Source organism: Elephas maximus, chromosome 25 (assembly GCF_024166365.1).
Source record: "Elephas maximus indicus isolate mEleMax1 chromosome 25, mEleMax1 primary haplotype, whole genome shotgun sequence".
NCBI lineage: Eukaryota > Metazoa > Chordata > Mammalia > Proboscidea > Elephantidae > Elephas > Elephas maximus.
In genome coordinates, this window is record NC_064843.1 from 23,992,801 (window position 1) to 24,136,979 (window position 144,179).

Below are 144,179 nucleotides of genomic sequence, written 5' to 3' on the forward strand. Positions count from 1 at the left end.
GAAAACTGGAAACAACGTAAACATCCAACAATAGGAAACTGGGTAAGTAAACCATGATGTGTATTTTTACTATATGCTCTATCATGTGGACATAAAAGCGATGTTTATGAAGAGTTTGTAATAGCATTGGAAAGGGCTTATAAATAAGCACTTTGTTCTATGGTATGAATTTGTCCTAAAATATCTAGATGTGAGAAATGTTTCATTTGATTTTTTTTTCCTACATTAAATTAAACCTGGTTCTCATCCCTCGTCCCACCTACTGGTGGGATATATAAATCATTTATATCATTGAGCCTTCCTCCCGTTCGCACTGGATTTTTCTACAAGACTCTCAAGGCTTATTAAAAAAACCAAACCAGTGCCACTGAGTCGATTCCTACTCATAGCAACCCTATAGGGTAGAGCAGAACTGCCCCAGAGGGTTTCCAAGGCAGTAATCTTTATGGAAGCAGACTGCTACATCTTTCTGCCGAGGAGTGGCTGGTGGGTTTGAATTGCCCACCTTTGGGTGTGCAGCCGAGCATTTAACCACCACACACCAGGGCTCCTTCAGGGCTTATTAAAACCAAAAAACAAACTCACTACTATCAAGTCGATTCCTACTCATAGCGACCCTATAGAATAGAGTAGAACTGCCCCATAGGGTTTCCACGGAGCAGCTGGTGGATTTGAACTGCCAACCTTTTGGTTTGCAGCCAAACTCTTAATGACAACACCAGCAAGGCTATTGGGGCCCCTCAAAAGAGAGAAGGAGTCTGGTCCTTCACCCATAATGGTCACCAGTGCTTTTTTTTTTTTCGCACACACAGCAGCTGTTAAGTGTAGCCCTTCATTATCTGCTTTAGGAAGACTACAATGGTGCCCCTCCCCTTGGCCCTCTTCTTTGACCACTGATGTGGCCACAGAAACCTTCACTGCTCCCTCACGTCCAAGATATCTCTTGGATTCAGTATGGGAACATACCTGTAAGCCTTTGTTTTCTCATCTATATAATGGGACCATAAAAGTACCATTAGTAACTCATAAGAATACTGCAAGGATTAAATGAGAGACAGCATGTGGAGTTGAACCCAGAACTTATCCTTTTTTTATAATTGGAACAAAGACAGCCAGTCGGATGGACTCAGTAGCTGTTATTTTTCAAGTTGCAGTGGAGCCTTGAAAATGATTTATGAATGAAAAACTTCTGATCTTCAGAAGAAATTCCTTTTTTTTTTTTTTTAAAATTGTGCATTAGGTGAACGTTTACAGAGCAAATTAGCTTCCCTTTCTATAGTTTGTACATGACCTTGGTTTTGTTCCCCACAATGTGTCAGCACTCTCCCCATTTCTGCCCTAGGTTCCCCATTTTTTTCCCTCCTGATTTTCTACTCCTTCCTGCCTTCTCATTTTTGCTTTTGGGCAGATAATGGCCTTTTGATCTCGTATAATTGATTGTTCTAAACAGTACGCTCCTCTCAGGTGTTACTGTTTATCTTATGTGCTTTGCTACTGTTTGGCTGAGAGGTGGTTTCCAGGAGCGGCTTCAGTTCCAGGTCAGAAGGGTGTCTTAGGGCCATGGTCTTGGGGGTTCCTCCAGTCTCTGTCAGACCAGTAAGTCTGTTTTTTTTTGTGTGTGTGTGAATTTGATTTTTTGTTTTACAATTTTCTCCTGCTCTGCCCAGGACCCTCTGATGTGATCCCAATCAGAGCAGTTGGTAGTGGTAGCCAGGCACCATCTAGTTCTTCTGGTCTCCAGATTGTGTAAGCTGTTGTTCATATGGTTCATTAGTCCTTTGGACTAATTGTTCCCTGAATCTTTGGTGTTCTTTACTCTCCTTTGCTCCAAATTGAAAGAGACCAATAGTTGTATCTTAGATGGCTGCTTGCATGCTTTTAAGAACCCAGATGCTACTCACCAAAGTAGGATGTAGAACACTGCCCTTACGTACTATGCTGTGCCAATTGACATAGATGTCCCCCAAGTCCCCCTTTGTCTTCTAGCCTAGGAACTTCATCCTGGGAGGTGTTTGGTTATGTCTAAGAAGTTTCCCTGACTACATCCCTTGTGTGCTGTATATGAGCCACACCTACCGTCATTTATGTAGAAATATCCACCACCAAACCTATAATTGCTGGTGGGTGTGTTTCCTTACATCCTCCCACACCTCTTGGCATATCTACCTATTTGTTCATTCGTACATTATTGTTCGTTAATACTATTGCTGCAGGATTGTCTAAGCTATAGTAGTTAAGGTAGTTCCACTTTTATTCTTGTGTTCCTCTTAGTGTCCTCTCTTGCCTTGATCATGTTGTGTTGACTTCCCCCATATTATGTATTGCCTTTCCTTTCACCAATATTAACTTGTGTCTTCTATCTAATTGATCATTTTCCCTCCCTCCCCCTCCCATCCCTGGTGACTTAGTTAACTAGTGCTGCAATAACAGAAGTACCACAAGTGGATAGCTTTAACAAACATTTCTCTCCCAGTCTAGTAGCTAGAAGTCCAAATTCAGGGTGTCAGCTCCAGGGGAAGGCTTTTTCTCTCTGTTTGCTCTGGAGGGAGGTCCTTATCATCAGTCTTCCCCTGGCCTAGGAGCTTCTCAGTGCAGGGAGCGCAGGTCCAAAGGATACGTGCTCCGGGCTCTTCTTTTTTTTGTGGTAATGAGGTCCCCCATCTCTCAACTCGCTTCTCTCTTTTATATTTCAAAAGAGATTGACTCAAGAGACAGCCTAATCTTGTAGATTAAGTCTTGACTCATTAACATAACTGCCTCTAATCTTGCCTTGTTAACATCATAGAGGTAAGATTTACAACACACAGGAAAATTATATCAGATGAAAAAACGGTGGACAAGCATATAATACTGGGAATCGTGACCTAGCCAAATTTATACAGATTTTGGGGAACACAATTCAATCCATAACACCTAGTAACCATCAAATAATGTTTTTTCCTGTGTAAACCTTTGTTGTTACTGTATAGTAGTGGTCTCATACAATATTTGTCCTTTTGTGATTGACTTACTTCACTTAGCATAATGTCCTCCAAATTCATCCGCGTTGCGATAGGTTTCTACAGATTCATCATTATTCTTTATCATTGTATCATATTCCATTGTGTGTATGTACCACAGTTTATTAATCCATTCATCTCTTGGTGGGCTCTTAGGTTGTTTCCATCTTTTTGCTATTGTGAATAATGCTGCAACGAACATGGTGTGTATATGTCTATTTTTGCCACTGCTCTTATTTCTTTAGGGTATATACTTAGGAGTGGGATTATTGGATCACATGGTATCCTGGCCCAAGCCATGCTGTTTTCAATTGCCTCATATGCACCTGAAAGCTGGACAATGAATAAGGAAGCCTGAAGGAGAATCGATGCCTTTGAGTTGTGGTGTTGGTGAAGAATATTGAATGTACCACGGACAGCCAGAAGAATGAAAAAATTTGTCTTGGAAGAAGTACAGCCAGAATGCTCCTTAGACGCGAGGACTGCATCTCACAGACTTTGGACATGTTACTAGGAGGGACCAGTCCCTGGAGTAGAACATCATGTTTGGTAAAGTGGAGGGTGAGATAGATGGACACAGTGGCTACAACAATGGGCTCAAGCATAACAATGATTGTGAGGATGGTGCAGAGCCGGACAGTGTTTTGTTCCGTTGTACAGAGGGTCACTAAGAGTCAGAAGTGACTTGATGGCACCTAACAACAACCACATGGTATTTCTATTTCTAGCTTTTTGAGGAAGCACCGTACTGTTTTCCAAAGTGGTTGTACCATTTTACATTCCCACCAAAAGTCTGTAAGAATTCCAATCTCCCTGAAACCTCACCAACATTTGTTATTTTCTGTTTATTTATTTATTTTTAATTGTTTTTTTAGGTGAAAGTTTACAGAGCAAATTAGTTTCTCATTAAACAATTAATACACAGATTGTTTTGTAACACTGGTTGTCAACCTCACGGCGTGTCAACACTCTCCCCTTCCTGACCCTAGGTTCCTCATTTTCATTTGTCCAGCTTTCCTATACACTCCTGCTTTCTTGTCTTTGCTCCTGGTCTGGCGTGTCTATTTAGTCTTGTATATGTGGTTGAACTACATGTGTTATTGTTTGTTTTTATAGGCCTGTCTAATCTTTGACTGATGAGTAAACCTCAGGAGAGTCTCAGTACTGAATTAAAAGAGTATCCAGAGATCATCCTCTTGAGGTTTCTCCAGTCTCTGCCAGACCAGTAAGTCTGGTCCTTTTTTTGTGAGTTTAAATTTTGTTCTACATTTTTCTCCAGCTCTGTCTGGGATCCTGTGTTGTGATTCCTGTCAGAGCAGTTGGTGGTGGTAGCTGGGTACCATCTAATTGTACTGGACTCAGTTTGGTGGAGGCTGTGATAGTTGTGGTCCATTAGTCCTTTGGACTAATCTTTTCCTTGTGTCTACGGTTTTCTTTATTTTTTTTTGCTCCAGTCGGGGTGGGACGAGTAGAGTATCTTAGATGGCTGCTCACAAGCTTTTAAGACCCCAACTGCTACTCACCAAAGTAGGATGTAGAACATTTTTTAATAAACTATGTTACTCCAGTTGAGCTAGATGTCCCCCGAGACCACGGTCCCCAGCTATTTTCTGTAGTGTCGGGATGAGATGCTATCTTATTGGAGTTTTGATTTGCATCTCTCTAATTGCTAATGGTCATGAGCATTTCTTCATATTTTATTAGCCGTTTGAAGTGTCTGTTCATACCCTCTGCCAATTTTTTAATTGGATTGTTTGCCTTTTTATTGTTGAGATGTTGACATTTTCTATAAATTTTAGAGATTAGTACCTTGTTGGATATGTTGTAGCCAAAATTTTTTCCCCAGTCTGTAGGTTCTCTTTTGGAGAAGTTTTTGTTGAGTCTAAGTGTTTGATTTTTTAGGAGGTCGCATTTACCGAATTTATCTTGTGCTGTGTGTGTATTCTTAGTTATGTTTAGTATTCTATTCATGCCATATATATATATTTTTTATATTAGGGCCCCTAGCATTTTCCCTATTTTTTCCTCCATGATCGTTACAGTTTTAGGTTTTATATTTGTGTCTTTGACCAATTTCAGATAGTTTTTGTGTATGGGTCTTGTTTCATTTTTTTTTTCTTTTTTTACAGATGGACATCCAGTTTTGCCAGCTACATTTGTTGAAGAGACTGTCTCTTTCCCATTTAATGATCAAAAGAAATTATTGATAAAATGAAAAGTCAGATCCTGGGACTGGAAGAAGATAATCACAATATATGTACCAGAAAAGAATATTATATATCTGGGAAAGGATACATATATAAAGAGCACCTACAACTCAATAATACAAAGAAAAAAACCTAATAAAAATGGGCAAAAGACTTGTGCAGACATTTCCCAAAAGAAGATATGTGAATTGTCAATAAGCACATGAATACTCAACATCATTAATGACCAAGGAAATGCAAATTAAAACCACAATGAAATATCACTTCATACTCTTGTAAAGATTAAAAAAAAAAAAAAAAAAAAGGATTACACCCTAGAAAACCCTATGGGGCAGCTCTACTCTGTCGCATGGGGTTGCTATGAGTCAAAGTCTACGGCACCTAAAAACAACAGCCCGCTAAAGTGACTAAGATAAAAAAGACCGATTATATCAGGTGTTGGTGAGGATGTGGAGCAACTGGGATTCTTACACACTTCAGGTGGGAAAGCAAAATGGTACAACCACTTTGGAAAACTGGCAGTTTCAAATAAAGTTAAATATACACCTATCCTATGACCAGCAATTGCACTCGAGAAAAATGAGAACATATGCCCACAAAAAGACTTGAAAAATAATCGTCATAGCAGTTCTATTCATAACAGCCCCAAACTGGAAGCAATCCAAATGCTATTTAACAGGAAAATGGATAAAGAGATGGTGCTATAGCCACATAATAGAATACAACTTAGCAATAAAAAAGATGAATTACTGATACAGGAAACAACATAGATGAATCTCAAAAACATTGTTGAACCAAAGAAGCCTAATACAAAAGATTACATCCTATATGATTCAATTTCCAGAAAATTCTATAACAGGCAAAAATAACCCATACTGTAAGAAAGTAGGTCAGAGACTGTGTAGGCCTGGGATTGTAGGGGCTAGGAAAGTTGGTTATAAAGGAACTTTCTGGGTTGATAGAAATGTTCTCTATCTTGTTTGGGCAGTAGTTACATGTGTGTATACATTTATCAAAACTCATCAAATAGTACACCTGAAATCTGCACATTTTATTGAATGTAAATTATACCTAAAGATTAAACAGATTGAAAACAATTCCCGCTTTCTTTGATAGTTGAGAGACTCCCTCCCTGGCTCCAGGGCCCTCTAGGGGATAGTGTTCAGCTCTGGTTGATAGATGCTTCAACTCCAAAAATCTTTTCTCAAGGTCTTGTCGGTACCCCACATCATTTCTTCATGACAAGTTGCAGCTTCCTTAATTAACAATTTGGTAAATGGGATGTCTTCCTCTGAGCTCTTGAGGGACGGCCAGCCACGCTCTAGTATATCTCTGACAGCTTCACAAATCATTTCTGGGTGGGTTGTTGGTGGGAAGGCATTCACCCTCTCCCATCTGCCAGAGAGGTAGACCTTTGTCCCCAGATCTCAGGTCTTCCCTAAAACCTTAAACCCTCTCTGTAGAGATTTCATCCCTGGGGGAGAGAGGAAGCACCCTCTTACCAGCCTCCACAGAATTTACCCTGGGAAATCTAATCGTTATTTAAAAAAAAATTTTTTTTTTCAAAGTGCAAGTCAGAAATGGCTGAGGTGAGGAAACCCAAGGTAGGAGTGGCTGATTGTCTTCTGCGCAGGAGACCTTGCAGTCATGTCTGCCACCCATTCATTATCGGGCAGGATTTGAATGACCTGATCTTTCACTTTCTCGTCCAGCTCAACAGGAATTTCTTCACTGTGGCCACCACAACCATGCAAGCATCTGGCCATTCCCTCAGTCTCAGACTGGAGGGATCTTCCAATCCCGTTAGCCTAGTATATTGATTGTTAACATTTTCCAAGGACCTTTTCTAATAATGAACCAGAAAACCCTAGGCCAGGTCTAGTGGCCCAGGAACAGGCACAGATAGAGAGTGGATCTGTCCTTCCTGAGTGCATTCATTTGCTCATTCATTCATTTCGCAAATTATTCTCTGCACCTACTATGTGTCAGGCCCCGTGCCTTGCACCTAAGATAAAGACATGAATCAAACATGAAGGGAACCTACATCTATAATTATTGAGTGGGTACCTGGTATTGGCAAAGAATATTGAATATACCATGGACTGCCAGAAGGCCAAACACATCTGTCTTGCAAGAAGTACAGCTAGAATGATCCTTAGATGCAAGGATGGCAAGACTTTGTCTCACATATTTTGGGCATGTTATCAGAAGCGACCAGTCCCTAGAGAAAGACATCATGCCTGGTAAAGTAGAGGGTCAGTGAAAAAAAGGAAGACCCTCAAGGAGATGGATTGACACAGTAGCTGGAACAACGAGCTCAAGGGTAACAATGATTGTGAGGATGGTGCAGGACTAGGCACTGTTTCATTGTGTTGTACAAAGAGTCGCTAGAAGTTGGAACTGACTCGACGGTACCTAACAACAACTACAGCACCACCAAGACTTAATAGAGTCCCTATTCTCAAGGGGCTCTCAGTTCAGTGCAGGGAAATATAAGCTTACAGGTAATTACAGAACAAAAAAGAAGGGAAAAGTTTGGGAACAGCAGAGGAGCACCCAACACAGACAAGGAGCAAGGTGATCAGCCTTCACCCCCCGCCCTCCTGATGGATGGTAGAGCAGGGGCTAAGAGAGAGCCAATTAGACTGAGGCATAAGCTAGACTCCCAAAAATGGGTCATAACCGTTTTGGGGTCCAAACCATTTTGAGACTCCAATATAGGGGTGTGTATTTACTCCCCTAAAAATGCACATGATATTTTGCATATAATTCCCTGGAATTTATGAATCCCATTAGGGATCTATGGCCCCATCGAAAGAAACCCTGGCAGAGGGATTGAGCCTCAGGGCCAACTGGAATCAGAGGGCAGGTAGAATGGCTCCATTTAAGAAGGAGCCCTCCTCCCACATCACCCCTAAGAAGCCTACCTGGATGTGGCTAAGCTAGGTCCATGAGCATGAGGGCTCATCTCCACTGGGTGATTGGCAATCCTGAGTCTAGGCCCTAGGAGGAAGCAGGGAGCTTGGCATTTCTTGGAAACCTGGGAAGTGCTGGGTAAGTCCCTCTTGTTTACCTAACTCAATGTGTTCTTTGCACAGATGGGAAATTGAGGCTCAGAGACAGGCAGTACCTTGGCTTAGATTACTCAGTGGGCCAGTGACAAAGCCCCAAGAACCCTAGTATCTGGGCTGCCAGTTCAGAGAGCCTGGGGTGCCTGAGGAAGGAAATAGGGGGACTCCAGTCAAGGCTAAAGATGGTTTCAGCTAGGCCAGTGGATGGAGAATTGCAGACATAGAGAACAGGGTCAGACTGGGCTGGTGGTCAGCCAGGAAAGTCCAGAACTGGCCCGAAGCAACCCTAAAACTCTAGTGCAGCAACCGGGAGCCCAGTGAGGGGATGACCTATAGCCTCGCTCTCTCCTGTCGTGATGCCAGTATGTGAAGCTCAGGCCCCAACAATTGTGAGGATGGCTAGCGATAAGGCAAGTGCTGCCAGGGTGTGTCTGGGAAGGTGTATTCCTAAGACAGGGAGCAAAGGCCCTGAGATCAGAAGGTGCAAGTTTGAGAAGTAGTGAAGATACTGGTGTGGTTAGAGGAGAAGCAAGTAAAAGAAATAGACTATACTACCGGGGAGGTAATAGGGGGCTGAGAGTGGAACCTAGAGCCTTAGTAAGACAGGGAACAGAGAGGCCCCCAAATCTGCACACAAAGTAACAAGAAACGGGCCAGGGCGCAGAAACAAAGCCATTCCACAAAACAGTGGGGCAGGGTATCTAAAAATAGCCTGCAAACTTCTTTAAAGTTGCCTTTCAGAAGCAGCTGGAGAAAACCAGGCCCAGGGACACGGGCAGAACATCCACTTGTGACCACTGTGTGACCTTTCACCAGGGGCAGCGAGAGGCTAGAGCCCCAGCTGGGGAATCAAATCCAGGGAGCGAGAGACTGCACAGGCGTGACACCCCATAATAAGTCCTGCTACAAATCCCAGAGGCCTCCAGGACAGGGGCCATCTTGGAAAGCTGCTACACACACACCTTAGTTAACATATCCCCGCCTGTGCCTATGAATAAACATGAATCTTTTCCCGCCCAAGAACTTTTAAAAACTCAGGCATTGCTCTAGGCCCTTCTCGTCTCCACTTCCAAGCCTCTTCAATAAAGCTTTGCTTGTGTGGAAAACTACGTGCCTTACCTGCTCATTCTTGACCAGTGAGAGGCAAGAACCTTGTTCTGGTAACATTCCCACTGTGAAAGATCCGGAGGAGGCTCACCGCACTCAACCCACTCATGACCACAGCCCTCTGGAACCCCAGGCATGGATAGGAGGCTGTCTGCCTGCTTGTTCCTCAAGGAGAGCATCTGCCTGGCATTTCTATACTTCAACACCACTTCCCACCACCTCAACCATTTTTAGGCAAGGAGCCCACAGAATCTCCTTGAAACGTGATTAAAAAAGAACATTTTATTGTGCTTTAGGTGGAAGTTTATAGGGCAAACTACTTTCTCATTCAAAAATTTATACACAAATTGTTTTGTGACATTGGCTGCAGTCCCCAGGACCTGTCAGCACTCTTTCCCCCTTCCACCCTGGGTTCCCTGTGTCCATTCGTCCAGTTTTCCTGTCCCTTTCTGCCTTCTTGTCTTTGCTTTTGGGCAGATGTTGCCCATTTGGTCTCATACACTTGATTGAACTTAAAAAGATGTCCCTCATGTGTGTTTTATAGACCTGTCTAATTTTGGGCTGAAAGGTGGACCTCAGGAGTGGCTTCAATTCTGAGTTAGCAGGGTTTCCGGGGGCTGTAATCTCGGGGTTCCTCTGGTCTCTGTCAGACCAATAAGTCTGGTCTTTTTCTGTGAATTTGCATTTTGTTCTACATTTTTCTCCTGCTCTGTTCAGGATCCTCTATTATGATCCCTGTCAGAACCGTCCCTGGTGGTAGCCCAGCACCACCTAGTTCTTCTGGGTGCAGGCTGGTGGAAGCTGTGGTTTTTGTGGTCCCTTAGTCATTTGGACTGATATTGTCCTTGTGTCTTTGGTTTTTTTCATTCTTCTTTGCTCCAGACTGGATATATCTTAGATGGCCACTCGCAAGCTTTTAAGACCCCAGACATTACTCAGCAAAGTAGCCTGTAGGACATTTTCGGTATGAACTGTGTTACGCTGATTGGAGAAGTGCTTTTATCCCAGGCCCCTCACCGGTGATCCTGGGAGCCAGGGCTGCTTGAGAGTGGGGGAGCAAGAGGTCATATCCTCAAGAGTCTTGGGTTTGAATGTCTACTTCGCCATCAGCTGGCTGTTTGACCTCAGGCAAGTCCTCGTATCTCTCTTATCCTCTGTATTGGTTAGGGTTCAGTTGCAAAACCAGGAACCACTCTAGCTGGTTTAAGTAGGACGTGATTTATTGCCAGGATTAGATGGTCTACAAAATCACTGGAAGGGATGGAGGATTAGACTCTAAGCTGAGCCACCAGGAACAAATGTCCTCCCCATGTCACACTGCCTTGGCCACAAGCCACAATTCAGGAAGCTGCTGACTGCAGGACCATGCTGACTCTGCCACAGTCTGTACCCACAAAATAGGTAGCTTACACCTTGCTGCCCTCCTTGACTTAGTTCCTGTGAGACCTGTGAGAGTGCATCTGATTGGTGAGACCCAGATCCCAACCAAAGCCTTAGCTTCAGGGAGTCTGGGAAATGTAGTTTTTAGCTTTCAGCCCTGAAAATAGGGAGACTCATGAAAGAGTTGACCCCTGAGATAGTCTTTAAACCTTAAACCATAAATAACCCCTGAAGTTTTCTTAAAAAGCAAACAGTAGTTTAGCTTAATTAGTAAAGAATGTCTGCCTTGAACATTGTGTTTGTTTAAGAACTATCTACAGTATATAGGATCAAACTGACGATAGCAAATCCAAAGACAGGAAACTTAGCGGGCAGTGAGGTTATGTTAATGGGGGAGGAACAAGACAGAAAAGGAGAGTGAAAATGGTTGTACAACTTGGAGAGTATAATCGATGGCACCGAATTTACATGTAGAAATTGTTGAATTGGTGCATGTTGTGCTGTGTATATATTCAACAACCACAACGGCAGCCAAAATGAATTAAAAAAAAAAAGTTGGAATGGACGTTGAATGAGCCAATCCTTATTCTGTACAGCCTTTGTTTCTTTATTTCTCAAATACCCAAACAAAACAAAAACTCATAGCCGTCGAGTTGATTCCAACTCATAGCGACCCTGTAGGCCTAGTTATATCTCTGGGTGTGTTGGGAGTGGATGGGGGATTGGTGTCTAGAGTCAAATCCAAACTTGCGTCACAGTCAGAGGGCCTCCAGAGATTATCTAAAATCAAATCAAATCAAAACAAAGCCTATTGCCATAGAGCCGATTGAGACTCAAGGCAAGCCCTTGTGTTACCGAGTAGAACTGCTCCCTAGAATTTCCTGGGCTGTAACCTTTACAGAGGAAGGCCTGGCAAACTGCATCTGTAAAGACTGAAGCCAAGAAGACCCTATGAAGCAGTTCTACTCTAACACATGGGGTTGCCATGAGTTGGGGCTGGTTCGAGGACAGCTAACAACAACAACAATCTTTATGGAAGCAGTTCACCAGGCCTTTCTTCCACGGAGCTGCTGGGTGAGTTCAAACTGCCAACCTTTAGGTTAGCAGCCGGTTGCAAACCACTTGTGCCTCCTAGGGTCTGAAGAGATTATCCAGACCAGTGATTTTCAACGCTATTAGACCCAATGACTTTCTTTTCTTTTTTTTTTTAATAACAAATCTTTTGTCACATCCCCTTTTCATGACATTCATAGAAAGAAAGCAAAACAGAGTTTGTTAAAAAAAAAAAACAAACCTGTTGCCTCGAGTTGATTCCAACTCATAGAGACCCTATAGGACAGGGTAGAACTGCCCCAGAGAGTTCCCAAGGCTGTAAATCTTTACAGAAGCAGATTGCCACATCTGTCTCCCAATGAGTGGCTGTTGGGTTTGAACCTCTAACTTTTCAGTTAGCAGCCGAGCGCTTAACCACTGCGCCACCAGAGCACCTCCAAAAGAACTCCAAAAAAAACAAAAAAGGGCTAGGAGCCGGTAATATGGGAAGTTGTTTTCTCAGGCTATGGAGCCTGGGAACTGGATCCTAGATGTATTCTAGAGGCCCCTGCACTCTAGAGGTGATCCCATTCTAGGGTCTGATAGTTCCTGTTTTTCTCTCTTGGCCTCTCCCATAGGCTCTAATATTGCTGACAATCGTTTACTCTCTGAAACTCATTTTTTCCCCCAACAATTAAGAGTTGTAAAATAAAAAAGACATTTGTACCAGTACATAAAACAAAAGTATAATTTTTTTTAACATAATATTTTGTTGTGTTTTCAGTGAAGGTTTACACAGCATTTTAGGTTCTTATTCAATAATTTCTACACAAATTGTTCAGTGACTTTGGTTATATTCTTCACAATGTGTGCATGTTCTCATTATTTCTATTGCGTTTTTTCTGTTTCCACTAATCTCATTTCCTTGCCCCCTTACATTCTTATCTTTGTTTTTAAGTAATTGTTGACTATTTGGTCATATACGTGACTTTTTAAAGGAGTAGGGTACTTACGGGTGACATTCATTATTTCTTGAGCCCATCTGTTATTTAGCTACAAGGTGCCTACAGGGGTTTTAGCTACAGGCTTTGGTTCAAGATTTGAAGAGTATCTCAGGGCAATAGTCTTGGGGAGTCCCAGCCTTAACCAGTTTATTAAGTCTAGTTTTTTTTTTTTTTTTTAGGAATTTGAGGGTCTGTTCTACATTTTTCTCCCATTCTATCAGGGTCCATCTGTTGTTGCCCTGATTAGAACAGCAGGTAGTGGTAGCCAGGCACCATCTAGTTCTTCTGGTCTCAGGGTAGACGAAGTCGTGGTTTGTGTAGACTGTTTGTCCTGTAGACTAGTTTTTTCTTTAAGTCTTTGGCCTCCTTCTTTTTCTTTTGCTCCAGATGAGTAGTAACCAATAGCTGTATCTTAGATGGCAGTTCACAAGCTTTTAAGATCCCAGACACTACTCACCAAACTAGGATGTAGAACATAACTTTATGGACTGTATTATGCCAATTGACTGAGATGTCTCATGAGAGTGTGGTCCTAATCCTTCAAACGCAGAAAACCAATCCTTCAAGGTGTTTGGTTACGTCTAAGAAGTATCTGTGACTGTGCCCCTATGTGCTTTATTATATGTATGAATATATGTGCATACACTCAGATGCATATATTATATTTTTACTGAAATAATTCACATCTTTTATGTTTGTTTGCCAACCACTCCAGCCCTGCAAGATATTTTCGTAAGCATGCTATGCTAATTTTTTTTGCATAGCGTGCTCATGAAAATACCTGACCATGGAAGAGAGTAGTTGGCAAACAAATGTAGTAGAAGGTGGGTGTTATTTGTGTAAAAATATGGTACGTATACATATGCATACAACTATATGTACACACATAAATACTCACATATACATATTTTTACTTTGTCAAGGATTTCATTTTACTTGGATCCACAATCAACGCCCATGGGAGTAGCAGTCAGGATATCAAACGATGTATTGCATTGGGCAAATCTGCTGCAAAAGAGCTCTTTAAAGTTTTAAAAAGCAAAGATGTCACTTTGAGGACTAAGTGGCCCCAACTCAGGCCATGATATTTTCAATCGCCTCGTATACATGCAAAAGCTGGACAATGAATAAGGAATACTGAAGAAGAATTGATGCCTTTGAATTACGGTGTTGGCGAAGAATATTGGATATACCGTGGACTGCCAGAAGAATGAACAAGTCTGTCTTGGAAGAAATACAGCTAGAGTGCTCCTTGGAAGCGAGAGTGGCAAGACTTTGCCTCAAGTACTTTGGACATGTTATCAGGGGGACCAGTCCCTGGAGAAGGACACCATGCTTGGTAAAGTAGAGGGTCAGCGAAAAAGAGGAAGACCCTTAGTGAGATGGATTGACACTGTGGCTGCGACAATGGGCTAAAACATAGCAACGATTGTGAGAATGGTGCAGGACCAGGCAGTGGTTTGTTCTGTTGTACATAGAGTCACTCTGAGTTGGAACCGACTCCACGGCACCTAACAAAAACAACACGTATATGCCTCCGTACCCATATACCTGCACATTTTTGGGGGGGTTTGTTTTTGCTGTTGTTTCAAAATTATATATGCCATAGCAATTACCAGAAACCCTGGTGGTATAGTGGTTAAGAGCTACGTCAGCTAACCAAAAGGTTGGCAGTTCGAATCCACCAAGCGCTCCTTAGAAACTCTATGGGGCAGTTCTACTGTGTCCTGTAGGGTCGCTATGAGTCAGAATTGACTTGACGGCAGAGGGTTTTTTTATAGCAATTACCAATAGGTCCTTTTCTCTTGTGTACATTTTAGGGCATTGTTTACCTTTGTCAAGATGTGTACACTTCACCCTCATTCCCATCACCAAAAATAACAAGTGTCTACTGCTTAGACAGTGAATCCCTGTCTCCACCCCGCATCCCTGGTAACCACTAATGAACGTTGATTTCTGTATATTTACCTGTTCATGCCATTTCATAAAAGTGAGAACATACAGTATTTCTTTTTTTTGTGATTAACTTGTTTCGCTCCGTGTTCCCAAGAGTCTAATTTAATTAATAATTACAGAGCAAACACCCGTGCAACCACCACACAGGACATGTTTGTTTTTCAATGTGTCCTGTTAAGTCCCCAAACTACTTTCTTATTGGTAGGTAGCAACTTCATTTCTGTTGGTCATAGAGTAAACAGACGTTTTCTCTTTGGGAGATGTTCAGCTCTTGAGGAAGATATGTGAGACACATCCTGGTCTCACATACCTCCATATATCATTTCCCAGGTGAGGAGGTCTTGTACGCTCTCATCGTCAAATTTTTAATTCAAATTCAAATACTTCAGACATTTGTTGCCATTCTCTCAGATCCTAGTTCTACCCATCCCTGGGTTCTTTAACCTTCCCTCTTTACTGACTTCTTCCATGAAGGGAACCACCTTTCTCATTCTTCCCATAATTACAGAGAATTATCTGGGAAAGAATCCAACCTGGACAAACATCAAAACTTCAAGCCCGAGGAAGCTTAAGAGGGAAGTGGTTGCCCACCCAGCTCTCTCTCTTTCTCTCTGTGTGCCTCTCCTCTCAGACCAACAGGGATGACTGGATGTGCCGACCCGCTTGTGTTTTCATCCCCTTCTCAGTCTCTCTGCAAGTCTTTTTGTATTTACTTTTTAACCTCCTTCTGCCATTCCCTGTCTTCCTTGGTTTATTCAGTGTCCTGAGCCAGTAGACCCTGCTTTTCCTATTCCTGTGTGAATTAGATTTTCTCTCAAGTGAAGCTGGAGTGAGTCCTGACACAGTCCCCTACCATGCTCAGAACTCAGACATGTAAGCTGGCACCTGCTCATTCTAGTGACAGCGGCCACTCTTGTGTTTTCTTTCTCCCACAGCTGTTCTGTGAGGCCTTAAGAGTTCTCCCTGAAACAGGTAAGCTGTTCTGGTCTGGCCGATCTTCTGAACTATGTAACAGCAGCTAAGAAAGGCCTGGACAATTCTGGAAGGGAAAGGGCCTGTGCCTGGTAATGAAGGTATAAGTCAAAAGGCCTGGAATGTACCACCATAGCCACCATGTCTGCCCCCATCATAAAATCCAGCACTTTGTCCCCTTTGTGGTGATTCTCACCCTTGAAACCTGGCATCTGGGGCTAGAAAAGTTGATGGCGATTGTTGCAAGATCATGGAAGAGGCTCTGACTAGATTAAACCAGAAAAACCAGTTGCTGTTGAGTTGATTCCAACTCACGGCGAGCCCATGTGTTTCACGGTAGAACTGTGCTCCGTAGGGTTTTCAATGGCTGTGATCATCTGGAAGTACATTGCCAGGCCTTTCTTCCAAGCCTCCTTTGGGTGGATTAGAATCACCAACCTTTCAGTTAGTAGCTGAGCGCTTAGCCATTTGCATCACCTGAGGCTCCTTGACTAGAGTATAAGTAGCCCTTTCCCCATGGCTCCAGAGTCCTGCAGGCTGAGCTGACCACCTGCTTCAACTGGTAGAGTTTCTGAGCACCCAGAAGTTTTGTTTTGCTTACCTGCTCTGTGGGTCTTCCTATCTGCTTAAGTCTACCTGATGTTTTTTCCTTTCTCCCTCTATTTCTTCACCTTGTCTCTGATTCTATATCTGCCCCATTCTTAGTCTTGATCACTTGCTGGTTAGTAGGGCAGAGCAAGATGGGTCCAGACCCAGGCTGAGGCTGTAGGAAGAGCCTGGCAGCTCCCTGTGCTGTGGTAAGACAGTCTACTACACTGAGTGGACCAGACAGTGTGCCGAGTGCTGGGCAAATACTCCTCACAACAATTGTATGAGATAGGAGAAGTCATCATCCCATTTTAAGTTTCAAGTTCAGGCTCTGAACCACCATGTGGTATTGAGCCCAAGTGTCTTCTTCATTGCAGCCCTCAGGGCTGAGCACAATACCTAGCATGTGGTAAGAACTCATGAAATAGTTTTCCTATGAATGAATTGAATGGATGAACCAACAGAATGTAGTAGAAGGCAATAGAGAGTGTGTGGAGTAGGCTTAGTGAATAAATCCTGGGTTAAGATCATGTCAGGTGGGGTAGTGTCTACCACCAAACGGGTTCTGGGGATCAGCATGGGAGTAAGCAGCTTTAGAAAGCTCAATCTTATGTTTTGTAATTAACTCATTATATAACTTTGGGCTTGTCCCTTCTCCTAGGGCCCCTGTTTCTTCTGCTGTAACCTGGGGGTTTGATCTTGATTAACCAAAAAAACCAAACCCGTTGCTGTCAAGTCGGTTCTGACTCATAATGACTCTACAGGACAGAGTAGAACTGCCCCATAAAGTTTCCAAGGACCACCTGGTGGATTGGAACTGCTGAGCTTTTGGTTAGCAGCCGTAGTTCTTAACTACTACGCCACCAGGGTTTCCTGGTCTAGATTAGGGGTCAGCAGATATTTTCTGTAGGGAGCCCTGGTAGCTCAGTGGTTAACAGCTCACCTGTTAACCAAAATATCGGCAGTTAGAATCCACCAGCCGCTCCTTGGAAACCCTACGGGGTGGTTCCACTCTATCCTGTAGGGTCGTTATGAGCTGGAATCGACTTGAAGGCAATGGGTACAGGTTTAAACATTTTCTGTAAGGGGTCATACAATAAATATTCTAGGCTTTGCAGTAAATATTTTAGGTCTCTAGCACAACCACTTAACTATGTTGTAGTGAAAAAGCAGCCATAGATATACATGAATGAGTGTGACTGCGATCCGATAAAACTTTATTTACAAAAACAAGCAAGTAGCTGGATTCAGCCCATAGGCTGTAGTTTGCTGACCCCTGGTCTGGATAACCTCTGAGGTCTCTTTTAATTCTAACAGTCTATGATTTTAAGAGTTAGAGCCAATTGCTTCAAGGACAGAAATGACCATGCAATGTCACTATGGTGCCCAGGGCAGACTTGACTAATTGATTACAGGGCTTTTAGCTGATGAGTTGGTCTTTATCAATAAATCACAGAAATTTCTAGCCGTAGCATTCTCCCTTTCACTCTTTACATTCCAAACATGTAGAAAACTCCAGATGACCCCTGAGTGTGGCATTGAGGGAGATAGGTAGGAACAGAGAGTGGGGAGTGTGGTAATTTCCCCCTATCTTCATCCCTATGTGAGAACCTATGTGGGAAAAATCAACTTGCTCTTTACCAGGCACTCCAGGGTGAGGACAAAATCCTGAACCCAAGCCAACCAGTTGCCCTGAGAGTGATGTTACCCATTGATGGAAGTCAGACCCTCCAACTCTCCCTTACCTGCCTTCCTGGATTCCCGAGTCACGAAGGAAAGCCCTTGATTCATGGTAGTTACCTAGTACATACCAATTCTCTTCCTTTTATTTTTCTACCAAAATTTTAACCATTGAGTAACTTCTGCATGAAGCAATCTGCTGCTAGTTGGCTGTCTAGTTGGCGAATACTTTATAAATCAGTCCACGTAGAGTCATCGCTGATGGATCATACGTGCCTCTTTGAGGGCTATTTGAATTTCCACACACCTCCACTTTGAAGAATGAATGGGGGAAGTCCCAAGCTTTAAGAGGCCACGTGACGTTGAGGCAAGAACTTGGGCTTTGCAGTCAGACAGGTTTGGGTTGAACGACCACTCTCTGGATAATCACAAGCAATCTCTGCAGACTGTGTAGCACATGTTGTTGTGTCGTTAGAGGCCATGGAGTGGATTCTGACTCATGGCGACTCCATGTGTTACAGAGTAGAACTGTTCCATAGGGTTTTCTTGGCTGTCATCTCAACAGAAGGAGATCACCAGGGCTTTTCTTCTGCTGTAGTGCAGGGTGGGTTTGAATTGCCAACCTTTAGGTTAGCAGCTGAGCAAAAACTGTGCATCTAGGGACCTGTGTAGCACATAGAATGGGTTTAAGAAATGGCTGCCATAGTTTTTGTTATCACATGAGGATTTGGGGGCAAGGAGCAGCCCTCTAATATTTCAAATCACACAAGATAGCTAGATGTTGATTGCAGTGACCGCTCAGCTGCTTTGCCCTTTTATCTCAGATTCATTTCAATTCACTTCAGTGGTAATGGATAAAAAAATATGATCCATTTATTCTTTCCAGAGTCCTTTCATACCCTTGAGAAGAGCTGACTTGCTGGTATCACTCCACTTCACAGCTGAGAAAACTGAGGCCCAGAGAGATTTGCTGAGGACAGAACTCTTCTGTGTCTTTCATTAAACAGGTGTTTAGTGAGTGCTTTCTTTGGATCAGGCACAGAATAAGCACTGGAATATAACGGTGTAAATATTTCGGGGAAATTATCTGTTGGCTGAGTGATATGATATCTGATCTTTTGAGAAGGAACTTGCCTTGAGCAATCCAGCAAAGAGTTTCACAATCCCCGAGAGTTCAGGAGTGTGAGGTAGTGGTGTGTTGCACAAGGGCCTCAGCTGAAAGTCCACGTCTTTGGTTTCAGCTCCAGGTGTAACTAACACCTTTGCAATTGACCTGTTCTCCTTTCCTCCTATAAGGCTAATGGGCCCGGGCCCTCACAATGTTCAGGGCTCAGATGGACACTTGGGAGGGCCTCCTTATCAGCCTAGTGACATATTCCTGGCCAACTCCTCTTTCTTCCTGGTCTAGCTCTGTTGGCCTCATGGTCTTGCTTGGGACAGGGAAGAGCCATCATCTCCCTGGTGTCAGGATTGTTGGTCTCTGGCTAAGCTTCCTGCCTGTGCAATAACAGCTGGGAGGAGCCCAGGAAATTCTGGCCACACCCACTATGGAAGGTATAAAGAATGAGGTTTAGCCTTGGCCATCAAAGCCACCCCTGATTTCACCATGAAGTCCAATGGCATCTTCCCTCTTGTGGTGCTTCTTGCCCTGGGAACTCTGGCACCTTGGATTGTGGAAGGTGTTGAAAAGTGTGAGTTGGGGCGACCCTGGGCCAATCTTGGCTACAGGGTCAGACGTGGGATATCCTGGTGATGTGGGGGTGGCTCCTTCTCTAGGCTCTAATCTTGCAGCTTAGTTCCAGATCTCCTTGAGGGTGGGATTCATGCCCACCTGGGCACCAAAGTCTTTGTGCGGGATTCTGAGTATCTGGGATGGCTTCTTTTACCCAGCCATCTCATTGGCCCAGGTCTCCCTACCCCTCTATATTTATCCTTCATTCCTACCTCCCTCCCTCCCTCCCTCCCTTCCTCTCTCTCTCTCCCGTGTCCATCCCTCTCTTACTGTGTCTGTGACTCTCCAATCACCAGCTTGTGACTCCTTCTGGTTCTCCTTTGTTTCTGTCTGTTTGAATCCTTTAGTCTCTGTCTTTAAAAATATTTTCTGCCTCTCAGTCTCTAACTTGTGGATTCTATTTATCTTTGTGTACTTCTGTATCCATCACTCCTAGCCTTCCTCTACCTTTGTGTATCTTTGCCTTTCTCTGGGACAGGAGACCTTGGCTGGGAGCCCTGTGCCTGTTTTCCTGGCTCTGTGACTTCTCTGAGACATGTACCTGTCACTCTTCATGGAGGCCAGACAGGCATTTCCCTTTGGACTTTGTGGACGGCCACCTGGGTTAGACAGAATAGGACCAGTCTCCTCCTGACTGCTCGACCTTCTTTGCAGTGCCTTTGAAAGCTGGACTCTGCCCTCCTAGAAAACCTGCCAATTGCTTTAGATATGAGCCACCTGAGTGCAAGAGTGACTGGCAGTGTCCAGGGAAGAAGAGATGTTGCCCTGATATTTGTGGCATCAAATGCCTGGATCCTGTTGCGATCCTGAAACCAGGTGAGGAGGTGGGAGAGCTGGGTGGAAAGGAAGGATGCTGAGGACATAGCATCTAGGAGGAGGGGATCGAGCAATGGGGTCCTGCCATGATTCCTCCTTTCCAAGAGCTTTTTGAGCCAAGTGTGTCAGGCAGCCAGGGAGTCACGCTGCCCAGGCAGGTTTACCACCTAGCCAGTGAGCCAGGCAGCCTGTGGAAGGTCAGTCTATCAGGCAGTCATCTGGCCATTCGGATGGGCAGGCCATTGGCAGGCACGCATTCAGTCAGCACTAGACAGCTTGTCCCCTGTGCTCATGGGGAAGTGAGGGCTGGATGTCAGAGGAGAGTCAGATTCTCCCTTCAGGGGATGTGCAGACCTTAGGAAGGAGGTGGTGGTGACGGAGGTGGGGGGTGATTTGTCCTGCTCAGGGTGGGGCAGGAGAGGTGGCTGATGTCTGGGGTACAAGGTGTCTGACTTGCAGCCCTACTCTCTCCAGTTAACAAGAAGCCTGGGAAGTGCCCGGTGGTCCATGGTCAATGTAAGATGTTCAATATCCCCAATTACTGTGAAAAGGATGGCCAATGTGAGGGTGACTTCAAGTGCTGCAAAGGCATTTGTGGGAAAGTCTGTGTGGCCCCTGTGAAAGGTAAGGTAGGGGCTGGGGCAGACTGATCACATTGCCCCGGGCCTTCTCAGCCTCAACCCTCTGGAGGTCCAGGCAAATGGGCAGGGGGTTGGGAGGGGGTGGGGAGGCCTGAACCATACCCCCAGCACAGCCTCTGCCTGACCTCCTGTCCTTCAGTAGCACTGGTCCCCAGGCCTCAGGTCAAGGATTTCCTTAGCATCACCCATGGCTTTGATTCTATTCCAGCCTCTCTGAATGAGGGCCTTGGGCAAGTGACTCTGGGTCTCAGTTTGCATACCTGTAAAACGGACATAGTGAATGTGCTTTGTAAAGCACTGTGACCATGAACTACTTATTATTAAAGTTATTTCCAGCATGTTATCTCAGGTCAAAGCCCACAGAACCAGTGGAGTTTGAGGATAATCTAGCTCAATGCTCTGATTTAACAGCTGGGACACTCTGAGGCAATAGTCGGGGAAACCAAGACTTGACTGTACAACATGAAGAGCGCCCCCTAATGTGAACTATGCACTTGAGTTAATAATAGTGTCTAAATTTTGGTTCATCAGTTGTAACAAATGTACCACGTGAACGCAAGATGTTAATAATAAGAGAAAATGTGTGCAAGGGAGAAGGGGAATACGTGCACTCTGTACTTTCTGCAAGGTCCCCGGATGGTGCAAATGGCCTGTGCTTAACTACTAACCGAAAGGCTGGCTGTTCAAATCCAGCCGGCAGTGCTGTGGAAGAAAGTCCTGGCAACCTGCTTCTGTAAAGATTACAACCAAGCAACCCCTATGGAGCAGTTCTACTCTGTAACGCAGAACAGAGCCAGGCTCCCCTCGCCCTCCTCTTGCCTTTCTGAGTCTCGGAATGGGCTTGACAGCAGTGGGTTTAAGTTTTAGTTTTGGCATTTTCTGCATGATTTTTCTGTAAACCTAAAACAGGTCTTAAAAAAGTCTTTTAAAAAGTAAAACAAAAGAAAACCAACCCCTGCCTCCCCCAGAAATGAGATTTGAATATGAAATTTGAACCCAGTCTCCTGATACCAAGACTCTTTCGACTATACCACACATGGCTATTTTGTGTATCTCAGCGTTCCTCTGGGGGGAGGAATGTGGCAAGGAACTGCCTGGCTTCTACACTGAAACTCTGATCTGCTTTTCTCTCACAGCGTGAGTCCTGCCCTGTGATCTGGGAGCTCCCTCTCTGTCCCCTGCTTGGATCACTGGCGCTCTCCATGGTGAAGACTTGGTTCTGCCGCCAACACCTTCTTTGGGGAACTGCCAGGAAATGCTCTCTGACTGGTGAATGAATAAATGAGTATATTTCTCTCTGCACATCCTGCTTCTGTGTTTCATTGGCAGACACGAGTTGGGTAGGAGGGGATGAGGTGATGTCTGGATGTGAGGCTTCCCTCCAGATACGGGGTGTAAGGAAGAGGCTGAGGGGCTGGACAGGTATAAGTTTGCATCATGGGCCTGAAGGTACTGGCTCTGTGATTTTGGACAAGTGACTTTATCTCTCTGAATCTCAATAATTTCCATTTTTGCAAATAAAAATGACTTTCTCAGAGTGTTCTGAGCATTGGCGTATTCAGCATGTGCAAAATGAAGAGCAATGTTATCGGGCCCTAGCAGGCTTTCCAAAACTGGTAGATATTTGTTGGCTTCTGAGGTGATTTTGAGTTTCTTTTCAAGACACTAATTTCTTTCACCTTTAAATAAGAATACTGCCATGGTGGTCATCCAAGGCATAAAAATCGGTGTGTATTTGCCTGGAGCAACAAAGAAAGGAGAGTCAGGAATAGGAGGAGGGTATGGAAAGTGTGGCTAATTACCTCCATGAACAACTGCCTCCTTTGCTAGGAGACCCAAAGAACTGGATGGTGCCTGGCTACCATTACTGTACATTTTGATCAAAGATTCTATAAAATAATTCTGATCAAAAGGGGGAATGCAGAAGAGAATTAAAAATTCTCAAGGAATCCAGCATTTCTGGAGCCATGGAGGCTGGATCAACCCCCAAAACTATTGCCCTGAGATAATCCATAAACCTTGAACCGAAAATATCCCCTGAAGTCTTCTTAAAACTAAACAATAGTTTAGCTTAACTAGTAAAGAACGTCTGCCTTGGGCACTGTGCTCTTTTAAGATCTACTTATATGCGATCAAACTGACAACAGCAACTTGAAAGATTAGATAGAAAACTTATGGGGCAGCGAGTTCACGTCAATGGGGGAGGACCAACTCAGAAAAGGAGGGTGAGAATGGTTGCACATCTTGAAGAATGTTGTTGATGTCACTAAATTTTATGCGTAGAAACTGTTGAATTGGTGTATGTTCTGCTATGGATATTCTCAACAATTAAAACAATAAATTAAAATAAATTATTTAAAGAAAAAAAGGATGCTGCCATGGTGGGTTATGTATATGACATACTGTTGGCCAATACCACCCCAGAGAGTGGTGTCATTCTTGATTCCTGGGACCTGGGGGAGTAACAAGAACTTGGCTGCTGGAGCCAGGGGGCAGGCAGGGAACCTCTCTCCACATCTCTTTGTGACCTTTGGGCTCTAGAGGAAATGGAGAACTTGATTAGATAATGCTGATGATAATAATAATAATAAAGACAAAACAAAACTCTAATCCTTTCATGGAAGTCACTGGCCTAAGAAAATATTCCTTACCCCACTTAACCGATCTTTCCAGACCATCGGCAGGATGGGTTTAACGAACCATTTCAGAGAAAATGAAAAAGAGAGAGAGGCTTTTTATTCATTGTATAAGTGCAGTAGCTACCCCCCAAGCTGGCCCCCAATGATCCTCACACTTCTTGGTATTCACAACCTTGTGTAGTCTCCCCTGCAGCCCACATCTTTTCAGGATTGGTCCATGTGACCAATGAAATACTGCAGAAGTGATAGTTAGTTAGGTCCTTCTGAGATGAGGTGATAAAGAGACTGCAGCTTCCATCTGGGGAGCACGTGCACTCTCTCTCACTTCACTTACTCTGAGGGAAGCCAGCTGCCATGTCATGAAGACCCTCGCATGGAGAGGAACCGAAGCCTCCAACCTACAGCCTGGGAGGTGCTGAGCCCTACCAACAAACACGTGAGTGATCTTGGAATTGGACTTTTCAGCCCCAGTCAAGTGATGAAATGACTGCAGTCCCATCAGACAGCTTAACTGTAACCTCCTGAGAGACTACACCTAGCTAAGCTGTTCCTGGATTCCTTACCCTTCAACTGTGAGATAATACTTATGGTTTTAAGCTGCTACGTTTCGTGATAATTCGTTATGCAGCAATAGATAATATAATGAGGTTGGCCAAAAAATTTGACACTATAACCATATTAGGGCAGTAGAAGAAAAGAGAATTCTAGGCCAGTGTCGTCTTCTCTGAACATACTTGTGAAGATCCTAAATAAAATGGTAAAAGTTAGAATTCACTGGGGTTTTAAAAGCTTTCGTATAGTTTAACATTAATTCTTTATAAAAATTAAGAATAGAAATAAAAGGATAGAAATTAGTCCAAAAAAGGCACCTACCTGAAACTCTGTAGCAAAACCTACAAAAACTGAATTTGACACACGTAGACCTAGAAAGTAGAAGAAAAGATAATGATGGGGTAATGTCTTCTCTGAAAATAGCTGTCAAGATCCTTATCTATGGCATCAAAAACTAATTCAACGTTAGAATATCTAGCAAGGTAATTTAGAAATATACAATCATTTCAATTGTTTAAAAGCTTTCATAAAGTTCAACATTCTTTATAAAACTTAAGAACAGAAACCAAAGGATAAAAATTAAGCAAAAAAAAAAAAAAAAAAAAGGAGGTGGGGAAAGACCTACCTGAAATCTGTAGCAGACTTTACATAAAGTTGCATTTTCAAAAATATTGTTACTAAAGTAAAAGATAGCATAAGGATTTCCCCCACTACCACTATTAATCAACAGTGTATGAGCTATTCAAGACTATGTAATAGGGTGAGATACAGGAATAAGGTATATAAAATTGGAAAAAAGATACAAAATTGTCATTATTTGCAGACAATATAATTTCTTAAACAATTTAAGAGACTAAATAAAATCGATAAAATCGGATTCATTAAAGTTGCTGGGTATAAGGTTGATATACAAAACTCTATAGGTTAATATACATTATTTATAACCAATCAGAAATAATAGAAGTAGGCAAAAACAATCAAAGACACAAACCCTGCAAAGTACTTAGGAATAAAGAAAAAATACGCCAGGCCTTAGCGGATTAAAAAAAAACCCAACACACTGAAAATATAAAGTAAGGACTGAATAAACACAAAAACCAGCTTCGGTTTGGAAATCCTCAGTAAAATAAAGATGGCAGTTCTTTTAAAAATCATGGATAAATTTAGAGTAATGGCAAAACAAACAAACAAAAAACACACCTTGATATGATTTTTAAAAAGAACTTGACAAAATGATTCTTCAGTTAATGTATTAGCATAAAAGACACAGAAGTGTCAAGACTATTTTCTAAAAGTACAAGTGTGGGACCCACCCAGACAAGAGTCAAAAGATATTAACTCTGTAGTAATTAATGTAGTAAAATGTTAATGCAGGAATAAACGAATAGTCAAATGGAATAGAACAAAATGACTGTGATCATTAAGGTTTTGTGTCAGCTTTGGCTGGGCCATAATTCTCAGTGGTTTGGCAGTTACAACGTAGTTTGGCAGTGGGATAATGACGTAATCACTGCCGTGATGAAATCTGATGTAATGTGATCACCTTCATGATGAGATCTGCTGTGAGTAGCCAATCAGTTGAAAGGGATTTTCCTCAGGGGTGTGGCCTGCATCTAATATAGGTGGACTTTCGGGCAAGGCTCATGGGTTTTTGCTTGCTCTGGATCCTGTAGCTGGCTCCTGTTCATCTGACTTCCAGTTCTTGGGACCTGAACTAGCAGTTTGGCTGTCTTGCCTGCCAATCTTGGGATTCGTCGGTCTCCGCAACTTATGGGCCGGAGGCCTGCTGTCTGACCTGCTGATCTTAGGTTCACTAGGCCCTGCAGCTACGTGAGTCAGGAGAAGCCTCCAGTCTGATCCACAGACTTGGGACTTTCCAGCCTCTACAGCTGCGTGGGCCATTTCCTTGATGTAAATATATGTATTTATATGCTTTACTGGTTTTGCCTCTCTGAAGAAACCAGCCTAAGACAATGACTAAAAAGAAACCTGTGTGTTTATGGAAACTTGTTATATGAAAAGGAAGAATTTTTACAACTGGGTAGGGCAAAGCTCAAACTAGTAATGAAAGCCATTGGCTTTTTTCTTTTTTAAAGTCCACGTTGGCTTTTGTTGTTTTAACAGCAATCTCTAATAGAGTGAATGAATTTTGTTTGTTCTATTAAGCCATTAAGTTTTTTAAAGTAAATTTTTCAAAATTTAGAGTAATTTTAGATTTACAGAGAAGTTACAAAGATAGTCTAGAGAGTTCCCATATACCCCTCATCTCTTTTCTCCTATTGTTAACATCTTACATAACCATGGTACATTTGTCAAAGCGAAGAAATTAACATTGATCTATTACTATTAACTAAGCTCTAGGCTTTATTTGGACTTTACCAGTTTTTCCACTAATGTCCTTTTTCTGTTCCAGGATACAATCTAGGATACATGTTGCACTGATGCACTTGACTTTTAAGCACGTACACACAAACACATCCCTCTACCTCACACGACATATACCTAAACTTTTTCAAAATGAATTAAATATTTCTTTTTAAAAAATAAAATTTGAAGCAATATCTTTATAACTGGGGAAGGGAAGATGTCCTTAAGCAAGGCCCAAAATATTGACTAATGAGGAAAATATTGATAAATTTATGTACATCCCCAATTAATTTTGTCTGTATGAAGAAACACAAAACAGTTGAACCGTAAGTGTGAGTCTGAGAAAAAACATTTAAAATGGTGACCTCGAGCAATGAATTAGTTTTCAAAATATATAATGCATCTTCACAAATCAATAAGAAAAAGGCAAGTCAGGGCCAGGGGAGCTATGCATAATGACAAGTAATTCAAACAAAAAGAAATCCATGTCGCAAAAATGTGAAAATATTTATCTCACTATTCATTTATCATGGCATTGCACATGAAAACAAGGATGAGATACAATTTTTTGGCTGCCAGATTGGTGAGGATAAGAAAACAAAGGGATTGTTTCAAAGTTTGCATAGGAAAGAGTTTCAGGCCCTTCTCTGTAACAGGAAGGAACCATTAGGAAATGTGCTGGGTGCTAGGATCTCTGTGCTCTAGATGAGGCAATTTTGGTGGCACCACATCCATTGGGGAAGCTCGAAGTTGTGTAACTTGAGATGGACCACAAAGTCTCGTCTGCCTTTCCCAGGAGATCCAGTGTCCTCTTCCCCATTCTAGTGCTCCTTGCACTTAGAACCCAGGTGTCCTGGACTGTGGAACACTGGTTTAGAGTCACCCTCATCTTGCCTGGACCCAACAAGCTTTGATTTGGACTTCTCTCCAAGCTTTGATTTCAGAGCCATACTTCTGTAGACTTCTCGGGGGTGGTAACACTGGGCTCCTGAATCTAAGCATTGACTCAGCTGAAACAATTGCTAGCCATTTATCGCTGAACCAGCTCTCACTCATGGTGACCCCGTATGTGTCAGAGTAGAACTGTGCTCCATAGGGCTTTCAAGGAGTGATTTTTTGGAAGCAGATTGCCAGGCCATTCTTTTGAGGAACTCTGGGCGGTGGGGCACTCTGAGCCACTAACCTTTTGGTTAGCAGGCAAGCACGTTAACTGTTAGCACTATCCAGGGACTCCGGAAGCAATTAGTAAGCATCCAGAAACCTGACCAAGCAGGGGCGGATTAAGTCATGTAAGAGTCCTAAACCCTGATAATGTGTGGTGCTCCTTCTTCCCCCATTTTAATGGGATACGTGAGTCATATATACATATATATATACATGAATATGTATCTCTGTATACGTGTGTGTGTCTTAGCTAGCCATGACCTAACTTCTTTTTAAATGTGACTATAACATTAGTGATTGAACATAAGTGATGTAAGGTATTTTAGCAGAATTAGGTGAACCGGATTATAAAATTTTCAGTAGATGCTGGGTACTAAGATTTTTACTATATACTACATTTTCTACAAAAAAGAAAATTCCTCATAGTCTACAACAATGGAAATGAATCAGTGAACTCAGCTGTTTCAACAATCAGTGTAAAATCCTATGGATTTCCTACAACAAAATTGACTCTCACCAGATTTGCTTTAAATGGCCCATCCTTCAATTTTGTTGCTTGTTTTATAACAAATCCCATAATTTTAAATGGACAAATGCCATAAAAGGAAATTTAATGATCAGAAAACAAATATAACAACAAATTACTATATTTTATTTTTAGATAGATCTTTCATCTCTAAGATGTTATAATTTAAAACATTTCTTTCTATTCTGTGCTCTTACAAATTCTTCAATGATTCTGTCACAATTAAGCTGCTGAATAATATCTATGTCCATACATAAGAAGGGTAACGAATCGAGTATTTCTTGAATCACTGTTGTATGCTGAAGGTTTTTGAGTCTGCTTAGGGATAAAAAAAAAAAAAAAAAAAAAATTTTTTTTGTTTTTTTTTTGGGGATGAAAATTAGGGTTCTGCTGTGCAATTTGTGGTCATTAAAGTTAGGAATATGCATAAAGCAATGTCAACATTGGGAAATATGCACTGTATTTTATCTTCTATTATGGAATCATACATGCATACGTGAGTTAAAAAATTTTTTTTAAATTGTGCTTTAGGTGAAAGTTTCCAGCTCAGGTTAATTTCTCATACAAAAATTTATGCACATATTGTTATGTGACACTAGTCGCAATCCCTATAATGTGATAGCACACTCCGTCTTTCCACCCTAGGTTTCCCGTGTCCATCCAACCAGCTCCTGTATCCTTCTGCCTTCTCATCCTGCCTCCAGATAGGAGCCGCCCATTTAGTCTTGTGTATCCACTTGAACTAAGAAGCACATTCTTTACAAGTGTTACTTTACATTTTATAGTCCAGTCTAACCTTTGTCTTAAGAGTGGGCTTCGAGAACGGCTTTAGTTCTGGGTTAACAGTGTGTCTGGGGGCCATGGCTTCGAGGGTTTCTCCAGTCTCAGTCGACCTTTAAATTTGGTCTTTTTACATGAATTTGACTTCTGCACCATGTTTTTCTCCTGCTCCTTCAAGGACTCCACTCTGTGTTGTGCTCCCTGTCAGGGCAGTCATTGGTGTAGCCGGGTAGCATCTAGTTCTGGTCCCAGGCTGATGCAGTCTCTCATTTATGCTGCCCTTTCGTCTCTTGGGAAACCCTGGTGGCGTAGTGGTTAAGTGCTATGGCTGCTAACCAAGAGGTCAGCAGTCCAAATCCGCCAGGCTCTCCTTGGAAACTCTGTGGGGCAGTTCTACTCTGTCCTATAGGGTTGCCTTGAGTCCGAATCAACTCAATGGCAGGGTGTTTGGTTTTTTCTTTGGTTTTTGTCTCTTGGGCTAATATTTTCCTTGTGTCTTTGGTGTTCTTCATTCTCCTTTGCTCCAGGTGGTTTGGGACAAATTGGTGCATCTTAGATGGCCACTCAAAAGCTATTAGGACCCCAGATATCACTCACCAAAGTGGGATGTTGGACATTTTCTTAATAAACTTTGTTACGTCAATTAACCTAGATGTCCCCGAAACCATGGTTCCCAGACCCCAGTCTCAGCTATTTTGTCCCTTAAAGTGTTTGGATGGATTCAGGGAACTTCTTAGCTTTTGGTTTAGTCTAGTTGTGCTGACTTCCCCTGTATTATGTGTTGTCCTTCCCTTCACCTAAGATAATTCTTGTCCACGTGTTTGTCAGTTTGTCATACCGTGGGGGCTCATGTGTTGCTGTGATGTTGGAAGCTATGCCACCGGTATTCAGATACCAGCAGGGTCTCCCATGGAGGACAGGTTTCAGCTGAGCTTCCAGACTAAGACAGACTAGGAAGAAGGACCCGGCAGCCTACTTCTGAAAAGAATCAGCCAGTGAAAACCTTATGAATAGCAGCAGAACATTGTCTGATACAGTGCCAGAAGATGAGCCCCCCCGGGTTGGAAGGCACGCAGAAGATGACTGGGCAAGAGCTACCTCCTCAAAGTAAAGTTGACTTTAATGACATGATGGAGTCAAGCTTTTGGAACCTTTATATGCTGATGTGGAGTGACTCAAAATGAGAAGAAATAGCTGCAAACATCCCAAAAATACTACCTTGAATATACCCCACCTGAATTTAGAGACCATCTTAAGAATACATTTGGCATGTTGGACACTGATGACCGAAGACCAGACGAGTTGTGGAATGACATCAAGGACATCATCCATGAAGAAAGCAAGAGGTTGTTAAAAAGACAAGAAAGAAAGGAAAGACCAAAATGAATGTCAGAAGAGACTCTGAAACTTGCTCTTGAACATCAAGTAGCTAAAGCAAAAGGAAGAAATGATGAAGTAAAAGAATTGAACAGAAGATTTCACAGGGCATCTCAAGAAAAGTAAAGTATTATAATGACATGTGCAAAGACCTGGAGATAGAAAACCAAAAGGGAAGAACATACTCGGCATTTCTCACACTGAAAGAACTGAAGAAAAAATTCAAGCTTTGAGTTGCAATGGTGAAGGATTCCATGGGGGAAAATATTAAACGACCCAGGAAGCATCAAAAGAAGATGGAAGGAATACACGGAGTCATTATACCAAAAAAGAATCAGTCAACGTTCAACCCTTTCAAGAGGTAGCATAGGATAAGGAACCTGTGGTGATGAAGGAAGAAGTCCAAGCTACACCAAAGGCACTGGCGAAAAACAAGGCTCCAGGAGTCGACAAAATATCAATTGAGATGTTTCAAGAAATGGATGCAGTGCTGGAAGCGGTCACTAGTCCATGCCAAGAAATGTGGAAGACAGCTACCTGGCCAACTGACTGGAAGAGATCCATATTTATGCCTATTCCCAAGAAAGGTGATCCAACCAAATGTGGAAATTATAGAACAATGTCATTAATATCATACACAAGCAAAATTTTGCTGAAGATCATTCAAAAACAGCTGCAGTAGTATATTGACAGGGAACTTCCAGAAATTCAGGCTGGTTTCAGAAGAGGACGTGGAACCAGGGATATCATTGCTGATATCAGATGGATCCTGACAGAAAGCAGAGAATACCAGAAGGATGTTTACCTGTGTTTTATTAACTAATCAAAGGCATTCGACTGTGTGGATCATAACAAATTATGGATAACATTGAGAAGAATGGGAATCCAGAACACATAATTGTGCTCATGAGGAACCTGTACATAGATCAAGAGGCAGTCGTTCAAACAGAACAAGGGGATACTGCATGGTTTAAAGTCAGAAAAGGTGTGCATCAGGGTTGTATCCTTTCACCATACCTATTCAATCTGTACGCTGAGCAAATAATTTGAGAAGCTGGACTGTATGAAGAAGAAGGGGGCATCAGGATTGGAGGAAGACTCGTTAACAAACCTGCGTTATGCAGATGACACAACCTTGCTTACTGAAAGTGAAGAGGACTTGAGCACTTATTGATGAAGATCAAAGACCACAGCCTTCAGTATGGATTACACTTCAACATAAGTAAAACAAAAAATCCTCAAAACTGGACTAATAAGAAACACCATGATAAATGGAGAAAAGATTGAGGTTATCAAGGATTTCATTTTACTTGGATCCACAATCAATACCCACAGAAGCAGTTGTCAAGAAATCAAAAGACGCATTGCATTGGGTAAATCTGCTGTAAAGGACCTCTTTAAAGGGTTGAAAAGCAAAGATGTCATCTTGAAGACTAAGGTGTGCCTGACCCAAGCCATGGTACTTTCAATTGCATCATACGCATGTGATAGCTGAACAATGACTAAGGAAGACGGAAGAAGAACTGACGCCTTTGAATTGTGGTGTTGGCAAAGAATACTGAATATACCATGGACTGCTAAAAGAATGAACAAATCTGTCTTGGAAGAAGTACGACCAGAATGCTCCTTAGAAGCAAGGATGGCAAGACTACATCTTACATACTTTGGACATGTTATCAGGAGGGATCAGTACCTGGAGAAGGACATCATGCTTGGTAAAGTACAGGGTCAACAAAAAAGAGGAAGACCCTCAATGAGATGGATTGACACAGTGGCTGCAACAGTGGGCTCAAGCATAACAATGACTGAGCATGGTGCAAGACAGGGCAGTGTTTCCTTTTGTAGTACACAGGGTCACTGTAGGTCCGAATCGACTCGACGGTATCTAACAACAACACTGTCTGGTTAGTGAGTTCCCCTCTCCCTCCTTCCCACTCTTGTTACCTTCAGAGAATATTTTCTTCTGTGTTTAAACCTTTTCTTGAGTTCCTATAATTGTTGTCTCATACATTTGTCCTTTTGCAACTGACTAATTTCACTCAGCGTAATGCCTTCTAGATTCATCCATGTCGTGAGATGTTTTGCGGATTCATCATTGTCCTTTATTGTTGCCTAGTATTCCATTTTGTGTATGCACCATAATTTGTTTATCCATTTGTCCGTTCCTGAGCACCTAGGTTGTTTCCATCTTTTTGCTATTGGGAACAGTGCTGCACTGAACATGGGTGTGCATATATCCATTCATGTCATGGCTCTTATTTCTCTAGGATGTATTCCAAGGAGTGAGATTGCTGGATCCCATGGTACTTCTATTTCTAGCTTTTTAAGGAAGTGCCAAATCGATTTTCAAAGTGGTTGTACCATTTTACATTCCCACCAGCAGTGTATAAGTGTTCCAGTCATTCCACAACCTCTTCAGCATTTATTATTTTGTGTTTTTTGGATTAGTGCTAGCCTTGTTGGAGTGAGATGGTATCTTATTGTAGTTTTAATTTACGTTTCTCTAATGGCTTTTTTTTTTTTTTTTTAATGATCACGAGTATTTCCTCTATGTCTGTTAGCCACCTGAATGTGTCCTTTGGTAAAGTGCCTGTTCATATCCTTTGCCCATTTTTTAATTGGGTTATTTGTCTTTTTGTTGCTGAGGTTTTGCAGTATCTTGTAGATTTTAGATATTAGACCCTGATCAGATATGCTGTAGCCAAAAATTTTTTTCCCAGTCTGTAGGTTGTCTTTTTACTCTTTTGGTGAAGTCCTTTGACGAGCATAAGTGTTTGATTTTTAGGAGCTCCCGGTTATCTAGTTTCTGTTCTGGTGTTTGTCCATTGTTAGTTATGGTTTGTGTTCTGTTTAGCCACGTATCAGGGCTCCTAGCGTTGTCCCTATTTTTTTTTTCCATGATCTTTATCGTTTTAGATTTTATGTTTAGGTCTTTGATCCATTTTGAGTTAGTTTTTGTACGTGGTGTGAGGTATGGGTTTTGTTTCAATTTTTTGCAGATGGATATCCAGTTATGACAGCACCATTTGTTAAAGAGACTATCTTTTCCCCATTTAGCAGACTTTGGGGTTTTGTCAAATATCAACTGCTCATATGTGGATGGACTTATGTCTGCATTCTCAATTCTGTCCATTGGCCTATGTGTCTGTTATTGTACCGGCACCAGGCTGTTTTGACTACTGTGGTGGTAAAATACGTTCTAAGATCAGATAGAGTGAACCCTCTCACTTTATTCTTCTTTTTCAGTAATGCTTTACTTATCCTGGGTCTCTTCCCTTTCCATATGAAGTTGGTGATTTGTTTTTCCATCCTGTTGAAAAATGTCATTGGAGTTTGGATAGGGATTCCGTTGTATCTGTAGATTGCTTAGGGTAGAACTGACATTTTCACAATGTTGAGTCTTCCTATCCACGAGGAAGGTATGTTTTTCTACTTACGTAGGTCACTTTTGGTTTCTTGCAGTACTGTCATGTAGTTTTCTTTGTATAGATCTTTTACATATCTGGTTAGATTTATTCCTAAGTATTTTATCTTCTTGGGGGCTATTGTAAATGGTTTTGATTTGATTTCCTCTTTGAAGTTCTCTTTGTTGGTGTAGAAGAATTCAACTGATTTGTGTATGTTTAGCTTGTATCTTGATAACTTTGCTGAAATCTTCTCTTAGTTCCAGTAGTTTTCTTGTGGATTCTTTGGGGTTTTCTGTGAATAAGATCATATCATCTGCAAATAGGGATACTTTGACTTCTTCCTCACCAATTTGGATGCCCTTTATTTCTTTTTCTTGCCTTATTACTCTGGCTGGGACCTCCAGCACATGTTGAATAAGAGTGGTCATAAAGGGCATCTTTGTCTGGTTCCTGTTCTCAAGGGGAACGCTTTCAAACTCTTTCCATTTAGGATGATGTTGGCTGTTGGCTTTGTGTATATGCCCTTTATTATGGTGAGGGATTCCCCTTCTCTTCTTATTTTGCTGAGAGTTTTATTTTTTTTAATCATGAATGAGTGTCAGAATTTGCTAAAAGCCTTTTCTGCATCAATTGATAAGATCGTGTGGTTCTTGTCTTTTGTTTTATTTATGTCATGGATTACATTGATTGCTTTTCTAATGTTGAACCATCCCTGCATACCTGGTATGAATCCCACTTGGCCATGGTGAATCTTTTTTTTTTTTTTTTGATATGTTGTTGAATTCTATTGGCTAGAATTTTGTTGAGGATTTTTGCATCTATGTCATGAGGGATATTGGTCTGTAATTTTCTTTTTTGTGGCATCTACCTTGATTTGTGTTAGTTTAGGCTGATAGTGTGTTTCCAGAAATCTTTCCATTTCCTCTAGGTTTTCAAATTTGTTGGAGTACAATTTTTCATAGTATTCTGTTATGATCCTTTTAATTTCATTTGGGTCTGTTGTGCTATTGCCCATCTCGTTTCTTATTTGGGTTATGTGCTTCCTCTCCTGTTTTCCTTTTGTCAGTTTGGCCGATGGTTTATCGATTTTGTTGATCTTTTCAAAGAACCAGCTTTTGGTCTTGTTAACTCTTTCCATTGTTTTTCTATTCTCTATTTCATTTATTTCTGCTTTAATTTTTATTATTTCCTTTCTTCTGGTGCCCGTGTGCTTCTTTTGCTACTCTCTTTTCTATTTGTTCGAGTTGTAGGGTTAATGTTTTGGTTTTGGTCCTTTCTTCTTTTTGGATGTGTGCATTCGTTGCTATATATTGACCTCTGAGCACTGCTTTTGTTGTGTTGCAAAGGTTCTGGTAGGATGTGTTTTCATTCTCATTTGATTCTATAAATTTCTTTATTCTGTTCTTGATTTCTTCTGTAACTCAGTAGCTTTTGAGCAAGGTGTCGTCCAGTTTCCATGTAAAAATTGATTTTTTTCCCTTTGCTTTTCTGTTATTGATTTCTACTTCTATGGGTTTATGGTCAGAAAAAAATGCGTTGTAATCTTTTGATGTTTAGGATTCTGTTGAGGCTTGCTTTGTGGCCTAATATGTGGTCTATTCCGCAGAATGTTCCACATGCATTGGAAAAGAAAGCATACTTGGTTGCGGTTGGGTGGAGTGTTCTATATATGTCTATGCTATCTAGTTGGTTGATTGTGGCGTTTATATCTTCTTTGTCTTTACGGAGCTTCTTTCTAGATGTTCTATCCTTCACCGAAAGTGGTGTGTTGAAGTCTCCTACTATTATTGTGGAGCTGTCTATTTCTCTTTTCAATGCCATTAGAGTTTGTTTTATGTATTTTGGAGCCCTGTCATTGAGTGCGTAAATATTTGTTATGGTTATGTCCTCCTGGTGTATTGACACTTAATCCTTATATAGCATCCTTTCTTATCCTTCGTGGTGAATTTTGCTTTAAAAATCTGTTTTTAAAATCTTTTTTAGAGTGTTGTTTGTTTGATACATTTTTTTCTATCCTTTGAGTTTTAGTCTGTTTGTGTCTTTAAGTCTGAGGTGTGTCTCTCGTAGGCAGCATATAGACGGATCTTGTTTTTTTATCCACTCTGCCACTCTCTGTCTCTTTGTTGGTGCATTTAGCCCATTTACATTCAGTGTAATTACTGATAGATTTTATGAGTTTAGTGCTGACACTTTGAGGCATTTTTTTGTGTTGTTGAGAGTTTCTTTGTTCCACTTAATTTTCTGTGCTGAGTCATTTTTCTTTATGTATTTTTTCACCTTTATCATTGCTGTTGATTTTGTATTTGCTGAGTCTTTGTTTTTCTTCTTTTTTATTTTAATGTGTAGGATTGTTAGCTTCTTTGTGATCACCTTAAAATTTACCTCTCTTTTTCTAATTTTAAACCAATCTTTTAGTTCTTTATATTGCCTTAACTTCCTCTCCATATGAAAGTTCTATGACTATTTAGTCCATCTTTTTTGTTTTAATGTTGTCATCTTTTACATATTGACGTCTCTATTTCCCTATTTTCAGTGTTTTATCTTTGACTTATTTTTGTGACTTCCCCGTCTGAGTTGATATCTGGTTGTTCTGTCCTGTGTTCTAGTCTTGGTTCATTATCTAATATTATTGATTGTCTAACCGGAGGACTTCCTTTAGTATTTCTTGTAATTTTGGTTTGTTTTTTACAAAATTCCTTAACTTCTGTTTCTCTGGAAATGCCCTAATTTCACCATCATATTTGAGAGAGAATTTTGCTGGATATGTAATTCTTGGTTGGTAATTTTTTTCCTTTAAGGCTTTGTGTATGTCATCCCATTGCCTCCTTGCCTGCATGGTTTCTACTGAGTAGTCAGAGCTTAGTCTTATTGACTCTCCTTTGTAGATGACTTTTCATTTAACTCTAGCTGTGCTTAAAATTCTTTTATCTTTGGTTTTGGCAAGTTTGATTAGATATGTCTTGGTGACTTTCTTTTGGGATCTACCTTGTGTGGGGTTCAATGAGCTTCTTGAATAGATATCTTCTCATTTTTCATGGTATCAGGGAAGTTTTCTGCCATCAAATCTTCAACATGCTCTCTGTATTTTCTGATAGCCCCCTGTTCTGGTACTCCAGGCACTTGTAGATTATTCCTCTTGATAGAGTTCCACATAACTCTTAGAGTTTCTTTGTTTTTAAAAATTCTTTTATTGGATTTTTCCTCAGATAAATTGGTGTCAAGTGCTTTACCTTCCATCTCACTAATTCTGACTTCCATTGCCTCAATTCTGCTCCTCTGACTTTCTATTGAGTTGTTTAATTCTGAAATTTTATTGGTTATCTTTTGGATCTCTATTTGCTCTCTCTGTGGATTCTTCCAGCCTGTTAAATTTGTCATTATGCTCTTGTATAACCTTCTTAAGTTCCTCTATTGCTTTGTCTGTGTGCTCCTTGGCTTGTTCTGTATTTTGCCTGATCTCCTCCTGATCTCTTGAAGAGCTCTGTCTATTGATCTTTTGAATTCTACCTCTGGTAATTCCAAGACCTTATCTTCCTCTGGGAAGTTTCCTGGTTCTTTGTTTTGGATGCTTGCTGAACCCATCATGGTCTGCCTCTTTATGTGATTTGATTTTGAAATATAAGTCATTAAATTTATTTATTTTATGTTTGCTTACTGTGCCCTAGCTTCTTCTTTTGTTTTATTTTGATATGCCCAGATAAGCTGGTCATGTGAGCTACTTTGATTATCAGTGTCTCTGAAGCTCCCGTGTTCTGTCACCAGGTAGTTAGAGCTGCTACTAGGTATATGACTCCAGGAGTCTATTTACTTTTCTTGTGTGGATTCTGCTCAGGTGTCCAGGTCATTGGTCATCAAGTATGTGGCTGCAGGCTTTCACCTACAGTCCCAGATGGGCAGGGTTACACAGGGATGGTTGGAGCAGGCACAGATATCTGGCTGAAGTAGAGGGTTATGAGCTGAGCAAGGTAGGGGGTTGATAGCTGCCCCTGAATGCTGGGGTGGAAGGTGCCTCCCTGTTCCTCAGAGTACATAGGTCGGTGGGGCTTGCAGCTGGACTTTGGGCATGCAGTGCTGTTGGCCGTAAGCACTGGGAGGCACCACTTATTCTCGAACCCCTGTCTTGGGCTGCTAGGTGGAGTGGGTGGAGCCACCAGTTCTCAGGCCCCTGATGTGGACAAGTGATGACCCTGCTTAATGGGCAGAGCAGTGTCAAATGTAATGAATCTACCATTCCCCCTTAGTTGTTGCAGTTGAAACTAGAGTTCAGGTATATACTCTGTTGTACTATATTAATGAGGGCCTGCACTACTGAAATGGGCCCACACAGGTCTTGGCAGGGGTGAAAGGCATTCAAAGTCTGTGGATCCCTCATGCCTGTGCCTAGGCAAAGGGTCTGTGCCTGCCCTGAGGTCCCAGTTTAAGGGAGCTGGCATATTATATTTTCCTGTTTGTTATTTGCATGTTAATTTTTTCCCTCTCCAAAGCCAGGAGAATGGCTTAAGGGACACAACAGGTCCCAATTCTGGCCCAGGGGGTGCAGCGACCACTGAAATCAAATTGGGACCACAGCAGAGCAGGGAGGGGGTGGGTGAATGGGAGGGAGGTACTTCCCAGAGGGGTAAGGGTTTTCTTTGACCATGTCGGGTAGGCTAGACGCTTGCACTTAACTTTTGCAGATCTAGCTTCTATTCCCTCTTGTTCCGGAGGCTTGCGCAGACTCTCCATCACTAGGTTTCTTGGTGTGGAAAATGCATCCTAAGAGCTACTGCTTGCCTCAGCCTGTGCACGCTGCCTGATCCAGCCTGCAGGGTGCTGACCAGGTCAGGTCTGGCAAATTCTCGCTGCTTCTGAACTGTCTCTCCCTCCCCCTGCTGTTCAGTCTGACTCCTCAACTCTGTCTTTGATGTTCAGGGCTCCTAGACTGTCACATATAATCGATTCACTTGGTTTTTTCAGTCTTTGTTGTAAGAGGGACCACAGGAAGCAGCTGACTATTCCTCCATCTTTGCCCCCTAATGGTTTTATATCATCTACAGAGACCCTTGATCAATAAAACATTACACTGGAGGTAACAAAGTGGTGTTTTGTCTTTCTAATTTTACCTTTTTTCTACATTTACCAGCTGGCATTTTTCTGTAAAGAAGGGCTTTCCTTTTTCCCTCCTTTCATCTCTGTTTTTGTTTTTTTTTCTTTTTTGTGACAGTGTATATTGCCACAGGATCAGATAATTCTATTTATTCAGTATGTTGCAATCTGTTAAAATCATTACTCTTTTCGATCCTCAATTTGTTCTGTATTTGGCCATTGGAGTCTCATTCAAGCTGACTCCTTTAGCCTTTTGAAATGAGCCGTGTTATTCTTTGAGCATTTCCTTGATTTCGGGCACAAATATGATGTCCCAGGCTTTTTACTTTCCTTGCTCCAGAGCTGGAATTGGCCATTTCTCTAAGGAAATTTGATCTCTTCCAGTGGGGAAAGATATTTAGAAAGATGATATGGGTGGTCAGTGTGTTCAGTGCTACTGGGATGTCTTTGTTTCTAGTTCCTTTCATTGCACAGAGCTAGAAAACGTATTTAAAAACCATAATTTCACATTGGCATTTCCATTTAAAATCTAACATGATAGGTTTACAGGCTTATTTTGTATTTTTCTTCCTGCTTTCCCCTAAATAGACATAAAAGAGTTTCAAAATCATGGCACCAATGTTACCGCTAATGACATACCTAGTAAAGTTTTAGAATCTATTTGTATTTAGGGTGCATCCCCCACCAGGTATGTATATTAAGAACACTGTGAACAAACAAACAAACAAAAATCCAAACCAGTTGCCACTGAGTCGATTCTGACTCACGGGACCCCATGTGTTAGAGTAGAACTGCTCCACAGGGTTTCTTTACCGAATCAGTAATTTTAACAGAAACAGTTCAACCAAGACTTTCTTTTGTGGATCTGCTGGGTGGGTTCGAACTGTCAGCCTTTATGTTAGCAGCCAATCATAAACCACTTGGACCACCCATGCTCCTTTTCTCTGGTGGTTTTAATATCAGTTAGGTTCATTAGTTCCTACGTGTTTTAGTTTTAGGGTTTACTTTATATTATGGATTGAATTGTGTCCCCCCAAAATGTGTGTCAACTTGGCTAGACCATGATTCCCAGTATTGTATTACTGTCTACAATTTTGTCATCTGATGTGATTTTTCTATGTGTTGTAAATCCTACCTCGCTGATGGTAACGAGGCAGGATTAGAGACAGGTATGTTAATGAAGCTGGACTCAATCTACAAGATTAGGTTGTATCTTGAGTCAATCTCTTTTGAGATATGAAAGAGAGAAGTGAGCAGAGGGACAGGGGGCTTCATACCACCAAGAATGAAGAACCAGGAGGGGAGTGTGTCCTTTGGACCTGGGCTCCCTGTGCTGAGAAGCTCCTAGACCAGTGGAGTACCTATGACAAGGACCTTCCCCCAGAGCCTACAGAGGGAAAGCCTTCCCCTGGAGCTGACACCCTGAATTAGGACTTCTAGCCTCCCAAACTGTGAGACAATAAACTTCTGTTTGTTAAAGCTGTCCATTGGCAGTATTTCTGTTATAGCAGCACTAGAGAACTAAGACACTTTCTTTTCTTTTTTACTTAATTTTTCGAACAATTAAAACCTTTATGTGGTTCAAAACTCAAAATAACATCAAAAAGTATATTCATATTCACAGGAGTTTTGTCCTATTCCTACCTCTCCACTCCATTTCCACCTACCTCTGATAGGTAACAATTTTATTACTTCCTGGATTATCCTTCTTATATTTTCATTTGAAAGAAATATATATTCTAATTTGCATTTTTTTTTTTTTTACATGGATGTTAGCTTACTATACACATTGCTTTCAGTTAATATAACTGGTAATTACTCTATTTCAGGTCATAGAGAGCTTCCTCATTCTTTTTTTTTAATAGTATCATAATATTCCATTGTGTGGATGTATCATAGTTTATTCATCCTATCCCTGGCCCAGCCTAGAAAAACAATCTTTTGCTATTACAAATGAAGTCACAAATTATGTTAACATAATTGTAGAAATTTATCTTCAGGGAAGTTCCCAGGAGTGAGATTGCTGAATCAAAGGGTAAATGCATATTTATTAAATATTGCTGAAATCCCATCCCTAGGGAGTGCCTCATTTTGGATTCCTAGTCATCATGTGTAAGAAAGACTGCTTCTTCATATTCTCGCTAGGAAGTACGTTGTCAAGCTTTTGGATTTTTCAAGTAGAAAATATTATCTCAGTGTGGTTTCAGCATGCATTTCTCTTGCTAGAAAAGGTTGATCTTTATTTTTTCCCTTATTTTAAAGACCATTTGTACTTTTTCATGTGAATTTTCTGTTCCTGTGGTTTTGCCCACATTTCTCCTGGGTTTTTGGTATTTTCCTTTAGTTTTAAACAGCTCTTTATGTATCAGGGAGATTCATTTTTTTCCCTCTAACATTAGCTGTGAATACTTTCCCCAGTTTTCCTTGTCCTTTGACTATGGTTTTTTTTTTTTTTTGCCATGCATAAAAAGTTATTATGATTTTCCCAATACTATTTATTACAAAGTATAGATTTCCCCTGTGATTTAAGATGCTGCATTTATCACACATGTTTCCTTTACATGTCTGCCAGTTTGTCGTACTGTGGGGGCTTGAGTGTTGCTGTGATGCTGGAAGCTAAGCCACCAGTATTCGGATACCAGCAGGGTCTCCCATGGAGGACAGGTTTCAGCTGAGCTTCCAGACTAAGACAGACTAGGAAGAAGGACCCGGCAGTCTAGTTCTGAAAAGCATTAGCCAGTGAAAACCTTATGAATAGCAGTGGAACATTGTCTGATGTAGTGCTGGAAGATGAGTTCCTCAGGTTGGAAGGCACTCAAAAGATGACTGGGCAAGAGCTGCCTCCTCAAAGTAGAGTCGACCTTAATAACGTGGATGGAGTAAAGCTTTCGGGACCTTCATTCCCTGGTGTGGCATGACTCAAAATGAGAAGAAACAGCTGCAAACATACATTAATAATTGGAACCTGGAATGTACAAAGTATGAATCTAGGAAAATTGGAAATCATCAAAAATGAAATGGAACACATAAACATCGATATCCTAGGCATTAGTGAGCTGAAAAAGACTAGTATTGGCCACTTTGAATTGGACAATCACGTAGTCTGCTATGCTGGGAATGACAACTTGAAGAGGAATGGTGTTGCATTCATCGTCCAAAAGAACATTTCAAGATCTATCCTGAAGTACAATGCTGTCAGTGATAAGATAACATCCATACGCCTACAAGGAAGACGAGTTAATACAAGTATTATTCAAATTTACACACCAACCACTAGGGCCAAAGATGAAGAAATAGAAGATTTTTATCAGTCTGAAATTAATTGAACGTGCAATCAAGATGCATTGATAATTACTGGTGGTTGTAATGCGGAAGTTGGAAACAAAGAAGAAGGACCAGTAGTTGGAAAATATGGCCTTGGTGACAGAAACAATGCTGGAGATCAAATGACAGAGTTTTGCAAGACCAACGACTTCTTCATCACAAATACCTTCTTTCGCCAATATAAATGGCTACTATACACATGGATCTCACCAGATGGAACACACAGGAATCAAACTGACCAGATTTGTGGAAAGAGATGATGGAAAAGCTCAATATCATCAGGCAGAACAAGGCCAGGGGCCGACTGTGGAATAGACCATCAATTGCTCGTATGCAAGTTCAAGCTGAAACTGAAGAAAATCAGAGCAAGTCCATGAGAGCCAAAATATGACCTTGAGTATATCCCACCTGAATTTAGAGACTGTCTGAAGTATAGGTGTGATGCATTGAGCAGTAGTGACTGAAGACCAGATGAGTTGTGGAATGACATCAAGGACATCATACATAAAGAAAGCAAGAGGTCATTGAAAAGACAGGAAAGAAAGAAAAGACCAAGAAGGATGTCAAAGGAGACTCTGAAACTTGCTCTCAAACATTGAGCAGCTAAAGGAAAAGGAAGAATTGATGAAGTAAAGGAACTGAACAGAAGATTTCAAAGGGCGGTTCGAGAAGACAAAGTACAGTATTATAATGACATGTGCAAGGAGCTGGAGCTGGACAACCAAAAGGGAAGAACACATTTGGCGTTTCTCAAACTGAAAGAACTGGAGAAAAAAATCAAGCCTCGAGTTGCAGTAGTGAAGGATTCTATGGGGAAAATATTAAACGATGCAGGAAACATCATCAAAAGAAGATGGAAGGAATATACAGAGTCATTATACCAAAAAGAATTAGTCGATGTTCAACTATTTCAAAAGGTGGCATAGGATCAGGAACCAATGGTACTGAAGGAAGAAGTCCAAGCTGCTCTCTGAAGGCACTGGCGAAAAACAAGGCTCCAGGAATTGATGGAATACCAATTGAGATGTTTCAACAAACAGATGCAGCGCTGGAGGTGCTCACTCGTCTATGCCGAGAAATATAGAAGACAGCTTCCTGGCCAACTGACTGGAAGAGATCCATATTTATGCCTATTCCCAAGAAAGATGATCCAACCAAATGTGGAAATTATAGAACAATAGCATTAATATCACACACAAGCAAAATTTTGCTGAAGATCATTCAAAAACAGCTGCAGCAGCCTATTGACAGGGAACTTCCAGAAATTCAGGCTGGTTTTAAGAAGAGGACGTGGAACCAGGGATATCATTGCTGATATCAGATGGATCCTGGCTGAAAGCAGAGAATACCAGAAGGATGTTTACCTGTGTTTTATTGACTAATCAAAGGCATTTGACTGTGTGGACCATAACAAATTGTGGATAACATTGAGAAGAATGGGAATTCCAGAACACTTAATTGTGCTCATGAGGAACCTTTACATAGATCAAGAGGCAGTTGTTGGGACAGAACAAGGCGATACTGATTGGTATAAAGTCAGGAAAGGTGTGCTTCAGGGTTGTATTCTTTCACCATACCTATTCAATCTGTATGCTGAGCATATAATAGGAGAAGCTGGACAATATGAATAAGAATGGGGTATCAGGATTGGAGGAAGACTCATTAACAATGTGTGTTATGCAGATGACACAAACTTGCTTGCTCAAAGTGAAGAGGACTTGAAGCACTTTGTAATGAAGATCAAAGACCACAGCCTTCAGTAAGGATTGCAGCTTGACATAAAAGAAAAAATCCTCACAGCTGGACCAATGAGCAGCATCATGATGAATGGAGAAAACAATGAAGTTCTCAAAATTTCATTTTACTTGGATCCACAATCATCAGCCATGGAAGCAGCAGTCAGGAAATCAAAAGACACATTGCATTGGGTAAATCTGCTGCAAAGGACATCTTTAAAGTGTTGAAGAGCAAAGATGTCACCTTGAAGACTAAGGTGTGCCTGACCCAAGCCATGGTATTTTCAGTCACACCGTATGCATGTGAAAGCTGAACAATGAATAAGGAAGACCGAAGAACTGATGCCTTTGAATTGTAGTGTTGGTGAAGAATATTGAATATACCATGGACTGCCACCAAAGAACGAATAAATCTGTCTTAGAAGAAGTACAACCAGAATGCTCCTTAGAAGCAAGGATGGCGAGACTGCATCTTACATACCTTGGACATGTTGTCAGGAGGGTTCAGTCCCTGGAGAAGGACATCATGCTTGGCAGAGTACAGGGTCAGTGGAAAAGAGGAAGACCCTCAACGAGGTGAATTGACACAGTGGCTGCAACAATGAGCTCAAGCATAACAACGATTGTAAGGGTGGTGCAGGACTGGGCAGTGTTTCGTTCTGTTGTGCATTGGGTCGCTATGAGTCGGAACCAATTCGACAGCACCTAACAACAACAACAACAATATTTTCTTTGTACTTGAGTCTATTTCTGGACTTTATATTTTGTTCTTTAGTCTGTCTATTCACATATAAATGCCACGCTGCTTTAATTGTAGATCCCTTGATGCTTTTTTTTTTCCCCAAAAGGTTTCTTAGCTATGCTTGTTGTTTACTTTTCACATGAATTTTAAAATCAAACACTCTAGCTCTGGAGGAAAAAAAAAACTTATTGGTACTTTTATTGAGATTATATTAAATTAACTTGAAGAAATTGGACATTTTTATTATACTGGGATCATTCTATCCAAGGATGAGAAATGCATTCCCACTGAAGTATACTTTCAGATTTTCAAGAGTGTTTTCAAGTTTTGGTCACTTCTCATGGCATTTAAATTTCTTTTGTTGCTATTGTACATGGGATATTCTCTTACATTAATTCTTCTAGTTGTTTATGTACAATAAAAGCAATGATTTTTGTGTGCTAATATTACATGATTATTGAATTTTTTTATTATTTGTATTTGTATAAAAAAAAGTTATTGGACTTCTATCTGGAGACTGATCCATGTGCATTGCAGAAGAATGTGTGCTGCTGTTGAGTGGAACGTTCTGTATATGTCTGTGAGGTCATGTTGGTTAATTGTGCTATTTAGATCTTTTGTATCTTCGTTCAGTTTCTTTCTGTTTGTTCTGTCCTTCATTGAAAGTGTTGTCTTAGTTTCCTTCTATTATCGTGCAACTGTCAATTTATCTTTTCAACGCTGTTAGAGTTTATGTATTTTGGAGCTCTGTCATTGGGTGCGTAGCTATTTATTATCATTAAGTCTTCTTGGTGATTGTCCCTGTAATCATTATATGATTTTTTCCTTGTTTCTTAAGGTGGATTTTGATTTAAGGTATATTTTATCAGAGATTAATATTGCCATTTGTACTGTTTTTTGGTTATTGTTTGCATGGTATATTTTTTCCCATCCTTTGATTTTTAACCTATTTATGTCTTCGTGTCTAAGGTGTGTCTCTTGTAGATAACAGATGGGTCATTTTTTTTTCCATCCTGCCACTCCCTTGTCTCTTCACTTGTGTGTTTAAACCATTTACACTCAGTGTGATTATCTGTACGTATGAATTTACTGTTGTCATTTTGTTACGCTTTTTGTTGTGGCGTTGCTGTTTTCTTTGCTCCACTTAATTTGCACTGCTGAGTTATTTTTGTTTCCATATTTTCATTTCCTTCATTGTTGATTTTGTGTTTACTGAGTCTTTATGGTTTTCTTCTTTATTTTGGTGAGTAGGTTTATTAACTTTCTTTGTGGTTTCTCTGACACTTGCCTTTATCTTCCTAAGTTTAAAGCAGTCTGTTATTTCTTGATATCGCCATGACTTCCTCTCCGTATGGAAGTTCTACGTCTGCAACATTTATTCCCCGTTTTTGTTTTGAAGTTGTCATCACTTACAGATTGACATCTCCGGTTCCCTGTTTTCGGTTCTGTAGTTTTATTTTACTTTTGATATTTCCCTTTCTGGATTGGCATCTCGGTGATGCTGTCATGTGGCTTACTCTCAGGTTGTTGTCTGATGTTGTTGGTTCTCTATCTGAAGAGCTCCCTTTAATATTTTTTGTAAGGATTGTCTAGTTTTTATAAATTCCATTAATTACCATTTATCCGAGAATGTCCCAGTTTTGCCATCATATTTGAGAGATAATTTCACTGAGTATATGATTCGTGGTTGGCAATTCTTTTCTTTCATAGTTTTATATATGTCATCCCATTGGCTTCTTGCCTGTGTGGTTTCTGCCAAGAAATCAGAGTTCGGTCTTACTGGAGTCCCTTTGTCGGTGATATCTCATTTTTCTTGATCTGCTCTCAAAATTCTCTATCTTTGGACTTGGAAAAATTTTTATGATATGTCTTGGTGACTTTCTTTTGGAAGTCTACCCTGTATGGGGTTTATTGAACTTCTTGGATGGAAATCTTCTTGTCTTTCATGATATTGGAGAGGTTTTCTTCCAGCAGATCTTCAGAAATTCTCTGTATGCTTTTTTTTGTCTTCTGTTCTGAGATTCCAGTCATGCATCATTTATTCCTCATCATAGTGTTGCACATAACTCTTTGGCTTTCTTCACTTTTTTTCTGACTCTTCCTTGAACAAATTGGTATCAAGGGATTTGTCCTCTATTTTTTTTTTAAATAATTTTTATTGTGCGCTAAGTGAAAGTTTACAAATCAAGTCAGTCTATCACATCTAAACTTATATACACCTTACTACATACTCCCACTTACTCTCCCCCTAATGATTCAGCCTGCTCCCTCCTTCCAATCTCTCCTTTCATGACCATTTTGCCACTTTCTAACCCCCTCTACCCTCCCATCTCCCCTCTAGCCAGGAGATGCCAACACAGTCTCAAGTGTCCACCTGATACAAGTAGCTGACTCCTCATCAGCATCTCTCTCCAACCCATTGTCCAGTCCAATCCATGTCTGATGAGTTGTCTTCTGGAATGGTTCCTGTCCTGGGCCAACAGAAGGTTTGGGGACCATGACCGCCAGGATTCTTCTAGTCTCAGCCAGACCATTAAGTCTGGTCTTTTTATGAGAATTTGGGGTCTGCATCCCACTGTTCTCCTGCTCCCTCAGGGGTTCTCTGTTGTGCTCCCTGTCAGGGCAGTTTTTGGTTGTGGCCAGGCACCATCTAGTTCTTCTGGTCTCAGGATGATGTAAGTCTCTAGTTCATGTGGCCCTTTCTGTCTCTTGGGCTCATAATTACCTTGTGACCTTGGTGTTCTTCACTCTCCTTTGCTCCAGGTGGGTTGAGACCAATTGATGCATTTTAGATGGCTGCTCGTTAGCATTTAAGACCCCAGACGCCACACTTCAAAGTGGGATGCAGAATGTTTTCTTAATAGAATTTATTTTGCAAATTGACTTAGATGTCCCCCGAAGCCATAGTCCCCAAACCCCTGCCCTTGCTCCACTGATCTTCGAAGCATTCAGTTTATTCAGGAAACTTCTTTGCTCTTGGTCCAGTCCAGTTGAGCTGACCTTCCGTGTATTGAGTGTTGTCCTTCCCTTCACCTAAAGTAGTTCTTATCTACTATCTAATCAGTAAATAACCCTCTCCCACCTTCCCTCCCTCCCCGCCCCCCCACCGTAACCACAAAAGAATGTGTTCTTCTCAGTTTAAACTATTTCTCAAGATTTTATAATAGTGGTCTTATACAGTATTTGTCCTTTTGCATCTGACTAATTTCACTCAGCATAATGTCTTCCAGGTTCCTCCACCTTATGAAATGTTTCAAAGATTCATCACTGTTCTTTATCAATGCGTATTATTCCATTGTGTGGATATACCATAATTTATTTATCCACTCATCTGTTGATGGGCACCTTGGTTGCTTCCAACTTTTTGCTATTGTAAACAGTGCTGCAATAAACATGGGTGTGCATATATCTGTTCGTGTAAAGGCTCTTATCTCTCTAGGGTATGTTCCGAGGAGTGGGATTTCTGGGTTGTATGGTAGTTCTATTTCTAATTTTTTAAGGAAACACCAGATAGATTTCCAAAGTGGTTGTACCATTTTACATTCCCACCAGCAGTGTATGAGAGTTCCAATCTCTCCACAGCCTCTCCAACATTTATTATTTTGTTTTTTCTATTAATGCCAGCCTTGTTGGAGTGAGATGGAATCTCATCGTAGTTTTAGTTTGCATTTCTCTAATGGCTAATAATCAAGAGCATTTTCTCATGTATCTGCTAGCCACCAGAATATCTTCTTTAGTGGAGTGCGTGTTCATATCCTTTGCCCAATTTTTAATTGGGTTGTTTGTCTTTTTGTGGTTGAGTTTTAACAGAATCATATAGATTTTAGAGATCAGGCGCTGGTTGGAGATGTCATAGCTGAAAATTTTTTTGCAGTCTGTAGGCGGGCGGTCTTTTTACTCTTTTGGTGAAGGCTTTAGATGAGCATAGGTGTTTGATTTTTAGGAGCTCCCAGTTATCTGATTTCTCTTCGTCATTTTTAGTAATGTTTTGGATTCTGTTTATGCCTTGTATTAGGGCTCCTAATGTTGTCCCTATTTTTTCTTCCATGATCTTTATCGTTTTAGATTTTATATTTAGGTCTTTGATCCATTTTGAGTTAGTTTTTGTGCATGGAGTGAGGTATGGGTCCTGTTTCATTTTTTTGCAAATGGATATCCAGTTATGCCAGGACCATTAGTGAAAAAGACTATCTTTTCCCCAATTAACTGACACTAGGCCTTTGTCAAATATCAGCTGCTCATATGTGGATGGGTTTATATCTGGGTTCTCAATTCTGTTCCATTGGTCTACGTGCCTGTTGCTGAACCAGTACCAGGCTGTTTTGACTACTGTGGCGGTACAATAGGTTCTAAAATCAGGTAGAGTGAGGCCTCCCATTTTCTTCTTCTTTTTCAGTAATGCTTTGCTTATCCGGGGCTTCTTTCCCTTCCATATGAAGTTGGTGATTTGTTTCTCCATCACATTAAAAAATGTCATTGGAATTTGGATCGGAAGTGCATTGTATATATAGGTGGCTTTTGGTAGAATAGACATTTTTGCTATGTTAAGTCTTCCTATCCATGAGCAAGGTATGTTTTTCCACTTATGTAGGTACCTTTTAGTTTCTTGCAGTAGTACTTTGTAGTTTTCTTTGTATAGGTCTTTTACATCTTTGGTAAGATTTATTCCTAAGTATTTTATCTTCTTGGGGGCTACTGTGAATGGTATTGATTTGGTGATTTCCTCTTCGATGTTCTTTTTGTTGATGTAGAGGAATCCAAGTGATTTTTGTATGTTTATCTTGTAACCTGAAACTCTGCCGAACTGTTCTATTAGTTTCAGTAGTTTTCTGGAGGATTCCTTAGGGATTTCTGTGTATAAGATCATATCATCTGCAAATAGAGATAATTTTACTCCTTCCTTGCCAATCTGGATGCCCTTTATTTCTTTGTCTAGCCTAATTGCCCCTGCTAGGACCTCTAGTGCAATGTTGAATAAGAGCAGTGATAAAGGGTATCCTTGTCTGGTTCCCATTCTCAAGGGAAATACTTTCAGGCTCTCTTCATTTAGAATGATGTTGGCTGTTGGCTTTGTATAAAAAGATGCCCTTTATTATGTTGAGGAATTTTCCTTCTATTCCTATTTTGCTGAGAGTTTTTATCATGAATGGGTGTTGGACTTTGTCAAATGCCTTTTCTGCATCAATTGATAAGATCATGTGGTTTTTGTCTTTTGTTTTATTTATGTGGTGGATTACATTAATGGTTTTTCTAATATTGAACCAACCTTGCATACCTGGTATAAATCCCACTTGGTCACAGTGGATTAATTTTTTGATATGTTGTTGAATTCTGTTGGCTAGAATTTTGTTGAGGATTTTTGGATCTATGTTCATGAGGGATATAGGTCTGTAATTTTCTTTTTTTGTGGTGTCTTTACCTGGTTTTGGTATCAGGGATATGCTGGCTTCATAGAATGAGTTAGGTAGTATTCCATCATTTTCTATGCTTTGAAATAGCTTTAGTAGTAGTGGTGTTAACTCTTCTCTGAAAGTTTGGTGGAACTCTGCAGTGAAGCCATCCGGACCAGGGCTTTTATGCGTTGGGAGTTTTTTGATTACCTTTTCAGTCTCTTTTTTTGTTATGGGTCTATTTAGTTGTTCTGCTTCTGATTGTGTTAGTTTAGGTAGGTAGTGTTTTTCTAAGAATTCATCCATTTCTTCTAGGTTTGCAAATTTGTTAGAGTGTAATTTTTCATAATAATCTGATATGATTCTTTTAATTTCAGTTGGGTCTGTTGCGATATGGCCCATCTCACTTCTTATTCGGGTTATTTGTTTCCTTTCCTGTATTGCTTTAGTCAGTCTGGCCAATGGCTCATCAATTTTGTTAATTTTTTCAAAGAACCAGCTTTTGGCTTTGTTAATTCTTTCAGTTGTTTTTCTGTTCTCTAATTCATTTAGTTCAGCTCTAATTTTTATTATTTGTTTTCTTCTGGTGCCTGATGGATTCTTTTGTTGCTCGCTTTCTATGTGTTCAAGTTGTAGGGACAGTTCTCTGATTTTGGCTCTTTCTTCTTTATGTATGTGTGCATTTATTGATATAAATTGACCTCTGAGCACTGCTTTTGCTGTGTCCCAGGGGTTTTCATAGGAAGTGTTTTCATTCTCATTGCATTCTATGAATTTCTTTATTCCCTCCTTAATGTCTTCTATAACTCAGTCTTTTTGGAGCAGGGTATTGCTCAGGTTCCAAGTATTTGATTTCTTTTCCCTGATTTTTCTGTTATTGATTTCTACTTTTATGGCCTTGTGGTCTGAGAAGATGCTTTGTAATATTTTGATGTTTTGGATTCTGCAAAAGTTTGTTTTATGACCTAATATGTGATCTATTCTAGAGAATGTTCCAAGTGCACTAGAAAAAAAAGTATACTTTGCAGCTGTTGGGTGGAGTGTTCTGTATAAGTCTATGAGGTCAAGTTGGTTGATTGTAGCAATTATATCTTCCATGTCTCTATTGAGCTTCTTACTGGAAGTCCTATCCTTCTCCGAAAGTGGTGTGCTGAAGTCTCCTACTATAATTGTGGAGGTGTCTATCTCATTTTTCAATTCTGTTAAAGTTTGTTTTATGTATCTTGCAGCCTTGTCATTGGGTGCATAAATATTTAATATGGTTATATCTTCCTGGTAAATTGTCCCTTTAATCATTATGTAGTGTCCTTCTTTATCCTTTGTGGTGGATTTAACTTTAAAGTCTATTTTGTCAGAAATTAATTTGCCACTCCTGCTCTTTTTTTGATTGTTGTTTGCTTGATATACTTTTTTCCATCCTTTGAGTTTTAGTGTGTTTGTGTCTCTAAGTCTAAAGTATGTCTCTTGTAGGCAGCATATAGACAGATCATGTTTCTTTATCCAGTCTGAGACTCTCTGTCTCTTTATTGGTGCATTTAGTCCATTTACATTCAGTGTAATTATAGGTAAGTATGAGTTTAGTGCTGTCATTTTGATGCCTTTTTGTGTATGTTGTTGATAATTTCATTTTTCCACTTACTTTTTTGTGCTGAGAAGTTTTTCTTAGTAAATTGTGTGTTCTTCATTTTCATAGTAGTTGAATTTATGTTTGCTGAGTCATTATGTTTTTCTTTTGAATTATGGAATTGTTAGACCTCTTTGAGTTCACCTTAATATTTACCCCAATTTTTCTAAGTAAAAACTTAACTTGTATCGTCATATATTGCCTTGTTTTCTTCTCCATATGGAAGATCTATGCCTCCTGTATTTAGTCCCTCTTTTTGATAATTGTAAGGTTTTACATAATGACTTCAATGATTCTCTGTTTTGAGCATATTTTTCTTTTTAAAATTAATCTTATTTTGTTTTTGTGATTTCCCCATTTGAATTGGTATGAGGATGTTCTGTTCTGTGACTTTGGGTTGTGTTGATATCTGATATCATTGATTTTCTGACCAATTTCCTTTAGTGATTCTTGTAGCTTTGGTTTGGTTTTTGCAAATTCTCTAAGCTTGTGTTTATCCATAAATGTTTTAATTTCACCTTCATATTTGAGAGAGAGTTTTGCTGGATAAGTGATCCTTGGCTGGCAGTTTTTCTCGTTCAGTGCTCTGTATATTTTATCCCATTGCCTTCTTGACTGCATGGTTTCTGCTGAGTAGTCTGAACTTATTCTTATTGATTCTTCTTTGGAGGTGACTTTTCTTTTATCCCTGGCTGCTTTAAAAATTTTCTCTTTTCTTTTGTTTTGGCAAGTTTGATGATAATATGCCTTCGTGATTTTCTTTTTGGATCAATCTTAAATGGGGTTCGATGAGCATCTTGGATAGATATCCTTTCATCTTTCATGATGCCAGTGAAGTTGTCTGCCAACGGATCTTCAACTATTCTCTCTGTATTTTCTGTTATCCCTCCCTGTTCTGGAACTCCAATCACACGCAAGTTATTCTTCTTGATAGAGTCCCACATGATTCTTAGGGTTTCTTCATTTTTTTATATCTTTTTATCTGATTTTTCTTCAACTATATATAGAAAAAAATTTTTTTTTAAATATTAGTGTCAATTGCTTTATCCTCCAACTCCCCCACTCTGCATTCCAATTCCTCAACTCTGCTCCTCTGACTTCGTATTGAGTTGTCTAATTCTGTAATTTTACTGTTAATCTTTTGGATTTCTGAATGTTGTCTCTCTATGGATTCTTGCACCTTATTAATTTTTCTACTATGTTTTTGAATAATCTTTTTGATTTCCTCAACTGCTTTATCAGTGTGTTCCTTGGCTTTTTCTATAGATTGCCTTATTTCATTTCTGAGGTCATCCCTGATGTCTTGAAGCATTCTGTATATTAGTTTTTTATATTCTGCATCTGGCAATTCCAGGATTGTGTCTTCATTGGGGAAAGATTTTGATTCTTTAATTTGGGGATTTGTAGAAGCACTCATGGTCTGCTTCTTTATGTGATTTGATATCGACTGCTGTCTCCAAGCCATTGATAAGATATTGTAATGATTTATTTTATATTTGCTCACTGAATCTTATCTTGTTTTGTTTTGTTTCAATATACCCAGATGGGCTACTAGATTGTGCTGTCTTGATTGTTGTAGCCTTTGAATCACTTATGTCCTATCACCAGTTGGTTTGGGCTGTTACCAGATATATAAGCCTAAGAGTCCATTCACTATTCTTGAGTAGAATCAGCTTAGGTGTTCTGATTTTGGGTCACCAAGTGTATGGTGTAGACTGTCACCTATTAACTTAGTGGAGTAGTGGTGACAGTTGTGTGCACCAGATTCTATTAGCGGCAGGGGGTCACACTCCAAGGAGGGCAGGATACTGACAGCCTTCCCTCACGTGCCAGTGAGGTAGGTGTGTCTCTATTCCTAAAGCACTTTGATGGGTGGGTTCTGCAGCTGTACGTTAGGCACCCAATGCTTGTACCTCTAAAGATTGGTAGGCGTCAGTATCCTCAGACCCCTTTGGCAGGTGGCCAGGTGGTTTGGGTGGCGCTTCAGCCCTCAGTTCTCTGCTGTGGATCAGTGAGGGCTCTGTTTAATAGGTAGAGATCTCAGACCTGGAAAACTTGTCTTTCCAGTGCTCCGCTAAAACAATTACAGTCAGATCTCTATCAGAATGGCCTTTGCATTATAATAGCCACCTTGTTCCCTGAGGGATGAAAGCCAAGGAATGTGGATTTCATATGCTTGGCTGGAGCAGGTTCTGTGTTTTTATTCCAGTTTAGGAAAGTCAGGGAAGGATTTTTTTGTCCCTAGTTTGTTAGTAAAAAAAAAAAAAAAAAAATTATTTTTTTTAGTTTGTTAGTAGCTTCTGCCCTTAGGCCAGGAGAATGGGTTAGGAAAACAAACAAACAAAACCCCTCCGCAGAGCACTTCACTCCCTGGCCCAGGAAATTCCAATGTTAATGAAGTCGCCTGGGACAGGGAGGGGAGGGATCAGATAGATAGGAGAGAGTAGCACCCAGCAATATAGACAAAGTTACTTATCTTGCTTGGTGATGACTGTTTTATCTGAGATTCCCGAGGGGTGTGTCGACTGTGTGTGCTGGCTGGGTCGAGATTGCCCTTGAGGGTCAGGCCTGCATCCCATGCTTGCGCCCTCTCAGGAAGCTGTGATCAGCTCCTATGCTCCTAGTCCAAAGCTCAGCGCCAAGGTTTTCTGGTTGGTTCACTGCACCCCAGGTTCCAAAACCAGTTGCTGCTTCCCGGTGATTTCTCCTCCTGTCAGCCGCATCGCTGTGCAGCCTGCGTGCACTGGCTGGGTTTCCCCCGAGGTTACTTCAGGGAGCTAGGGCTGCATTCCATGCTTGTGCCATCTCAGGAAGCTGTGCTCAGCTCCTCTGCACTTAGTGCAAAGCCTGGTGACAGGTTTTCTGACTGGGATGCTGGCTCCAGGCTCCGAAAACAGTAGCTGCTTCCCCGTAGTTGCTCGTTCTCTTGTCAGCTGTGTTAGCATGCGGCCTGCTTGCACTGACTGATTCTCTACTGAGGTTACCCCGGGGGGTTAGGGCTGTGTCCCATGCTTCCCCCTTCTCAGTAAGCCGCAGTCAGCCCCACCACTCAGCACCAGGGAACGGTGAGGGCTCAAGGCTATAGCAGGATGCCCATTCCAGAAGCGGTCACTGCTTCAGGGTGTGGCTTTTTGCTCCCCTGTCACTCAGGTCGGAAACCCTGGTGGCATAGTGGTTAAGTGCTATGGTTGTTAACCAAAGCATTGGCAGTTCAAATCTACCAGGTGCTCCTTGGAAACTCTATGGGGCAGTTCTATTCTGTCGTATAGGGTCGCTATGAGTTGGAATCTACTCGACGGCACTGGGGTTGGGGTCACTCAGGCCCACTCTTTAGTTCTGTGTTTGATGGCCAGGGTACGTAGATTGTCATGTATGTGATCAATTTACTTGTTTTTCTGAGCCTTTGTTGCAAGAGGGATTCACGGTAGCTTAAAAAAGAAAAAAAAATTTTTTTTTCTACCTAGTCAGCCATCTTGGCCCCGCCCCTGTCCTCTAATTTGCTAAGTTTTTCTTCCATTGTTTCAATTTTACTTCTATGTCCCTCCATTGAGTTATCTATTTCTGATATTTTATTGTTAATCTTCTGGTTTTCTAGTTTCTGTTCTTGTGTGCTTTCTAATTGTCTATTTAATTTGTCATTTTGTTCTTGCATTGTTTTCCTGAATTTTTCTAGGATTTTGTCTGTGTTTTCCTTGATCTTTTTGAGGACCCTCTATGTAAGTTTTTTGAATTCCTTATCATACAGTTCCATTGCCATCTCTTCCTCAGGAAGGCTTCCTGCCCCTTTGTTTTGGTCACTTGGTTGACCATCTTGTCTTATTTCTTTATATGATTTGATATTGTCTGCTGTCTCTGAGGCATTAAGGTGTATTTTATTTGTGATTTGTTTTGTTTGTTTTGACACGTCAAAACAAGAGTGGGTACTCTCTTCAGTGGATAAGGGGTGGGGTGGGTGGCTGGGGGTCACGCAGATGCTCTCTGCATCTGGGGAGGGCAGGGTGGGTAACCGTGAGTTGTGCAGGCACCCTCTCCAGCAGGGGATATCATATTATCCGCAAAGATAATTTTCTTTCTTTCTTTCTTTTTAATTTTATGTCTCTAATTTCTATCCTGTCTAATTACAATGACTAATTCTTCCAATACAGTATGAAATAGTAGTGAAGTTAGTAGGCATCCCCCCACCTTGCTCCTAAGCTTAATGGAAAAGCTTTCAGTGCTTCCCTATTAAGAAGGTATTCATCAATACTTAAGGAGCTGTGTGGCACAGTGGTTAAGTGCTCTGCTAACTGAAAGGTCAGCAATTTGAACCCACCAGCTGCTCCGTGGGAGAAAGATGTGACAGTTTGCTTCTGTTAAGATTTACAGTCTTGGAAACCCTATCAGGCATGTCTACTCTGTCCTACAGGATTGCTATGAGTCACAACTGACTTGATGGCAATTTTTTTTTAATCAATATTTTAGTTAGAACAGTCAAGCATTTGGCTACTAACAGAAAGTTTGGTAGTTTAAGTCCATCCAGAGGCACCTCAGAAGAAAAGCCTGGAAATATACTTCTGAAAATCAGCCACTGAAAACCCTATGAAGCATATCTCTATTCTGAAACATATGGGGTCTCCATGAGTTGGAATCAAGTCAGTGGTAACTGAGTTTAACTGGGTCTATATTTTTTAAAGTAATAAATGGACATTTAGCTTTAGCAAAGGCCTTTCCAGCATCTATGAGGATGATCTGATTATCTTTCTCTTTGTTGTTGTTGTTGTTAGGCGCCATTGAGTCAGTTCTGACTCATAGCAACCCCATGTACAACAGAACAAAATGGTGCCCAGCCCTGCGTCATCCTTACAATCGTTGTTTTACTTGAGCCCATTGTTACAGCCACTGTGTCAATCCACCTCGTTGAGGGTCTTCCTCTTTTCTGCTGACCCTGTACTTTGCCAAGCATGATGTCCTTCTCCGGGGACTGATCTCTCCTGACAACATTTCCAAAGTATGTAAGACGCATTCTTGCCATCCTTGCTTCTAAGGAGCATTCTGGTTGTACTTCTTCCAAGACAGATTTATTCGTTCTTCTGGCAGTCCACGGTATATTCAATATTCTTTGCCAACACCACAATTCAAAGGCATCAATTCTTCTTCCATCTTCCTTATTCATTGTCCAGCTTTCACATGCATATGATGTGGTTGAAAATACCATAGCTTGGGTCTGGCTCACCTTAGTCTTCAAGGTGACATCTTTGCTCTTCAACGCTTTAAAGATGTCCTTTGCAGCAGATTTACCCAATGCAATGTGTCTTTTGGTTTCTTGACTGCTGCTTCCATGGCTGATGATTGTGGATCCAAGTAAAATGAAATCCTTGACAACTTCAATCTTTTCTCTGTTTATCATGATGTTGCTCATTGGTCCAGTTGTGAGGATTTTTGTTTTCTTTATGTTGAGGTGCAATCCACACTGAAGGCTGTGGTCTTTGATGTTCATTAGGAAGTGCTTCAAGTCCTCTTCACTTTCAGCAAGCAAGTTTGTGTCATCTGCATAATGCAGGTTGTTAACGAGTCTTTCTCCAATCCTGATGCCCTGTTCATCTTCATATAGTCCAGCTTCTTGGATTATTTGCTCAGCATACAGATTGAATAGGTATGGTGAAAGAATACAACCCTGGCGCACACCTTTCCTGACTTTAAACCAATCAGTACCACTTGTTCTGTCCAAACAACTGCCTCTTGATCTATATAAAGGTTCTTCATGAGCACAATTAAGTGTTCTGGAATTCCCTTTCTTCTCAATGTTGTCTATAATTTGTTATGATCCCCACAGTCGAATGCCTTTGCATAGTCAATAAAAACACAGGTAAACACCCTTCTGGTATTCTCTGCTTTCATCCAGGATCCACCTGACATCAGCAATGATATCCCTGGTTCCACGTCCTCTTCTGAAACCAGCCTGAATTTCTGGCAGTTCCCTGTCGATATACTGCTGAAGCCATTTTTGAATGATCTTCAGCAAAATTTTGCTTGCATGTGATATTAATGATAATGTTCTATAATTTCCACATTCAGGTGGATCACCTTTCTTGGGAATAGGCATAAATATGGATCTCTTCCAGTCAGTTGGCCAGGAAGCTGTCTTCTATATTTCTCGGCATAGACGAGTGAGCACCTCCAGCACTGCATCTGTTTGTTGAAACATCTCAATTGATATTCCGTCAATTCCTGGAGCCTTGTTTTTCACCAATGCCTTCAGAGCAGCTTGGACTTCTTCCTTCAGTATCATCGGTTCCTGATCATATGCTACCTCCTGAAATGGTTGAACATTGACTAATTCTTTTGATATAATGACTCTGTGTATTCCTTCTAAAGTAGTGAAAATGCTTTATCTTTAGTGTTTTAATATTAGGGAGAATATATTTTCTCATTTGTTTTAATATAGCTGTATAAGCTGTGATTAATCTCTAGTCCTTGGAAAATGGTGCAGGCTCTGTTCAAAATATAACTGAGCAGCCTGTTCCGCTCTTAAACATAACAAACGCTCTTATACCTTACAACATAGTTTCCTTTATTCGATATAGGTGATTGACAGCTTGACATGGCTAACGCCATAATGATGCTCTAAGTAATCTCTAAACATTTTTTAATTACACCAGCTGCACCGATCTCCTCCAAAGGGGTGCGGAGCTATCTCAGCTCCTGTGGCCTTAATGTCTCTTTTCTTTGTTCTCTTAAAAAATGGCCTTCAGCCTGCAAACCGACAAGAAAGTTTTCTTTCTTGCTCCCTATCTCAGCCGCAGTGGACTTAGCAAAACACTAGCCGAGAAATTCTTATGAGAGTTTTTCAGCCTGTTATAAATACACTAATTAGAGTCCAAGGTGCCTGACATGCTTATCTTTAATATAATAAAGAGCTTTTATAGTTGTTTTGTGATGTATAAGACCATCTGTGGATTTTGTGCTCAAAACATTAAGTAACCGTGATTTTTCCCCTATAAAACCCTCCCATCAACCCTTTAGGGCAAACAGAATTTGGGAGAAATTTAACCCCCTCTGACTCTTGAATACTGGCATTCAGTAAAGCCTTCTTACTGCTTACATCCTCCTGTCTCAGTATTGACTTTGCGGCAGGCGGCTCGAACCCGCAATTTGCGGCAACACTTCCATCTTCTTTTGATGCTTCCTGCGTCATTTAATATTTTCCGCATAGAACCCTTTGATATTGCAACTCAAGGCTTGAATTTTTTCTTCAGTTCTTTCAGTTGAGAAACGCCAAGCGTGTTCTTTCCTTTTGGTTGTCCAACTCCAGCTCTTTGCACATGTCATTATAATACTTTACTTTGTCTTCTCGAGCCACCCTTTGAAATCTTCTTTTCAGTTCTTTTATTTCATCAATTCTTCCTTTTGCTTTAGCTGCTCTATATTCGAGAACAAGTTTCAGAGTCTCCTTTGACATCCTTCTTGGTCTTTTCTTTCTTTCCTGTCTTTTCAATGACCTCTTGCTTTCTTTAAGTATGATGTCATTCCACAACTCGTCCAGTCTTCAGTTACTAGTGTTCAATGAGCCAAATGTATTCTTCAGCTGGTCTCTAAATTCAGGTGGGATATACTCAAGGTCATATTTTGGCTCTCGTGGACTTGCTCTGATTTTCTTCAGTTTCAGCTTCAACTTGCATATGAGCAATTGATGGTCTGTTCCACAGTCGGCCCCTGGCCTTGTTCTGATTGATGATCTTGAGGTTTTCCATCATCTCTTTCCACAGATGTGGTCAATTTGATTTCTGTGTGTTCCATCTGGTGAAGCCCATGTGTATAGTAGCCATTTATGTTGGTGAAAGAAGGTATTTGCGATGAAGAAGTCAGTCTTGCAAAATTCTATCATTCGATCTCCAGCATTGTTTCTATCACCAAGACCATATTTTCCAACTACTGATCCTTCTTCTTTGTTTCCAACTTCCGCATTACAATCACCGGTAATTATCAATGCATCTTGATTGCACATTCAATTAATTTCAGACTGATAAAAATCTTCTATTTCTTCATCTTCGGCCTTAGTGCTTGGTGCGTAAATTTGAATAACAGTCGTATCAACTGGTCTTCCTTCTAGGCGTATGTATATTATCCTATCACTGACAGCGTTGTACTTCAGGATAGATCTTGAAACTTTCTTTTTGATGATGAATGCAACACCATTCCTCTTCAAGTTGTCATTCCCAGCGTAGTAGCCTATGTGATTGTCCGATTCAAAATGGCCAATACCAGTCCATTTCAGTTCACTAATGCCTAGGATATCAATGTTTATGTGTTCCATTTCATTTTTGATTTCTAATTTTCCTAGATTCATACTTTGTACATTGCCAGTTCTGATTATTGATATATGTTTGCAGCTATTTCTTCTCATTTTGAGTCTTTCTCTTTAGATATATTTATATAATAAATTATTCTTAGTACTTCCTAATATTTAATCATCTTGTATTCGTGAAAAAAAAACCCTTCATTTGGTCATGATGCATTCTTTTTTTTTTTTTTTAATAACTTTTATTAAGCTTCAAGTGAACGTTTACAAATCCAATCAGTCTGTCACATATAAGTTTACATACATCTCACTCCCTACTCCCACTTACTCTCCCCCTCTTGAGTCAGCCCTTTCGGTCTCTCCTTTCTTGACAATTTTGCCTGCTTCCCTCTCTCTCTATCCTCCCATCCCCCCTCCAGACAAGAGTTGCCAACACAATCTCAAGTGTCCACCTGATATAATTAGCTCACTCTTCATCAGCGTCTCTCTCCCACCCGCTGACCAGTCCCTTTCATTTTTGATGAGTTGTCTTCAGGGATGGTTCCTGTCCTGTGTCAACAGAAGGTCTGGGGAGCATGGCCGCCGGGATTCCTCCAGTCTCAGTCAGACCATTAAGTTTGGTCTTTTTACGAGAATTTGGGGTCTGCATCCCACTGATCTCCTGCTCCCTCAGGGGTCCTCTGCTGTGCTCCCTGTCAGGGCAGTCATCGATTGTGGCCGGGCACCAACTAGTTCTTCTGGTCTCAGGATGATGTAGGTCTCTGGTTCATGTGGCCCTTTCTGTCTCTTGGGCTCTTAGTTGTCGTGTGGCCTTGGTGTTCTTCATTCTCCTTTGATCCAGGTGGGTTGAGACCAATTGCTGCATCTTAGATGGCCGCTTGTTAGCATTTAAGACCCCAGACGCCACATTTCAAAGTGGGATGCAGAATGATTTCATAATAGAATTATTTTGCCAATTGACTTAGAAGTCCCCTCAAACCATGTTCCCCAGACCCCCGCCCTTGCTCCGCTGAGCTTTGAAGCATTCATTTTATCCCGGAAACTTCTTTGCTTTTGGTCCAGTCCAATTGAGCTGACCTTCCATGTATTGAGTGTTGTCTTTCCCTTCACCTAAAGCAGTTCTTATCTACTGATTAATCAATAAAAAACCCTCTCCCCCCACCTCCCTCCCCCTCTCGTAACCACAAAAGTATGTGTTCTTCTCAGGTTTACTATTTCTCAAGATCTTATAATAGTGGTCTTATACAATATTTGTCCTTTTGCCTCTGACTAATTTCGCTCAGCATAATGCCTTCCAGGTTCCTCCATGTTATGAAATGTTTCAGAGATTCGTCACTGTTCTTTATCGATGCGTAGTATTCCATTGTGTGAATATACCACAATTTATTTACCCATTCATCCGTTGATGGACACCTTGGTTGCTTCCGACTTTTTGCTATTGTAAACAGAGCTGCAATAAACATGGGTGTGCATATATCTGTTTGTATGAAGGCTCTTGTATCTCTAGGGTATATTCCTAGGAGTGGGATTTCTGGGTTGTATGGTAGTTCTATTTCTAACTGTTTAAGATAACGCCAGATAGATTTCCAAAGTGGTTGTACCATTTTACATTCCCACCAGTAGTGTATGAGAGTTCCAATCTCTCCGCAGCCTCTCCAACATTTATTATTTTGTGTTTTTTGGATTAATGCCAGCCTTGCTGGTGTGAGATGGAATCTCATCGTAGTTTTAATTTGCATTTCTCTAATGGCTAATGATCGAGAGCATTTTCTCATGTATCTGTTGGCTGCCTGAATATCTTCTTTAGTGAAATGTGTGTTCATATCCTTTGCCCACTTCTTGATTGGGTTGTTTGTCTTTTTGTGGTTGAGTTTTGACAGAATCATGTAGATTTTAGAGATCAGGCGCTGGTCGGAGATGTCATAGCTGAAAATTCTTTCCCAATCTGTAGGTGGTCTTTTTACTCTTTTGGTGAAGTCTTTAGATGAGCATAGGTGTTTGGTTTTTAGGAGCTCCCAGTTATCGGGTTTCTCTTCATCATTTTTGGTAATGTTTTGTATTCTGTTTATACCTTGTATTAGGGCTCCTAGGGTTGTCCCAATTTTTTCTTCCATGATCTTTATCGTTTTAGTCGTTATGTTTAGGTCTTTGATCCACTTGGAGTTAGTTTTTGTGCATGGTGTGAGTTATGGGACCTGTTTCATTTTTTTGCAAATGGATATGCAGTTATGCCAGCACCATTTGTTAAAAAGGCTATCTTTTCCCCAGTTAATTGACACTGGTCCTTTGTCAAATATCGGCTGCTCATACGTGGATGGATCTATGTCTGGGTTCTCAATTCTGTTCCATTGGTCTATGTGTCTGTTGTTGTACCAATACCAGGCTGTTTTGAGTACTGTGGCTGTATAATAGGTTCTGAAGTCAGGTAAGGTGAGGCCTCCCACTTTCTTCTTCTTTTTCAGTAGTGCTTTGCTTATCCGGGGCTTCTTTCCCTTCCATATGAAATTGGTGATTTGTTTCTCTATCCCCTTAAAATATGACATTGGAATTTGGATCGGAAGTGCATTAAATGTATAGATGGCTTTTGGTAGAATAGACATTTTTACTATGTTAAGTCTTCCTATCCATGAGCAGGGTATGTTTTTCCATTTAAGTGTGTCCTTTTGAATTTCTTGTAGTAGAGCTTTGTGGTTTTCTTTGTATAGGTCTTTTACATCCTTGGTAAGATTTATTCCTAAGTATCTTATGTTCTTGGGGGCTACTGTGAATGGTATTGATTTGGTTATTTCCTCTTCGGTGTTCTTTTTGTTGGTGTAGAGGAATCCAAGTGATTTTTGTATGTTTATTTTATAACCTGAGACTCTGCCAAACTCTTCTATTAGTTTCAGTAGTTTTCTGGAGGATTCCTTAGGGTTTTCTGTGTATATAATCATGTCATCTGCAAATAGTGATAACTTTACTTCTTCCTTGCCAATCCAAATACCTTTTATTTCTTTGTCTAGCCTAATTGCCCTGGCTAAGACTTCCAACACGATGTTGAATAAGAGTGGTGATAAAGGGCATCCTTGTCTGGTTCCCGTTCTCAAGGGAAATGCTTTCAGGTTCTCTCCATTTAGAGTGATATTGGCTGTTGAGGAATTTTCCTTCAATTCCTATTTTGGTAAGAGTTTTTATCATGAATGGGTGTTGGACTTTGTCAAATGCCTTTTCTGCATCTATTGATAAGATCATGTGGTTTTTGTCTTTTGTTTTATTTACGTGATGGATTACATTAATGGTTTTTCTGATATTAAACCAGCCTTGCATACCTGGTATAAATCCCACTTGATCAGGGTGAATTATTTTTTTGATGTGTTGTTGGATTCTATTGGCTAGAATTTTGTTGAGGATTTTTGCATCAATGTTCATGAGGGATATAGGTCTATAATTTTCTTTTTTGTAATGTCTTTACCTGGTTTTGGTATCAGGGAGATGGTGGCTTCGTAGAATGAGTTGGGTAGTATTCCATCATTTTCTATGCTTTGGAATACCTTTAGTAGTAGTGGTGTTAACTCTTCTCTGAAAGTTTGGTAGAACTCTGCAGTGAAGCCGTCCGGGCCAGGGCTTTTTTTTGTTGGGAGTTTTTTGATTACCGTTTCACTCTCTTTTTTTGTTATGGGTCTATTTAGTTGTTCTACTTCTGAATGTGTTAGTTTAGGTAGGTAGTGTTTTTCCAGGAATTCATCCATTTCTTCTAGGTTTGCAAATTTGTTAGAGTACAATTTTTCATAATAATCTGAAATGATTCTTTTAATTTCATTTGGTTCTGTTGTGATGTGGTCCTTCTCATTTCTTGTTCGGGTTATTTGTTTCCTTTCCTGTATTTCTTTAGTCAGTCTAGCCAATGGTTTATCAATTTTGTTAATTTTTTCAAAGAACCAGCTTTTGGCTTTGTTAATTCTTTCGATTGTTTTTCTGTTCTCTAATTCATTTAATTCAGCTCTAATTTTTATTATTTGTTTTCTTCTGGTGCCTGATGGATTCTTTTGTTGCTCGCTTTCTATTTGTTCAAGTTGTAGGGACAGTTCTCTGATTTGGGCTCTTTCTTCTTTTTGTATGTGTGCATTTAATATGGTTATGTCTTCCTGATCAATTGTCCCTTTTATCATTATATAGTGTCCTTCTTTATCCTTTGTGGTGGATTTAAGTCTAAAGTCTATTTTGTCAGAAATTAATATTGCTACTCCTCTTCTTTTTTGCTTATTGTTTGCTTGATATACTTTTTTCCATCCTTTGAGTTTTAGTTTGTTTGTGTCTCTAAGTCTAAGGTGTGTCTCTTGTAGGCAGCATATAGATGGATCGTGTTTCTTTATCCAGTCCGAGACTCTCTGTCTCTTTATTGGTGCATTTAGTCCATTTACATTCAGCGTAATTATAGATAGATAAGTTTTTAGTGCTGTCATTTTGATGCCTTTTTATGTGTGTTGTTGACAATTTCATTTTTCCACATACTTTTTTGTGCTGAGGCGTTTTTCTTAGTAAATTGTGAGATCCTCATTTTCATAGTGCTTGACTTTATGTTAGTTGAATCGTTACGTTTTTCTTGGTTTTTATCTTGAGTTATAGAGTTCTTATACCTTTTTGTGGTTACCTTTTTATTATTTACCCCTATTTTTCTAAGTAAAAAACCTAACTTGTATTGTTCTATATCGCCTTGTATCACTCTCCATATGGCAGTTCAATGCCTCCTGTATTTAGTCCCTCTTTTTGATTATTGTGATCTTTTACCTATTGACTTCCATGATTCCCTGTTATGTGTATTTTTTTTAATTAATCTTAATTTGTTTGTTTTTGTGATTTCCCTATTTGAGTTGATATCAGGACGTTCTGTTTTGTGACCTTGTGTTGTGCTGATATCTGATATTATTGGTTCTCTGACCAAACAATATCCTTTAGTATTTCTTGTAGCTTTGGTTTGGTTTTTGCAAATTCTCTAAACTTGTGTTTGTCTGTAAATATCTTAATTTCGCCTTCATATTTCAGAGAGAGTTTGCTGGATATATGATCCTTGGCTGGCAGTTTTTCTTCTTCAGTGTTCTGTATATGTCGTCCCATTCCCTTCTTGCCTGCATGGTTTCTGCTGAGTAGTCAGAACATATTCTTATTGATTCTCCCTTGAAGGAAACCTTTCTTTTCTCCCTGGCTGCTTTTAAAATTTTCTGTTTGTCTTTGGTTTTGGTGAGTTTGATGATAATATGTCTTGGTGTTTTTCTTTTTGGATCAATCTTAAATGGGGTTCGATGAGCATCTTGGATAGCTATCCTTTCGTCTTTCATGATGTCAGGGAAGTTTTCTGTCAGGAGTTCTTCAACTATTTTCTCTGTGTTTTCTGTCCCCGCTCCCTGTTCTGGGACTCCAATCACCCGCAGGTTATCCTTCTTGATAGAGTCCCACATAATTCTTAGGGTTTCTTCATTTTTTTTAATTCTTTTATCTGATTTTTTTTCAGCTATGTTGGTGTTGATTCCCTGGTCCTCCAGATGTCCCAGTCTGCATTCTAATTGCTCGAGTCTGCTCCTCTGACTTCCTAGTGCGTTGTCTAATTCTGTTATTTTATTGTTAATCTTTTGGATTTCTACATGTTGTCTCTCTATGGATTCTTGCAACTTATTAATTTTTCCAGTATGTTCTTGAATAATCTTTTTGAGTTCTTCAACAGTTTTATCAGTGTGTTCCTTGGCTTTTTCTGCAGTTATCCTAATTTCATTTGTGATATCATTAAGCATTCTGTAAATTAGTTTTTTATATTCTGTATCTGATAATTCCAAGATTGTATCTTCATTTGGGAAAGGTTTTGATTCTTTTGTTTGGGGGGTTGGAGAAGCTGTCCCGGTCTGCTTCTTTAAGTGGTTTGATATGGATTGTTGTCTCCGAGCCATCACCGGGAAACTAGTTTTTCCAGAAAATCCGCTAAAAAAAAAATGCAGTCCGATCCCTATCAGAGTTCTCCCTCTGACTCAGGCTATTCGGATGTTAATGAAGCCGCCTGGGGAGGGTGGGGGAGGGAACAGAGAGATAGGAGAGTAGCACCTCAGAATATAGCCAGAGTTGCTTGTCTTGCTTGGAATGACTATTACATCTGAGATTCCCGTGGGCGCGTCGCCTATGTGTGCTGGCTGTGTGGAGATTGCCCCCAGGGGGTCTGGCCCACTGGAGTCACGGTCAGATCCTCCGCTTCCAGCCCCACGCCCATCGTCAAGGCTCCCCTACTGGGACGGTGCACTCTCGACTCCAAAATCAGTCGCTGCCTCCCGGGGACTTCTCGTCCCTCCAGCCGCGTGGCCGTGCCGCCTCCGAGAACCAGTTGGGCCTCCTCCCGGGGTTAGTTCAGATGGGTGGAGCAGCTCCCAGTGCTTGTGCCGTGACCGAGTGTCCCGGCTGGGACGCTGTTCTCCCCGCTCCAATACCAGTCGCTGCCTCCCGGGGACTTCTCCTACCGGCTGCGTCCCACGCCACCCGCGCGACCCGGCTGGTCCCCTTCCCGGGGTTAGTTCAGGGGGATGGAGCAACTCTCCGCGTTTATGGCGTACCTGCGTCCAGTCCAAATCCCTGCGGACGGTTCCCCAGCTCGGATGCTGCTCTTTCTGCTCCAAGAGCAGTCACTGCCTCCCGGGGACTTCTCCTACCGGCTGCGTCCCACGCCGCCCGTGGAACCGGCTGGTCCCCCTCCCGGGGTTAGTTCAGGGGGGTGGAGCAGGTCTCTGTGCTTGTGCCGTACCTGACTGGTGCGCTGGCTCCAGGCTCTGGAAACAATCGCTGCTTCCCCGTATTAGTTCGTTCTCTGTCTCTAAATCTGTGTTTGTTGTTCAGGGTTCGTAGATTGTTATGTATGGGATCGATTCACTTGTTTTTCCGTGTCTTTGTTGTAAGAGGGATCCAAGGTAGCGTCTGCCTAGTCCGCCATCTTGGCTCCGCCCCTGCATTCTTTTTAAAAAATATATTGTTTTACTCTGTTTACTAACATTTTATTTTGTATTTATGAATTAATATTCATTGGTGAAATTGATCTGTAGTTTTTAAATGTAATCTATGTCTGGTTTGGGGGTCAATTTTTATTTACTTCAAAGAAAGGATTGGGTACATATCTTTCTTTTTCCGTACTTTAGAACAGTTTAAACATCATCGGAATCATGTGCCTTTGAAGGTCATAGAATGTACAACGACCCCTGTAGAAGCACGTGAGGGCAGTTCTCTAATAATTTTCTCTATTTCTTCTACGGAAATTTAATCTCCATTCTGATCTGGATGCTGGAGCCAGCTCTGCTCATTTTGAAGTTCTTTGCCCACTTTCATGTAATTTTAAGTTAGTAGTGTTTTCTGCCTCCTGGTTATGCTGTAGGCATGGACTATTGGTGTTTCCATTTATTCTCCTTGTTTATCTGATGATTTTTGGAAGTTGTATGAAGAGTTTCAGATTTAGGTTGATGCCATTATCCAAAAGGAAGCTTTAAGTCCCAAATGAATCTATTTTTGAAATTTAGCTAAGCAATGCTTTTTAAAAAGAAAGCACAAAATGTGTCAATCATGAAATAGAAGATTGCTAAATTTGACTAGATTAAAATTAAGAACATGTGCTGATCAAAAGACCTCTTAGAGAAAATGAAAAAACAAAACAAATTGGGAGAAGACAGTGCCAACACATATAACTACCAAAGCATTAGAATCTAGAATATATAAAAACTCACACAAATTGATACATAAAAATTGAACAAACCCACAGAAAAACGGGCAAAAACTTGGACATAAATTTCACAAAAGCAAAAATAAAAATTGGTGATCAACGTTGAAGAGATGCTCAGCCTCATTAGTAATTAAGGAAATTCAAATCAAAGACCACAATGAGTTACTTTTTTATATCCATTTGATTGCCAAAAATTTAAGTGTGATGATCCCAAATACTTAAGAGTATATGAATCAACGAGGCACACTGCTGGTGGAAAGGTAAATTGGTACAACCATTTTGAGAAAACAATTTTACATATGTATGCATGTATGAATGTTCTTGGAAACATGATACATATAACAGCAAAAAGCTGGAAACAAACTGAATGGTCAGATAGGTGAGTAGAACAATAAATTGTGTGAGATGGATAGACTTCGTCTCATGTACTTTGGAGATGATATCAGGAGCGGTCAGTCCTTGGAGAAGGACATCATACTTGGCAGAGTCAGTGAAAGAGAAGAAGACCCTCAACAAGATGGATTGACAGAGTCACTGCAACAGTGGGCTCAAACGTAGCAACAATTGTGAGGATGGCATAGTACCGGCCAGTGTTTTGTTCATTTCTACACAGAGTCGCTATGAGTTGGAAGTGACTTATTGGCACCTAACATCAACAACAAATATTCCCACAATGGAATGCAGCAAAGAAAATGAATGAACTACGGCTATATTTGTTTTCCATCCATCGAAGCCCATTTAGGACTTTTGGCCTCCATACCTGTAAGAGGAAAACAAAACAAAACTGTGTTGCTTTAAGCCACTAAATTTGTGTAAATTTGTTACAGCAGCAATTGGGAACTAACACAACAGATGAATGCGGAAGTTTGACCCCATATGTGTCAGAGTAGAACTGTGCTCCATAGACTTCTCAGTGGCAGGGTTATCTGGGACCACAAAAAACCTAGTAGCACAGATTTGTAGCCTTTCATGGCATCTAGCTCAATTCCCTGATTTTGTCAGTGGGAAGGCTGAAGTAGAAAGTCTGTGAAAAGCCTGGGTTTGTTCTCGATTTCTAGACTGAAGGCCAGTGCTGTTTTCAACTATTCCAATATCATGCTGTCTCTCTACTTATCCCAAGGGACTTGGGGTTTGGTGGCAGGAGAGTCTCCTTGGTGAGGAGGATATAAGGGTCACCTGGATTGTTCCTGTGCTGAGGCTCTGGTTGATTTTCTTTCCGCAGGGTGATTTCTGCCAGTGTGATAAGGTTAGGACTTTCTGGTGTACGTGGCCTGGGGATTCCTTTCCTCCCTGAGTCAAAAAAAATGACAGGACCATGGTGATGTGGCTTCATGATGAATACCACGTTGGGGGCCAAGTTTAGGCCTGATGTATCTATGTGTCCCCAGCATCCAACACGAGGCTTGGAACACAATAGAGAATGCCTATTGATTAGTGAATGGATAAATGTGCCATGATTCCTCTGCATTTCCATCTTCTGTGATTTACTGAGTCTGGACCAGGATACGAGGAGTGAGAGGAGGGATGAAATGTATGCATGTGTGAGCTTTCTCCTACAACCTCTGAAGTGAAAAGAATAGGGGGTTTGGGAGTAAAACAGAAATGGGTTTAAATTCTGGATCTGTAGATTATTGGCTCTATGATTTTGGGAAAATAACATGGCCTCCCTGGGCCTCAGTTTTCTCATCTGTGACATGGGGATGATAATAGTATTGCCAGTTCTATAAAGTTATGAGGATTAGAGGCGATAACATGTAGAATGATTGTCTCATAGTAGGTGCTCAATAAATCTTAGATTCATCTCAGGGTAGGAAAGGCTTTCTCAAGCAAGGCACAAAGAGTTAAGAAAATGACTGATAAATTTGACTCCAACAACATCAAAAAATGACAGGCACAAAAGAGTTGAAAGACGACAGCTTTGAATATTTGAAATGATTACAACCAACAAAAAAAAATAGAATGTAAAACATGTTGAAGAATTTCTACAAATCATTAGGAAAAACAACTAACCTCTTAGAAAAATAGACTATGAATAGGATAGGCAATGAAAAAAGAGGGATTATTAAGAGAGACTGCCAATATAGACATAGAAAGAGCTTCAAGTTCACTGGTTATCAGGAAAAAGCAATTTAAAGCAACCAGAAACACCATTTTTCATTCACCAAAATGGCAAAAGCTAAAAGTCTAGGATGGGGTATAAGTTGGTACAGCTACTTAGAAGAGCAATTTGGGTACGCCTAATAAAACTCAAGTCTTTGGGTTGTGCAAACAGTTTGCACTCGGCTGCTAACCTAAAGGTTAACAGTTCAAAGCACACAGTGGTGCCATGGAACAAAGGCCTGGTGATCTGCTCCCGTAAAGATTACTACCAAGAAAACCCTATGGAACAGTTGTACTCTGTAAAAATGCACATAGACTGTAATCTAGCAATTTTTGTTCCAGATAGAGTAAAACCTGCCAAAGCTGGAACCTGGGAAAGGCTGAAAAAACCTGTCAGAGAAGGAAAACTCGCTGGGTGTTTATGAGGTAGGCTTCTTCTTCTTTTTAATTTTATAGAGTTTATTTGGTTTCAAAAAGATTCATGGATGGAAGCACATTTCTGTGGTGAAATGAGTTACTTTATGTGGCCTTTTGCCTTGGTTCTTTGGAAAAACAGCTTGAGAGATTTTTCCCCTAAGCGCTAGGAGTTACCTTTGCCCTCATTTTCTACCCCAAAGGGTCTGTTACGTTTCCTGGTCAAGAGAAGGCACAGAGCCTGGGCACAGACGCTGGGCCAGAGCCCCTAGGTGCCCTGCACCAAAGATGCTGAGAACCTGGCTTTCAGAACCCTGCACAACTGGGAACAGAGGAGTTACATTTTGGGGAAGGGGATGTCTTGATTCCAGGTTCCATGGAGGGGGCTGAGGAGGCAGAGGGGAGTAGTGTCCCCAATCCCTGTCAGTCCTCATTTCTTGGGGATTTTGAATAATTAAAAGGGCAACTACCTTCAGCAGTGGTTTGCAGAGATGTCACTCATAGAACTGTGTCTTTTACTTGGTAATGTGTATCGGACATGGACTTGGGAAAGAGAAGGGCCAAGAGGGCCTGTAACCTCAGCCAATCCCCTCAACCTCCTTTCTGGATTTTCACCTGTTTTCTGACTCAGTTTCTCCATGCCTCTTGGCCTTTCCACCCTGCTACTTTAGTTACGGCCCTTCTGTTCTCCAGCTGGCACAGTTGCCGTCTCCAAGGGCTTTTTGGACCCAGGATAGTGAGAAAAGAGAGCGAAGACGCTGGTGGCACAGTGGTTAAGTGCTCCACTGCTAACTGAAAAGTCGGTGGTTGGAACCCACCAGCCACTTCGTGGGAGAAAGATGTGGCAGTCTGCTTCCACAAAGATTACAGCCTTGGAAACCCTATGGGGCAGTTCAACTCTGTCCTACAGGGTCATCATGAGTTGGAATCAACTGGATGGCAACGGGTTTTACAGTGTGCTGTGGACTGCATTGTCTTCTTCGATCCCCTCAACCTACAGAAGGGAAAAGCGAGATTCAAAGAGGCCAGTTGCCCAAGGCCACAGAGCTTGTAAGTGGATTCCAGATCTGATCCCAGAGTCCCTGGGTGGTATAAACAGTTAACACCTTTGGCTGCTAACCAAAAGATTAGAGGGTTGAGTCCACTCAGAAGAAAGGCCTGGTGATCTGGTTCTGAAAATCGGCCATTGAAAACCCTGTGGAACCCAGTTCTACTCTGACACACATGGAGTCGCCAGGAATTGGAATCTACTTGATGGCAAGTGTTATTTTTAATTGATGGGTATTTGGGCAATCTACAGCTCAATTACACTCCCCAGAAGATATAATGACCTGCTTCTCAGAGCCTACTGTCCAGCCCTAAGACTCCAGCCTCTGGCTCCACCCATCTCCGCAGGCACACAGCTGCATGGGGCGTGGCCTAAATCCACAGCTTCTAACAGCGCCAGGTGTGAGCCTCTGTTTGAACAAAGCAGGATTGGCCAAAGGTTTTAGAATAAGAGAGCTCAGTGGGCCAGGTAGGAAGGAGTAGGTGACTCTGGGGTGGAGGGCGGGTTCGGGCCTGCCAGCCAGCTTCCCTCCTGCTCAGCAACCCCCTCCTCTGAAGCCAGGCCTGCCTCACAGTGTTGATCTTCATCATCTCACTTCAGAATGGGAGGAAACATCTGCAAGGCCTCCCCAGTACCTTGAAGGACTAGTGGCTCTTATGTCCCCTGCCCAGGGATACTTTACTTTCAAAGAAGCTTTGCTGAAAGAGAAGAAAGGTTAGCCCAAAGGGAGCATCATTTCTGGTGGGATTTGAGGCCACTGAGGCCACGTATATGTACTGAGCCTATCCTTTTTTCACATACTGAGATGGGCTCTTTAGCCTACACTACCATGTGAGGTTAGTATTATCACGTCCATTTTATAGATGAGGCAACTGAGGTCTGAGAGGGGAAGAGATGTGTCCAAAGTCACCCAGTGAACAAACACATCTGTGTCCAGGGCTCTTCCACTTCATCAGGGTGGTCAGTAATGAGAATGTTCCAGGTGAAAATGGGGGCCTTCCCTTGACTCAAACACCAGCTGTTAAAAGACTGAGGGTCTGGGTGGGGAGTGGAATTGGGGAAGGACTGAGTGGGTGCTGGGGAGCCTTTCCGTGTCAGCTCAGCTGCATTCCAGGCCACGGGCAGAGAGGCGGTCCACGACAGTTGATGTGAGAATTGAAGAACCATAATGACGATACTGATACTAATAGTCACCGTGACTCAGGCTTTGAGCCACTCACAAAGCAACTTCCCATCTTTCACAGCTCAGCAGAGGGCAGACAAGGGGGAGTGGTCATTCCCATTTTACAGCAGGGAAAATGCAGGGCTGCAGAGGGCAAGTGACTTGCCCAGGATGAGATGTCGAGTTACCCACAGTGCTGGGTAGGACCCTGGTCTCTCGGCCCCCTGGCTGGGGCTCTTGCAGCTGAGAAGGGATGAGGTGGGGTTCTGACCATTTGGTCGCCAGACAGAATGGCACTTTGTCAGAACTGCAGCTCTGCCCCACCCTCTCCAATCTCAGGATGGTACCAGGCGGAGGGTCTGGACTGGGGGCTGGGGATGCCAGAGGAAGAGGGGCCAACCCCCAAATTAGCCATGCCTCCTGTGGGTCCCCTTGACCACTCACCCCTGGCTGACCCGTGGCTGATACTGCTTCAGGATCTGATTCCATGGCTTTGACTTGGACCGGACTCCTTCCCTCCGGGGCACGTGTGTGCCTTTCATGCAGGTTCTTCTTCATGCCCCTGTCCCACTGGCTCCCAGCCTGGCTAGGTTTAGCAGCCGTTCTCTCTGGAGAAAATAAGTCTCCGTCATGAATAATGTCCGTTGAACACCAATGATGTGCTAGGATCTGTGCTGGGAGGTTTCATTTAAGCTGGGACTGAACCCTTCCTGGTGGGCTTTGTTTTTCCCATCACCTTCTCTGCCACATAAAAAAAAAATAAAAACAAAAACAATTGCCTCAGGAATGACACTTGTTTCTAATTTCATTAAATATGTAATGCTGTCTTTTTTTTTCCTTTCTTGTTTTCTGTGGGTTCCAGAGAGGAAGGTGGGGCTACCTGTAATCAGAGGTTCTTGTATTACTGCTCTAATAATAATTAAAAAAAAAATCACTAGCTAATATGTGCTTGCATTGCCGCTGACGGGGACTGCAATTGGGCCCTGGGCACCAGGGCCAAGGGTTACAGAATCCCTAGTGTGTACCACCCTTCTCCTACCTGTTTAAATATTTATATCAGACACAGAAAACACACAATGGGTGAGAAAGTAGAGAAAAACCAAACCTATTGCCGGAGAGTCTGTTCTGACTCATGGAAACCCGGAGTGTTACAGAATGGAACGCTCCATAGGGTTTTCTCGGCTGTAATCTTTACGGAAGCGTGTCGACAGGCCTTTCTTCCATGGCACCGCTAGGTGGTTTCAAACCTTTAGGTTAGTTGACCCATTGCCGTTGAGTCCATTCTGAGGGATAGCGAGCCTACAGGACAAAGTAGATCTGCCCCATAGGGTTTCCAAGGAGCGTCTGGTGGATTCATTCGAACTGCCAACCTTTTGGTTAGCCGCTGAGCTCTTACCCACTGTGCCGCCTTAGGTTAGTAGTTTAGTGCAAACCCTGTCACCTAGAGATCATGGTGGCATATCCCTATTTGTACAAGTCAGCCCCACATGCAAGGAATAAACGAGGGTACGCATGTGAAGCCGGTTCAGAGAGCAGGAGTAACAATAACGAAGGCTTATTCCGTGATTGCCACACGCCACGCCCTTGACCTTCATTATGTTATTTAATCCTCTGAGTTAGTTCATAAACCCCACTGCCATTAAGCCTATTCTGACTCATAGCATCCCTCTAGGACAGAGTAGAACTGCACCATAGAGTTTCCAAGGAGTGGCTGGTGGATTTGAACTGCTGACCTTTACTGTTAGCAGACTAGTTCTTAACCACTGCTCCACCAGGGCTCCCTGGCTCATGAAGTAGGTGTTATCTTCCCCATCAGACGGCCAGGAAGGGATGAAGGTAAGGACTGGGAACGCACTTCATAGTGCTGCCTCAATAAATGGTAGTGAGATAGGAAAACAGACAGGGACTGCCTCTATGGCTTATAGGATCTTAAGAGGGATTTTCTAGGACCCTGCAATGGGGAAGGATGCAAGGAGGCTGGTCCAGATTGACATATAACCTGGGACTAGGGGCCGACTGGGGGGACTTCCTACACCAGAGGTGAAGTATACAGGAAGAGATGCACACTGTGGGGATAGGAGGGAGCCAGCGTTGGCCAGAGGAAAGGAGCAGGGATGCAGTGGCAAGAGGGGAAGGGGGACCCCTAGGCTGGAATGGAGGCCAAATCACAGTGCTTAGAGAAAATAGGAACTAGGTGGGGTAGAGGTAGAGCTTTCAGAGTTGGAGGCTAATATTCTGCAGCCCTGCACCTGGAACGAGCAGCGCCCTCACTGGGATGGAATCCAGGGTCAGTCTGTGTCAAATCCTAATATTAAGAGGTGGAAGGAAAGGTGGACCCCTCCCCCACTGTGAATTAATAATTTAGTAAGTGACAGGTACTTCTTATACACAATTTCATAGTCATATTTAGAAGGTAGAATGCGTTGAATTTCCTAATGGATTGGATAGAGGGTGTAAAAGTAAGGTCTGAATGACTGGAAGAATGAAGTCGTCATTGCTGAGACGGGAATCACTGGGGATGACACAGCTTGGCCGCTAGGATCAGAGTTCAGCTTCAGTCCTATTAAGTTTGAGATGTGTATGAGGCATCTAAGGTGAGACCTCAGGGAGGAGTTGGGTATATGAGTTTGGAATTTAGGAGAGAGGTCTGGGCTGAAGATAGAAATTAGGGAGCCATCGGCATTTAGGAAAGCCGGTTGCCGTTGAGTCGACTCTGACTCGTGGTGACCCCATGTGTGTCAGAGTAGAACTGTGCTCCGCTGGGTTTTCCATGGTCGATTTTTCAGAAGTAGATCACCAGGCCTTTCTTCTGAGGCACATCCAGGTAGACCCCAACTATGAACCTTTTGGTTAGCAGCTGAGTGTGTTAACTGTAGCACCCAGAGACTCCCATCAGCATTTGGCTGGGACTTAAAGCTATAAGACTGGATGAGGTCACAAAAGAAAGAAAATGGATAAAGAGAAAGAAAAAGACCAAGAACTGAGCTCTGGGCCCTCCAACATTCATTGGTTGGGGAGAAGAGGAGGGACCAGCAAAGGAGACTGAGTAATGAACAGTGAGGAAGGAGAAAAACCAAGAGATTTTGATGTCCTGAAGCCAAGTGAAGGAGTAAATCAAGGAAATGCTGCTAATGGGTCAACTAAGATGACAGCTGAGAACTGGCCGTTAGGTTTAGTGCCCTGGAGACCACTGGTGACCTAGACAAGAACGCACTGTCAGTGGACTGATGTGACAGTGGTGGAGGGCAGACTGATTGGAGATGTCAGAGAGGATGGGAGGAAAGGAATTAGTAGTAGGTATGGACTTTTTTTTTTTTTATGGACATGTCTCTTGAGAGTTTTTGTTTTTTAATTGAACTTTAGATGAAGGTTTACAGAACAAACTAGTTTCTCATCAAACAGTTAGAACACACATTGTTGTATGACATTGGTTAACAACCCCGTGACATGTCAACACTCTCCCTTCTCAACCCTGAGTTCCCTTCTCTTGAGTTCTGCTCCAAAAGACTTGTTTCCTTGGCTAAGAAATTTAACTAAATCTGTAAACCAAAAAAACCAAACCTGATGCTGTCGAGTCGATTCTGACTCATAGCAACCCTACAGGACAGAGTAGAACTGCCCCATAGGGTTTCCAAGGAGTGGCTGGTGTGTTCGAACTGCCGACCTTTTGGTTAGCAGCTGAGCTCTCAACCACTGTGCCGCCAGGGCTCTGAATCTATAAAGAGGTAATAAAAAAAATTTTTTTTCTTTTTTTAGAATAGTTTTAGATTTACAGAGATGTGAAGACAGTACAGAGAGCTCTCATATACCCCACATTTATTTCCCTATTGTTAACATCTTACATGTTGACATGTTAGTATGGCACATTTGTCATGATTAATGAACCAGTATTGATACACTATTATAACCAAAGTCCATGCCTTATTCAGTTTTCCTTAGTTAAAAAAAAAATATTTTCATGATATATATATATATATAAAATTGTTGTTAGGTGCCATTAAGACAGTGAGCAAAGGCCCTGAGATCAGAGGGTGCCTGTTTGAAAAATAGCGAAGAGACTGGTGTGGTTAGGGGAGAAGCAAGTAAAAGAGAAATAGACTATGTTATAAGGGAGGTAATAGGGGCTTGAGTGTGGAACCTAGAGACTTAGTAAGACAAGGAACAGAGGGGCCCCCAAATCTGCACACAAAGTAACAAGAAATGGGCCAGGGCCACAGAAATAAAGCCATCCCACAAAGCAATGGGGCAGGGTATCTAAAAAATTAGCCTGCAAACTTCTTTAAAGTTGCCTTTCAGAAGCAGCTGGAGAAAACCAGGCCTAGGGACATGGGCAGAACATCCACCTGTGACCACTATGTGACCTTCCACCAAGGGCAGCTGGGGAATTGAACCCAGGGAGCGAGAGACTGCACAGGCGCGACACCCCATAATAAGTCCTGCTACGGATCCCAGAGGCCTCCAGGACAGAAGCCATCTTGGAAAGCTGCTACACACACCTTAGTTAACATATCCCCGCCTGTGCCTATGAATAACATGAATCTTTTCCTGCCCAAGAACTTTTAAAAACTTGGCCCCGTCTTTTGTTCTGTGAGATGAGGGTAAGCATTGCTCTAGGCCCTCCTCGTTTCCACTTGCAAGCCTCTTCAATAAAGCTTTGCTTGTGTGGAAAACTATGTGCCTTACCTGCTCATTCTTGACCGGTGAGAGGCAAGAACCTTATTCCGGTTAACACCATGGAGTCGGTTCTGACTCCTAGTGACCCTATGTACAACAGAACAAAACACTGCCCAGTCCTGCCCTATCCTCACAATCGTTTTTATGCTTGATCCTGTTGCTGCAGGCACTGTGTCAATCCATCTTGTTGAGGGTCTTCCTCTTTTTCGCTGACCCTCTGCTTTACCAAGCATAATGTCCTTCTCTGGGGACTGGTCCCTCCTGATAACACATCCCAAGTACGTGGGACGAAGTCTCGTAGTTTGCCATCCTTGCTTGTAAGGAACATGTTCATACATTCCATGTTCTGATTATTTTATTTATATATATATCCTTAGCCCATGATGGTCACCATGATGGTCACCATGGTTACCATTGCTTTTTTTTTTCTGGACACACTGCAGCTGTCAAATGTAACCCTTCATTATCTGCTTCAGAAAGACTACAGTGGTGCGCTTCTCCTTGGTCCTATTTTTTGGCCACAGAAACCTTCACTGCTCTCTCACTTCCCGGATATATATGTATATATACGTATACCTCAAGATACTTGCTTTTTCAGTCATTTTCATGTGTACAACTCAGTGACATTAATTACACGCACCATTTTGTGCAACCAGTACCACTATCCATTCCCAAATGTTTTCATCATCCTTAACAGAATCTCAGCACCCCTTTCCCTTAGTTTTGACCTAATGTTCCTTTTCTGTTCCTGGATCCCATCCAGGATACCAAATCTAGTTGTCGCAACTTCTCAGGCTCTTCTAGATGGTGATAGTGTCTCAAACTTGCCTTGTTTTGGTGACCTTGACAGTTTTGAGGAGCACGGGTCAGCTCTTTTGTAGACTGTCCCTCAGCTGGGATTCGTCTGATGTTTTCATCCCTTGATTAGCCCAGGTTTAGGGCTTTTTGTGAGGAAGACCACAGAGGGGAAGCGCTAGTAAAAGAGTTCATCTTAGATCTCCCGGCTGGGTCTTACTGAGGCTGATGGGCTTCTGTTAGGAAGAGCATATGGCTTAGCAGTGGCATTTTCCTCATTCCCAGCAGGCTTGAGGGGGCACAATTTGAAATGGAGGAAAGGTACCAACACTAAATCACAAGCCCTATCGGAGAATCCTGGGTGGGGCCTGGGGTGGGCAATGGTTGGAATCACTGCACTAAGAAAACAGGGTTGAAGCATAGGGCCCAGGCTTTTGGAGTGTTTGTTCTCAGAACTGATAAAGTGTTGGACCTTTGTTGGGGTCACCCTTGGGTCTAGGGTTAAGTCTTCATCTTTTTAAAAATTACTTATTTTTTAATTGTTGAAAATATACACAGCAAAACACACACCAATTCAACAATTTCTACACGTACAATTCAGTGACATTACTTTTTCCATGTTGTGCAACCATTCTCACCCTCCTTTTCCCAGTTGTTGCTCCCCCATTAACATGAACTCACTGTCCCTCCAAGCTTACTAGGTAACCTTTCGGAGTTGCTGTTGTCAATTTGATCCCATACAGATAGTTCTTCAAAAGAGCACCGCCTTCTTTACTAATTAAGCTAAGCTATTTTTTGGTTTTAAGAGTCTTCATCTGTTTTGGTTCCCAAGCTTGATCTTATCAACTTCCTCAGAGATGTTTATGTTCTAGGAACTGAGTGGATCAACCAAACACAGACAAGACAGGGCAAAGTCAACCCAGGAGCTTACAGTTTATAACACACTGAGAACATACATGACCTCAATTGCTCTTCACAGTCCTCCCCAGAAGTAGGCATTATTGTTCCCATTTTGCAGGTAAGTAAAGGAAGGTTGAGAGAGGAGAAGTGACTTTCTCAGGGTCCCATAACCAGCAGGTGACAGAGTAGAGCCTAGAACCAAAGTTAGGAGTTCTCACCACTACTGGAGAGATTTCTGAGTCTGGAACATAATGTAAGAATTTGTTCTAGGGAGGAGCTACCTTGCCAGTTCCCTCAACACTCAGGTATGATGTCTAGAGCCTGCCCCTTGCGCTACCTACTATTAAGGGACATATAAAACCCAACTAGTTACCAAGGATGTTGCTCAGTCTCTTTGAGGCACGCAGATGGGAATGCAAATTAGAATAATTTTCCTGGAAAACAATTTTGCAATAAGCACCAATAACTTTATAAACGTTGGTATTCACTGACCCAATAATTTCACTTCTGAGCATCTATCCCAGGAAGTATGGAAAGATGGAAATATATAGAATAGGGAAAAAAGTTTTGGGCATAACATTCATCTCAGGATTATTCATAATTGGAGAAAACTGGAAACAACGTAAACATCCAACAATAGGAAACTGGGTAAGTAAACCATGGTGTGTATTTTCACCACATGCTCTATCATGTGGACATAAAAGCGATGTTTATGAAGAGTTTGTAATAGCATTGGAAAGGGCTTATAAATAAGCACTTTGTTCTATGGTATGAATTTGTCCTAAAATATCTAGATGTGAGAAATGTTTCATTTGATTTTTTTTTCCTACATTAAATTAAACCTGGTTCTCATCCCTCGTCCCACCTACTGGTGGGATATATAAATCATTTATATCATTGAGCCTTCCTCCCGTTCGCACTGGATTTTTCTACAAGACTCTCAAGGCTTATTAAAAAAACCAAACCGTGCCACTAGGTCGATTCCTACTCATAGGAACCGTATAGTGTAGAGCAGAACTGCCCCAGAGGGTTTCCAAGGCAGTAATCTTTATGGAAGCAGACTGCTACATCTTTCTGCCGAGGAGTGGCTGGTGGGTTTGAATTGCCCACCTTTGGGTGTGCAGCAGAGCACTTAACCACCACACACCAGGGCTCCTTCAGGGCTTATTAAAACCAGAAAACAAACTCACTACTATCAAGTCGATTCCTACTCATAGCGACCCTATAGAATAGAGTAGAACTGCCCCATAGGGTTTCCAAGGAGCAGCTGGTGGATTTGAACTGCCAACCTTTTGGTTTGCAGCCAAACTCTTAATGACAACACTAGCAAGGCTATTGGGGCCCCTCAAAAGAGAGAAGGAGTCTGGTCCTTCACCCATAATGGTCACCAGTGCTTTTTTTTTTTTCGCACACACAGCAGCTGTTAAGTGTAGCCCTTCATTATCTGCTTTAGGAAGACTACAGTGGTGCCCCTCCCCTTGGCCCTCTTCTTTGACCACTGATGTGGCCACAGAAACCTTCACTGCTCCCTCACGTCCAAGATATCTCTTGGATTCAGTATGGGAACATACCTGTTAGCCTTTGTTTTCTCATCTATATAATGGGACCATAAAAGTACCATTAGTAACTCATAAGAATACTGCAAGGATTAAATGAGAGACAGCATGTGGAGTTGAACCCAGAACTTATCCTTTTTTTATAATTGGAACAAAGACAGCCAGTCGGATGGACTCAGTAGCTGTTATTTTTCAAGTTGCAGTGGAGCCTTGAAAATGATTTATGAATGAAAAACTTCTGATCTTCAGAAGAAATTCCTTTTTTTAAATTGTGCGTTAGGTGAACATTTACAGAGTAAATTAGCTTCCCTTTCTATAGTTTGTACATGACCTTGGTTTTGTTCCCCACAATGTGTCAGCACTCTCCCCATTTCTGCCCTAGGTTCCCCATTTTTTTCCCTCCTGATTTTCTACCCCTTCCTGCCTTCTCATCTTTGCTTTTGGGCAGGTGATGGCCTTTTGATCTCATATAATTGATTGTTCTAAACAGTACGCTCCTTTCAGGTGTTACTGTTTATCTTATGTGCTTTGCTACTGTTTGGCTGAGAGGTGGTTTCCAGGAGCGGCTTCAGTTCCAGGTCAGAAGGGTGTCTTAGGGCCATGGTCTTGGGGGTTCCTCCAGTCTCTGTCAGACCAGTAAGTCTGTTTTTGTGTGTGTGTGTGTATGAATTTGATTTTTTGTTTTACAATTTTCTCCTGCTCTGCCCAGGACCCTCTGATGTGATCCCAATCAGAGCAGTTGGTAGTGGTAGCCAAGCACCATCTAGTTCTTCTGGTCTCCAGATTGTGTAAGCTGTTGTTCATATGGTTCATTAGTCCTTTGGACTAATTGTTCCCTGAATCTTTGGTGTTCTTCACTCTCCTTTGCTCCAAATTGAAAGAGACCAATAGTTGTATCTTAGATGGCTGCTTGCATGCTTTTAAGAACCCAGATGCTACTCACCAAAGTAGGATGTAGAACACTGCCCTTACGTACTATGCTGTGCCAATTGACATAGATGTCCCCCAAGTCCCCCTTTGTCTTCTAGCCTAGGAACTTCATCCTGGGAGGTGTTTGGTTATGTCTAAGAAGTTTCCCTGACTACATCCCTTGTGTGCTGTATATGAGCCACACCTACTGTCATTTATGTAGAAATATCCACCACCAAACCTATATTTGCTGGTGGGTGTGTTTCCTTACATCCTCCCACACCTCTTGGCATATCTACCTATTTGTTCATTCGTACATTATTGTTTGTTAATACTATTGCTGCAGGATTGTCTAAGCTATAGTAGTTAATGTAGTTCCACTTTTATTCTTGTGTTCCTCTTAGTGTCCTCTCTTGCCTTGATCGTGTTGTGTTGACTTCCCCCATATTATGTATTGCCTTTCCTTTCACCAATATTAACTTGTGTCTTCTATCTAACTGATCATTTTCCCTCCCTCCCCCTCCCATCCCTGGTGACTTAGTTAACTAGTGCTGCAATAACAGAAATACCACAAGTGGATAGCTTTAACAAACATTTCTCTCCCAGTCTAGTAGCTAGAAGTCCAAATTCAGGGTGTCAGCTCCAGGGGAAGGCTTTTTCTCTCTGTTTGCTCTGGAGGGAGGTCCTTGTCATCAGTCTTCCCCTGGCCTAGGAGCTTCTCAGTGCAGGGAGCGCAGGTCCAAAGGATACGTGCTCCGGGCTCTTCTTTTTTTTGTGGTAATGAGGTCCCCCATCTCTCAACTCGCTTCTCTCTTTTATATTTCAAAAGAGATTGACTCAAGAGACAGCCTAATCTTGTACATTAAGTCTTGACTCATTAACATAACTGCCTCTAATCTTGCCTTGTTAACATCATAGAGGTAGGATTTACAACACATAGGAAAATCACATCAGATGAAAAAATGGTGGACAATCATATAATACTGGGAATCGTGACCTAGCCAAATTTATACAGATTTTGGGGGGACACAATTCAATCCATAACACCTAGTAACCATCAAATAATGTTTTTTCCTGTGTAAACCTTTGTTGTTACTGTATAGTAGTGGTCTCATACAATATTTGTCCTTTTGCGATTGACTTACTTCACTTAGCATAATGTCCTCCAAATTCATCCGCATTGCGATATGTTTCTACAGATTCATCATTATTCTTTATCATTGTATCATATTCCATTGTGTGTATGTACCACAGTTTATTAATCCATTCATCTCTTGGTGGGCTCTTAGGTTGTTTCCATCTTTTTGCTATTGTGAATAATGCTGCAACGAACATGGTGTGTATATGTCTATTTTTGCCACTGCTCTTATTTCTTTAGGGTATATACTTAGGAGTGGGATTATTGGATCACATGGTATCCTGGCCCAAGCCATGCTGTTTTCAATTGCCTCATATGCACCTGAAAGCTGGACAATGAATAAGGAAGCCTGAAGGAGAATCGATGCCTTTGAGTTGTGGTGTTGGTGAAGAATATTGAATGTACCACGGACAGCCAGAAGAATGAAAAAATTTGTCTTGGAAGAAGTACAGCCAGAATGCTCCTTAGACGCGAGGACTGCATCTCACAGACTTTGGACATGTTACTAGGAGGGACCAGTCCCTGGAGTAGAACATCATGTTTGGTAAAGTGGAGGGTGAGATGGATTGACACAGTGGCTACAACAATGGGCTCAAGCATAACAATGATTGTGAGGATGGTGCAGAGCCGGACAGTGTTTTGTTCCGTTGTACAGAGGGTCACTAAGAGTCAGAAGTGACTTGATGGCACCTAACAACAACCACACAGTATTTCTATTTCTAGCTTTTTGAGGAAGCACCGTACTGTTTTCCAAAGTGGTTGTACCATTTTACATTCCCACCAAAAGTCTGTAAGAATTCCAATCTCCCTGAAACCTCACCAACATTTGTTATTTTCTGTTTATTTATTTATTTTTAATTGTTTTTTAGGTGAAAGTTTACAGAGCAAATTAGTTTCTCATTAAACAATTAATACACAAATTGTTTTGTGACACTGGTTGTCAACCTCACGGCGTGTCAACACTCTCCCCTTCTTGACCCTAGGTTCCCCATTTTCATTTGTCCAGCTGTCCTATACCCTCCTGCTTTCTTGTCTTTGCTCCTGGTCTGGCATGTCTATTTAGTCTTGTATATGTGGTTGAACTACATGTGTTATTGTTTGTTTTTATAGGCCTGTCTAATCTTTGACTGATGAGTAAACCTCAGGAGAGTCTCAGTACTGAATTAAAAGGGTATCCAGAGGTCATCCTCTTGAGGTTTCTCCAGTCTCTGCCAGACCAGTAAGTCTGGTCCTTTTTTTGTGAGTTTAAATTTTGTTCTACATTTTTCTCCAGCTCTGTCTGGGATCCTGTGTTGTGATTCCTGTCAGAGCAGTTGGTGGTGGTAGCTGGGTACCACCTAATTGTACTGGACTCAGTTTGGTGGAGGCTGTGATAGTTGTGGTCCATTAGTCCTTTGGACTCATCTTTCCCTTGTGTCTATGGTTTTCTTTATTTTTTTTTGCTCCAGTCGGGGTGGGATGAGTAGAGTATCTTAGATGGCTGCTCACAAGCTTTTAAGACCCCAACTGCTACTCACCAAAGTAGGATGTAGAACATTTTTTAATAAACTATGTTACTCCAGTTGAGCTAGATGTCCCCCGAGACCATGGTCCCCAGCTATTTTCTGTAGTGTTGGGATGAGATGCTATCTTATTGGAGTTTTGATTTGCATCTCTCTAATTGCTAATGGTCATGAGCATTTCTTCATATTTTATTAGCCGTTTGAAGTGTCTGTTCATACCCTCTGCCAATTTTTTAATTGGATTGTTTGCCTTTTTATTGTTGAGATGTTGACATTTTCTATAAATTGTAGAGATTAGTACCTTGTTGGATATGTTGTAGCCAAAATTTTTTCCCCAGTCTGTAGGTTCTCTTTTGGAGAAGTTTTTGTTGAGTGTAAGTGTTTGATTTTTTAGGAGGTCCCATTTACCGAATTTATTTTGTGCTGTGTGTGTATTCTTAGTTATGTTTAGTATTCTATTTATGCCATATATATATATTTTTTATATTAGGGCCCCTAGCATTTTCCCTATTTTTTCCTCCATGATCTTTACAGTTTTAGCTTTTATATTTGTGTCTTTGATCCAATTTCAGATAGTTTTTGTGTATGGGTCTTGTTTCATTTTTTTTTTCATTTTTTTTTTTTACACATGGACATCCAGTTTTGCCAGCTACATTTGTTGAAGAGACTGTCTCTTCCCCATTTAAAGATCAAAAGAAATTATTGATAAAATGAAAAGTCAGATCCTGGGACTGGAAGAAGATAATCACAATATATGTACCAGAAAAGAATATTATATATCTGGGAAAGGATACATATATAAAGAGCACCTACAACTCAATAATACAAAGAAAAAAACCTAATAAAAATGGGCAAAAGACTTGTGCAGACATTTCCCAAAAGAAGATTATGTAAATTGTCAATAAGCACATGAATACTCAACATCATTAATGACCAAGGAAATGCAAATTAAAACCACAATGAAATATCACTTCATACTCTTGTAAAGATTAAAAAAAAAAAAAAAAAAGGATTACACCCTAGAAAACCCTATGGGGCAGTTCTACTCTGTTGCATGGGGTTGCTATGAGTCAAAATCTACGGCACCTAAAAACAACAGCCCGCTAAAGTGACTAAGATAAAAAAGACCGATTATATCAGGTGTTGGTGAGGATGTGGAGCAACTGGGATTCTTACACACTTCAGGTAGGAAAGCAAAATGGTACAACCACTTTGGAAAACTGGTAGTTTCAAATAAAGTTAAATATACACCTATCCTATGACCAGCAATTGCACTCAAGAGAAATGAGAACATATGCCCACAAAAAGACTTGAAAAATAATTGTCATAGCAGTTCTATTCATAACAGCCCCAAACTGGAAGCAATCCAAATGCTATTTAACAGGAAAATGGATAAAGAGATGGTGCTATAGCCACATAAGAGAATACAACTTAGCAATAAAAAAGCTGAAAATTACTGATACAGGAAACAACATAGATGAATCTCAAAAACATTGTTGAACCAAAGAAGCCTAATACAAAAGATTACATCCTATATGATTCAATTTCCAGAAAATTCTATAACAGGCAAAAATAACCCATAGTGTAAGAAAGTGGGTCAGAGACTGTGTAGGCCTGGGATTGTAGGGGCTGGGAAAGTTGGTTATAAAGGAACTTTCTGGGTTGATAGAAATGTTCTCTATCTTGTTTGGGCAGTAGTTACATGTGTGTATACATTTATCAAAACTCATCAAATAGTACACCTGAAATCTGCACATTTTATTGAATGTAAATTATACCTAAAGATTAAACAGATTGAAAACAATTCCCACTTCCTTTGATAGTTGAGAGACTCCCTCCCTGGCTCCAGGGCCCTCTAGGGGATAGTGTTCAGCTCTGGTTGACAGATGCTTCATCTCCAAAAATCTTTTCTCAAGGTCTTGTCGGTACCCCACATCATTTCTTCATGACAAGTTGCAGCTTCCTTAATTAACAATTTGGTAAATGGGATGTCTTCCTCTGAGCCCTTGAGGGACGGCCAGCCACGCTCTAGTATATCTCTGACAGCTTCACAAATCATTTCTGGGTGGGTTGTTGGTGGGAAGGCATTCACCCTCTCCCATCTGCCAGAGAGGTAGACCTTTGTCCCCAGATCTCAGGTCTTCCCTAAAACCTTAAACCCTCTCTGTAGAGATTTCATCCCTGGGGGAGAGGGGAAGCACCCTCTTACCAGCCTCCACAGAATTTACCCTGGGAAATCTAATCGTTGTTTAAAAAAAAAATTTTTTTTTTCAAAGTGCAAGTCAGAAATGGCTGAGGTGAGGAAACCCAAGGGGGGAGTGGCTGATTGTCTTTGCGCAGGAGACCTTGCAGTCATGTCTGCCACCCATTCATTATCGGGCAGGATTTGAATGATCTGATCTTTCACTTTCTCGTCCAGCTCAACAGGAATTTCTTCACTGTGGCCACCACAACCATGCAAGCATCTGGCCATTCCCTCAGTCTCAGACTGGAGGGATCTTCCAATCCCGTTAGCCTAGTATATTGATTGTTAACATTTTCCAAGGACCTTTTCTAATAAAGAACCAAGAAAACCAGAAAACCCTAGGCCAGGTCTAGTGGCCCAGGAACAGGCACAGATAGAGAGTGGATCTGTCCTTCCTGAGTGCATTCATTTGCTCATTCATTCATTTCCCAAATTATTCTCTGCACCTACTATGTGTCAGGCCCCGTGCCTTGCACCTAAGATAAAGACACGAATCAAACATGAAGGGAACCTACATCTATAATTATTGAGTAGGTACCTGGTGTTGGCAAAGAATATTGAATATACCATGGACTGCCAGAAGGCCAAACACATCTGTCTTGCAAGAAGTACAGCTAGAATGATCCTTAGATGCAAGGATGGCAAGACTTTGTCTCACATATTTTGGGCATGTTATCAGAAGGGACCAGTCCCTAGAGAAAGACATCATGCTTGGTAAAGTAGAGGGTTAGTGAAAAAAAGGAAGACCCTCAAGGAGATGGATTGACACAGTAGCTGGAACAACGAGCTCAAGGGTAACGATGATTGTGAGGATGGCGTAGGACTAGGCACTGTTTCATTGTGTTGTACAAAGAGTCGCTAGAAGTTGGAACCGACTCGACGGTACCTAACAACAACTACAGCACCACCAAGACTTAATAGAGTCCCTATTCTCAAGGGGCTCTCAGTTCAGTGCAGGGAAATATAAGCTTACAGGTAATTACAGAACAAAAAAGAAGGGAAAAGTTTGGGAACAGCAGAGGAGCACCCAACACAGACAAGGAGCAAGGTGATCAGCCTTCACCCCCCGCCCTCCTGATGGATGGTAGAGCAGGGGCTAAGAGAGAGCCGATCAGACTGAGGCATAAGCTAGACTCCCAGAAATGGGTCATAACCTTTTTGGGGTCCAAACCATTTTGAGACTCCAATATAGGGGTGTGTACTTACTCCCCTAAAAAATGCACATGATATTTTGCATATAATTCCCTGGAATTTATGAATCCCATTAGGGATCTATGGCCCCATCGAAAGAAACCCTGGCAGAGGGATTGAGCCTCAGGGCCCACTGGAATCAGAGGGCAGGTAGAATGGCTCCATTTAAGAAGGAGCCCTCCTCCCACATCACCCCTAAGAAACCTACCTGGACGTGGCTAAGCTAGGTCCATGAGCATGAGGGCTCACCTCCACTGGGGGATTGCAATCCTGAGTCTAGGCCCTAGGAGGAAGCAGGGAGCTTGGCATTTCTTGGAAACCTGGGAAGTGCTGGGTAAGTCCCTCTTGTTTACCTAACTCAATATGTTCTTTGCACAGATGGGAAATTGAGGCTCAGAGACAGGCAGTACCTTGGCTTAGATTACTCAGTGGGCCAGTGACAAAGCCCCAAGAACCCTAGTACCTGGGCTGCCAGTTCAGAGAGCCTGGGGTGCCTGAGGAAGGAAATAGGGGGACTCCAGTCAAGGCTAAAGATGGTTTCAGCTAGGCCAGTGGATGGAGAATTGCAGACATAGAGAACAGGGTCAGACTGGGCTGGTGGTCAGCTGGCCTGAGAAAGACCTCCCCACAGAGGAGCCTCTGAGAACAGAAGAGCCTGACGTCCGCTCGGAGCTCCAGGGGGCAGGAAGGGAACTGTAACAACAGCTACTACTTTAGAACATTCACTGTGTGCCAGGCACTGTGCTGGGTGCCCTTTGATGTCCTGGCATTTGTTCCTCTCAGTAGTCCTAAACAAAGGATGTATGGTTATGCCCACTTTATACGCCAGTTGCTCTTGGGTCGACTCTGACTCCTGGTGACCTCATGTGTGTCAGAGTAGAATTGGGCTCCATAGAGTTTTCAATGGTGATGTTTTGGGAAGTAAATCGCCAGGCCTTTATTCTGAGGAGCCTCTAGGTGGACTTGAACCTCCAACCTTTTGTTCAGCAGCTGATGCATTTGCCATTTGGACCACTCAGAGACTCCCCATCTTACATAGGTTGCCAAAAATAACAGAGGTCTGTCTCCTGATTTGCCAGCGATCACACGGGAAATAAATTGCAGAGTCAGACTTTGAATTCGGGTCATTCTAATTCCAAAGTTCATCTCTTGGCTGCATTGCATCAAAAAGTTTCTTATTCTAGTCTCAGGCTCTAGCACAGTGCCAGGCACACAGCAGGCGCAGTTGAGAGATTGAGTGAGTAAACAGGACGTAGGAGGAGCTGATGGAGAAGCTTCAGTTGGGAGTCCAGGAGCCAGGTAAGGTCAGGAGGGGTGTGGCCTTCCAGAGCAACTTCCAGGGATCATCATAGAGGGGTAACTAAATGGTGGGGAGACCCTGGGGAAGGCCCTTCTTCTCAGATACACAGTGTTCTTTTGCAGATACACAGTGTTCTTTCTCCGATCAATGGTTGATTTGGCCAAGATGATCTCTGAGACCCTTTCCTGGGCTAACATACTGTTGTTTTTTAGGATTTAGAGCTAACTGTAACCAGGTCAAGATGGCTCTGAGACGCTAATATAAAATCTGATTCTGGCCTGGAGGGTCCTTGGGGGCTGGAGGAAGAAGACCATAAAACCACGAATGGGCCAGGAAGGGTGGGCACAGAGAAGGGAAATAAAAATACCTCCCATTGTAGGTAAGTCCACAAACTAAAATGGGAAACCCCAAAACTAAAAACCCATTGCTGTCAAGTTGATCCTGACTCATAGCAACCCTATAGGACAGAGTAGAACTGCCCCTTAGGGTTTCTAAGGAGTGGATGGTGGATTCGAACTGCTGACCTTTTGGTTAGCAGCCCAGGTCTTTAACCACTTCTCCACCAGGGCTCTAAAACGGGAAAGCATATGGATGAAAATAATATGAACAGAAAATGAAGGGAGACTCTTTTTTCCTGAGCCAAGGCTAGTTTTGGTTATTTTAACATCAGCCACGAGACTGAAATTTTAGAACATTGAGATATCTAGAGGCCAATTAAATACTTCTTTTTTTCTGCCCTCTTAGTTTGTTCCCCCCCAAAATATTTAATCATCACTACCTTGATTCCCGCCCTTGTTTGGAGAAATTTCTTTTTCTTTTCAAAAAATCAAAACCCTCAAAAATAATAAGAAAAATAAAATAAATTCTAAAACAAACAAAAGAAAGGTATAAACTTATGTGGACGGAGGGCACAGGCAAGCACATGCCCTCGTGCCAACTTTTCAAACAGGGAGAAAGACAAAAACTTTTAGTTACACCATATAATAATCAGGAGCCCCTGGGTGGCGCAAACTTGGTGGCCGACCAAAACGTAGGTGGTTTGAAGTCACTTAGAGGTGCCTCAGAAGAAAATCCTGGCAATCTACTTCTGAAAGATCACAGTCATTGAAAACCCTGTGGGGCACAGTTCTACTCTGAAACACACGGGGTCGCCGTGAGTCAGAATCAACTTGACAGCACCTGGCTTTGGTTATATAATAATCAAGACTATATGAAGTCATCTATATAAACCTTGAAACTATGTTATAGTTTTGTTTGTACTGTCACAGTATAAGATATGTTACTTACCATCAAAACACAAAAAAAGAATTTCTGAGCCTTCTGGCACAAAAAAACTGAACTAAAAAAAAAATCTACCTTTACAGGGGTGGGGGTGTAGTGATGGTGGAGCTTTCTTATAACCTTATCTTCAAAGAGGGAGATGTTCTGTCCTCTTTCCTAACCTCTCTTGATGCACAGATGATTGGTTGTGGGGAGACTTACTTCAAATCCACTACTTCCCTGAGTCGAGTTTCCGCAGGCACTGCCCTCTCTGCTCCGCGATATTTGCACAGAGAGTTTCTCAAGGGTACTTTGCAATTATTTCCTGTTCTATTTGTTGCAACATATAAAATTTATGAACGGAACTTGGTATAACTTGCTTAATTGTAATACTCTATTAATTTAATTTTTTTTAACCAATAGAGAGGAAAATGGTTTTATGGTGTTAGAGGATTCTGGGCTTATAAGAGGCATTTTGATTCTAGGCTTATAAAAGGCATTTTGAAGTGATAGCCAACAAAACACAAATAACAGCCTAATCTTAGCCTAATGTCACTTAGACATAAGTATCTTAAGACCCTTAAGGAGGCAAAGGAGCCCTGGCAGCTCAGTGGTTAAGAGCTTGACTGCTAACCTTGGAAACCTTATGGGACGGTTCTGCTCTGTCCTATAGGGTTTCTATGAGTCAGAATCGACTCAGCGGCAATGGGTTTGGTTTGGTTTTGGTTTAAGGAAATAAGAGCAACGCTATCCATACAAAGAGCGCAACAACAACAACAAAACAAACCGTTGCCATCAAGTGGATCCCAATTCATTGTGACCCCGTGTGCGTCAGAGTAAAACCGTTCTATAAGGTTTTCCATGGCTGATTTTTGGGAAGTGGGTTGCCAGGACTTTCTTCTGACTTGCCTATGGGTTGACACCAGCCTCCAACTTTTTGGTTAACAGCCAGATGTTAACCATTCGCACCATTCAGTTACTAAAAAAAACAATAGCAAAAACCAAAAAAGAACAAGAGGTTATAAAATTAAAAAAGAGGCAAGTTTGAACCAAGAACAGATGGATGTCGAGAAATGAAAATTATAGAAAATAAAGACTACAGTCATTGAATAAAAAATTCAGTAGACAGAATAGACTCTAGATTGACCATGTTAAAAAAAAAAAAAAAGACTTGATGAATCAGATAGTTCTAAAGAATTTATTCCTGAATGTGGCGAAGATTTATAAGAAGAGAGAACTTCAGAGACACAGAGGAAAGAATAAAAGGGTGTGACTTATACCCAGGTGGAGTTCTAGAACGAGAGAAAAGAAAATCAGAAAAGAGATATTCAAAGCAATAATGGGGGAGAATTTTCCAGGACTGCAGAAAGGTGTGAGTGAGCTTTCAGGTTGAAAGCATACGTGAAGTGCTGAGAAGATGTATAAATCAACAGAGACAATGACACGGGAAGATATTTGCTTTTGGTAATGAGTCCACGGCATTGACTGGAAGCAAACAGACCAAAAGCTGACTAAAGTTTTATGGATTATCTTGCCAGGAAAGTCCAGAACTGGCCCGAAGCAACCCTCAAGCTCTAGTGCACCAACCGGGAGCCCAGTGAGGGGATGACCTATAGCCTCGCTCTCTCCTGTCGTGATGCCAGTATGTGAAGCTCAGGCCCCAACAATTGTGAGGATGGCTAGTGATAAGGCAACTTCTAGTGCTGCCAGGGTGTGTCTGGGAAGGTGTATTCCTAAGACAGGGAGCAAAGGCCCTGAGATCAGAAGGTGCAAGTTTGAGAAGTAGTGAAGATACTGGTGTGGTTAGAGGAGAAGCAAGTAAAAGAAATAGACTATACTACCGGGGAGGTAATAGGGGGCTGAGAGTGGAACCTAGAGCCTTAGTAAGACAGGGAACAGAGAGGCCCCCAAATCTGCACACAAAGTAACAAGAAACGGGCCAGGGTGAAGAAACAAAGCCATTCCACAAAACAGTGGGGCAGGGTATCTAAAAATAGCCTGCAAACTTCTTTAAAGTTGCCTTTCAGAAGCAGCTGGAGAAAACCAGGCCCAGGGACATGGGCAGAACATCCACCTGTGACCGCTGTGTGACCTTTCACCAGGGGCAGCGAGAGGCTAGAGCCCCAGCTGGGGAATCAAACCCAGGGAGCGAGAGACTGCACAGGCGTGACACCCATAATAAGTCCTGCTACAAATCCCAGAGGCCTCCAGGACAGAAGCCATCTTGGAAAGCTGCTACACACACACCTTAGTTAACATATCCCCGCCTGTGCCTATGAATAAACATGAATCTTTTCCCGCCCAAGAACTTTTAAAAACTCAGGCATTGCTCTAGGCCCTTCTCGTCTCCACTTCCAAGCCTCTTCAATAAAGCTTTGCTTGTGTGGAAAACTACGTGCCTTACCTGCTCATTCTTGACCAGTGAGAGGCAAGAACCTTGTTCTGGTAACATTCCCACTGTGAAAGATCCGGAGGAGGCTCACCGCACTCAACCCACTCATGACCACAGCCCTCTGGAACCCCAGGCATGGATAGGAGGCTGTCTGCCTGCTTGTTCCTCAAGGAGAGCATCTGCCTGGCATTTCTATACTTCAACACCACGTTCCACCGCCTCAACCATTTTTAGGCAAGGAGCCCACAGAATCTCCTTGAAACGTGATTTAAAAAGAACATTTTATTGTGCTTTAGGTGGAAGTTTATAGGGCAAACTACTTTCTCATTGAAAAATTTATACACAAATTGTTTTGTGACATTGGTTGCAATCCCCAAGACGTGTCAGCACTCTTTCCCCCTTCCACCCTGGGTTCCCTGTGTCCATTCGTCCAGTTTTCCTGTCCCTTTCTGCCTTCTTGTCTTTGCTTTTGGGCAGATGTTGCCCATTTGGTCTCATACACTTGATTGAACTTAGAAGGATGTTCCTCATGTGTGTTTTATAGACCTGTCTAATTTTTGGCTGAAAGGTGGACCTCAGGAGTGGCTTCAGTTCTGAGTTAGCAGGGTTTCCGGGGGCTGTAATCTCGGGGTTCCTCTGGTCTCTGTCAGACCAATAAGTCTGGTCTTTTTCTGTGAATTTGCATTTTGTTCTACATTTTTCTCCTGCTCTGTTCAGGATCCTCTATTATGATCCCTGTCAGAACCGTCCCTGGTGGTAGCCCAGTACCACCTAGTTCTTCTGGGTGCAGGCTGGTGGAAACTGTGGTTTTTGTGGTCCCTTAGTCATTTGGACTGATATTGTCCTTGTGTCTTTGTTTTTTTTCATTCTCCTTTGCTCCAGACTGGATGTATCTTAGATGGCCACTCGCAAGCTTTTAAGACCCCAGACATTACTCACCAAAGTAGCCTGTAGGACATTTTCAGTATGAACTGTGTTATGCTGATTGGAGAAGTGCTTTTATCCCAGGCCCCTCACCGGGGATCCTGGGAGCCAGGGCTGCTTGAGAGTGGGGGAGCAAGAGGTCATATCCTCAAGGGTCTTGGGTTTGAATGTCTACTTCGCCATCAGCTGGCTGTTTGACCTCAGGCAAGTCCTCGTATCTCTCTTATCCTCTGTATTGGTTAGGGTTCAGTTGCAAAACCAGGAACCACTCTAGCTGGTTTAAGTAGGACGTGATTTATTGCCAGGATTAGATGGTCTACAAAATCACTGGAAGGGATGGAGGATTAGACTCTAAGCTGAGCCACCGGGAAAAAATGTCCTCCCCATGTCACACTGCCTTGGCCACAAGCCACAATTCAGGAAGCTGCTGACTGCAGGACCATGCTGCCTCTGCCACTGTCTGTACCCACAAAATAGGTAGCTTACACCTTGCTGCCCTCCTTGACTTAGTTCCTGTGAGACCTGTGAGAGTGCATCTGATTGGTGAGACCCAGATCCCAACCAAAGCCTTAGCTTCAGGGAGTCTGGGAAATGTAGTTTTTAGCTTTCATTCCTGAAAATAGGGAGACTCACGAAAGAGTTGAACCCTGAGATAGTCTTTAAACCTTAAACCATAAATAACCCCTGAAGTTTTCTTAAAAAGCAAACAGTAGTTTAGCTTAATTAGTAAAGAATGTCTGCCTTGAACATTGTGTTTGTTTAAGAACTATCTACAGTATATAGGATCAAACTGACGATAGCAACTCCAAAGACAGGAAACTTAGGGGGCAGTGAGTTTATGTTAATGGGGGAGGAACAAGACAGAAAAGGAGAGTGAAAATGGTTGTACAACTTGGAGAGTATAATCGATGGCACCGAATTTACATGTAGAAATTGTTGAATTGGTGCATGTTGTGCTGTGTATATTTTCAACAACTACAACGGCAGCCAAAATGAATTAAAAAAAAAGAAAAAGTTGGAATGGACGTTGAATGAGCCAATCCTTATTCTGTACAGCCTTTGTTTCTTTATTTCTCAAATACCAAAACAAAACAAAACAAAAACTCATAGCCGTCGAGTTGATTCCAACTCATAGGGACCCTGTAGGCCTAGTTATATCTCTGGGTGTGTTGGGAGTGGATGAGGGATTGGTGTCTACAGTCAAATCCAAACTTGCGTCATAGTCAGAGGGCCTCCAGAGATTATCTAAAATCAAATCAAATCAAAACAAAGCCTATTGCCATAGAGCCGATTGAGACTCAAGGCAAGCCCTTGTGTTACCGAGTAGAACTGCTCCCTAGAATTTCCTGGGCTGTAACCTTTACAGAGGAAGGCCTGGCAAACTGCATCTGTAAAGACTGAAGCCAAGAAGACCCTATGAAGCAGTTCTACTCTAACACATGGGGTTGCCATGAGTTGGGGCTGGCTCGAGGACAGCTAACAACAACAACGATCTTTATGGAAGCAGTTCACCAGGCCTTTCTTCCACGGAGCTGCGGGGTGAGTTCAAACTGCCAACCTTTAGGTTAGCAGCCGGTTGCAAACCACTTGTGCCTCCTAGGGTCTGAAGAGATTATCCAGACCAGTGATTTTCAACCCTATTAGACCCAATGACTTTCTTTTCTTTTTTTTTTTAATAACAAATCTTTTGTCACATCCCCTTTTCATGACATTCATAGAAAGAAAGCAAAACAGAGTTTGTTAAAAAAAAAAAAAAAAAACCCGTTGCCTCGAGTTGATTCCAACTCATAGAGACCCTATAGGACAGGGTAGAACTGCCCCAGAGGGTTCCCAAGGCTGTAAATCTTTACAGAAGCAGATTGCCACATCTGTCTCCCAATGAGTGGCTGTTGGGTTTGAACCTCCAACTTTTCAGTTAGCAGCCGAGCGCTTAACCACTGCGCCACCAGAGCACCTCCAAAAGAACTCCAAAAAAACCAAAAAAGGACTAGGAGTAGGTAATATGGGAAGTTGTTTTCTCAGGCTATGGAGCCTGGGAACTGGATCCTAGATGTATTCTAGAGGCCCCTGCACTCTAGAAGTGATCGCATTCTAGAGTCTGATAGTTCCTGTTTTTCTCTCTTGGCCTCTCCCATAGGCTCTAGTATTGCTGACAATCGTTTAATCTCTGAAACTCATTTTTTCCCCCAACAATTAAGAGTTGTAAAATAAAAAAGACATTTGTACCAGTACATAAAACAAAAGTATAATTTTTTTTAACATAATATTTTGTTGTGTTTTCAGTGAAGGTTTACACAGCATTTTAGGTTCTTATTCAATAATTTCTACACAAATTGTTCAGTGACTTTGGTTATATTCTTCACAGTGTGTGAATGTTCTCATTATTTCTATGGCGTTTTTTCTGTTTCCACTAATCTCATTTCCTTGCCCCCTTACATTCTTATCTTTGTTTTAAAGTAATTGTTGATTATTTGGTCATATAGGTGACTTTTTAAAGGAGTAGGGTACTTACGGGTGACATTCATTATTTCTTGAGCCCATCTGTTATTTAGCTACAAGGTGCCTACAGGGGTTTTAGCTACAGGCTTTGGTTCAAGATTTGAAGAGTATCTCAGGGCAATAGTCTTGGGGAGTCCCAGCCTTAACCAGTTTATTAAGTCTAGTTTTTTTTTTTTTTTTAGGAATTTGAGGGTCTGTTCTACATTTTTCTCCCATTCTATCAGGGTCCATCTGTTGTTGCCCTGATTAGAACAGCAGGTAGTGGTAGCCAGGCACCATCTAGTTCTTCTGGTCTCAGGGTAGACGAAGTCGTGGTTTGTGTAGACTGTTTGTCCTGTAGACTAGTTTTTTCTTTAAGTCTTTGGCCTCCTTCTTTTTCTTTTGCTCCAGATGAGTAGTAACCAATAGCTGTATCTTAGATGGCAGTTCACAAGCTTTTAAGATCCCAGACACTACTCACCAAACTAGGATGTAGAACATAACTTTATGGACTGTATTATGCCAATTGACTGAGATGTCTCATGAGAGTGTGGTCCTAATCCTTCAAACGCAGAAAACCAATCCTTCAAGGTGTTTGGTTACGTCTAAGAAGTATCTGTGACTGTGCCCCTATGTGCTTTATTATATGTATGAATATATGTGCATACACTCAGATGCATATATTATATTTTTACTGAAATAATTCACATCTTTTATGTTTGTTTGCCAACCACTCCAGCCCTGCAAGATATTTTCGTAAGCATGCTATGCTAATTTTTTTTGCATAGCGTGCTCATGAAAATACCTGACCATGGAAGAGAGCAGTTGGCAAACAAATGTAGTAGAAGGTGGGTGTTATTTGTGGAAAAATATGGTACGTATACATATGCATACAACTATATGTACACACATAAATACTCACATATACATATTTTTACTTTGTCAAGGATTTCATTTTACTTGGATCCACAATCAACGCCCATGGGAGTAGCAGTCAGGAAATCAAACGATGTATTGCATTGGGCAAATCTGCTGCAAAAGAGCTCTTTAAAGTTTTAAAAAGCAAAGATGTCACTTTGAGGACTAAGTGGCCCCAACTCAGGCCATGATATTTTCAATCGCCTCGTATACGTGCAAAAGCTGGACAATGAATAAGGGATACTGAAGAAGAATTGATGCCTTTGAATTACGGTGTTGGCGAAGAATATTGGATATACTGTGGACTGCCAGAAGAATGAACAAGTCTGTCTTGGAAGAAATACAGCTAGAGTGCTCCTTGGAAGCGAGAGTGGCAAGACTTTGCCTCAAGTACTTTGGACATGTTATCAGGGGGACCAGTCCCTGGAGAAGGACACCATGCTTGGTAAAGTAGAGGGTCAGCGAAAAAGAGGAAGACCTTCAGTGAGATGGATCGACACTGTGGCTGCGACAATGGGCTAAAACATAGCAACGATTGTGAGAATGGTGCAGGACCAGGCAGTGGTTTGTTCTGTTGTACATAGAGTCACTCTGAGTCGGAACCGACTCCACGGCACCTAACAAAAACAACACGTATATGCCTCCGTACCCATATACCTGCACATTTTTTGGGGGGGTTTGTTTTTGCTGTTGTTTCAAAATTATATATGCCATAGCAATTACCAGAAACCCTGGTGGTATAGTGGTTAAGAGCTACGTCAGCTAACCAAAAGGTTGGCAGTTCGAATCCACCAAGCGCTCCTTAGAAACTCTATGGGGCAGTTCTACTGTGTCCTGTAGGGTCGCTATGAGTCAGAATTGACTTGACGGCAGAGGGTTTTTTTTATAGCAATTACCAATAGGTCCTTTTCTCTTGTGTACATTTTAGGGCAGTGTTTACCTTTGTCAAGATGTGTACACTTCACCCTCATTCCCATCACCAAAAATAACAAGTGTCTACTGCTTAGACAGTGAATCCCTGTCTCCACCCCGCATCCCTGGTAACCACTAATGAACATTGGTTTCTGTATATTTACCTGTTCATGCCATTTCATAAAAGTGAGAGCATACAGTATTTGTTTTTTTTGTGATTGACTTGTTTCGCTCCATGTTCCCAAGAGTCTAATTTAATTAATAATTACAGAGCAAACACCCGTGCAACCACCACACAGGACATGTTTGTTTTTCAATGTGTCCTGTTAAGTCCCCAAACTACTTTCTTATTGGTAGGTAGCAACTTTATTTCTGTTGGTCATAGAGTAAACAGACGTTTTCTCTTTGGGAGATGTTCAGCTCTTGAGGAAGATATGTGAGACACATCCTGGTCTCACATACCTCCATATATCATTTCCCAGGTGAGGAGGTCTTGTACGCTCTCATCGTCAAATTTTTAATTCAAATTCAAATACTTCAGACATTTGTTGCCATTCTCTCAGATCCTAGTTCTACCCATCCCTGGGTTCTTTAACCTTCCCTCTTTACTGACTTCTTCCATGAAGGGAACCACCTTTCTCATTCTTCCCATAATTACAGAGAATTATCTGGGAAAGAATCCAACCTGGACAAACATCAAAACTTCAAGCCCGAGGAAGCTTAAGAGGGAAGTGGTTGCCCACCCAGCTCTCTCTCTTTCTCTCTGTGTGCCTCTCCTCTCAGACCAACAGGGATGACTGGATGTGCCGACCCGCTTGTGTTTTCATCCCCTTCTCAGTCTCTCTGCAAGTCTTTTTGTATTTACTTTTTAACCTCCTTCTGCCATTCCCTGTCTTCCTTGGTTTATTCAGTGTCCTGAGCCAGTAGACCCTGCTTTTCCTATTCCTGTGTGAATTAGATTTTCTCTCAAGTGAAGCTGGAGTGAGTCCTGACACAGTCCCCTACCATGCTCAGAACTCAGACATGTAAGCTGGCACCTGCTCATTCTAGTGACAGCGGCCACTCTTGTGTTTTCTTTCTCCCACAGCTGTTCTGTGAGGCCTTAAGAGTTCTCCCTGAAACAGGTAAGCTGTTCTGGTCTGGCCGATCTTCTGAACTATGTAACAGCAGCTAAGAAAGGCCTGGACAATTCTGGAAGGGAAAGGGCCTGTGCCTGGTAATGAAGGTATAAGTCAAAAGGCCTGGAATGTACCACCATAGCCACCATGTCTGCCCGCATCATAAAATCCAGCACTTTGTCCCCTTTGTGGTGATTCTCACCCTTGAAACCTGGCATCTGGGGCTAGAGAAGTTGATGGCGATTGTTGCAAGATCATGGAAGAGGCTCTGACTAGATTAAACCAGAAAAACCAGTTGCTGTTGAGTTGATTCCAACTCACGGCGAGCCCATGTGTTTCACGGTAGAACTGTGCTCCGTAGGGTTTTCAATGGCTGTGATCATCTGGAAGTACATTGCCAGGCCTTTCTTCCAAGCCTCCTTTGGGTGGATTAGAATCACCAACCTTTCAGTTAGTAGCTGAGCGCTTAGCCGTTTGCATCACCTGAGGCTCCTTGACTAGAGTATAAGTAGCCCTTTCCCCATGGCTCCAGAGTCCTGCAGGCTGAGCTGACCACCTGCTTCAACTGGTAGAGTTTCTGAGCACCCAGAAGTTTTGTTTTGCTTACCTGCTCTGTGGGTCTTCCTATCTGCTTAAGTCTACCTGATGTTTTTTCCTTTCTCCCTCTCTCCCTCTATTTCTTCACCTTGTCTCTGATTCTATATCTGCCCCATTCTTAGTCTTGATCACTTGCTGGTTAGTAGGGCAGAGCAAGATGGGTCCAGACCCAGGCTGAGGCTGTAGGAAGAGCCTGGCAGCTCCCTGTGCTGTGGTAAGACAGTCTACTATACTGAGTGGACCAGACAGTGTGCCGAGTGCTGGGCAAATACTCCTCACAACAATTGTATGAGATAGGAGAAGTCATCATCCCATTTTACAGCTGAGGTAACTGAAGCTCAGGGGTTAAGTGATTTTATTCCAACCCAGGCAAGTCTGACTTTCAAGTCCAGACTCTGAACCACATGTGGTATTGAGCCCAAGTGTCTTCTTCATTGTAGCCCTCAGGGCTGAGCACAATACCTAGCATGTGGTAAGAACTCATGAAATAGTTTTCCTATGAATGAATTGAATGGATGAACCAACAGAATGTAGTAGAAGGCAATAGAGAGTGTGTGGAGTAGGCTTAGTGAATAAATCCTGGGTTAAGATCATGTCAGGTGGGGTAGTGTCTACCACCAAACAGGTTCTGGGGATCAGCATGGGAGTAAGCAGCTTTAGAAAGCTCAATCTTATGTTTTGTAATTAACTCATTATGTAACTTTGGGCTTGTCCCTTCTCCTAGGGCCCCTGTTTCTTCTGCTGTAAACTGGGGGTTTGATCTTGATTAACCAAAAAAACCAAACCCGTTGCTGTCAAGTTGGTTCTGACTCGTAACGACTCTATAGGACAGAGTAGAACTGCCCCATAAAGTTTCCAAGGACCACCTGGTGGATTGGAACTGCTGAGCTTTTGGTTAGCAGCCGTAGTTCTTAACTACTACGCCACCAGGGTTTCCTGGTCTAGATTAGGGGTCAGCAAATATTTTCTGTAGGGAGCCCTGGTAGCTCAGTGGTTAACAGCTCACCTGTTAACCAAAATATCGGCAGTTAGAATCCACCAGCCGCTCCTTGGAAACCCTAGGGGGTGGTTCCACTCTATCCTATAGGGTCGCTATGAGCTGGAATCGACTTGACGGCAATGGGTACAGGTTTAAACATTTTCTGTAAGGGGTCATACAATAAATATTCTAGGCTTTGCAGTAAATATTTTAGGTCTCTAGCACAACCAATTAACTATGTTGTAGTGAAAAAGCAGCCATAGATATACATGAATGAGAGTGACTGCGTTCCGATAAAACTTTATTTACAAAAACAAGCAAGTAGCTGGATTCGGCCCATGACGTTGAGGCAAGAACTTGGGCTTTGCAGTCAGACAGGTTTGGGTTGAACGACCACTCTCTGGATAATTACAAGCAATCTCTGCAGACTGTGTAGCACATGTTGTTGTGTCGTTAGATGCCACGGAGTGGATTCTGACTCATGGCGACTCCATGTGTTACAGAGTAGAACTGTTCCATAGGGTTTTCTTGGCTGTCATCTCAACAGAAGGAGATCACCAGGGCTTTTCTTTTGCTGTAGTGCAGGGTGGGTTTGAATTGCCAACCTTTAGGTTAGCAGCTGAGCAAAAACTGTGCATCTAGGGACCTGTGTAGCACATAGAATGGGTTTAAGAAATGGCTGCCATAATTTTTGTTATCACATGAGGATTTGGGGGCAAGGAGCAGCCCTCTAATATTTCAAATCACACAAGATAGCTAGATGTTGATTGCAGTGACCGCTCAGCTGCTTTGCCCTTTTATCTCAGATTCATTTCAATTCACTTCAGTGGTAATGGATAAAAAAATATGATCCATTTATTCTTTCCAGAGTCCTTTCATACCCTTGAGAAGAGCTGACTTGCTAGTATCATTCCACTTCACAGCTGAGAAAACTGAGGCCCAGAGAGATTTGCTGAGGACAGAACTCCTCTGCGTCTTTCATTAAACAACTGTTTAGTGAGTGCTTTCTTTGGATCAGGCACAGAATAAGCACTGGAATATAACGGTGTAAATATTTCGGGGAAATTATCTGTTGGCTGAGTGATATGATATCTGATCTTTTGAGAAGGAACTTGCCTTGAGCAATCCAGCAAAGAGTTTCACAATCCCCGAGAGTTCAGGAGTGTGAGGTAGTGGTGTGTTGCACAAGGGCCTCAGCTGAAAGTCCACATCTTTGGTTTCAGCTCCAGGTGTAACTAGCACCTGCGCAATTGACCTGTTCTCCTTTCCTCCTATAAGGCTAATGGGCCCGGGCCCTCGCAATGTTCAGGGCTCAGATGGACACTTGGGAGGGCCTCCTTATCAGCCTAGTGACATATTCCTGGCCAACTCCTCTTTCTTCCTGGTCTAGCTCTGTTGGCCTCATGGTCTTGCTTGGGACAGGGAAGAGCCATCATCTCCCTGGTGTCAGGATTGTTGGTCTCTGGCTAAGCTTCCTGCCTGTGCAATAACAGCTGGGAGGAGCCCAGGAAATTCTGGCCACACCCACTATGGAAGGTATAAAGAATGAGGTTTAGCCTTGGCCATCAAAGCCACCCCTGATTTCACCATGAAGTCCAATGGCATCTTCCCTCTTGTGGTGCTTCTTGCCCTGGGAACTCTGGCACCTTGGACTGTGGAAGGTGTTGAAAAGTGTGAGTTGGGGTGACCCTGGGCCAATCTTGGCTACAGGGTCAGACGTGGGATATCCTGGTGATATGTGGGTGGCTCCTTCTCTAGGCTCTGATCTTGCAGCTTAGTTCCAGATCTCCTTGAGGGTGGGATTCATGCCCACCTGGGCACCAAAGTCTTTGTGCGGGATTCTGAGCATCTGGGATGGCTTCTTTTACCCAGCCATCTCGTTGGCCCAGGTCTCCCTACCCCTCTATATTTATCCTTCATTCCTCCCTCCCTCCCTTCCTCTCTCTCTCTCCTGTGTCCATCCCTCTCTTACTGTGTCTGTGACTCTCCAATCACCAGCTTGTGACTCCTTCTGGTTCTCCTTTGTTTCTGTCTGTTTGAATCCTTTAGTCTCTGTCTTTAAAAATATTTTCTGCCTCTCAGTCTCTAACTTGTGGATTCTATTTATCTTTGTGTACTTCTGTATCCATCACTCCTAGCCTTCCTCTACCTTTGTGTATCTTTGCCTTTCTCTGGGACAGGAGACCTTGGCTGGGAGCCCTGTGCCTGTTTTCCTGGCTCTGTGACTTCTCTGAGACATGTACCTGTCACTCTTCATGGAGGCCAGACAGGCATTTCCCTTTGGACTTTGTGGACGGCCACCTGGGTTAGACAGAACAGGACCAGTCTCCTCCTGACTGCTCGACCTTCTTTGCAGTGTCTTTGAAAGCTGGACTCTGCCCTCCTAGAAAACCTGCCAATTGCTTTAGATATGAGCCACCTGAGTGCAAGAGTGACTGGCAGTGCCCAGAGCAGAAGAGATGTTGCCCTGATATTTGTGGCATCAAATGCCTGGATCCTGTTGCGATCTTAAAACCAGGTGAGGAGGTGGGAGAGCTGGGTGGAAAGGAAGGATCCTGAGGACATAGCATCTAGGAGGAGGGGATCGAGCAATGGGGTCCTGCCAGGATTCCTCCTTTCCAAGAGCTTTTTGAGCCAAGTGTGTCAGGCAGCCAGGGAGTCACGCTGCCCAGGCAGGTTCACCACCTAGCCAGTGAGCCAGGCAGCCTGTGGAAGGTCAGTCTATCAGGCAGTCATCTGGCCATTCGGATGGGCAGGCCATTGGCAGGCATGCATTCAGTCAGCACTAGACAGCTTGTCCCCTGTGCTGATGGAAGTGAGGGCTGGATGTCAGAGGAGAGTCAGATTCTCCCTTCAGGGGATGTGCAGACCTTAGGAAGGAGGTTGTGGTGACGGAGGTGGGGAGGGTGATTTGTCCTGCTCAGGGTGGGGCAGGAGAGGTGGCTGATGTCTGGGGTACAAGGTGTCTGACTTGCAGCCCTACTCTCTCCAGTTAACGAGAAGCCTGGGAAGTGCCTGGTGGTCCATGGTCAATGTAAGATGTTCAATATCCCCAATTACTGTGAAAAGGATGGCCAATGTGAGGGTGACTTCAAGTGCTGCAAAGGCATTTGTGGGAAAGTCTGTGTGGCCCCTGTGAAAGGTAAGGTAGGGGCTGGGGCAGATTGATCACATTGCCCCAGGCCTTCTCAGCCTCAACCCTCTGGAGGTCCAGGCAAATGGGCGGGGGGTTGGGAGGGGGTGGGGAGGCCTGAACCATACCCCCAGCACAGCCTCTGCCTGACCTCCTGTCCTTCAGTAGCACTGGTCCCCAGGCCTCAGGTCAAGGATTTCCATAGCATCACCCATGGCTTCGATTCTATTCCAGCCTCTCTGAATGCGGGCCTTGGGCAAGTGACTCTGGGTCTCAGTTTGCATACCTGTAAAACGGACATAGTGAATGTGCTTTGTAAAGCACTGTGACCATGAACTACTTATTATTAAAGTTATTTCCAGCATGTTATCTCAGGTCAAAGCCCAAAGAACCAGTGGAGTTTGAGGATAATCTAGCTCAATGCTCTGATTTAACAGCTGGGACACTCTGAGGCAATAGTCAGGGAAACCAAGACTTGACTGTACAACATGAAGAGCGCCCCCTAATGTGAACTATGCACTTGAGTTAATAATAGTGTCTAAATTTTGGTTCATCAGTTGTAACAAATGTACCACGTGAACGCGAGATGTTAATAATAAGAGAAAATGTGTGCAAGGGAGAAGGGGAATACGTGCACTCTGTACTTTCTGCAAGGTCCCCGGATGGTGCAAATGGCCTGTGCTTGACTACTAACCGAAAGGCTGGCCGTTCAAATCCAGCCAGCAGTGCTGTGGAAGATAGTCCTGGCAACCTGATTCTGTAAAGATTACAACCAAGAAACCCCTATGGAGCAGTTCTACTCTGTAACGCAGAACAGAGCCAGGCTCCCCTCGCCCTCCTCTTGCCTTTCTGAGTCTCGGAATGGGCTCGACAGCAGTGGGTTTTAGTTTTGGCATTTTCTGCATGATTTTTCTGTAAACCTAAAACAGGTCTTAAAAAAGTCTTTTAAAAAGTAAAACAAAACAAAACCAACCCCTACCTCCCCCAGAAATGAGATTTGAACACATGAAATTTGAACCCAGTCTCCTGATACCAAGACTCTTTCGACTATACCACACATGGCTGTTTTGTGTATCTCAGCGTTCCTCTGGGGGGGAGGAATGTGGCAAGGAACTGCCTGGCTTCTGTACTGAAACTCTGATCTGCTTTTCTCTCACAGCGTGATTCCTGCCCTGTGATCTGGGAGCTCCCTCTCTGTCCCCTGCTTGGATCACTGGGGCACTCCATGGTGAAGACTTGGTTCTGCCGCCAACACCTTCTCTGGGGAACTGCCAGGAAATGCTCGCTGATTGGTGAATGAATAAATGAGTATATTTCTCTCTGCACATCCTGCTTCTGTGTTTCATTGGCAGACATGAGTCGGGTAGGAGGGGATGAGGTGATGTCCGGATGTGAGGCTTCCCTCCAGATACGGGGTGTAAGGAAGAGGCTGAGGGGCTGGACAGGTATAAGTTTGCATCATGGGCCTGAAGGTACTGGCTCTGTGATTTTGGACAAGTGACTTTATCTCTCTGAATCTCAATAATTTCCATTTTTGCAAATAAAAATGACTTTCTCAGAGTGTTCTGAGCATTGGCGTATTCAGCATGTGCAAAATGAAGAGCAATGTTATCGGGCCCTAGCAGGCTTTCCAAAACTGGTAGATATTTGTTGGCTTCTGAGGTGATTTTGAGTTTCTTTTCAAGACACTAATTTCTTTCACCTTTAAATAAGAATACTGCCATGGTGGTCATCCAAGGCATAAAAATCGGTGTGTATTTGCCTGGAGCAACAAAGAAAGGAGAGTCAGGAATAGGAGGAGGGTATGGAAAGTGTGGCTAATTACCTCCATGAACAACTGCCTCCTTTGCTAGGAGACCCAAAGAACTGGATGGTGCCTGGCTACCATTACTGTACATTTTGATCAAAGATTCTATAAAATAATTCTGATCAAAAGGGGGAATGCAGAAGAGAATTAAAAATTCTCAAGGAATCCAGCATTTCTGGAGCCATGGAGGCTGGATCAACCCCCAAAACTATTGCCCTGAGATAATCCATAAACCTTGAACTGAAAATATCCCCTGAAGTCTTCTTAAAACTAAACAATAGTTTAGCTTAACTAGTAAAGAACGTCTGCCTTGGGCACTGTGCTCTTTTAAGATCTACTTATATGCGATCAAACTGACAACAGCAACTTGAAAGATTAGATAGAAAACTTATGGGGCAGCGAGTTCACGTCAATGGGGGAGGACCAACTCAGAAAAGGAGGGTGAGAATGGTTGCACATCTTGAAGAATGTAGTTGATGTCACTAAATTTTATGCGTAGAAACTGTTGAATTGGTGTATGTTCTGCTATGGATATTCTCAACAATGAAAACAATAAATTAAAATAAATTATTTAAAGAAAAAAAGGATGCTGCCATGGTAGGTTATGTATATGACATACTGTTGGCCAATACCACCCCAGAGAGTGGTGTCATTCTTGATTCCTGGGACCTGGGGGAGTAACAAGAACTTGGCTGCTGGAGCCAGGGGGCAGGCAGGGAACCTCTCTCCACATCTCTTTGTGACCTTTGGGCTCTAGAGGAAATGGAGAACTTGATTAGATAATGCTGATGATAATAATAATAATAAAGACAAAACAAAATTCTAATTTAATCCTTTCATGGAAGTCACTGGCTTAAGAAAATATTCCTTACCCCCCTTAACCGATCTTTCCAGACCATCAGCTGGATGGGTTTAACGAACCATTTCAGAGAAAATGAAAAAGAGAGAGAGGCTTTTTATTCATTGTATAAGTGCAGTAGCTACCCCCCAAGCTGGCCCCCAGTGATCCTCACACTTCTTGGTATTCCCATCCTTGTGTAGTCTACCCCGCAGCCCACATCTTTTCAGGATTGGTCCATGTGACCAATGAAATACTGCAGAAGTGATAGTTAGTTAGGTCCTTCTGAGATGAGGTGATACAGAGACTGCAGCTTCCATCTGGGGAGCACGTGCACTCTCTCTCACTTCACTTACTCTGAGGGAAGCCAGCTGCCATGTCATGAAGACCCTCGCATGGAGAGGAACCGAAGCCTCCAACCTACAGCCTGGGAGGTGCTGAGCCCTACCAACAAACACGTGAGTGATCTTGGAATTGGACTTTTCAGCCCCAGTCAAGTGATGAAATGACTGCAGTCCCATCAGACAGCTTAAGTGTAACCACCTGAGAGGCTACACCTAGCTAAGCTGTTCCTGGATTCCTGACCTCCAACTGTGAGATAATACTTATGGTTTTAAGCTGCTACGTTTCGTGATAATTCGTTATGCAGCAATAGATAATATAATGAGGTTGGCAAAAAAAATTGACGCTATAACCATATTAGGGCAGTAGAAGAAAAGAGAATTCTAGGCCAGTGTCTTCTTCTCTGAACATACTTGTGAAGATCCTAAATAAAATGGTAAAAGTTAGAATTCATTGGGGTTTTAAAAGCTTTCATATAGTTTAACATTAATTCTTTATAAAAATTAAGAATAGAAATAAAAGGATAGAAATTAGTCCAAAAAAGGCACCTACCTGAAACTCTGTAGCAAAACCTACAAAAACTGAATTTGACACACGTAGATCTAGAAAGTAGAAGAAAAGATAATGATGCGGTAATGTCTTCTCTGAAAATAGCTGTCAAGATCCTTATCTATGGCATCAAAAACTAATTCAATGTTAGAATATCTAGCAAGGTAATTTAGAAATATACAATCATTTCAATTGTTTAAAAGCTTTCATAAAGTTCAACATTCTTTATAAAACTTAAGAACAGAAACCAAAGGATAAAAATTAAGCAAAAAAAAAAAAAAAAAGGAGGTGGGGAAAGACCTACCTGAAATCTGTAGCAGACTTTACATAAAGTTGCATTTTCAAAAATATTGTTACTAAAGTAAAAGATAGCATAAGGATTTCCCCCACTACCACTATTAATCAACAGTGTATGAGCTATTCAAGACTATGTAATAGGATGAGATACAGGAATAAGGTATATAAAATTGGAAAAAAGATACAAAATTGTCATTATTTGCAGACAATATAATTTCTTACTTAAACAATTTAAGAGACTAAATAAAATCGATAAAATAGGATTCATTAAAGTTGCTGGGTATAAGGTTGATATACAAAACTCTATAGGTTAATACACATTATCTATAACCAATCAGAAATAATAGAAGTAGGCAAAAACAATCAAAGACACAAACCCTACAAAGTACCTGGGAATAAAGAAAAAATACCCCAGGCCTTAGGGGATTAAAAAAAAAAAACCAACATACTGAAAATACAAAGTAAGGACTGAATAAACACAAAAACCAGCTTCAGTTTGGAAATCCTCAATAAAATAAAGATGGCAGTTCTTTTAAAAATCATGGATAAATTTAGAGTAATGGCAAAACAAACAAAAAACACACCTTGATATGATTTTTAAAAAGAACTTGACAAAATGATTCTTCAGTTAATGTATTAGCATAAAAGTCACAGAAGTGTCAAGACGATTTTTTAAAAGTACAAATGTGGGAGGTACCCAGACAAGAGTCAAAAGGTATTAACTGTGTGGTAACTAATGTAGTAAAATGTTAATGCAGGAATAAATGAATAGTCAAATGGAATAGCACAAAATGGCTGTGATCATTAAGGTTTTGTGTCAGCTTTGGCTGGGCCATGATTCTCAGTGGTTTGGCAGTTACAAAGTTGTTTGGCAGTGGGATAATGATGTAATCACTGCTGTGATGAAATCTGATATAATGTGATCACCTTCATGATGGGATCTGCTGTGAGTAGCCAATCAGTTGAAAGGGAGTTTCCTCGGGGGTGTGGCCTGCATCTAATATAGGTGGACTTTCGGGCAAGGCTCATGGGTTTTTGCTTGCTCTGGATCCTGTAGCTGGCTCCTGTTCATCTGACTTCCGGTTCTTGGGACTTGAACTAGCAGTTTGGCTGTCTTGCCTGCCAATCTTGGGATTCGTCGGTCTCCGCAACTTATGGGCCAGAGGCCTGCTCTCTGACCTGCTGATCTTAGGTTCACCAGCCCCTGCAGCTACGTGAGTCAGGAGAAGCCTCCAGTCTGATCCACAGACTTGGGACTTTCCAGCCTCTACAGCTGCGTGGGCCATTTCCTTGATGCAAATATATGTATTTATATGCTTTACTGGTTTTGCCTCTCTGGAGAAACCAGCCTAAGACAATGACTAAAAAGAAATCTGTGTGTTTATGGAAACTTGTTACATAAAAGGGAAGAATTTTTACAACTGGGTAGGGCAAAGCTCAAACTAGTAATGAAAGCCATTGGCTTTTTTCTTTTTTAAAGTCCACATTGGCTTTTGCTGTTTTAACAGCAATCTCTAATGGAGTGAATGAATTTTGTTTGTTCTATTAAGCCATTAAGTTTTTTTAAAGTAAATTTTTCAAAATTTAGAGTAATTTTAGATTTACAGAGAAGTTACAAAGATAGTCTAGAGAGTTCCCATATACTCCTCATCTCTTTTCTCCTATTGTTAACATCTTACGTAACCATGGTACATTTGTCAAAGCGAAGAAATTAACATTGATTACTATTAACTAAGGTCTAGGCTTTATTTGGATTTTACCAGTTTTTCCACTAATGTCCTTTTTCTGTTCCAGGATACAATCTAGGATACATGTTGCACTGATGCACTTGGCTTTTAAACACACACACACACACACCCACCCCTCTACCTCACACCACACGTACCTAAACTTTTTCAAAATGAATTAAATATTTCTTTAAAAAAAATAAAATTTGAAGCAGTTTCTTTATAACTGGGGAAGGGAAGATGTCCTTAAGCAAGGCCCAAAATATTAACTATTAAGGAAAATATTGATAAATTTATGCACATCCCAAATTAAATTTTTCTGTATGAAGAAACACAAAACAGTTGAACCGTAAGTGTGAGTCTGAGAAAAAACATTTAAAATGGTGACCTCAAGCAACGAATTAGTTTTCAAAATATATAATGCATCTTCACAAATCAATAAGAAAAAGGCAAGTCAGGGCCGGGAGAGCTATGCATAATGACAAGTAATTCAAACCAAAAGAAATCCATGTTGCAAAAATGTGAAAATATTTATCTCACTATTCATTTATCATGGCATTGCACATGAAAACAAGGATGAGATACAATTTTTTGGCTGCCAGATTGGTGAGGATAAGAAAACAAAGGGATTGTTTCAAAGTTTGCATAGGAAAGAGGTTCAGGCCCTTCTCTGTAACAGGAAGGAACCATTAGGAAATGTGCTGGGTGCTAGGATCTCTGTGCTCTAGATGAGGCAGTTTTGGTGGCACCACATCCGTTGGGGAAGCTCGAAGTTGTGTAACTTGAGATGGACCGCAAAGTCTCGTCTGCCTTTCCCAGGAGATCCAGTGTCCTCTTCCCCATTCTAGTGCTCCTTGCACTTAGAACCCAGGTGTCCTGGACTGTGGAACACTGGTTTAGAGTCACCCTCATCTTGCCTGGACCCAACAAGCTTTGATTTGGACTTCTCTCCAAGCTTTGATTTCAGAGCCATACTTCTGTAGACTTCTCAGGGGTGGTAACACTGGGCTCCTGAATCTAAGCATTGACTCAGCTGAAACAATTGCTAACCATTTATCGCTGAACCAGCTCTCACTCATGGTGACCCCGTATGTGTCAGAGTAGAACTGTGCTCCATAGGGCTTTCAATGAGTGATTTTCTGGAAGTAGATTGCCAGGCCATTCTTTTGAGGAACTCTGGGCGGGGGGGCACTCTGAGCCACTAACCTTTTGGTTAGCAGGCAAGCACGTTAACTGTTAGCACTATCCAGGGACTCCGGAAGCAATTAGTAAGCATCCAGAAACCTGACCAAGCAGGGGCGGATTAAGGCATGTAAGAGTCCTAAACCCTGATAATGTGTGGTGCTCCTTCTTCCCCCATTTTAATGGGATACGTGAGTCATATATATACATGAATATGTATCTCTGTATACGTGTGTGTGTCTTAGCTAGCCATGACCTAACTTCTTTTTAAATGTGACTATAATGTTAGTGATTGAACATAAGTGATGTAAGGTATTTTAGCAGAATTAGGTGAACCGGATTATAAAATTTTCAGTAGATGCTGGGTACTAAGATTTTTACTATACACTACATTTTCTACAAAAAAGAAAATTCCTCATAGTCTACAACAATGGAAATGAATCAGTGAACTCAGCTGTTTCAACAATCAATGTAAAATCCTATGGATTTCCTACAACAAAATTGACTCTCACCAGATTTGCTTTAAATGGCCCATCCTTCAATTTTGTTGCTTGTTTTATAACAAATCCCATAATTTTAAATGGACAAGTGTCATAAAAGGAAATGTAAGGATCAGAAAACAAATATAACAACAAATTACTATATTTTATTTTTAGATAGATCTTTCATCTCTAAGATGTTATAATTTAAAACATTTCTTTCTATTCTGTGCTCTTACAAATTCTTCAATGATTCTGTCACAATTAAGCTGCTGAATAATATCTATGTCCATACATAAGAAGGGTAACGAATCGAGTATTTCTTGAATCACTGTTGTATGCTGAAGGTTTTTGAGTCTGCTTAGGGATAAAAAAAAAAAAAAAAAATTTTTTTTTGGGGGGGATGAAAATTAGGGTTCTGCTGTGCAATTTGTGGTCATTAAAGTTAGGAATATGCATAAAGCAATGTCAACATTGGGAAATATGCACTGTATTTTATCTTCTATTATGGAATCATACATGCATACATGAGCTAAAAAAAATTTTTAAATTGTGCTTTAGGTGAAAGTTTCCAGCTCAGGTTAATTTCTCATACAAAAATTTATGCACATATTGTTATGTGACACTAGTCGCAATCCCTATAATGTGATAGCACACTCCGTCTTTCCACCCTGGGTTTCCCGTGTCCATCCAACCAGCTCCTGTATCCTTCTGCCTTCTCATCCTGCCTCCAGACAGGAGCCGCCCATTTAGTCTTGTGTATCCACTTGAACTAAGAAGCACATTCTTTACAAGTGTTACTTTACATTTTATAGTCCAGTCTAACCTTTGTCTTAAGAGTGGGCTTCGAGAACGGCTTTAGTTCTGGGTTAACAGTGTGTCTGGGGGCCATGGCTTCGAGGGTTTCTCCAGTCTCAGTCGACCTTTAAGTTTGGTCTTTTTACATGAATTTGACTTCTGCACCATGTTTTTCTCCTGCTCCTTCAAGGACTCCACTCTGTGTTGTGCTCCCTGTCAGGGCAGTCATTGGTGTAGCCGGGTACCATCTAGTTCTGGTCCCAGGCTGATGCAGTCTCTCATTTATGCTGCCCTTTCGTCTCTTGGGAAACCCTGGTGGCGTAGTGGTTAAGTGCTATGGCTGCTAACCAAGAGGTCAGCAGTCCAAATCCGCCAGGCTCTCCTTGGAAGCTCTGTGGGGCAGTTCTACTCTGTCCTATAGGGTTGCCTTGAGTCCGAATCAACTCAATGGCAGGGTGTTTGGTTTTTTCTTTGGTTTTTGTCTCTTGGGCTAATATTTTCCTTGTGTCTTTGGTGTTCTTCATTCTCCTTTGCTCCAGGTGGTTTGGGACAAATTGGTGCATCTTAGATGGCCACTCAAAAGCTATTAGGACCCCAGATATCACTCACCAAAGTGGGATGTGGGACATTTTCTTAATAAACTTTGTTACGTCAATTAACCTAGATGTCCCCGAAACCATGGTTCCCAGACCCCAGTCTCAGCTATTTTGTCCCTTAAAATGTTTGGATGGATTCAGGGAACTTCTTAGCTTTTGGTTTAGTCTAGTTGTGCTGACTTCCCCTGTATTATGTGTTGTCCTTCCCTTCACCTAAGATAATTCTTGTCCACGTGTTTGTCAGTTTGTCATACCGTGGGGGCTCATGTGTTGCTGTGATGCTGGAAGCTATGCCACCGGTATTCAGATACCAGCAGGGTCTCCCATGGAGGAGCTTCCAGACTAAGACAGACTAGGAAGAAGGACCCGGCAGCCTACTTCTGAAAAGAATCAGCCAGTGAAAACCTTATGAATAGCAGCAGAACATTGTCTGATACAGTACCAGAAGATGAGCCCCCCCAGGTTGGAAGGCACTCAGAAGATGACTGGGAAAGAGCTACCTCCTCAAAGTAAAGTTGACTTTAATGACATGATGGAGTCAAGCTTTTGGAACCTTTATATGCTGCTGTGGAGTGACTCAAAATGAGAAGCAATAGCTGCAAACATCCCAAAAATACTACCTTGAATATACTCCACCTGAATTTAGAGACCATCTTAAGAATAGATTTGGCATGTTGGACACTGATGACTGAAGACCAGACGAGTTGTGGAATGACATCAAGGACATCATCCATGAAGAAAGCAAGAGGTTGTTAAAAAGACAAGAAAGAAAGGAAAGACCAAAATGAATGTCAGAAGAGACTCTGAAACTTGCTCTTGAACATCGAGTAGCTAAAGGAAAAGGAAGAAATGATGAAGTAAAAGAATTGAACAGAAGATTTCACAGGGCATCTCAAGAAAAGTAAAGTATTATAATGACATGTGCAAAGACCTGGAGATAGAAAACCAAAAGGGAAGAACATACTCGGCATTTCTCACACTGAAAGAACTGAAGAAAAAATTCAAGCTTTGAGTTGCAATGGTGAAGGATTCCATGGGGGAAAATATTAAACGACCCAGGAAGCATCAAAAGAAGATGGAACGAATACACGGAGTCATTATACCAAAAAAGAATCAGTCAACGTTCAACCCTTTCAAGAGGTAGCATATGATAAGGAACCTGTGGTGATGAAGGAAGAAGTCCAAGCTACACCGAAGGCACTGGCGAAAAACAAGGCTCCAGGAGTCGACGAAATATCAATTGAGATGTTTCAAGAAATGGATGCAGTGCTGGAAGCGGTCACTAGTCCATGCCAAGAAATGTGGAAGACAGCTACCTGGCCAACTGACTGGAAGAGATCCATATTTATGCCTATTCCCAAGAAAGGTGATCCAACCAAATGTGGAAATTATAGAACAATGTCATTAATATCATACACAAGCAAAATTTTGCTGAAGATCATTCAAAAACAGCTGCAGCAATATATTGACAGGGAACTTCCAGAAATTCAGGCTGGTTTCAGAAGAGGACGTGGAACCAGGGATATCATTGCTGATATCAGATGGATCCTGACAGAAAGCAGAGAATACTAGAAGGATGTTTACCTGTGTTTTATTGACTAATCAAAGGCATTTGACTGTGTGGATCATAACAAATGATGGATAACATTGAGAAGAATGGGAATCCAGAACACATAATTGTGCTCTTGAGGAACCTGTACATAGATCGAGAGGCAGTCGTTACTGCATGGTTTAAAGTCAGAAAAGGTGTGCATCAGGGTTGTACCCTTTCACCATACCTATTCAATCTGTACGCTGAGCAAATAATTTGAGAAGCTGGACTGTATGAAGAAGAAGGGGGCATCAGGATTGGAGGAAGACTCGTTAACAAACCTGCGTCATGCAGATGACACAACCTTGCTTACTGAAAGTGAAGAGGACTTGAGCACTTATTGATGAAGATCAAAGACCACAGCCTTCAGTATGGATTACACTTCAACATAAAGAAAACAAAAATCCTCAAAACTGGACTAATAAGAAACACCATGATAAATGGAGAAAAGATTGAGGTTATCAAGGATTTCATTTTACTTGGATCCACAATTAATACCCACAGAAGCAGTTGTCAAGAAATCAAAAGACGCATTGCATTGGGTAAATCTGCTGTAAAGGACCTCTTTAAAGGGTTGAAAAGCAAAGATGTCATCTTGAAGACTAAGGTGTGCCTGACCCAAGCCATGGTACTTTCAATTGCATCATACGCAGGTGATAGCTGAACAATGACTAAGGAAGACGGAAGAAGAACTGACGCCTTTGAATTGTGGTGTTGGCAAAGAATACTGAATATACCATGGACTGCTAAAAGAATGAACAAATCTGTCTTGGCAGAAGTATGACCAGAATGCTCCCTAGAAGCAAGGATGGCAAGACTACATCTTACATACTTTGGACATGTTATCAGGAGGGATCAGTACCTGGAGAAGGACATCATGCTTGGTAAAGTACAGGGTCAACAAAAAAGAGGAAGACCCTCAATGAGCTGGATTGACACAGTGGCTGCAACAGTGGGCTCAAGCATAACAATGACTGTGAGCATGGCGCAAGACAGGGCAGTGTTTCCTTTTGTAGTACACAGGGTCACTGTAGGTCCGAATCGACTCGACAGTATCTAACAACAACACTGTCTGGTTAGTGAGTTCCCCTCTCCCTCCTTCCCACTCTTATTACCTTCAGAGAATATTTTCTTCTGTGTTTAAACCTTTTCTTGAGTTCATATAATTGTTGTCTCATACATTTGTCCTTTTGCAACTGACTAATTTCACTCAGCGTAATGCCTTCTAGATTCATCCATGTCGTGAGATGTTTCGCGGATTCATCATTGTCCTTTATTGTTGCCTAGTATTCCATTTTGTGTATGCACCATAATTTGTTTATCCATTTGTCCGTTCCTGAGCACGTAGGTTGTTTCCATCTTTTTGCTATTGGGAACAGTGCTGCACTGAACATGGGTGTGCATATATCCATTCATGTCATGGCTCTTATTTCTCTAGGATGTATTCCAAGGAGTGAGATTGCTGGATCCCATGGTACTTCTATTTCTAGCTTTTTAAGGAAGTGCCAAATCGATTTTCAAAGTGGTTGTACCATTTTACATTCCCACCAGCAGTGTATAAGTGTTCCAGTCATTCCACAACCTCTTCAGCATTTATTATTTTGTGTTTTTTGGATTAGTGCTAGCCTTGTTGGAGTGAGATGGTATCTTATTGTAGTTTTAATTTACGTTTCTCTAATGGCTTTTTTTTTTTTTTTTTAATGATCACGAGTATTTCCTCTATGTCTGTTAGCCACCTGAATGTGTCCTTTGGTAAAGTGCCTGTTCATATCCTTTGCCCATTTTTTAATTGGGTTATTTGTCTTTTTGTTGCTGAGGTTTTGCAGTATCTTGTAGATTTTAGATATTAGACCCTGATCAGATATGCTGTAGCCGAAAATTTTTTTCCCAGTCTGTAGGTTGTCTTTTTACTCTTTTGGTGAAGTCCTTTGACGAGCATAAGTGTTTGATTTTTAGGAGCTCCCGGTTATCTAGTTTCTGTTCTGGTGTTTGTCCATCGTTAGTTATGGTTTGTATTCTGTTTAGCCACGTAGCAGGGCTCCTAGCGTCGTCCCTATTTTTTTTTCCATGATCTTTATCGTTTTAGATTTTATGTTTAGGTCTTTGATCCTTTTTGAGTTAGTTTTTGTACGTGGTGTGAGGTATGGGTTTTGTTTCAATGTTTTGCAGATGGATATCCAGTTATGACAGCACCATTTGTTAAAGAGACTATCTTTTCCCCATTTAGCAGACTTTGGGGTTTTGCCAAATATCAACTGCTCATATGTGGATGGACTTATGTCTGCATTCTCAATTCTTTCCATTGGCCTATGTGTCTGTTGTTGTACCGGCACCAGGCTGTTTTGACTACTGTGGTGGTAAAATATGTTCTAAGATCAGATAGAGTGAACCCTCTCACTTTATTCTTCTTTTTCAGTAATGCTTTACTTGTCCTGGGTCTCTTCCCTTTCCATATGAAGTTGGTGATTTGTTTTTCCATCCTGTTGAAAAATGTCATTGGAATTTGGATAGGGATTCCGTTGTATCTGTAGATTGCTTAGGGTAGAACTGACATTTTCACAATGTTGAGTCTTCCTATCCACGAGGAAGGTATGTTTTTCTACTTACGTAGGTCACTTTTGGTTTCTTGCAGTACTGTCATGTAGTTTTCTTTGTATAGATCCTTTACATATCTGGTTAGATTTATTCCTAAGTATTTTATCTTCTTGGGGGCTATTGTAAATGGTTTTGATTTGATTTCCTCTTTGAAGTTCTCTTTATTGGTGTAGAAGAATTCAACTGATTTGTGTATGTTTAGCTTGTATCTTGATAACTTTGCTGAAATCTTCTCTTAGTTCCAGTAGTTTTCTTGTGGATTCTTTGGGGTTTTCTGTGAATAAGATCATATCATCTGCAAATAGGGATACTTTGACTTCTTCCTCACCAATTTGGATGCCCTTTATTTCTTTTTCTTGCCTTATTACTCTGGCTGGGACCTCCAGCACATGTTGAATAAGAGTGGTCATAAAGGGCATCTTTGTCTGGTTCCTGTTCTCAAGGGGAACGCTTTCAAACTCTTTCCATTTAGGATGATGTTGGCTGTTGGCTTTGTGTATATGCCCTTTATTATGGTGAGGGATTCCCCTTCTCTTCTTATTTTGCTGAGAGTTTTATTTTTTTTAATCATGAATGAGTGTCAGAATTTGTTAAAAGCCTTTTCTGCATCAATTGATAAGATCGTGTGGTTCTTGTCTTTTGTTTTATTTATGTCATGGATTACATTGATTGCTTTTCTAATGTTGAACCATCCCTGCATACCTGGTATGAATCCCACTTGGCCATGGTGAATCTTTTTTTTTTTTTTTTTTTGATATGTTGTTGAATTCTATTGGCTAGAATTTTGTTGAGGATTTTTGCATCTATGTCATGAGGGATATTGGTCTGTAATTTTCTTTTTTGTGGCATCTACCTTGGTTTGTGTTAGTTTAGGCTGATAGTGTGTTTCCAGAAATTTTTCCATTTCCTCTAGGTTTTCAAATTTGTTGGAGTGCAATTTTTCATAGTATTCTGTTATGATTCTTTTAATTTCATTTGGGTCTGTTGTGCTATTGCCCATCTCGTTTCTTATTTGGGTTATGTGCTTCCTCTCCTGTTTTCCTTTTGTCAGTTTGGCCGATGGTTTATCGATTTTGTTGATCTTTTCAAAGAACCAGCTTTTGGTCTTGTTAACTCTTTCCATTGTTTTTCTATTCTCTATTTCATTTATTTCTGCTTTAATTTTTATTATTTCCTTTCTTCTGGTGCCCGTGTGCTTCTTTTGCTACTCTCTTTTCTATTTGTTCGAGTTGTAGGGTTAATGTTTTGGTTTTGGTCCTTTCTTCTTTTTGGATGTGTGCATTCGTTGCTATATATTGACCTCTGAGCACTGCTTTTGTTGTGTTGCAAAGGTTCTGGTAGGATGTGTTTTCATTCTCATTTGATTCTATAAATTTCTTTATTCCGTCCTTGATTTCTTCTGTAACTCAGTAGCTTTTGAGCAAGGTGTCGTCCAGTTTCCATGTAAAAATTGATTTTTTTCCCCTTGCTTTTCTGTTATTGATTTCTACTTCTATGGGTTTATGGTCAGAAAAAAATGCGTTGTAATCTTTTGATGTTTAGGATTCTGTTGAGGCTTGCTTTGTGGCCTAATATGTGGTCTATTCCGCAGAATGTTCCACATGCATTGGAAAAGAAAGCATACTTGGTTGCGGTTGGGTGGAGTGTTCTATATATGTCTATGCTATCTAGTTGGTTGATTGTGGCGTTTATATCTTCTTTGTCTTTACGGAGCTTCTTTCTAGATGTTCTATCCTTCACCAAAAGTGGTGTGTTGAAGTCTCCTACTATTATTGTGGAGCTGTCTATTTCTCTTTTCAATGCCATTAGAGTTTGTTTTATGTATTTTGGAGCCCTGTCATTGAGTGCGTAAATATTTGTTATGGTTATGTCCTCCTGGTGTATTGACACTTAATCCTTATATAGCATCCTTTCTTATCCTTCGTGGTGAATTTTGCTTTAAAAATCTGTTTTTAAAATCTTTTTTAGAGTGTTGTTTGTTTGATACATTTTTTTCTATCCTTTGAGTTTTAGTCTGTTTGTGTCTTTAAGTCTGAGGTGTGTCTCTCGTAGGCAGCATATAGATGGATCTTGTTTTTTTATCCACTCTGCCACTCTCTGTCTCTTTGTTGGTGCATTTAGCCCATTTACATTCAGTGTAATTACTGATAGATTTTATGAGTTTAGTGCTGACACTTTGAGGCATTTTTTTGTGTTGTTGAGAGTTTCTTTGTTCCACTTAATTTTCTGTGCTGAGTCATTTTTCTTTATGTATTTTTTCACCTTTATCATTGCTGTTGATTTTGTATTTGCTGAGTCTTTGTTTTTCTTCTTTTTTATTTTAATGTGTAGGATTGTTAGCTTCTTTGTGATCACCTTAAAATTTACCTCTCTTTTTCTAATTTTAAACCAGTCTTTTAGTTCTTTATATTGCCTTAACTTCCTCTCCATATGAAAGTTCTATGACTATTTAGTCCATCTTTTTTGTTTTAATGTTGTCATCTTTTACATATTGACGTCTCTATTTCCCTATTTTCAGTGTTTTATCTTTGACTTATTTTTGTGACTTCCCCGTCTGAGTTGATATCTGGTTGTTCTGTCCTGTGTTCTAGTCTTGGTTCATTATCTAATATTATTGATTGTCTAACCGGAAGACTTCCTTTAGTATTTCTTGTAATTTTGGTTTGTTTTTTACAAAATTCCTTAACTTCTGTTTCTCTGGAAATGCCCTAATTTCACCATCATATTTGAGAGAGAAATTTGCTGGATATGTAATTCTTGGTTGGTAATTTTTTTCCTTTAAGGCTTTGTGTATGTCATCCCATTGCCTCCTTGCCTGCATGGTTTCTACTGAGTAGTCAGAGCTTAGTCTTATTGACTCTCCTTTGTAGATGACTTTTCATTTAACTCTAGCTGCGCTTAAAATTCTTTTATCTTTGGTTTTGGCAAGTTTGATTAGAATATGTCTTGGTGACTTTCTTTTGGGATCTACCTTGTGTGGGGTTCAATGAGCTTCTTGGATAGATATCTTCTCATCTTTCATGGTATCAGGGAAGTTTTCTGCCATCAAATCTTCAACATGCTCTCTGTATTTTCTGTTAGCCCCCTGTTCTGGTACTCCAGGCACTTGTAGATTATTCCTCTTGATAGAGTTCCACATAACTCTTAGAGTTTCTTTGTTTTTAAAAATTCTTTTATTGGATTTTTCCTCAGATAAATTGGTGTCAAGTGCTTTACCTTCCATCTCACTAATTCTGACTTCCATTGCCTCAATTCTGCTCCTCTGACTTTCTATTGAGTTGTTTAATTCTGAAATTTTATTGGTTATCTTTTGGACCTCTATTTGCTCTCTCTGTGGATTCTTCCAGCCTGTTAAATTTGTCATTATGCTCTTGTATAACCTTCTTAAGTTCCTCTATTGCTTTGTCTGTGTGCTCCTTGGCTTGTTCTGTATTTTGCCTGATCTCCTCCTGATCTCTTGAAGAGCTCTGTCTATTGATCTTTTGAATTCTACCTCTGGTTATTCCAAGACCTTATCTTCCTCTGGGAAGTTTCCTGGTTCTTTGTTTTGGATGCTTGCTGAACCCATCATGGTCTGCCTCTTTATGTGATTTGATTTTGAAATATAAGTCATTAAATTTATTTATTTTATGTTTGCTTACTGTGTCCTAGCTTCTTCTTTTGTTTTATTTTGATATGCCCAGATAAGCTGGTCATGTGAGCTACTTTGATTATCAGTGTCTCTGAAGCTCCCGTGTTCTGTCACCAGGTAGTTAGAGCTGCTACTAGGTATATGACTCCAGGAGTCTATTTACTTTTCTTGTGTGGATTCTGCTCAGGTGTCCAGGTCATTGGTCATCAAGTATGTGGCTGCAGGCTTTCACCTACAGTCCCAGATGGGCAGGGTTACACAGGGATGGTTGGAGCAGGCACAGATATCTGGCTGAAGTAGAGGGTTATGAGCTGAGCAAGGTAGGGGGTTGATAGCTGCCCCTGAATGCTGGGGTGGAAGGTGCCTCCCTGTTCCTCAGAGTGCATAGGCCGGTGGGGCTTGCAGCTGGACTTTGGGCATGCAGTGCTGTTGGCCGTAAGCACTGGGAGGCACCACTTATTCTCGAACCCCTGTCTTGGGCTGCTAGGTGGAGTGGGTGGAGCCACCAGTTCTCAGGCCCCTGATGTGGACAGGTGATGACCCTGCTTAATGGGCAGAGCAGTGTCAAATGTAATGAATCTACCATTCCCCCTTAGTTGTTGCAGTTGAAACTAGAGTTCAGGTATATACTCTGTTGTACTATATTAATGAGGGCCTACGCTACTGAAATGGGCCCACACAGGTCTTGGCAGGGGTGAAAGGCATTCAAAGTCTGTGGATCCCTTATGCCTGTGCCTAGGCAAAGGGTCTGTGCCTGCCCTGAGGCCCCAGTTTAAGGGAGCTGGCATATTATATTTTCCTGTTTGTTATTTGCGTGTTAATTTTTTCCCTCTCCAAAGCCAGGAGAATGGCTTAAGGGACACAACGGGTCCCAATTCTGGCCCAGGGGGTGCAGCGACCACTGAAATCAAATTGGGACCACAGCAGAGCAGGGAGGGGGTGGGTGAATGGGAGGGAGGTACTTCCCAGAGGGGTAAGGGTTTTCTTTGACCATGTGGGGTAGGCTAGACGCTTGCACTTAACTTTTGCAGATCTAGCTTCTATTCCCTCTTGTTCCGGAGGCTTGCGCAGACTCTCCATCACTAGGTTTCTTGGTGTGGAACATGCATCCTAAGAGCTACTGCTTGCCTCAGCCTGTGCACGCTGCCTGATCCAGCCTGCAGGGTGCTGACCAGGTCAGGTCTGGCAAATTCTCGCTGCTTCTGAACTGTCTCTCCCTCCCCCTGCTGTTCAGTCTGACTCCTCAACTCTGTCTTTGATGTTCAGGGCTCCTAGACTGTCACATATAATCGATTCACTTGGTTTTTTCAGTCTTTGTTGTAAGAGGGACCACAGGAAGCAGCTGACTATTCCTCCATCTTTGCCCCCTAATGGTTTTATATCATCTACAGAGACCCTTGATCAATAAAACATTACACTGGAGGTAACAAAGTGGTGTTTTGTCTTTCTAATTTTACGTTTTTTCTACATTTACCAGCTGGCATTTTTCTGTAAAGAAGGGCTTTCCTTTTTCCCTCCTTTCATCTCTGTTTTTGTTTTTTTTTCTTTTTTGTGACAGTGTATATTGCCACAGGATCAGATAATTCTATTTATTCAGTATGTTGCAATCTGTTAAAATCATTACTCTTTTCGATCCTCAATTTGTTCTGTATTTGGCCATTGGAGTCTCATTCAAGCTGACTCCTTTAGCCTTTTGAAATGAGCCGTGTTATTCTTTGAGCATTTCCTTGATTTCGGGCACAAATATGATGTCCCAGGCTTTTTACTTTCCTTGCTCCAGAGCTGGAATTGGCCATTTCTCTAAGGAAATTTGATCTCTTCCAGTGGGGAAAGATATTTAGAAAGATGATATGGGTGGTCAGTGTGTTCAGTGCTACTGGGATGTCTTTGTTTCTAGTTCCTTTCATTGCACAGAGCTAGAAAACGTATTTAAAAACCATAATTTCACATTGGCATTTCCATTTAAAATCTAACATGATAGGTTTAGAGGCTTATTTTGTATTTTTCTTCCTGCTTTCCCCTAAATAGACATAAAAGAGTTTCAAAATCATGGCACCAATGTTACCGCTAATGACATACCTAGTAAAGTTTTAGAATCTATTTGTATTTAGGGTGCATCCCCCACCAGGTATGTATATTAAGAACACTGTGAACAAACAAACAAACAAAAATCCAAACCAGTTGCCATTGAGTCGATTCTGACTCACGGGACCCCATGTGTTAGAGTAGAACTGCTCCACAGGGTTTCTTTACCGAATCAGTAATTTTAACAGAAACAGTTCAACCAAGACTTTCTTTTGTGGATCTGCTGGGTGGGTTCGAACTGTCAGCCTTTATGTTAGCAGCCAATCATAAACCACTTGGACCACCCATGCTCCTTTTCTCTGGTGGTTTTAATATCAGTTAGGTTCATTAGTTCCTACGTGTTTTAGTTTTAGGGTTTACTTTATATTATGGATTGAATTGTGTCCCCCCAAAATGTGTGTCAACTTGGCTAGACCATGATTCCCAGTATTGTGTTACTATCTACAATTTTGTCATCTGATGTGATTTTCCTATGTGTTGTAAATCCTACCTCGCTGATGGTAACGAGGCAGGATTAGAGACAGGTATGTTAATGAAGCTGGACTCAATCTACAAGATTAGGTTGTATCTTGAGTCAATCTCTTTTGAGATATGAAAGAGAGAAGTGAGCAGAGGGACAGGGGGCTTCATACCACCAAGAATGAAGAACCAGGAGGGGAGTGTGTCCTTTGGACCTGGGCTCCCTGTGCTGAGAAGCTCCTAGACCAGTGGAGTACCTATGACAAGGACCTTCCCCCAGAGCCTACAGAGGGAAAGCCTTCCCCTGGAGCTGACACCCTGAATTAGGACTTCTAGCCTCCCAAACTGTGAGACAATAAACTTCTGTTTGTTAAAGCTGTCCATTGGCAGTATTTCTGTTATAGCAGCACTAGAGAACTAAGACACTTTCTTTTCTTTTTTACTTAATTTTTCGAACAATTAAAACCTTTATGTGGTTCAAAACTCAAAATAACATCAAAAAGTATATTCATATTCACAGGAGTTTTGTCCTATTCCTACCTCTCCACTCCATTTCCACCTACCTCTGATAGGTAACAATTTTATTACTTCCTGGATTATCCTTCTTATATTTTCATTTGAAAGAAATATATATTCTAATTTGCATTTTTTTTTTTTTTACATGGATGTTAGCTTACTATACACATTGCTTTCAGTTAATATAACTGGTAATTACTCTATTTCAGGTCATAGAGAGCTTCCTCATTCTTTTTTTTTAATAGTATCATAATATTCCATTGTGTGGATGTATCATAGTTTATTCATCCTATCCCTGGCCCAGCCTAGAAAAACAATCTTTTGCTATTACAAATGAAGTCACAAATTATGTTAACATAATTGTAGAAATTTATCTTCAGGGAAGTTCCCAGGAGTGAGATTGCTGAATCAAAGGGTAAATGCATATTTATTAAATATTGCTGAAATCCCATCCCTAGGGAGTGCCTCATTTTGGATTCCTAGTCATCATGTGTAAGAAAGACTGCTTCTTCATATTCTCGCTAGGAAGTACGTTGTCAAGCTTTTGGATTTTTCAAGTAGAAAATATTATCTCAGTGTGGTTTCAGCATGCATTTCTCTTGCTAGAAAAGGTTGATCTTTATTTTTTCCCTTATTTTAAAGACCATTTGTACTTTTTCATGTGAATTTTCTGTTCCTGTGGTTTTGCCCACATTTCTCCTGGGTTTTTGGTATTTTCCTTTAGTTTTAAACAGCTCTTTATGTATCAGGGAGATTCATTTTTTTCCCTCTAACATTAGCTGTGAATACTTTCCCCAGTTTTCCTTGTCCTTTGACTATGGTTTTTTTTTTTTTTTGCCATGCATAAAAAGTTATTATGATTTTCCCAATACTATTTATTACAAAGTATAGATTTCCCCTGTGATTTAAGATGCTGCATTTATCACACATGTTTCCTTTACATGTCTGCCAGTTTGTCGTACTGTGGGGGCTTGAGTGTTGCTGTGATGCTGGAAGCTAAGCCATCAGTATTCGGATACCAGCAGGGTCTCCCATGGAGGACAGGTTTCAGCTGAGCTTCCAGACTAAGACAGACTAGGAAGAAGGACCCGGCAGTCTAGTTCTGAAAAGCATTAGCCAGTGAAAACCTTATGAATAGCAGTGGAACATTGTCTGATATAGTGCTGGAAGATGAGTTCCTCAGGTTGGAAGGCACTCAAAAGATGACTGGGCAAGAGCTGCCTCCTCAAAGTAGAGTCGACCTTAATAACGTGGATGGAGTAAAGCTTTCGGGACCTTCATTCCCTGGTGTGGCATGACTCAAAATGAGAAGAAACAGCTGCAAACATACATTAATAATTGGAACCTGGAATGTACAAAGTATGAATCTAGGAAAATTGGAAATCATCAAAAATGAAATGGAACACATAAACATCGATATCCTAGGCATTAGTGAGCTGAAAAAGACTAGTATTGGCCACTTTGAATTGGACAATCACGTAGTCTGCTATGCTGGGAATGACAACTTGAAGAGGAATGGTGTTGCATTCATCGTCCAAAAGAACATTTCAAGATCTATCCTGAAGTACAATGCTGTCAGTGATAAGATAACATCCATACGCCTACAAGGAAGACGAGTTAATACAAGTATTATTCAAATTTACACACCAACCACTAGGGCCAAAGATGAAGAAATAGAAGATTTTTATCAGTCTGAAATTAATTGAACGTGCAATCAAGATGCATTGATAATTACTGGTGGTTGTAATGCGGAAGTTGGAAACAAAGAAGAAGGACCAGTAGTTGGAAAATATGGCCTTGGTGACAGAAACAATGCTGGAGATCAAATGACAGAGTTTTGCAAGACCAACGACTTCTTCATCACAAATACCTTCTTTCGTCAATATAAATGGCTACTATACACATGGATCTCACCAGATGGAACACACAGGAATCAAACTGACCACATCTGTGGAAAGAGATGATGGAAAAGCTCAATATCATCAGGCAGAACAAGGCCAGGGGCCGACTGTGGAATAGACCATCAATTGCTCGTATGCAAGTTCAAGCTGAAACTGAAGAAAATCAGAGCAAGTCCATGAGAGCCAAAATATGACCTTGAGTATATCCCACCTGAATTTAGAGACTGTCTGAAGTATAGGTGTGATGCATTGAGCAGTAGTGACTGAAGACCAGATGAGTTGTGGAATGACATCAAGGACATCATACATAAAGAAAGCAAGAGGTCATTGAAAAGACAGGAAAGAAAGAAAAGACCAAGAAGGATGTCAAAGGAGACTCTGAAACTTGCTCTCAAACATTGAGCAGCTAAAGGAAAAGGAAGAATTGATGAAGTAAAGGAACTGAACAGAAGATTTCAAAGGGCGGTTCGAGAAGACAAAGTACAGTATTATAATGACATGTGCAAGGAGCTGGAGCTGGACAACCAAAAGGGAAGAACACATTTGGCGTTTCTCTACTGAAAGAAGTGGAGAAAAAATTCAAGCCTCGAGTTGCAGTAGTGAAGGATTCTATGGGGAAAATATTAAACGATGCAGGAAACATCATCAAAAGAAGATGGAAGGAATATACAGAGTCATTATACCAAAAAGAATTAGTCGATGTTCAACTATTTCAAAAGGTGGCATATGATCAGGAACCAATGGTACTGAAGGAAGAAGTCCAAGCTGCTCTGAAGGCACTGGCGAAAACAAGGCTCCAGGACTTGATGGAATATCAATTGAGATGTTTCAACAAACAGATGCAGTGCTGGAGGTGCTCACTGGTCTATGCCGAGAAATGTAGAAGACAGCTTCCTGGCCAACTGACTGGAAGAGATCCATATTTATGCCTATTCCCAAGAAAGGTGATCCAACCAAATGTGGAAATTATAGAACAATAGCATTAATATCACACACAAGCAAAATTTTGCTGAAGATCATTCAAAAACAGCTGCAACAGCCTATTGACAGGGAACTTCCAGAAATTCAGGCTGGTTTTAAGAAGAGGACGTGGAACCAGGGATATCATTGCTGATATCAGATGGATCCTGGCTGAAAGCAGAGAATACCAGAAGGATGTTTACCTGTGTTTTATTGACTAATCAAAGGCATTTGACTGTGTGGATCATAACAAATTGTGGATAACATTGAGAAGAATGGGAATTCCAGAACACTTAATTGTGCTCATGAGGAACCTTTACATAGATCAAGAGGCAGTTGTTGGGACAGAACAAGGCGATACTGATTGGTATAAAGTCAGGAAAGGTGTGCTTCAGGGTTGTATTCTTTCACCATACCTATTCAATCTGTATGCTGAGCATATAATACGAGAAGCTGGACAATATGAATAAGGATGGGGTATCAGGATTGGAGGAAGACTCATTAACAATGTGTGTTATGCAGATGACACAAACTTGCTTGCTCAAAGTGAAGAGGACTTGAAGCACTTTGTAATGAAGATCAAAGACCACGGTCTTCAGTAAGGATTGCAGCTTGACATAAAACAAAAAAATCCTCACAGCTGGACCAATGAGCAGCATCATGATGAATGGAGAAAAGACTGAAGTTGTCAAAATTTCATTTTACTTGGATCCACAATCATCAGCCACGGAAGCAGCAGTCAGGAAATCAAAAGACACATTGCATTGGGTAAATCTGCTGCAAAGGACATCTTTAAAGTGTTGAAGAGCAAAGATGTCACCTTGAAGACTAAGGTGTGCCTGACCCAAGCCATGGTATTTTCAGTCACACCGTATGCATGTGAAAGCTGGACAATGAATAAGGAAGACCGAAGAAGAGCTGATGGCTTTGAATTGTAGTGTTGGTGAAGAATATTGAATATACCATGGACTGCCACCAAAGAACGAATAAATCTGTCTTAGAAGAAGTACAACCAGAATGCTCCTTAGAAGCAAGGATGGCGAGACTGCATCTTACATACCTTGGACATGTTGTCAGGAGGGTTCAGTCCCTGGAGAAGGACATCATGCTTGGCAGAGTACAGGGTCAGTGGAAAAGAGGAAGACCCTCAACGAGGTGAGTTGACACAGTGGCTGCAACAATGAGCTCAAGCATAACAACGATTGTAAGGGTGGTGCAGGACTGGGCAGTGTTTCGTTCTGTTGTGCATTGGGTCGCTATGAGTCAGAACCAATTCGACAGCACCTAACAACAACAACAACAAAAATATTTTCTTTGTACTTGAGTCTCTTTCTGGACTTTATATTTTGTTCTTTAGTCTGTCTATTCACATATCAATGCCACGCTGCTTTAATTGTAGATCCCTTGATGCTTTTTTTTTTCCCCAAAAGGTTTCCTAGCTATGCTTGTTGTTTACTTTTCACATGAATTTTAAAATCAAACACTCTAGCTCTGGAGGAAAAAAAAAAACTTATTGGTACTTTTATTGAGATTATATTAAATTAACTTGAAGAAATTGGACATTTTTATTATACTGGGATCATTCTATCCAAGGATGAGGAATGCATTCCCACTGAAGTATACTTTCAGATTTTCGAGAGTGTTTTCAAGTTTTGGTCACTTCTTATGGCATTTAAATTTCTTTTGTTGCTATTGTACATGGGATATTCTCTTACATTAATTCTTCTAGTTGTTTATGTACAATAAAAGCAATGATTTTTGTGTGCTAATATTATATGATTATTGAATTATTTTATTATTTGTATTTGTATAAAAAAAGTTATTGGACTTTTATCTGGAGACTGATCCACGTGCATTGCAGAAGAATGTGTGCTGCTGTTGAGTGGAACGTTCTGTATATGTCTGTGAGGTCATGTTGGTTAACTGTGCTATTTAGATCTTTTGTATCTTCGTTCAGTTTCTTTCTGTTTGTTCTGTCCTTCATTGAAAGTGTTGTCTTAGTTTCCTTCTATTATCGTGCAACTGTCAATTTATCTTTTCAACGCTGTTAGAGTTTATGTATTTTGGAGCTCTGTCATTGGGTGCGTAGCTATTTATTATCATTAAGTCTTCTTGGTGATTGTCCCTTTAATCATTATATGATTTTTTCCTTGTTTCTTAGGGTGGATTTTGATTTAAGGTATATTTTATCAGAGATTAATATTGCCATTTGTACTGTTTTTTGGTTACTGTTTGCATGGTATATTTTTTCCCATCCTTTGATTTTTAATCTATTTATGTCTTTGTGTCTAAGGTGTGTCTCTTGTAGATAACAGATGGGTCATTTTTTTTTCCATCCTGCCACTCCCTTGTCTCTTCACTTGTGTGTTTAAACCATTTACACTCAGTGTGATTATCCGTACGTATGAATTTACTGTTGTCGTTGTGTTACGCTTTTTGTTGTGGCGTTGCTGTTTTCTTTGCTCCACTTAATTTGCACTGCTGAGTTATTTTTGTTTCCATATTTTCATTTCCTTCATTGTTGATTTTGTGTTTACTGAGTCTTTATGGTTTTCTTCTTTATTTTGGTGAGTAGGTTTATTAACTTTCTTTGTGGTTTCTCTGACACTTGCCTTTATCTTCCTAAGTTTAAAGCAGTCTGTTATTTCTTGATATCGCCATGACTTCCTCTCCGTATGGAAGTTCTACGTCTGCAACATTTATTCCCCGTTTTTGTTTTGAAGTTGTCATCACTTACAGATTGACATCTCCGGTTCCCTGTTTTCGGTTCTGTAGTTTTATTTTACTTTTGATATTTCCCTTTCTGGATTGGCATCTCGGTGATGCTGTCATGTGGCTTACTCTCAGGTTGTCTGATGTTGTTGGTTCTCTATCTGAAGAGCTCCCTTTAATATTTTTTGTAAGGATTGTCTAGTTTTTATAAATTCCATTAATTACCATTTATCCGAGAATGTCCCAGTTTTGCCATCATATTTGAGAGATAATTTCACTGAGTATATGATTCGTGGTTGGCAATTCTTTTCTTTCATAGTTTTATATATGTCATCCCATTGGCTTCTTGCCTGTGTGGTTTCTGCCAAGAAATCAGAGTTCGGTCTTACTGGAGTCCCTTTGTAGGTGATATCTCATTTTTCTTGATCTGCTCTCAAAATTCTCTATCTTTGGACTTGGAAAATTTTTTATGATATGTCTTGGTGACTTTCTTTTGGAAGTCTACCCTGTATGGGGTTTATTGAACTTCTTGGATGGAAATCTTCTTGTCTTTCATGATATTGGAGAGGTTTTCTTCCAGCAGATCTTCAGAAATTCTCTGTATGCTTTTTTTTGTCTTCTGTTCTGAGATTCCAGTCATGCATCATTTATTCCTCATCATAGTGTTGCACATAACTCTTTGGCTTTCTTCACTTTTTTTCTGACTCTTCCTTGAACAAATTGGTATCAAGGGATTTGTCCTCTATTTTTTTTTTTAATAATTTTTATTGTGCGCTAAGTGAAAGTTTACAAATCAAGTCAGTCTATCACATCTAAACTTATATACACCTTACTACATACTCCCACTTACTCTCCCCCTAATGATTCAGCCTGCTCCCTCCTTCCAATCTCTCCTTTCATGACCATTTTGCCACTTTCTAACCCCCTCTACCCTCCCATCTCCCCTCTAGCCAGGAGATGCCAACACAGTCTCAAGTGTCCACCTGATACAAGTAGCTGACTCCTCATCAGCATCTCTCTCCAACCCATTGTCCAGTCCAATCCATGTCTGATGAGTTGTCTTCTGGAATGGTTCCTGTCCTGGGCCAACAGAAGGTTTGGGGACCATGACCGCCAGGATTCTTCTAGTCTCAGCCAGACCATTAAGTCTGGTCTTTTTATGAGAATTTGGGGTCTGCATCCCACTGTTCTCCTGCTCCCTCAGGGGTTCTCTGTTGTGCTTCCTGTCAGGGCAGTTTTTGGTTGTGGCCAGGCACCATCTAGTTCTTCTGGTCTCAGGATGATGTAAGTCTCTAGTTCATGTGGCCCTTTCTGTCTCTTGGGCTCATAATTACCTTGTGACCTTGGTGTTCTTCACTCTCCTTTGCTCCAGGTGGGTTGAGACCAATTGATGCATTTTAGATGGCTGCTCGTTAGCATTTAAGACCCCAGACGCCACACTTCAAAGTGGGATGCAGAATGTTTTCTTAATAGAATTTATTTTGCAAATTGACTTAGATGTCCCCCGAAGCAATAGTCCCCAAACCCCTGCCCTTGCTCCACTGATCTTCGAAGCATTCAGTTTATTCAGGAAACTTCTTTGCTCTTGGTCCAGTCCAGTTGAGCTGACCTTCCGTGTATTGAGTGTTGTCCTTCCCTTCACCTAAAGTAGTTCTTATCTACTATCTAATCAGTAAATAACCCTCTCCAACCTTCCCTCCCCCCCCGCCCCCCCCCCGTAACCACAAAAGAATGTGTTCTTCTCAGTTTAAACTATTTCTCAAGATTTTATAATAGTGGTCTTATACAGTATTTGTCCTTTTGCATCTGACTAATTTCACTCAGCATAATGTCTTCCAGGTTCCTCCACCTTATGAAATGTTTCAAAGATTCATCACTGTTTTTTATCAATGCGTAGTATTCCATTGTGTGAATATACCATAATTTATTTCTCCACTCATCTGTTGATGGGCACCTTGGTTGCTTCCAGCTTTTTGTTATTGTAAACAGTGCTGCAATAAACATGGGTGTGCATATATCTGTTCGTGTAAAGGCTCTTATTTCTCTAGGATATGTTCCGAGGAGTGGGATTTCTGGGTTGTATGGTAGTTCTATTTCTAATTTTTTAAGGAAACACCAGATAGATTTCCAAAGTGGTTGTACCATTTTACATTCCCACCAGCAGTGTATAAGAGTTCCAATCTCTCCACAGCCTCTCCAACATTTATTATTTTGTGTTTTTGCTATTAATGCCAGCCTTGTTGGAGTGAGATGGAATCTCATCGTAGTTTTAGTTTGCATTTCTCTAATGGCTAATAATCAAGAGCATTTTCTCATGTATCTGTTAGCCACCTGAATATCTTCTTTAGTGGAGTGCGTGTTCATATCCTTTGCCCAATTTTTAATTGGGTTGTTTGTCTTTTTGTGGTTGAGTTTTAACAGAATCATATAGATTTTAGAGATCAGGCGCTGGTTGGAGATGTCATAGCTGAAAATTTTTTCGCAGTCTGTAGGCGGGCGGTCTTTTTACTCTTTTGGTGAAGTCTTTAGATGAGCATAGGTTGTTAGGAGCTCCCAGTTATCTGATTTCTCTTCGTCATTTTTAGTAATGTTTTGGATTCTGTTTATGCCTTGTATTAGGGCTCCTAATGTTGTCCCTATTTTTTCTTCCATGATCTTTATCGTTTTAGATTTTATATTTAGGTCTTTGATCCATTTTGAGTTAGTTTTTGTGCATGGAGTGAGGTATGGGTCCTGTTTCATTTTTTTGCAAATGGATATCCAGTTATGCCAGGACCATTAGTGAAAAAGACTATCTTTTCCCCAATTAACTGACACTAGGCCTTTGTCAAATATCAGCTGCTCATATGTGGATGGGTTTATATCTGGGTTCTCAATTCTGTTCCATTGGTCTATGTGCCTGTTGCTGAACCAGTACCAGGCTGTTTTGACTACTGTGGCGGTATAATAGGTTCTAAAATCAGGTAGAGTGAGGCCTCCCACTTTCTTCTTCTTTTTCAGTAATGCTTTGCTTATCCGGGGCTTCTTTCCCTTCCATATGAAGTTGGTGATTTGTTTCTCCATCACATTAAAAAATGTCATTGGAATTTGGATCGGAAGTGCATTGTATATATAGGTGGCTTTTGGTAGAATAGACATTTTTGCTGTGTTAAGTCTTCCTATCCATGAGCAAGGTATGTTTTTCCACTTATGTAGGTACCTTTTAGTTTCTTGCAGTAGTACTTTGTAGTTTTCTTTGTATAGGTCTTTTACATCTTTGGTAAGATTTATTCCTAAGTATTTTATCTTCTTGGGGGCTACTGTGAATGGTATTGATTTGGTGATTTCCTCTTCGATGTTCTTTTTGTTGATGTAGAGGAATCCAAGTGATTTTTGTATGTTTATCTTGTAACCTGAAACTCTGCCGAACTGTTCTATTAGTTTCAGTAGTTTTCTGGAGGATTCCTTAGGGATTTCTGTGTATAAGATCCTATCATCTGCAAATAGAGATAATTTTACTCCTTCCTTGCCAATCTGGATGCCCTTTATTTCTTTGTCTAGCCTAATTGCCCCTGCTAGGACCTCTAGTGCAATGTTGAATAAGAGCGGTGATAAAGGGTATCCTTGTCTGGTTCCCATTCTCAGGGGAAATACTTTCAGGCTCTCTCCATTTAGAATGATGTTGGCTGTTGGCTTTGTATAAAAAGATGCCCTTTATTATGTTGAGGAATTTTCCTTCTATTCCTATTTTGCTGAGAGTTTTTATCATGAATGGGTGTTGGACTTTGTCAAATGCCTTTTCTGCATCAATTGATAAGATCATGTGGTTTTTGTCTTTTGTTTTATTTATGTGGTGGATTACATTAATGGTTTTTCTAATATTGAACCAACCTTGCATACCTGGTATAAATCCCACTTGGTCACAGTGGATTAATTTTTTGATATGTTGTTGAATTCTGTTGGCTAGAATTTTGTTGAGGATTTTTGGATCTATGTTCATGAGGGATATAGGTCTGTAATTTTCTTTTTTTGTGGTGTCTTTACCTGGTTTTGGTATCAGGGATATGCTGGCTTCATAGAATGAGTTAGGTAGTATTCCATCATTTTCTATGCTTTGAAATAGCTTTAGTAGTAGTGGTGTTAACTCTTCTCTGAAAGTTTGGTGGAACTCTGCAGTGAAGCCATCCGGACCAGGGCTTTTATGCGTTGGGAGTTTTTTGATTACCTTTTCAGTCTCTTTTTTTGTTATGGGTCTATTTAGTTGTTCTGCTTCTGATTGTGTTAGTTTAGGTAGGTAGTGTTTTTCTAAGAATTCATCCCTTTCTTCTAGGTTTGCAAATTTGTTAGAGTGTAATTTTTCATAATAATCTGATATGATTCTTTTAATTTCAGTTGGGTCTGTTGCGATATGGCCCATCTCACTTCTTATTCGGGTTATTTGTTTCCTTTCCTGTATTGCTTTAGTCAGTCTGGCCAATGGCTCATCAATTTTGTTAATTTTTTCAAAGAACCAGCTTTTGGCTTTGTTAATTCTTTCAGTTGTTTTTCTGTTCTCTAATTCATTTAGGTCAGCTCTAATTTTTATTATTTGTTTTCTTCTGGTGCCTGATGGATTCTTTTGTTGCTCGCTTTCTATGTGTTCAAGTTGTAGGGACAGTTCTCTGATTTTGGCTCTTTCTTCTTTATGTATGTGTGCATTTATTGATATAAATTGACCTCTGAGCACTGCTTTTGCTGTGTCCCAGGGGTTTTCATAGGAAGTGTTTTCATTCTCATTGCATTCTATGAATTTCTTTATTCCCTCCTTAATGTCTTCTATAACTCAGTCTTTTTGGAGCAGGGTATTGCTCAGGTTCCAAGTATTTGATTTCTTTTCCCTGATTTTTCTGTTATTGATTTCTACTTTTATGGCCTTGTGGTCTGAGAAGATGCTTTGTAATATTTTGATGTTTTGGATTCTGCAAAAGTTTGTTTTATGACCTAATATGTGATCTATTCTAGAGAATGTTCCAAGTGCACTAGAAAAAAAAGTATACTTTGCAGCTGTTGGGTGGAGTGTTCTGTATAAGTCTATGAGGTCAAGTTGGTTGATTGTAGCAATTATATCTTCCATGTCTCTATTGAGCTTCTTACTGGAAGTCCTATCCTTCTCCGAAAGTGGTGTGCTGAAGTCTCCTACTATAATTGTGGAGGTGTCTATCTCATTTTTCAATTCTGTTAAAGTTTGTTTTATGTATCTTGCAGCCTTGTCATTGGGTGCATAAATATTTAATATGGTTATATCTTCCTGGTAAATTGTCCCTTTAATCATTATGTAGTGTCCTTCTTTATCCTTTGTGGTGGATTTAACTTTAAAGTCTATTTTGTCAGAAATTAATTTGCCACTCCTGCTCTTTTTTTGATTGTTGTTTGCTTGATATACTTTTTTCCATCCTTTGAGTTTTAGTGTGTTTGTGTCTCTAAGTCTAAAGTATGTCTCTTGTAGGCAGCATATAGACAGATCATGTTTCTTTATCCAGTCTGAGACTCTCTGTCTCTTTATTGGTGCATTTAGTCCATTTACATTCAGTGTAATTATAGGTAAGTATGAGTTTAGTGCTGTCATTTTGATGCCTTTTTGTGTATGTTGTTGATAATTTCATTTTTCCACTTACTTTTTTGTGCTGAGAAGCTTTTCTTAGTAAATTGTGTGTTCTTCATTTTCATAGTAGTTGAATTTATGTTTGCTGAGTCGTTACGTTTTTCTTTTGAATTATGGAATTGTTAGACCTCTTTGAGTTTACCTTAATATTTACCCCAATTTCTCTAAGTAAAAACTTAACTTCTATCGTCATATATCGTCTTGTTTTCTTCTCCATATGGAAGATCTATGCCTCCTGTATTTAGTCCCTCTTTTTGATAATTGTAAGGTTTTACATAATGACCTCAATGATTCCCTGTTTTGAGCATTTTTTTCTTTGTAAAATTAATCTTATTTTGTTTTTGTGATTTCCCTATTTGAGTTGATATGAGGATGTTCTGTTCTGTGACCTTGTGTTGTGTTGATATCTGATATTATTGATTTTCTGACCAATTTCCTTTAGTGATTCTTGTAGCTTTGGTTTGGTTTTTGCAAATTCTCTAAGCTTGTGTTTATCCATAAATGTTTTAATTTCACTTTCATATTTGAGAGAGAGTTTTGTTGGATATGTGATCCTTGGCTGGCAGTTTTTCTCCTTCAGTGGTCTATATATGTCATCCCATTGCCTTCTTGACTGCATGGTTTCTGCTGAGTAGTCTGAACTTATTCTTATTGATTCTTCTTTGGAGGTGACTTTTCTTTTATCCCTGGCTGCTTTAAAAATTTTCTCTTTTCTTTTGTTTTGGCAAGTTTGATGATAATATGCCTTCGTGATTTTCTTTTTGGATCAATCTTAAATGGGGTTCGATGAGCATCTTGGATAGATATCCTTTCATCTTTCATGATGCCAGTGAAGTTGTCTGCCAACGGATCTTCAACTATTCTCTCTGTATTTTCTGTTATCCCTCCCTGTTCTGGAACTCCAATCACACGCAAGTTATTCTTCTTGATAGAGTCCCACATGATTCTTAGGGTTTCTTCATTTTTTTATATCTTTTTATCTGATTTTTCTTCAACTATATATAGAAAAAAATTTTTTTTTAAATATTAGTGTCAATTGCTTTATCCTCCAACTCCCCCACTCTGCATTCCAATTCCTCAACTCTGCTCCTCTGACTTCGTATTGAGTTGTCTAATTCTGTAATTTTACTGTTAATCTTTTGGATTTCTGAATGTTGTCTCTCTATGGATTCTTGCACCTTATTAATTTTTCTACTATGTTTTTGAATAATCTTTTTGATTTCCTCAACTGCTTTATCAGTGTGTTCCTTGGCTTTTTCTATAGATTGCCTTATTTCATTTCTGAGGTCATCCCTGATGTCTTGAAGCATTCTGTATATTAGTTTTTTATATTCTGCATCTGGCAATTCCAGGATTGTGTCTTCATTGGGGAAAGATTTTGATTCTTTAATTTGGGGATTTGTAGAAGCACTCATGGTCTGCTTCTTTATGTGATTTGATATCGACTGCTGTCTCCAAGCCATTGATAAGATATTGTAATGATTTATTTTATATTTGCTCACTGAATCTTATCTTGTTTTGTTTTGTTTCAATATACCCAGATGGGATACTAGATTGCGCTGTCTTGATTGTTGTAGCCTTTGAATCACTTATGTCCTATCACCAGTTGGTTTGGGCTGTTACCAGATATATAAGCCTAAGAGTCCATTCACTATTCTTGAGTAGAATCAGCTTAGGTGTCCTGATTTTGGGTCACCAAGTGTATGGTGTAGACTGTCACCTATTAACTTAGTGGAGTAGTGGTGATAGTTGTGTGCACCAGATTCTATTAGTGGGGGGGTCACACTCCAAGGAGGACAGGATACGAACAGCCTTCCCTCACGTGCCAGTGAGGTAGGTGTGTCTCTATTCCTAAAGCACTTTGATGGGTGGGTTCTGCAGCTGTACGTTAGGCACCCAATGCTTGTACCTCTAAAGATTGGTAGGCGTCAGTATCCTCAGACCCCTTTGGCAGGTGGCCAGGTGGTTTGGGTGGCGCTTCAGCCCTCAGTTCTCTGCTGTGGATCAGTGAGGGCTCTGTTTAATAGGTAGAGATCTCAGACCTGGAAAACTTGTCTTTCCAGTGCTCCGCTAAAACAATTACAGTCAGATCTCTATCAGAATGGCCTTTGCATTATAATAGCCACCTTGTTCTCTGAGGGATGAAAGCCAAGGAATGTGGATTTCATATGTTTGGCTGGAGCAGGTTCTGTGTTTTTATTCCAGTTTAGGGAAGTCAGGGAAGGATTTTTTTGTCCCTGGTTTGTTAGCAGCTTCTGCCCTTAGGCCAGGAGAATGGGTTAGGAAAACAAACAAACAAAACCCCTCCGCAGAGCACTTCACTCCCTGGCCCAGGAAATTCCAATGTTAATGAAGTCGCCTGGGACAGGGAGGGGAGGGATCAGATAGATAGGAGAGAGTAGCACCCAGCAATATAGACAAAGTTACTTATCTTGCTTGGTGATGACTGTTTTATCTGAGATTCCCGAGGGGTGTGTCGACTGTGTGTGCTGGCTGGGTCGAGATTGCCCCTGAGGGTCAGGCCTGCATCCCATGCTTGCGCCCTCTCAGGAAGCTGTGATCAGCTCCTATGCTCTTAGTGCAAAGCTCAGCGCCAAGGTTTTCTGGTTGGTTCACTGCACTCCAGGCTCCAAAACCAGTTGCTGCTTCCCGGTGATTTCTCCTCCTGTCAGCCGCATCACTGTGCAGCCTGCGTGCGCTGGCTGGGTTCCCCCCGAGGTTACTTCAGGGAGCTAGGGCTGCATTCCATGCTTGTGCCATCTCAGGAAGCTGTGCTCAGCTCCTCTGCACTTAGTACAAAGCCTGGTGACAAGGTTTTCTGACTGGGACGTGGGCTCCAGCCTCCGAAAACAGTTGTTGCTTCCCCGTGGTTGCTCATTCTCTGTCAGCTGTGTCAGCATGCGGCCTGCTTGCGCTGACTGATTCTCTACCGAGGTTACCCCAGGGGGTTAGGGCTGTGTCCCATGCTTCCCCCTTCTCAGTAAGCCGCAGTCAGCCCCACCACTTGGCACCAGGGAACGGTGAGGGCTCAAGGCTATAGCAGGATACCCATTCCAGAAGCTGTCGCTGCTTCAGGGTGTGGCTTTTTGCTCCCCTGTCACTCAGGTCGGAAACCCTGGTGGCTTAGTGGTTAAGTGCTATGGTTGTTAACCAAAGCGTTGGCAGTTCAAATCTGCCAGATGCTCCTTGGAAACTCTATGGGGCAGTTCTATTCTGTCCTATAGGGTCGCTATGAGTCGGAATCTACTCGATGGCACCGGGGTTGGGGTCCCTCAGGTCCACTCTTTAGTTCTGTGTTTGATAGTCAGGGTACGTAGATTGTCATGTATGTGATTGATTTACTTGTTTTTCTGAGCCTTTGTTGCAAGAGGGATTCGCGGTAGGTTCTACCTAGTCAGCCATCTTGGCCCCTCTCCTGTCCTCTAATTTGATAATTTTTTCTTCCATTTTTTCTATTTTACTTCTATGTCCCTCCATTGAGTTATCTATTTCTGACATTTTATTGTTAATCTTCTGGTTTTCTAGTTTCTGTTTTTGTGTGCTTTCTAATTGTCTATTTAATTTGTCATTTTGTTCTTGCATTGTTTTCCTGAATTCTTCTAGGATTTGTCTGTGTTTTCCTTGATCTTTCTGAGGACCCTCTATGTAAGTTTTTTGAATTCCTTATCATACAGTTCCATTGCCATCTCTTCCTCAGGAAGGCTTCCTGCCCCTTTATTTTGGTCACTTGGTTGACCATCTTGTCTTATTTCTTTATATGATTTGATATTGTCTGCTGTCTCTGAGGCATTAAGGTGTATTTTATTTGTGATTTGTTTTGTTTGTTTTGACACATCAAAACAAGAGTGGGTACTCTCTTCAGTGGATAAGGGGTGGTGTGGGTGGCTGGGGGTCACGCAGATGCTCTCTCCATCTGGGGAGGGGCAGGGTGGGTAACCGTGAGTTGTGCAGGCACCCTCTCCAGCAGGGGATATCATATTATCCGCAAAGATAATTTTCTTTCTTTCTTTCTTTTTAATTTTATGTCTCTAATTTCTATCCTGTCTAATTACAATGACTAATTCTTCCAATACAGTATGAAATAGTAGTGAAGTTAGTAGGCATCCCCCCACCTTGCTCCTAAGCTTAATGGAAAAGCTTTCAGTGCTTCCCTATTAAGAAGGTATTCATCAATACTTAAGGAGCTGTGTGGCACAGTGGTTAAGTGCTCTGCTAACTGAAAGGTCAGCAATTTGAACCCACCAGCTGCTCCGTGGGAGAAAGATGTGACAGTTTGCTTCTGTTAAGATTTACAGTCTTGGAAACCCTATCAGGCATGTCTACTCTGTCCTACAGGATTGCTATGAGTCACAACTGACTTGATGGCAATTTTTTTTTAATCAATATTTTAGTTAGAACAGTCAAGCATTTGGCTACTAACAGAAAGTTTGGTAGTTTAAGTCCATCCAGAGGCACCTCAGAAGAAAAGCCTGGAAATATACTTCTGAAAATCAGCCACTGAAAACCCTATGAAGCATATCTCTATTCTGAAACATATGGGGTCTCCATGAGTTGGAATCAAGTCAGTGGTAACTGAGTTTAACTGGGTATATATTTTTTAAAGTAATAAATGGACATTTAGCTTTAGCAAAGGCCTTTCCAGCATCTATGAGGATGATCTGATTATCTTTCTCTTTGTTGTTGTTGTTGTTAGGCGCCATTGAGTCAGTTCTGACTCATAGCAACCCCGTGTACAACAGAACAAAATGGTGCCCAGCCCTGCGTCATCCTTACAATCGTTGTTTTACTTGAGCCCATTGTTACAGCCACTGTGTCAATCCACCTCGTTGAGGGTCTTCCTCTTTTCTGCTGACCCTGTACTTTGCCAAGCATGATGTCCTTCTCCGGGGACTGATCTCTCCTGACAACATTTCCAAAGTATGTAAGACGCATTCTTGCCATCCTTGCTTCTAAGGAGCATTCTGGTTGTACTTCTTCCAAGACAGATTTATTCGTTCTTCTGGCAGTCCACGGTATATTCAATATTCTTTGCCAACACCACAATTCAAAGGCATCAATTCTTCTTCCATCTTCCTTATTCATTGTCCAGCTTTCACATGCATATGATGTGGTTGAAAATACCATAGCTTGGGTCTGGCTCACCTTAGTCTTCAAGGTGACATCTTTGCTCTTCAACGCTTTAAAGATGTCCTTTGCAGCAGATTTACCCAATGCAATGTGTCTTTTGGTTTCTTGACTGCTGCTTCCATGGCTGATGATTGTGGATCCAAGTAAAATGAAATCCTTGACAACTTCAATCTTTTCTCTGTTTATCATGATGTTGCTCATTGGTCCAGTTGTGAGGATTTTTGTTTTCTTTATGTTGAGGTGCAATCCACACTGAAGGCTGTGGTCTTTGATGTTCATTAGGAAGTGCTTCAAGTCCTCTTCACTTTCAGCATGCAAGTTTGTGTCATCTGCATAATGCAGGTTGTTAACGAGTCTTTCTCCAATCCTGATGCCCTGTTCATCTTCATATAGTCCAGCTTCTTGGATTATTTGCTCAGCATACAGATTGAATAGGTATGGTGAAAGAATACAACCCTGAAGCACACCTTTCCTGACTTTATACCAATCAGTATCGCCTTGTTCTGTCCCAACAACTGCCTCTTGATCTATGTAAAGGTTCCTCATGAGCACAATAAAGTGTTCTGGAATTCCCATTCTTCTCGATGTTATCCATAATTTGTTATGATCCACACAGTCAAATGCCTTTGATTAGTCAATAAAACACAGGTAAACATCCTTCTGGTATTCTCTGCTTTCAGCCAGGATCCATCTGATATCAGCAATGATATCCCTGGTTCCACGTCCTCCTCTTAAAACCAGCCTGAATTTCTGGAAGTTCCCTGTCAATATGCTGCTGCAGCTGTTTTTGAATGATCTTCAGCAAAATTTTGCTTGTGTGTGATATTAATGCTATTGTTCTATAATTTCCACATTTGGTTGGATCACCTTTCTTGGGAATAGGCATAAATATGGATCTCTTCCAGTCAGTTGGCCAGGAAGCTGTCTTCTATATTTCTCGGCATAGACGAGTGAGTACCTCCAGCACTGCATCTGTTTGTTGAAACATCTCAATTGATATTCCATCAATTCCTGGAGCCTTGTTTTTCGCCAATGCCTTCAGAGCAGCTTGGACTTCTTCCTTCAGTATCATCGGTTCCTGATCATATGCTACCTCCTGAAATGGTTGAACATTGACTAATTCTTTTGATATAATGACTCTGTGTATTCCTTCTAAAGTAGTGAAAATGCTTTTTCTTTAGTGTTTTAATATTAGGGAGAACATATTTTCTCATTTGTTTTAATATAGCTGTATAAGCTGTGATTAATCTCTAGTCCTTGGAAAATGGTGCAGGCTCTGTTCAAAATATAACTGAGCAGCCTGTTCCGCTCTTAAACATAACAAACGCTCTTATACCTTACAACATAGTTTCCTTTATTCGATATAGGTGATTGACAGCTTGACATGGCTAACGCCATAATGATGCTCTAAGTAATCTCTAAACATTTTTTAATTACACCAGCTGCACCGATCTCCTCCAAAGGGGTGCGGAGCTATCTCAGCTCCTGTGGCCTTAATGTCTCTTTGTTCTCTTAAAAAATGGCCTTCAGCCTGCAAACCGACAAGAAAGTTTTCTTTCTTGCTCCCTATCTCAGCCGCAGTGGACTTAGCAAAACACTAGCCGAGAAATTCTTATGAGAGTTTTTCAGCCTGTTATAAATACACTAATTAGAGTCCAAGGTGCCTGACATGCTTATCTTTAATATAATAAAGAGCTTTTATAGTTGTTTTGTGATGTATAAGACCATCTGTGGATTTTGTGCTCAAAACATTAAGTAACCGTGATTTTTCCCCTATAAAACCCTCCCATCAACCCTTTAGGGCAAACAGAATTTGGGAGAAATTTAACCCCCTCTGACTCTTGAATACTGGCATTCAGTAAAGCCTTCTTACTGCTTACATCCTCCTGTCTCAGTATTGACTTTGCGGCAGGCGGCTCGAACCCGCAATTTGCGGCAACACTTCCATCTTTTTTTGATGCTTCCTGCGTCATTTAATATTTTCCCCATAGAACCCTTCGCTATTGCAACTCAAGGCTTGAATTTTTTCTTCAGTTTTTCAGTTGAGAAACGCCAAGCGTGTTCTTTCCTTTTGGTTGTCCAACTCCAGCTCTTTGCACATGTCATTATAATACTTTACTTTGTCTTCTCGAGCCACCCTTTGAAATCTTCTTTTCAGTTCTTTTATTTCATCAATTCTTCCTTTTGCTTTAGCTGCTCTATATTCGAGAACAAGTTTCAGAGTCTCCTTTGACATCCTTCTTGGTCTTTTCTTTCTTTCCTGTCTTTTCAATGACCTCTTGCTTTCTTTATGTATGATGTCCTTCCACAACTCGTCTGGTCTTCAGTCACTAGTGTTCAATGCGCCAAATGTATTCTTCAGCTGGTCTCTAAATTCAGGTGGAATATACTCAAGGTCATATTTTGGCTCTCGTGGACTTGCTCTGATTTTCTTCAGTTTCAGCTTCAACTTGCATATGAGCAATTGATGGTCTGTTCCACAGTCGACCCCTGGCCTTTTTCTGATTGATGATACTGAGCTTTTCCACCATCTCTTTCCACAGATGTGGTCAATTTGATTTCTGTGTGTTCCATCTGGTGAAGTCCATGTGTATAGTAGCCATTTATGTTGGTGAAAGAAGGTATTTGCGATGAAGAAGTCGGTCTTGCAAAATTCTATCATTCGATCTCCAGCATTGTTTCTATCACCAAGACCATATTTTCCAACTACTGATCCTTCTTCTTTGTTTCCAACTTCCACATTACAATCACCAGTAATTATCAATGCATCTTGATTGAACGTTCAATTAATTTCAGACTGATAAAAATCTTCTATTTCTTCATCTCCGGCCTTAGGTTGGTGCATAAATTTGAATAACAGTCGTATTAACTGGTCTTCCTTGTAGGCGTATGTATATTATCCTATCACTGACAGCGTTGTACTTCAGGATAGATCTTGAAACTTTCTTTTTGATGATGAATGCAACACCATTCCTCTTCAAGTTGTCATTCCCAGCGTAGTAGCCTATGTGATTGTCCGATTCAAAATGGCCAATACCAGTCCATTTCAGTTCACTAATGCCTAGGATATCAATGTTTATGTGTTCCATTTCATTTTTGATTTCTAATTTTCCTAGATTCATACTTTGTACATTGTCAGTTCTGATTATTAATGTATGTTTGCAGCTGTTTCTTCTCATTTTGAGTCTTTCTCTTTAGATATATTTATATAATAAATTATTCTTAGTACTTCCTAATATTTAATCATCTTGTATTCCTGAAAAAAAACCCTCATTTGGTCATGATGCATTCTTTTTAAAAAATATATTGTTTTACTCTGTTTACTAACATTTTATTTTGTATTTATGAATTAATATTCATTGGTGAAATTGATCTGTAGTTTTTAAATGTAATCTATGTCTAGTTTGGGGGTCAATTTTTATTTACTTCAAAGAAAGGATTGGGTACATATCTTTCTTTTTCCGTACTTTAGAACAGTTTAAACATCATTGGAATCATGTGCCTTTGAAGGTCATAGAATGTACAACGACCCCTGTAGAAGCACGTGGGAGGAGTTCTCTAATAATTTTCTCTATTTCTTCTATGGAAATTTAATCTCCATTCTGATCTGGATGCTGGAGCCAGCTCTGCTCATTTTGAAGTTCTTTGCCCACTTTCATGTAATTTTAAGTTAGTAGTGTTTTCTGCCTCCTGGTTAAGCTGTAGGCATGGACTATTGGTGTTTCCATTTATTCTCCTTGTTTATCTGATGATTTTTGGAAGTTGTATGAAGAGTTTCAGATTTAGGTTGATGCCATTATCCAAAAGGAAGCTTTAAGTCCCAAATGACTCTATTTTTGAAATTTAGCTAAGCAATGCTTTTTAAAAGTAAAGCACAAAATGTGTCAATCATGAAATAGAAGATTGCTAAATTTGACTAGATTAAAATTAAGAACATGTGCTGATCAAAAGACCTCTTAGAGAAAATGAAAAAACAAAACAAATTGGGAGAAGACAGTGCCAACACATATAACTACCAAAGCATTAGAATCTAGAATATATAAAAACTCACACAAATTGATACATAAAAATTGAACAAACCCACAGAAAAACGGGCAAAAAACTTGGACATAAATTTCACAAAAGCAAAAATAAAAATTGGTGATCAACGTTGAAGAGATGTTCAGCCTCATTAGTAATTAAGGAAATTCAAATCAAAGACCACAATGAGTTACTTTTTTATATCCATTTGATTGCCAAAAATTTAAGTGTGATGATCCCAAATACTTAAGAGTATGTGAATCAACGAGGCACACTGCTGGTGGAAAGGTAAATTGGTACAGCTATTTTGAGAAAACAATTTTACATATGTATGAATGTTCTTGGAAACATGATATATATAACAGCAAAAAGCTGGAAACAAACTGAATGGTCAGATAGGTGAGTAGAACAATAAATTGTGTGAGATGGATAGACTTCGTCTCATGTACTTTGGAGATGACATCAGGAGCGGTCAGTCCTTGGAGAAGGACATCATACTTGGCAGAGTCAGTGAAAGAGAAGAAGACCCTCAACAAGATGGGTTGACATAGTCACTGCAACAGTGGGCTCAAACGTAGCAACAATTGTGAGGATGGCATAGTACCGGCCAGTGTTTTGTTCATTTGTTCACAGAGTCGCTATGAGTTGGAAGTGACTTATTGGCACCTAACATCAACAACAAATATTCCCACAATGGAATGCAGCAAAGAAAATGAATGAACTACGGCTATATTTGTTTTCCATCATCGAAGCCCATTTAGGACTTTTGGCCTCCATACCTGTAAGAGGAAAACAAAACTGTGTTG

General features: G+C 41.2%; 2 protein-coding genes across 3 annotated transcripts; both read left to right on the plus strand.

Annotated features, from left to right (window-relative positions):
- Positions 1-19,331: 19,331 nt before the first annotated feature.
- LOC126067568 (antileukoproteinase-like) lies at positions 19,332-104,789 on the plus strand. 2 transcript variants are annotated; one of them, XM_049869611.1, is made up of 4 exons: positions 19,332-19,687; positions 20,383-20,544; positions 21,019-21,168; positions 104,701-104,789. In XM_049869611.1, exons 1-4 carry the CDS (start codon positions 19,603-19,605, stop codon positions 104,703-104,705), a joined length of 402 nt encoding a protein of 133 aa, XP_049725568.1. In that variant the 5' UTR covers positions 19,332-19,602; the 3' UTR covers positions 104,706-104,789. The 2 variants fall into 2 exon arrangements, with proteins under 2 accessions (XP_049725568.1, XP_049725569.1); XM_049869612.1 differs by lacking the exon at positions 104,701-104,789 and adding an exon at positions 22,322-22,481.
- LOC126067567 (antileukoproteinase-like) lies at positions 101,728-104,789 on the plus strand. The gene is made up of 4 exons (XM_049869610.1): positions 101,728-102,081; positions 102,765-102,926; positions 103,401-103,550; positions 104,701-104,789. Exons 1-4 carry the CDS (start codon positions 101,997-101,999, stop codon positions 104,703-104,705), a joined length of 402 nt encoding a protein of 133 aa, XP_049725567.1. The 5' UTR covers positions 101,728-101,996; the 3' UTR covers positions 104,706-104,789.
- Positions 104,790-144,179: the final 39,390 nt, after the last annotated feature.

What these genes read in the sequence shown, in the direction of transcription:
- LOC126067568 (XM_049869611.1), top strand. Translation starts at nt 19,603, where the DNA reads ATGAAGTCCAATGGCATCTTCCCTCTTGTGGTGCTTCTTGCCCTGGGA. An exon ending in TGTGGAAGGTGTTGAAAAGT is followed by an intron (nt 19,688 to 20,382) that starts GTGAGTTGGGGC and finishes CCTTCTTTGCAG; the next exon opens with TGCCTTTGAAAGCTGGACTC. An exon ending in TGTTGCGATCCTGAAACCAG is followed by an intron (nt 20,545 to 21,018) that starts GTGAGGAGGTGG and finishes TACTCTCTCCAG; the next exon opens with TTAACAAGAAGCCTGGGAAG.
- LOC126067567 (XM_049869610.1), top strand. Translation starts at nt 101,997, where the DNA reads ATGAAGTCCAATGGCATCTTCCCTCTTGTGGTGCTTCTTGCCCTGGGA. An exon ending in TGTGGAAGGTGTTGAAAAGT is followed by an intron (nt 102,082 to 102,764) that starts GTGAGTTGGGGT and finishes CCTTCTTTGCAG; the next exon opens with TGTCTTTGAAAGCTGGACTC. An exon ending in TGTTGCGATCTTAAAACCAG is followed by an intron (nt 102,927 to 103,400) that starts GTGAGGAGGTGG and finishes TACTCTCTCCAG; the next exon opens with TTAACGAGAAGCCTGGGAAG.